The sequence below is a fragment of the Perissodus microlepis genome, chromosome 22, assembly GCF_051167445.1.
Source record: "Perissodus microlepis isolate ML-2025 ecotype Zambia chromosome 22, ASM5116744v1, whole genome shotgun sequence".
NCBI classification, from domain to species: Eukaryota; Metazoa; Chordata; class Actinopteri; order Cichliformes; family Cichlidae; genus Perissodus; species Perissodus microlepis.
In genome coordinates, this window is record NC_140481.1 from 33,555,118 (window position 1) to 33,695,981 (window position 140,864).

General features: G+C 45.7%; 8 protein-coding genes and 1 long non-coding RNA gene across 19 annotated transcripts in view; 4 read left to right on the forward strand and 5 right to left on the reverse strand.

The window, feature by feature from the left end:
• LOC146363628 (uncharacterized) overlaps positions 1–12,800 on the forward strand; it is a 36,514-nt gene extending 23,714 nt beyond the window's left edge. Inside the window, exon 2 of the long non-coding RNA XR_014799181.1 lies at positions 2,701–12,800. This is a non-coding gene — a long non-coding RNA (uncharacterized LOC146363628). The remainder of the gene's footprint in view (positions 1–2,700) is intronic.
• A 23,593-nt stretch (positions 12,801–36,393) lies between these two features.
• Positions 36,394–44,928, forward strand: LOC146363629 (uncharacterized). Its single transcript, XM_084918804.1, has 6 exons — positions 36,394–36,551; positions 43,418–43,563; positions 43,844–43,908; positions 44,395–44,556; positions 44,636–44,740; positions 44,827–44,928. The coding sequence occupies exons 1-6, from the start codon at positions 36,426–36,428 to the stop codon at positions 44,865–44,867; spliced, it is 645 nt and encodes a 214-aa protein (XP_084774930.1). The 5' UTR covers positions 36,394–36,425; the 3' UTR covers positions 44,868–44,928.
• Positions 44,929–50,804: 5,876 nt separating this feature from the next.
• On the forward strand, positions 50,805–63,333 carry mindy1 (MINDY lysine 48 deubiquitinase 1). 3 transcript variants are annotated; one of them, XM_084918766.1, is made up of 12 exons: positions 50,805–50,935; positions 51,983–52,587; positions 52,665–52,910; positions 53,062–53,234; positions 55,705–55,762; positions 56,054–56,118; positions 56,232–56,390; positions 59,354–59,456; positions 59,534–59,676; positions 60,134–60,328; positions 60,411–60,551; positions 61,312–63,333. In XM_084918766.1, exons 2-12 carry the CDS (start codon positions 52,272–52,274, stop codon positions 61,375–61,377), a joined length of 1,665 nt encoding a protein of 554 aa, XP_084774892.1. In that variant the 5' UTR covers positions 50,805–50,935; positions 51,983–52,271; the 3' UTR covers positions 61,378–63,333. The 3 variants fall into 3 exon arrangements, with proteins under 3 accessions (XP_084774892.1, XP_084774893.1, XP_084774894.1); XM_084918767.1 differs by lacking the exon at positions 50,805–50,935 and adding an exon at positions 50,956–51,358; XM_084918768.1 differs by lacking the exon at positions 50,805–50,935 and adding an exon at positions 51,415–51,758.
• A 635-nt stretch (positions 63,334–63,968) lies between these two features.
• On the reverse strand, positions 63,969–89,215 carry LOC146363631 (phosphatidylinositol 4-kinase beta-like). Its single transcript, XM_084918762.1, has 14 exons — positions 88,880–89,215; positions 84,543–85,005; positions 83,904–84,358; positions 83,397–83,789; positions 77,687–77,914; positions 77,357–77,605; positions 77,165–77,271; positions 76,249–76,353; positions 76,055–76,178; positions 75,829–75,942; positions 75,599–75,750; positions 70,192–70,324; positions 69,528–69,648; positions 63,969–68,918 (listed from the first exon to the last, which is right to left on the reverse strand). The coding sequence occupies exons 2-14, from the start codon at positions 84,988–84,990 to the stop codon at positions 68,737–68,739; spliced, it is 2,811 nt and encodes a 936-aa protein (XP_084774888.1). The 5' UTR covers positions 84,991–85,005; positions 88,880–89,215; the 3' UTR covers positions 63,969–68,736.
• Positions 89,216–96,058: 6,843 nt separating this feature from the next.
• Positions 96,059–104,852, reverse strand: rfx5 (regulatory factor X, 5). 2 transcript variants are annotated; one of them, XM_084918763.1, is made up of 11 exons: positions 104,745–104,852; positions 103,183–103,337; positions 103,017–103,050; positions 102,852–102,934; positions 102,617–102,739; positions 102,395–102,511; positions 102,222–102,300; positions 101,927–102,125; positions 100,996–101,078; positions 100,783–100,914; positions 96,059–100,639 (listed from the first exon to the last, which is right to left on the reverse strand). In XM_084918763.1, the coding sequence occupies exons 2-11, from the start codon at positions 103,302–103,304 to the stop codon at positions 99,578–99,580; spliced, it is 2,034 nt and encodes a 677-aa protein (XP_084774889.1). In that variant the 5' UTR covers positions 103,305–103,337; positions 104,745–104,852; the 3' UTR covers positions 96,059–99,577. The 2 variants fall into 2 exon arrangements, with proteins under 2 accessions (XP_084774889.1, XP_084774890.1); XM_084918764.1 differs by lacking the exon at positions 104,745–104,852 and adding an exon at positions 103,653–104,728.
• Positions 104,853–108,582: 3,730 nt separating this feature from the next.
• Positions 108,583–111,766, reverse strand: psmb4 (proteasome 20S subunit beta 4). Its single transcript, XM_084918783.1, has 8 exons — positions 111,609–111,766; positions 110,171–110,297; positions 110,015–110,094; positions 109,776–109,922; positions 109,406–109,487; positions 109,106–109,222; positions 108,936–109,024; positions 108,583–108,724 (listed from the first exon to the last, which is right to left on the reverse strand). The coding sequence occupies exons 1-8, from the start codon at positions 111,731–111,733 to the stop codon at positions 108,712–108,714; spliced, it is 780 nt and encodes a 259-aa protein (XP_084774909.1). The 5' UTR covers positions 111,734–111,766; the 3' UTR covers positions 108,583–108,711.
• Positions 111,767–114,681: 2,915 nt separating this feature from the next.
• On the reverse strand, positions 114,682–123,857 carry LOC146363634 (uncharacterized). The gene is made up of 9 exons (XM_084920102.1): positions 123,795–123,857; positions 122,921–123,009; positions 122,134–122,165; positions 121,469–121,813; positions 120,399–120,737; positions 120,218–120,319; positions 119,797–120,123; positions 117,809–118,138; positions 114,682–117,680 (listed from the first exon to the last, which is right to left on the reverse strand). Exons 1-9 carry the CDS (start codon positions 123,855–123,857, stop codon positions 117,601–117,603), a joined length of 1,707 nt encoding a protein of 568 aa, XP_084776228.1. The 3' UTR covers positions 114,682–117,600.
• A 65-nt stretch (positions 123,858–123,922) lies between these two features.
• On the forward strand, positions 123,923–134,048 carry LOC146363635 (BCL2/adenovirus E1B 19 kDa protein-interacting protein 2-like). 5 transcript variants are annotated; one of them, XM_084918774.1, is made up of 15 exons: positions 123,923–124,129; positions 124,455–124,508; positions 125,178–125,299; positions 125,629–125,688; positions 125,765–125,860; positions 125,934–125,969; positions 126,045–126,095; positions 129,783–129,866; positions 129,956–130,117; positions 130,194–130,433; positions 130,513–130,615; positions 131,649–131,780; positions 132,836–132,922; positions 133,087–133,185; positions 133,327–134,048. In XM_084918774.1, the coding sequence occupies exons 2-15, from the start codon at positions 124,468–124,470 to the stop codon at positions 133,349–133,351; spliced, it is 1,338 nt and encodes a 445-aa protein (XP_084774900.1). In that variant the 5' UTR covers positions 123,923–124,129; positions 124,455–124,467; the 3' UTR covers positions 133,352–134,048. The 5 variants fall into 5 exon arrangements, with proteins under 5 accessions (XP_084774900.1, XP_084774901.1, XP_084774896.1 ...); XM_084918775.1 differs by having other exon boundaries at positions 125,937–125,969; XM_084918770.1 differs by having other exon boundaries at positions 125,934–126,095.
• A 4,028-nt stretch (positions 134,049–138,076) lies between these two features.
• The window catches only part of cdc42se1 (CDC42 small effector 1), an 18,184-nt gene continuing 15,396 nt past the window's right edge, over positions 138,077–140,864 (reverse strand). For all 4 annotated transcript variants that reach the window (XM_084918801.1, XM_084918800.1, XM_084918798.1 and 1 more), the window contains one exon: positions 138,077–140,864. This exon is cut by the window's right edge and continues 563 nt beyond it. The gene's annotated coding sequence lies outside the window, so the exon portion shown is untranslated.

Genomic DNA, 140,864 nt, shown 5'->3' on the forward strand with positions numbered 1-140,864 from the left:
CATGTTCCAGCTGAGCGGAAAGCCGCCGGGCATTTTCCACGCTGCTTAGAAATCCTGACTTCAGGACGAGGACTGAATCAGAATCAGAATACTTTATTAATCCCGAAGGAAATTAGGGTTTATCCCTACACGTGGAAGCTTGTGCTTTTAGTGTTGAACTTGATTGTCATCAATAGGGATGGGTATCGTTTAGGTTTTATCCGATACCGGTGCCAAACCGGTACTTTTGAAACGGTGCCGGTGCTTAAACGGTGCTCAAACCGGTGCTTAAAGAATGGAGAACACAAACTTTGTCCAAAAACCTCTCATGTTCAGCTGTTTTTTTGTAAAAAGATAACAATGTTAGCCTTTTCTGCAGCTATGGGGCATATATGGTATCACTCTTGGCTGGAAGCAGTGCTTAAACAATGGAAAAAACACAAACTTTGTCCAAAAACCTCTCATGTTTAGCTGTTTTCCACTTTTTCTTTGGTCATTTTAGCCTTTTTGGCCAGGGTGAAGGGAGCATCTGCCATCAAACAAGAAGACAGCCGCATGTAGCTATGATGATGTTTGCTAGTTCACCTCACATGCATTAATGTAATAACGTGGTTAGCCTACTCAACGTAAATTACACACGAACAACATTAAGCTACTCACGCAGAGAAGAGCGGCTGCTGCTGCATCATCATCCTCATCATTTCTGCTACACTGGCAGGGCTAGGGGCCAGGACTCTCCTCTTCGGGTTCTTGGGGGATGTTGCTAACTCCGGGTCTGATAACAGGCACCACACCCGCAGTAGATGTGCACGGTGTGAGGTCTCGCAGCAAGCTATCAAATACGGTGCATTTCTCGGCTTTAAAAAAAACGCTATGCGTCGCCAGGTGTTTCATCAGATTCGAGGTGTTACCTCCTTTGCACAGTATCAGCTTAAAGCACTTGTTGCAGGCTGCTGAGTTTGCATCTTTTGCTGTGAAGTACAGCCAGACTTTGACCGCTCCGCCTTGGGCGTTTTTAATCTGTAGCTCTGCTCTAAAAGAACGTACGTACCTGGACCCGCCTACTATCCTCGGAAACGTAAAATGATTGGCTGGAATCCAAAGTGTATCACAGCTCAGGAAAAATAAAGCACCGAAATGTGCGCTGCTTTTTGGTCTGGTTACTACCGTTTATGTCAGAACCGGTGCCATCATGGCACCGGATACCGGTACCCATCCCTAGTCATCAACCTGCCAGGCGGCGAGTGGGTGTCAGGTGGCCGTGGACACCCACCTTTGAGAACAAGGCGATATAGAGCTTGGATGCGTTCAAATCAAGGTCAGAGGTCAAGTTTTGTGAAAATGTTGTGAATGTGCCAACCCGCGAGTTTTTAAACCATGCCACAGGTGTGTTTAAACGGCACGGATGCTGACAGCTGAGGTGCAGGTGCTGACATGCATGCATGCATATTTACTTTGCAGCTTTCTCAGTGGTGCAGTATAACATGAGGTTATACCAGCGCCATTCTTCTAGTCTTCTGACATGACATCCAAAGCGTGGTTAAACTCATTCATAATCCTCATCCTTCTGCTGTCAGATTGCTGTGACTGTGTGGATTTGCAGGCCAGGCCTCAGTTTGATAGCAGGATGCCTGAAGTTCAAAGAGCCAACAAGCTACCAGCTGCACCTGGAAGATGTGATGCAGTGTAGGGTTAGTGACCTGGAGCTGACACACCCAATCATCCTGCTCCCCAAGGGGTAGCGCTGGCAGCCATTTGTGAACCAGAGCTGCCTGAGGTGGTTCGAGAGGCTGACAAGGATGGCAGGACAGAGACATCAGTCCTCAACAACACACCTCTAAGGTTCCTGGCATGCAAACGTTGGTAGATGTCGTTTGATGGTAATCTGTTTCTTTATTGGACAGGGGAGGAAAAGGCCGTGTTGGAGGTTTAGGGTTCGTTAAATATGCATCAGAACCATTTGCACACATCCCGAGCTTCATCTTCAAACTATTTCTGTGAACTCTTTTTACTCTAAATTAGGAGGTCTGGAAAACCACTTTGATAGCCTCCTTCTCTCCAATTAGCACTCAGTGTGCATGCTTCATATCCATGCTGTTTGGACGAGGACTGATGTTCATCTGGTTTGTGGCCTGTGGAGGAGATGCGAGTAGCAGAGGTTCAGTCCAGCACTGTTTGACTTTCAGGTTTTGGATGCAGAGAGGAGGAAAACGCAGCAACATTTGAAGCCTGTTGAGCTCAGCTTTAATCTGCATGTGGGAAGCAAATGAGGAGCTTGTTTCCAGAAGCAGTGTTTCAAAAGAACGACGCCCACAGACCCGCCCACAGACTGCTGGCAGGAGAACAACAGCAGGAGGAAACACTGAACTTACAGAGACGTTCACAGCTCGGCTTTATGAGGACAAAGAGACTCTTGGAAACACTTCTGTCCATCGCAGGTTACAAAACATCACAGCGCACATGCTCCCAGAAAGCACCAATGAATGTTCCTGACCCTTTCTGTGTACGTGGTGAGCTGCAGGGTTCATTCTTGCTCCTGTTTTAGGATTTCAGGTCATTTCTGCAGCTATGCAGATGATGCTGTGTTTCAGTGCACAGCCCGGTGTCGTCGACGGGGTTGGTTATTGTCGTTGTAACTTAACCTTCTCTCTGAAGCTACAGGGTAGAATAATAAGAGGTTAGTGTTCTTCACATTCCTGTTTCTGCTGTTTATCTCTGCAGGCATTTCAGACGCTGACCTCGTGACTCAAAGATGATCATCTCCTCTGGACTGAGAAGGAGAATCAGCTTCTGAAGCCACCAAACATTTCTCATCCCAACATGGCAGACGACCTCTACAGCAGCACCTTCTCTGCTTCGGAATCAGACTTCTCCTCATCGTCTTCGTCCTCAGCTTCAGCCGCCTTCCTCACACTCGAGCAAAGGGCGGCCTTCGTTTTCGTCCTCATCCTCTTCATCTTCTTGGGCCTCCTGATCGTCCGTTGTTTCCGTATCCTCCTGGACCCGTATCGGAGCATGCCCTCCTCCACCTGGACCGACTACATGGAGAAGGACACCTTTGATTATCGGATTTCCTGACAGGCAGCCTGAGAGGCAGCAACCCTGACAAACGACAGTTAAACTGAGGCGACGATCACGCTAAGAAGGCGAAGCACAAACACAGGTGCACATTTTCCCACAAGGCGGAGAGAAACCAGACCGACAGGCCACAGGGTTAAATATGCCTCTGTGACACTTTGTTGGCTGCTAAATCAGCAAAACCAGGCCGTGTATAAAGTTTATTTATTCTACAGAAAGTTGGTGAAAAGTTCGAGCAGAAAAGGTGAGCTCCAAGTTTAATAAAAACACGACTTTCCAAATCGTTGAATAACTTTGACGATGTGAGCAGCTGTGGTTTGCTTCCACAGCCACTTTAGTCTGATGTTAGGCCTCTTACCTGGTGTTGTTGTTATATATGAACTGTGGCAGGTGGGAAAGGGAAACGTGCACTCTGTGTTTCTATAGCTTCCGGTCTGATTGTCGCCTCAGTCTGCCCGGCAGGCAGCACATCTGGGTAAAAATCTGCATTTGTCTCAAATCAATCAGTGTAATTGGAAATGTGTGAAAGTAATGAAGACATGCAAAGTCCTCAGATATGGACAAACAGCTCATCAGTCATGCAGATCAATTTGCACGTTTGGAGTTCTGATTGGTTTGAGATGTGCAGGTGCCATTTTTGCTCAGAAGCCATCAACGTTTAGAAATCCCTGCACGCCGAGTGTTGCAGGTGACGCATTTCTACAAGCAGCGAGCTGCCTGCCGGGCAGCGTGTCAGGGCTGCCGTCTCTCATGGAGAAGACAGTCTTTTTGGTTTTTCTTTTACTTTTTGTTCTCTTTCTGAACTTTTATTGACTCAGACTCAAAGAACTTACTCTGACAGCTGCTGAAGCTCACTGAGGACACGCAGCCTTATTTGGAGGAGGAGGCTCTGCTGATGAGTCTGCAGAGCTGAGATGTTTCTAACATCTCTCCATCGTCCTCCTGCCGGGCTGTTGCTTAGTAACCGGTGATGTCTGCAGCCAAAACACAGAAAACAAACGACCCTCAGCTGCTGTTTCACCAGTCTGGCCCGAAGCCGACTGTCCGCCACAGCCGGTGCTGAGATCACATCCACAGGTGGGTCTGACCTCAGTCTCTGCATCCAATCACAGGAAAGAAGAACCGGAATGATGAAGACTGCTCTCACACCTTCAGCCATCCCAGAGGAGCGCAGCCAATGTGCTTCATTGCGACGTTTCTGGAAGTGCTGACACGGACTCATCTTTTATGGACTTTAACAGGTTCAGTTAGCGATCACACTGAACGATGACCGTGCTCCTCTCTGCCAGAGGTCCAGAGCACACCACAGCTTACCCTTTGAACATCTGAACAGTCAGCAGGTCATCGTGACCCATCCAGGGCCGTGACGGCAGTTTGGGTTCAGCCAGTCTCGTAAAAAGTTTGTATATTTGAGACACTTTACTGCCAGAATACCTGGGTCAAATGTTCCCGTTTGGAAGGTGTGGTGATTATATTCAGTTCCAAATATGATGAATGGGTTTAATCCAACATGTTAGATCACATGAATTCACATTTCAGTAAATATAGCAGGTTGAGGTTTTTGTGCTGGAAGCATGAATGTTCTGCCTGCCTTCCAATCGCAGCAGATCATGGTTCACTGTTTACCTTCATAAATCTCAGTTCAGACACTCTGCCAAACACTTTACCACACTGCCAAGTGGGATGAAGAAAAGTCTCCCATCTAAAACACAGGATGAGAAATAACTGCTGTAAATTCTTCTATATGATCAGTTTAGTGTGCTTAATGAACCTGAATCCATCAAACTCTGCGTCTATTTGGAGATGCAGACTTTCCATAAAGTGGCTGAAACCATCGAGGCAAGAAGGAAGTCATGTTAGGTGAAGCCCACTGTCCTCGAAGGTTAACCCTTTAAAGACTTTGAGTTTTTGTCTGTTGTGCTTTTTGTTTTTGTTTCTGGAAGCACGACCATGTCTCCATTTCCTCTCCATAAACGTGTTCCAGCCTGTTTTCAGGCAGAGAATCAAAGTTCTGCCACACGACAGTCTGCTAGTCTCAAAACTGGAGGACTTAATGGATTTAATGGTTTCTTATCAGAAGCAGACCTGGTGACACACTTATGGACGAGCTTGTCGTGCGTCACAGTGCAGCGCTGCTCTCCTGACCAGACCTGCTGCTTTGGAGCAGCTTTAGTACCTGAGGGACTTCGAGGCTCATCGTGCTGTAATGAGAGAAAATAAGCGTTTCTTTAATTTCCGTTGCTGCACTAAATGTTCGGTGCAGCTTTTCCTGCAGTTTGATGGGAGCAGAGAGAACAGCTGTGGAGGAGACCTCTTCCCACAGCAGAGGCTCTGCACTGATGTGTTTTTGCTTTTTCTTCGGGCCGCCTGCAGAAGCTCTGCTGTAAAGGGCTTCCTCGTGGTCGGAGGTCTGCTGTCAAACCTGTGAGCTGAAAAATCCCCTCGAGCAGACAAACAGTTTGAAGCCGGTGAAAATGAAAGGCCTCCCCTCTCCGGGTTTTCATCATGCAGGTCAGCTGAGGTGTGGATGGCAACGCGAAACAGACGGCATCGACAGCCAACTCCAACCCAGTGAGCAGTCAGGCGTCCCTGAAGATGTTTGTGATCCTCGGACTGGGACTTACGGGGTTTCCCGACCCGTTTCCTGTGCCTCCGTGGATCTGCCTCCCAGTATTCCTCCCTCTTTCTTTCTGTGAAACTCTAAAAGTCTCTGAGGCACTTTGGGGGGGTGCTGCTGCCGGGGGGACCCTGAAGGAGAAGCAGAAAGCGAAACGGGTGATTGTTGTCCCTGTGCAGCAGAGGGAGGCCTCTTCTCATCGAAGCACAGCGGGGTCGTGGATCTGAGATCTTTGGATTTTCTTTTTCATTCATTTTTAAAGTTTTGGGGCTCGCTCCAGTCCCAGCAAAGCCCTCCGTCACATCACGGACAGCAGTTTTGATTTCTTCAGCACATGAGTGAGCATCACTGAAGAGCTCGTTCGCTCTGCTGCTCCAGTCACGCTGACTGTCATGGACACGTCCGTGTCCAACAGCTCCAAACGGGCTTCAGACTCCATTTAAAATAAATAAAAATTCATATTTGGGCTTCAGCACTCTGGTCCTGAAATGTTAGATTTTTATAGTTAAAAATAAAAGAATGACTTCAGTCCTACATTTCAGCAGATTTTCATAATTTGATCAACTTAAAATTCCCAGATTGTTTTTAAATTGAGCATAAAGATGTATTATCTGAAGAAAATCTGATCTCATAGGTTAAACTTGGGCTTTTTTACTATGTAACATTAATATTATTGTTATAATTCAAATATGAATTATGACTCAGGTCATATATTCGTCTGTATCACGACTCAAACAGCGAAACACCAACGTGACGACAAACAAACCCGTTTCCTGTTTGAGGCTTCAAACATTTTCCTCACAGGGACGCTGGAAAGTTTCCTGCTGTCGTTTGTTTAACAGGAAGTCCTTCTTTTACCGTGACCTCCATAAGTCCTTTTCTTTCACACTACTTTCAATAATAATAATCACACTCTCTGTGTCTCTGTAGAGTTTACAGGTCACTGTGTGTCACACTCAACACATGTAAGAACACACGCTCAGCAGTAAATGAGTGCATTACTGAGTATATTACTCCAAATAGTTCACAAACACATTTCTAATCTCTGCTTTTCTTCGCACAGTGTCACAAAATGTCTCGGCTGCCTGTCACGAGGCACACCTGTGACAATATATCATATACAGTCTGTGCACGTGCACTTCCTGTAACACACACAGCGACTCACTGCCAAACTAAGCTCCACCCCTCCCGTCCGTCCTGCCTCCATCAGTCAGTTTGCAGGTGAAGCACATGTTGCTAAAGCTTATAAAGAAGAAAAACTGCGATAACGGAGTAAAAGAAGTGTGAGTAAGTCGCTCTGTCTCTCAGACTCTCATGACGCTACTGTCAGCTGCTGCAGGAGGCACATCTGTGCAGATGTGCTTTAAAGCCGTGGACAGGTGTGCACGCACGCAGTCTCATACACCTGCACTGTGGGGACAGAGACGTGGACACACTTTTTGTTCTGTCCGTGGGGATTTGTGTGCTCTCTGAGTGGCTCCACATTATTATGCAGTGATGTGTGGAGTACCAGAGGCTCCAAACACGAGTGATATGCAGTCTGAGGGGGGGCTGTCCTACTCAGGCTCGTTTCCTCACAAATGTGGAGCCATTTGCACAGCCGAGGTAATCCTGTGTAGTTTATGTCTTATTTGCTAAATGGGAGTGAAGCCAGCTCGTTTTCCCTGCAGCTCTCCATCCGCAGGTGGAGCTCAAACAGCAGCTAAACTCCCAGGATTACACTGACGGCTTCAGTTATTACCGTTATTCCCTTCTTTCTTTTTATGTAGACACGACAAAGACCCTGTGGCTGAGTCCAGGGAGAGCAGCGAGAGTCAGAGACGAGGGAGGCAGTGAGACGTTCATTAAGCCTCCGTGGATAAACACAGCAGGCAGGAAGTGTCGTCATTCGTGCAGCCGAACCTGAGAGCCAAATACAGGAAGAGTGATAATGAGCTGACGGTGGGCCAAAGTATCCAGTTCACTATGGTCGTGTCCAAATGGGCTGCATCCCCCTGAGTCTACGTGGGCCGGGTCTTCAGAAGGTCGGGTGGGCCGGAAGTAAACGGCTGTGGAATGTGACGGTCTCGCCTTCAGATTAGCGTCACCGCTGTGTGGGTGGAGTTTAATAAACTCGGCCGTCTGCTCCTTGCTATCTAAAATATAACAGGACACTGGCGTAAACTCTCGACCGTCTCACACTTCTGTTTAATCAGTTTTCTGTTTGACGTTTATTCAGCTGTGTGAAAACCACCCGGGGGATTAATAAAGTTTTATTTTATCTAATCTAATCTAATAACTTTAATCTCAGGCAAACCGATTGACTCACAAACAAATCAAACACTGAAAAAAGCCCAACAATAACATTTTTAGGTTGTCACGTTTAACCCGAGCAGCGAAAGACGGCGGTGATCTGAAAATGATGTGCCGGGAGTTGTGCCGTTCTCGGCCGCATCAGTGACCCTCGAGCTCCCGGCTAGCTATCGAGCTGGTGGGTAGCAGACGTCTCCGAAAACGTCGAAGCACTTTTGCAAATATGCGATATCTTGATAAACCGAGCAGATATTTGATGTTTACACAGCCACGTTCTCGCCTGAAAATATGTTAAAAGTTTATTTTGTGACCCAGAAAGATTAGTATGAGTAATTTTAAAACTTAGTAGCTGCCGCCATTGTTGGAAACTGGAGTTTGGCTGGGCCGCGCTATGAATTCTGGGATATGGTAGGTCACGAAGGACACACCCGACCCATCCTTCAAATTCGGGGAAAAGGAGGACGCATTTGTCGGCCGCATTCGGAGGAGTCTACGAATTTGGACAGCCTTCGGCGCGTCGCTGTGACGGCCTACAAATGCGGCCTCAGGAGGAAGCAGCCCATGAATTTGGACACGACCTATTTATCCACAATCTGATAAACCTTCAAAATAAATGACTGAAACGTGACATCCTGTTACAGGAAGAAAGCTTTTATTTTTGTAACACTGACAAACAAAATGATCCAGATGTAGTTTGTTCTTCCTTTTTATGAAAACCTTCAAAGTAAAATCTCAGTGTGCGCGGCTTCGCCCTGAAACTGATCAAACTTACAGCTGATGAACAGCTAATCTGTTTTGTGCCGTTTTATTTACAGTGTGTCGTTGTGTTAATAAATGTTCGAGCATAACATTAAAGCACGTTCCCTCAAAACTGTATTTTTATATCAGGAAGTCTCATATTTCTTAATCGTAGACGAAACTTTGCTTTATAAATACGATTTATGTTTCATATAGAATCACAGCTTCAGTCATGAACTGAGTGAGCCAGTTTTTTCTTTTTTAATGTTTTAATCAAAAATTCAACAGCTTTCAAATGAAACATGCATTTTGCATTTTTGTAACGTAAAGTCACAAAAACGTTGAATTATTGATCTAAACATTGTGTGTTGATTTTACACAATAAAAACATCTTAAACTTTGTGATGATCCACTTCTAGGAAATAATTATTCAAAGCAGGATTTTCCTATGTAAACAAAGGAAAATAAATTCCAGTTTAAAAACACTGATGATGGACTGAAAATGGCGCCCCTGAGCCTCCGTACTTTCGCAGAGCCGTTGGTTTTCTTTATTTGGTCGAAAAGAACTCGTCTGACTGTCTGAGCCCTTTAATCGTTTTCAATCATCTGCTCTTCCTCCTCCTCTCCCTCGTCTCTCTCTAACTGTATCCTCCTCTTCCTCCTTGCCTTACACCAAGTCTGTTTACATAGGATTAGAAACTCCAGCAGCTCTGTCGCTGCTGTTTTCTACCCTTTAAGGGAGTCGGGACGTCTGTTCTACTGTCGTGTCTTTCTTTCTGTGTTTCAGACTTTGGGAAAGCAGCGGCGTCTGAGCTCATCTTTGCCCTCGAGCTGCTGCTTCACCCAAACTCTTTGTTTGTTCATGCTGTATTTAAAGGGAAAATCCACCCAGAGTCCTGGGTGGGTGCACTGAGCACTGGGAGGGGGGCAAAAATAAGACCACTGTCTGTGGGAGTGACGTGAAATGACCAGAAACAGACAAAAAAGCTGCAAAGAGACAGAAAACCACTCAGATGTTGTGAAAATACACATTTCTAGTCGTACATTTGCAAAGCGTGTCGGTTCAGCTTTGCAGCATCAGAACGATGATCAACCTGAATTTCAGATTCTTAGTTCTGCTGGATTAAGTCGAGTAATATTCACAGTATTACTGCGCGTCCGATCAGAACATGTATGCTGCAGTCATACGAATGTATTACAGGTTATATGTAGGATGCACCAATCCAGCGATGAAGCGATGAGACAAGAACTCGCTCGACTCCTTAACCTGAGCGAGAGAAGTGAAAGCATCGTTGCTCACTCACATTAGAGCCGTGTAGCGACAGAAAACGTCTGCAAACGCAGAACCTGCTCGTGTTACTTAGTTGGGTTAGCTTTGTTAGGTTCCTCCAGGTGGACAGCCCATAAACAGCCGCCCAGCACCTGGCTCGCCTTTCCCGCCCACTGGATGCTTAATTACAACAATCAGAGATGTTTGTTGTTACGGCCACGTGGCGGACTCTCAGTAGCAGACCGCCATTATGTTCAAACCATCCCCAAAACTCGGTGTGTGGATCGTGGTGCTCCTGTGAGCGGCTCATCGCTGCGTTTCAGGGGAAACTGTTGAGGACTTCAACCTCATACTGGTGGAAGCTGACGGAGCTGCTGAACTATATAAATGATGCATACATATAGTTCATTTTAACCAGTTAGAGCCTCTGAAATTCTGCAGCACCTTGTCTTAACGTGAAGAACGTGACGAGGTCCAGAGGTGGTGAATGGTTGTCACTGTGAGAGTTTGAGTGAAACAACCACAGAGAGGAAAAAACACGACTTGTGCCAAAGAGGCAGGAGCGTTGAACAGAAACACAAACGACTGAACCACCACAGTGGGACGGACTCACTGTAGAGTGGCCTAAGGACCCACGCAGGAAGCATGGTGGATTTTTCCTTTATGCAGCTCCTGTGGAAATGCCCTGAAACTGTGAAGTCTCTCCTTTTAAATGCAGTTTTTAAATCTTTCACAACAAATGATGTTTTCTATGCTCTGTGTCGTGGCTTTGAAAACGTGTCACAGAAACAGCTGAGCGATCGCTGGCGTGTAGATGTACGCATCACGTGTCCTTCTCTCTGCAGTGTTCCTTTACCTGGTGACAGCGTGAACCTTTTAAAGTCCAACAAACAGGTGATTGTTTCTCAGTCTGGACATGAATGTTGTGTTTTATTAATGCAAAGTTCTTAGTTTTGATAAAAACTTGGCGCTTCATGGACACGTGAGCTGCTTTTGTTCTCTCTGCACTCGGAAACAAACGAGTCGTCAAAGTCTGAAAATCATTTCTGCTGTTTTTACATGTTGGGACATGAAAACTGGGAAAAGGAACAATTTACCAGAGTTAAAAACACACACACACGTGCACACACGTGCAGAAACCTGCTGTATGAATCTGGCACCGTTCGCTCGTCTGAGGTTCGCTGATTTCAAACAAAGCTCCATCACGTTTTGGGCAGCTGTGAACATGAGCTCGGTGTTTCGTTGGATCTGTGGGTGCTTCCCTCCGTCCACACAGCAACAAAACATCAGATATTTGGGGGAAAGGTTTACTTTGTCACTGTGACGTGACACTGGGTGACCGAGACCATCGGTTTGACGGGCGTGTGGAGGACTGTGGTACGGAGGGAGAGTCACTTTGGTGACGGCTGCTTCTGGATACGGGTCCAAAACTAAATCACTTATCAGTGACTGTTGGTGGTTATGGTGAGGGGAAGTGGTTCCTGACAATGGGAAGTGGAGGAGGGAAAAAAGACCTCTACTCATACTGGTCAGCAACCCTCCTCTGCACAGAGAGCATAACCATCTCACAACACAACACCATAAACACATGACAAGCAGCGAGGGTGGGTAAGGGGGTGAGAGGTGAGCCGTAGTAGCCGCGGATAAGCGTTCGAAGGCGTTTGAATCCAGGATGGGGGTGCGTAGGATGGGAAGGAACAGCCTGGACACGTCTGTTATCAGGGTGAGAATTTGTTACGTTCAGCTCCAGCCTTGAGACCACAGCTGGCGCCGATATGGTAGCCGCATGAAATGATGGTGGTTTCCTTTAGTGTGAACAACTGCGTGTCAATTTCACAGTCGATCTAAATGTCTGCCACTGGTCTCTCAATCTCCCGTTGGAGAGCCGTGAGCTTCTCCAAGATGTTATCCAATTTTTGCTCAGAGAGCGTAGTCTGATGGGGTTATAGCAGTCAGGCGACGAGGCCTCTGAAGACCCGCCTTCTTGAAGTCTTCCCGCCTGAGTTAAATGACGCAGTCTGAGGTTGGCAGGCAGTTTCTGGGGTGAGGCTCCTGAAACGCTCTTTGGTGACGGCGGTCGTGTTGATGTTGACGGTCTTTAGGGTGCAGCGGGTTGTGAGTACGATGCAGATGGGTGGGGGTTGTTTGTGTCACCGTACGGTGGGAGGAGCTGAAACACAACCGACACAAATGGACAATTTCTGATCAAAACTGTTTGCATTTTGGAGAAGATAACTCTTTATTGTCTTTGCACAGTCATACCTGCTACAAACACGAAGTTAGAAACTGTCACTGCTCACAGCACAGTAACTTAAATAAAAAGAACGAGCGCATGTTTCTTTAACAGTTCTTTTGTTTATTTTGTGAGAAAAATGAATATTTTGGGTCATTTTGACCTCAGCGTTACTGAATCTGGTCATGTCAATGAAAACAGCAGAAATCTGATTATTTCATGCAGGGCGGTGAGATTGAATGCTTCGCTATGTAGTTTTGATTTAATGGTACATGATTTTCAAAATAAAACATTTCCTGTTTCAGTGTAAACACAAATGACACAAAGACGTTTCTGCGTCTTTGACCGCGCAGCACAGTGAAGCTTAAACTTTTGTCTCTCAGCTGTGTTTTTATCTGCTCTTATTTTTTTACGGTGCAGGTGACGTGCTGATGGTGTGTTTCAGTGCGTGAACAGAGCTCCTCTATATTTTCTACGTGGCTGAAAGTTGTTGTGACTAAAGTGAAGTGTAGACTAATCTTTCTGCCTTCTGTCTGAGCTCTTCACGAGTCTGCGCTCTCGTTTTGTAAAGAAATAAAACTATTGGACCTAAACTGATTTCCTTCTCTTTCTTTGGCTTGTTTTTGCTTAAATGTTGCAGCTGGGATCCAGATGCAGGAGCCCTCGCTCTCAGGGTGTAAGTACTTCCCTCTCATCCAACAGGCTTCTCTGGGTCTAAGGGCTGATGGTGGACTCTTTGTCCAGTCATTGGCCCGGTCTGTTGTCATGTGAGTCGTTAAGGTCAAGGTACGAGCGGCAGCTGAATCACCTGCCCAGGGACCTCAAAAATGATAGGTGACTTATATTTGGTGTCACCGGTTCTGTTGAGTGATGGTGGTTTACTGTGGACGTAGGTGACCCGTCCCCATGAGCTTTTAAGACTGAAGGAGCCTCCAGGAGTTAAAAAGCATGAACATCGTGCTACCTTCAAATGAAGCACGTCACAAAGTCAGAGGGAGAACCGTCCTCCTACAGACGAGCTCCCTTCATCACCAGCAGCAGTGAAACTATTCAACATGTTCCCTAAAAGCAACCACACGTTCACATTATACCCACAAAGTCTGCAGATATAAATGAGATGAAAGGTGTTCCTGATTAAAATGAAGGGTTGGACTTTGACATGTGGCCATAAATAAATAAAAACCCCATCAGCCGATCGAGGACAGCAGAACCAATGTACCGCGGTTAATATTAAACTAACACTGCACCGGATCGGTTGTTGGTGTCGCTGTTAGCAGCTGGCGGCGCTTTAATGATGAGCTCCTGTTCAGTTCCTCAGTTTTCACTCACTGTGTCGACACAGTCGATTGTTTCCTTCTTTATAACTGTCAAAGTAAAGAGCGCCACACACAGACTTATTAGATAATCAATGGAGACGGCTTCGTGTGTTTTCAGAACACAAACGTGACGCGTTGTTCAGTTGTTTTGTGTTTGTGATCCCTCCTCACCGACTGCTTGGGTTTCACTGACACGTCTCAGTTTAACACCTGCAGGACAAACAGAGCGACTGGAGGAAGAAGATGCTGCTTCATCATCGCCCTGTGGACGCTCATATGGAGAGCTAATATTAGCCTGTATTTCCATAATCTGCATGTGTGTGTGTGAGTCATCATGCATGGAGGCTGACAGATGGTCGACGGGTGGATGACAGAGTACAGCATGCTACAGCGTGCCCAACAAACCAGTGAACTACACCCAGTATCCACTGATAAAGAAGCAAACGCGCTGAACTCCTCCTTCTCTCTGACACGACCTCTGTGATGTCATCGTCTGCCCGCCGCACCGCCATCGTGTTGAAGCAGTGAGATGACATCAGGCCCTCACCCATAACGTAGGAGTGTGTGTGTTTACCGTCCACACACACGCACACATGCAAAATCACCACAACCTGGTGACTTTTATATCAATCCTGTTCCCATGACAACCAGTCCTGAAAATAGTAGAGAGGATGCCAGCGGTTTCTGACCACAAATTCACACACAGTGAACAGTGACATTCAGTGTGTGTGTCTGTGTGTGTGTATAGGCGCTAGTTAAAACCACAGGTTTCCAGCTGCACCACTCATCTTCCTCCCAGCATCTCGTCATCAGCGGTTGACACTGTGTGATCACAGAGAGCTACTGAGACATCTTTGTGTTGGGATTTTGTGACAAGATTATCCTTTTCCTTTTATCATCCATCCATGCATCTTCTTCCGATTATCTGGGGCCGCCTCGCGGGGGCAGCAGCCCAAGCAGAGAAGCCCAGGCCTCCCTCTCCCCAGCCACCTCCTCCAGCTTATCCAGGGGAACACCAAGGCGTTCCCAGGCCAGCCGAGGGATATAATCTCTCCAGCGTGTCCTGGGTCTGCCCCGGGGCCTCTTCCCGGTGGGACATGCCCGGAACACCTCACCCAGGATGCATCCTTATGAGATGCCTGAACCACCTCAACTTCGTCTCTGGCTCTTGACGAAGGCGGTCGCACTTTCTCCCTCTCCTTATCTTTCCTGCTTGTCTTTCTCATGCCTTTGGCTCCATCCACACTAGCCCGGATAGATTTGGAAACTGTGTTTTCATCTGAAAACGCTCCGTGTCCACACTAGTGTTTTCAGTCGTTTTCACAGAGTTGTGCGTCCACATTGAAACAGCTGAAAACGCTTACGTTCCAGTCCTGCACAAAAGGAGCGTGGAGCATGTACAAACTGATATTAATCTTTTTCAGGGCTGTCAAAATTGAGCAAACAAAACAGCTGCTGTATAACGCCCTCCGCTGTCTTTGTTTAATTGGTCACATGACTGCATCACATGTCGCATAAAATGCGTCATCGTTTTAGAAAGTCTGCGTTTTCGAGTGTCCACACTGTGACGGGGCAGCTCCATTTTGAAATCTATGGGTTTTCGAGAGCGTTTTCAAAACGCTGTGTTTTCCTCGGGGAAAACGCCGTCTCAGTGTGGACGGGAGGCCAAAACGGAGAGAAAACGATGCGCGTTCAAACGAAAACGCATCAGTGTGGACGTAACCTCTGGCTAGTCTTGTTTACTTCTCTCCCTCTACCCTGGAAGAATCTCACAGTCTGTTCTCTAAAACCTAAAAGAGGAATTATGGATTTGATCAACTGGTCCCTGACTGCCATTGACACCCTCTTCTCGTTTATGATCATTTGACGCTGTTATCCATCCGATCTTCAATGATGGCTCAAGATGTCTCATCCTCCTCCTCCTTTGGCATTTTCCATCCTCCGCCAGTGGCTGGATCCTCGTCCGGCGTCCTCAGCGGTCCCCGCAGACCACCGAGAAGGAGAGGGAGAAGAGCAGGTATCCAGGGGAAGCTTAGGCTTTTCTGGCGGCGGACTGGAAAGCGATGTCGAGCGTGCTTTGTTACATTTGCTCAGAATAGCTCCGTGGAGGGGAATTTGTTTTCCACATCCCTGCTTGGATACGCAGGGCCCGGCTCTCTGAGACCGTGCTGCCTCAGGACGGTTCATCCAGACTCTCCTGCTGACTGGCTTTTCATCCCCTCGGTGAGTGGAATCTACGAGCGTGAAGGCTCAAACCCCGAGTATTTACGTCCTTTAACTTGAGCCTCTGCTACAAATGATGCTTCCACCCCGCTGAACATGGCGCTTTTTAATGCCCGATCATTGACTAATAAATCGTTCGTGCTTAACGATTTTATATCTTCAAAAAAACTGGACTTCTTATTTCTGCCTGAGACCTGGCAGCGGGACTTGGACTAGTCGTCCATCATTGAACTGTGCCCGAACGGCTATTCCGTCATCAGCCAGCCTCGGGGATCTGGTCGTGGAGGAGGTCTCGCTGTGGCATTTCAGGGCCGTTTCTCCTGCCGCTCAGTGAAAGTTGGACATTTTCTTTCGTTTGAACTACAGCTGGTTAAAGTCGGAAATAACGATCCTTTTTATTGTGCTGTGGTGCATCGTCCACCAGGCCCAAACAGCTTGTTTTTATCAGAGTTCAGCGACTTCCTGTCCTCCACTATGAGGTTGTCCAGACTGCTTTTAGTTGGGGATTTTAACCTACACGTTGATGATGACGCCGACCTCTTTGCCAGAGGTTTGATCAACATTATGGATTCTTTTCATTTTACCCAGCATGTGTCCAGCCCCACACATAACAAAGGACACACACTGCACCTTGTTTTTACTTTGGGTTTGAATATTGATTCTATTTGTACTGAAGACATCCATCATCATCCATCCATCCATTATCCATCCATCATCATCCATCCATCATCATCCATCATCCATCCATCATTCATCCATCCATCATCTATCCATCATCATCCATCCATCATCCATCATCATTCATCCATCATCATCCATCCATCATCATTCATCATCCATCCATCATCCATCCATCCATCCATCATCATCCATCATCCATCCATCATCCATCCATCATCCATCCATCATGCATCCATCCATCATCCATCCATCCATCCATCCATCCATCATCATCCATCCATCATGCATCCATCCATCATCCATCCATCCATCCATCATGCATCCATCCATCATCATCCATCCATCATCCATCCATCATCCATACATCATCCATCCATCATGCATCCATCCATCATCCATCCATCCATCCATCCATCATCATCCATCCATCATGCATCCATCCATCATCCATCCATCATCCATCCATCATCCATCCATCCATCATCCATCCATCCATCATCCATCCATCCATCCATCCATCCATCCATCATCATCCATCCATCATCATCCATCCATCATCCATCCATCCATCCATCCATCCATCATCATCCATCCATCATCCATCCATCCATCGTCCATCCATCATCATCCATCCATCATCCATCCATCCATCCATCCACCCATCATCATCCATCCATCCATCATGCATCCATCATCATTCATCCATCATCATCCATCCATTATCCATCCATCATCCATCATCATCCATCATCATCCATCCATCATCCATCCATCATCCATCATCATCCATCCATCATCCATCCATCATCATCCATCATCCATCCATCCATCATCATCCATCCATCATGCATCCATCCATCATCATTCATCATCCATCCATCATCCATCCATCATCCATCCATCCATCATCATTCATCATCCATCCATCATCCATCCATCATCATCCATCATCCATCCATCATCCATCCATCATCCATCCATCATGCATCCATCCATCATGCATCCATCCGTCATCCATCCATCATGCATCCATCCATCATCCATCCATCATCATCCATCCATCATGCATCCATCCATCATCCATCCATCCATCCATCCATCATCATCCATCCATCATCCATCCATCCATCATCATCCATCCATCATCCATCCATCCATCCATCCATCCATCATCATCCATCCATCATCCATCCATCCATCGTCCATCCATCATCATCCATCCATCATCCATCATCCATCCATCCATCATCCATCATCCATCCATCCATCATCATCCATCCATCATCATCCATCCATCATCCATCCATCATCATCCATCATCCATCCATCCATCATCATCCATCCATCATGCATCCATCCATCATCATTCATCATCCATCCATCATCCATCCATCATCCATCCATCCATCATCATTCATCATCCATCCATCATCCATCCATCCATCCATCCATCATCATCCATCATCCATCCATCATCCATCCATCATGCATCCATCCATCATCCATCCATCCGTCATCCATCCATCATGCATCCATCCATCATCCATCCATCCATCCATCCATCATCATCCATCCATCATCCATCCATCCAACCATGACCAGCAGCTTTACAGCTGTGGCTCCAGCAAACATCAGCTGATACTAGAAATTAATATTAAATAAATTCTAACAACAGCTGATCAAGCTTAAACGTGCTGCTGTTGTTTAGCGCGACATCCGCTGGTTTCCTGTTTCTGGAGCAAAGTGGACGATAAACAAACAAGAGAGACGATCAGCTGATCATTGATCAGTTTCATGATTGAAGTAGAAACAGGAGAGGGAGGGGAGAGAATGAGAGAAGAAGAGGCAGCTGTGCAGCGTAAACACAGAATAACTCCAGCTTTGTGTCTTTTTCATTGTAGCTAAAGTTCGGGACAAACTTTGTTCCTTTTCACCTCAACACGAAACGTGTAATATTTTCTCTGAATACGAGACGATTCTGTTTTTTAGGGGACGGTTGGAAACTCTACTAACTAACCTTATAAACAAAATAAAGTTTAACATCAGTAACATCATAGCACCCACCCAGCTGTATAGAAACTCCGTCATGCTAGCTAGCATGCAGTACGGAAAAAGTCAGCACAACGAAAATAAACTCCACCTAAACTTGGTTTATATCTGACCCAGATAGACTGCAGGTCATAACTTCTTACCTGAAGTTCAGTTCACCTGATACTCGGACCGGCGGCCGCCTCGCCCATATGGAAAAGAAATAGTAAAAACTTATATGATTTAACTCATGAAAGTGGCCACTTTCTCATTACTTTCATATATTGTTTTAGTAAGTATCCAAAACATACAAGTTTCATTATATAATTTTTCAAGGGATCTTATATGTGTTTTCACTCTTGTATGCTTTTCATACAAGTTTCACACAAGACAGATACAAACTTTATAAGATTTATATATATGTTTTCCATATGGGCGGGTCTCTGCTCCTCCTGCCTCCGCTTTCCCTCATCCACCTGCTGCCTCCACCACTTGCTAATGTTACTGAATCTGTGGAAGCTCCGGGATGCCACCACACGAAGTAACGAATAACGAGCCTATCTAAATCCCAGTAACGAGTAACGCGTTCCTGGTTTTGGCATAATAACTAGTTACCGTGCTCGTTACCACAATAATAACGTAGTTACTGTAACGCATTACTTAATAACGCGCTGGTCCCTACACTGTGTATGACATACCCACAATTTTGTTATACATGTACAATGACAATAAAAGACTGTTGTGTTTTATTCTAAGAGTGCATCTCACTTTGGAGGAGTGGTGAGGATGTTGTTCGACACATCAGCTCTGTCTAGTCTAGGATCACCAGGATGTCTGGGACATGCAGATGCATTGAGAGCTCAGTGCAGTCGCAAGAACACTTGTCCATGTTGCAATAGTACGGCTCACTGAGGCTGGACGGATGTTAAATGTTATGCTACAAACTAAGATTATGTTTTTGCATACCATATCATATGATGGGGTGAACACTAAGGTGCTGTAGTACACAGGTGTATGTGGAGGGTACTACGTCCACTACCATGTATGTCTACACACATCCAGTGACACTGCAGCACTAGCTGTAAGTACCAACAAAGCCCCACGCCTACTGCTGATAAATGTGCAGATGTCACCGGCTCTCGAGACCTGCACCATTTCACAAACACACCACTCAATCCAAAACCTAACTTATATGTACCTGGTATAGAATCAGGTGTCAAACTCACGTTGGACACGTTCCTGCATTTCCTTCCTCAACCTTGTTGGACAGGTCTTCTGCAGCTGATGCAGGCATGTCCAGTGGGGATGGTTCAGGGACCGAGCAGCATCATGATCATGTGAGACTCTGCTCTTCTTGCTGTTTGGGAGCGACTGGTTCATTCAACTCACTCTGGGGCTTTACATTGTTAGGTCAAGACACTACAATAATCCAGCGCTTTGACCATCAGAGGTTGTTGGCTCAATGAGATGATCAGCAGCAAAGTATCACTGACATGGAAACTCAGTGTGCCATTAAACCTGGAAGAAGCTGAACAAAGTGGAGCGAGTTCTCCTGTTGTTGAAAATGTTTAGCTTTAAGTGTGTTTCTGCCTCCACTCGCGCTGGGTTACCAAAGAAATGACCAAGCAGTATAATTTGGAAACAGAAGCACATCACAAACTGTAGTGCAAAAATAATTTAGCCAAACATGCTGTCACATAAGCGCACCCTGTGGCTTTACAACAGCATCAAGCTGTAAGGAAGAAATAATCCAGCGTGTGTGTCTCACAGAAGGCTTCAGCAGCATCTCGGGGTCGACTGGTCCACAGTCCAGGACCATACGTGGGTGTGAGGAACTCTGCGAGGCCGCCAGGTTAACATCCAAACATCACAACAAGCAGTCAGAGGAAGCAATCTGTTCTTATCATCTTCATCACTTTCATGCACATCAATTACATCCATCACAAACACCTACTATGTCACTATGGCAACCGCTGTGACCATGACCTTTTTCAAAAATAATTAAATGTGACATCACCAACCCTTTCTTTCGAATTGCAACCTGGTTCTTTTCTCTGTGCATGGACACAAACTGGTACGTCTGAGTCGAGTTCAGACGCACGAGGACAGCGGTCAGGTCTGAAGGCTGTGAGACCCCCACCCTTTGGACTGTGGGAAGAAGTTCGCCCTGGCATGAGGGCAACATGCAGCTCCAGCTCAGCAGGAAGGTTGAAGCTTCCTGCGGTGAGGTCATGGCAGAGGACATTACCCCTTGGTCGGGAGGGGGGGTTTGAGGGTATGATTACGCTTTAATTATTCCATTAAATGCACTTTAATTTGCCATCAGCACAGCGGGGGAGCCACAGTCACACATTCAGCCTTTCCTCACTGATAATAATGATGGAATTCCTCCTTCCTGTCACACTGTGCACGCTCTCACTGATTATTTACTGGAGGAAAATTGCTCTTGTTTCTGCTGCTGTGTTATCACATGAGGATTTAAAGCTTTAATTAGGATTAATTCAGGCTGAATAAGAAATTTAAATGGAGGGGAGGGGGTGTTGCTTTATTCTGAGTCAGAATAACTAATAATGAAAGTCCAGTTTCCTGAACACGTCTGTCCAAGCTGCTGATACGTGACCCTTCAGCCTGCATGTCAACCACTGAACTGCTACAGTCACCCTGCTGCTCGTCTCAGTGGCACCGGGGGGGGTTCTTGGATAGATGATAAAGATCTGCACACTTGAAGCTGTTATCAGATACTTGTATATTTATACGAGAGTACAAACATCTTCTGTCCTCTCAGTGTTTGCACTCAGCAAACAAACAGCACGTTACTCTGAACCAGAGAAGCCGCTCGCCTTGCAGGGCGCTTTTATTACGGAGCTTTAAACAGCTTCCATCAGGAATGAATGAATTGTATGTAATTGTCATTGTGATTGTAATTATTCAATCAACATGTTTGTACCAAGTTAGTCTAATTAAATTCATTTAAATTCAGGTTATATTGTTTAACCCTTTAAGACCTACCATAGAACCAAGTCCGCCAGAGCTTATATTATATTTTTACATGCTGTGGAGCCATTTTTGGGAGCATTTCAAGTTGATATACATCAATACAACCATTATAGCCCAGATTTTAATAATATGTCTGCATTAAGTGCATAGAAATTACATAAATTGCAAGAAAGTGCAATAAACTACAAAAAAAATTTAAATCGTTTTTGGTTTTTTTAACATATATTTCTAGTTAGAGAAATTTAAGAGGCTTATCCCTCAAAACTGTAAATAGAAAAAAGTTGCACAAAATAGTTTCCCACCACAGGAAATTTATTTTGAGTGTCTTCATAGTTTTATTTTTGAAATACACCAATTTTTATATACTGCAGGAAAAACGAAAATAAATATTATAGTGCAAATTTGCAAAAAAGCAGCATGTGCACCAAAATAAACTATTTCCAGCAGTGCAATTTTAGTTCTAAGCAACGACACAGAAAGTCATAAAGTCAAACATAACTTTTAAAAACACCAGTATAGGCTCATAAGGCCCTGATGGAAAAAAAAACTACATTTCCACGAAAATGACGTCACTTCCGGTTTTGGGCAGGTAATGGCGGACATGCGATAGTTCACGCTGACGTCTATTCTAGTAGGAAGTGTTATGATCAGCTGATCGGATCGGCAAAGCATGTTTCTGGAATATTATGTTTTTATTGCTGCAAGCGCTTGTTATTCAGTTTTTGCAAAGCTATATGTGGAAGGAAACTGTGACCGAGGACAAGCTGATGGCATAAGATGTAAGTACAACTCCTCCGGTTTCATATGCAAAAAAAATTATTGCGCTAGCTTACGTGGTTGCAGTGCTACAAGGATTTAAAAGTAGTTGCGCAAAACGGAGCGTGCTGCTCTGACCGTTTTAAAGGGTTAAACACTTTGGCACATCAAACGTCAGTCTTGTTACATGAACTAGTAAAATATTTGTTTGTCCAATGATAATCTTGTTGAATGAACAAATGTAACTTATGTGTGTAGTACATGTTGTGTTCATATTACATAACGTTCAACAAAAACAGATTTACAACAACTTCCAATACATCCAATCCTGGGGGGCATAACCCAGAAGAGACAGGGTACACTCAAAAAAAAGGAAATTGGGTGGTTGTTACATTTACAAAAGTCTAACTTGTCATTTGAGCAAAATAGTTTCATGTTTCCATGGTGAATCCAATTAAATCATGCTGGATGAGATTCAACAACTTAGTTTGTATCAGGTCATCTGAAGAAGAACAGTTTAGGAAGAGCAGTTAGTTGCCTGCACTCACGAAATTCACAAGATCACACAAGGTTTCAAACCACAGGACAATCACTGTGGTTATAAGAGGCAGACAACCACACACACCACGTGTATGCTGTGGCTGTCGATTGTGGTTTAACCTGGAAAGAAACATGAAGAAAATTTTGCATCAAGCATAGCGTTCCTGCTTTTGTTAAGTTTGGCAGCTCAGTGGCGTGGTGGTGGTTCACACTGTTCCCTCAGAGAAGAAGGTCCTGGGTTCAAATCCACAATCTGGCCAAGTTTGCAAGGGGTTCTCTCTGGTTCCTCCTCAGTTAAAGGCATGCAGTTATTAGAGCAACAGCTGACTGTGAATTACCCAAAGGTGTTAATGTGAGTGCAAGTAGTTGTTCGTCTCTATGTGATAGACTGGTGACCTGTCCAGGATGTACCCTGCCTTTGAGCACAAACTCACATTTCCACCATGTAAAGCACATGACACGCATCAGTCGTAGGAGCAGCACCTTTTATTGAACCACATGTGTCTGTTTGATGAAGAGTGTGAGCTAACTTTGGAAACCCCCCAAGACCCTGATGGACTCTGACTCTGAGGAGCCTGATTGGACCTGCAGCCCCACATGAGGTTTTTAAAGCGTCCATCCACAGGACCACAAAGAGAAGAAGAAATCTGAGAGCCGACACCATGAGACCAAAAACCAAGCTGGCCTTCATCCTCGTGCCTCGTCTTCACATGTAAGCTCTGTTCTTCACGGGTTCAGTAGAGTGGAAGCTGAACGGGTTTGTGTCACATTTTATTTGTCACATACACAGTCGTACACAGTCATACACAGTCATACACAGTCGTACACACTACGATATGCAGTGAAATGCTTAGACAACTGCTCGTGACCTAAAATAAGAGACTAAGAATAGGATAGCAAATAAATATGAAAATTAAAATAAAGGGTAAATTTAACGAGGAAAGAATAAAATAAAACGTAAAAATTAAAGTTAAAAATAAAATAACTGTACAACAAAATACACAATATAGAAAATATATGAAGAATATATGAAGAAATACAGAACAATAAGAGCAGCTGTACGAGTAATACACGTTTAAATGTAGTTTAGTGGATTTCTCCCTGTGCAGTAGCGCTGCTGCTTTAGATAAATGCACCACAGCTAATGAACAGACTTTGTCCCTGTTAGACTTTTAAGAGACAACCTGCCCACACAATATGCCAGGACACTGTGACTAACACGCAGGGACACACGGATATTTGACCTGCCGGTCGATAGCCGACGCTGATGTTCTTCTTTCTGGCAGGTGTGGTGGAAGGAAAACTGAAAAGCTGCGATGACATCCAAGGATGGTGCGTGAGTTACAGATCAGGTATTCTGAAGGCAGCATGCCATTCATTTATCATCTTACTTTCAAAATCAGGATGTGATGACACAAACGGATCCGTGTGTCCGACTGAAACCTACATTTACAGAAATACTTTTCCTTAACTTTAAAAATCGTTGGTAGCCATTAGCAGAGGTGTGGACTCGAGTCACATGACTTGGACTCGAGTCACACTTGAGTCATTAATTTTATGACTTTAGACTTGACTTGAAAAAATGTTCTAAGACTTGTGACTTGACTTGGACTTTTACACCAATGACCTGGGACTTGAATTGGACTTGAACCGGTTTACTTGAAGAGACTTGATATTTCACCCCAAATATAAAATTTAACACGCATATTATATAGAAAGTGTGCACCATTAATTCAATTCATTTATTCAAACCACACTCCGTACGTATGTGTGCGTGAGCTGTAGCACAGCCAATCAAATTAACCAGATTTTTTTTAAAAAGAAAAGAAAAAAAAACCCTCAAAAATGCTGCAAGGAGTTATTTTTTTCAGGTACATAGCACATGTTGGTATTTACATACATGTAATTACATTCAGTGGGTTACACACAACAGCAGATGTATCACTGGTGTAACAAAGTGTTACAGCAGTGATACATCTGCTGCTGTCAGGCCTGCAGGTATCAGGCTGTTGTTCTCCTTCATCTCATAGTGGACAGAAATTATTTTTGGAGTGGCACAAATAATTTGTGTGGCATCAGATTTGATGCAGAACAGCTGATTGTTCTGTAAATAGTTTGAAATGTTTATTTAAAAAAACGCCTTGGCTGCATTTTTAGGTAAACAGCTGCAAAACACTTTGTTTGCAAAACTCAGTTACTTTTATGAAGAAGTAACTATATAATTAATTACCCAACATTGGTCATTATTTACTGTATTTTGCAGACAGAGAGTTACAGACTCTCTCCCAGACCACAGACTCATAAATCAGAGCTTTATTTAAAAAAAAACAAGTTGTGTTTTCAAAATTGGAGTTAAAGTTATTTTTCCTTCCAATAGTGTTAACATGCTGCAGGTCATGAACAACATTTTTTTACATTTTCATTGTCAGTGGCTAAAGCAGTTAATTAAAAGTCGTCTAACATAAATGCTGTAATTTGATTATTTTAATAAACATGTAACTTGGGTGGATTGGATGCTGGCGTGACCACAGCGCACACGTCTGCTGTTGCTCACAGTGGTCCGAGGGACGCTCAGGGAGTTTGTGTGTTCGCTCAGACACGTGAAACATTAGAGGGAACATTGGTCTCAGGTGACTGACTGATGATTTGGTGCTATAGATTAAATAGTATTTATTATCATGACAATTGTCAGGCTGCTGATGTAAATTGATTCATTAGTGTATATTTGACAAAGAATCTTAAGTGACATGTCTCACTTTTTATGTGTGTTATTTTATCAGGTGGCAAAATGTCCCAGTGCAGTCAGAGGGGAGGAGCCAGGGCCAAAGGTGAGGCACATCAAGCACAGAATAATAATTTTAATCTGAGGATAAAACGCAGGTACTGAGGCTGAAAGAAGGTCAACAATGACTCAAGTGAGATTAAACAATGCTGCTGTATGTCCACCAGGAGAGACTGGACAGTATAGATGGAAAACCAATATGCCAGCAGTTTATCTCAGTTAACGAGAGGAGCAGGCATGTGTTTGGCTCCTTCACATAGTGGACGTTGAGTTGTTGTGTGGGACACCAGTAGCTGTAACAGTAGTTCATGTTTAGAATAGAAAATCCCAGCTCACTGACTTGATCGGGCAGTAGTGCCTAAACTGTTGCATAATGTTGCTGAGAGATCTTTTACTCTGTGGTCATCTTAGATGAGTAGTTTTATGGACAAAAACCAGCAGGTCATTCAGTGTTCCCTTAGTGCTGATGTATAAGACATGTTGGTGTACTATAACTGAAGTAATGTTGTTAAGTCCTTAAAGTCATATTCTTTTATTGTCATGACTGTATTTGAAGCTATTTTTATTTTTGTATGATACCTGATTTATATGGAATATGGCTGAAGTAAACTAAAGTATAAAATACTAAAGTAATTTAACATTATATAACTCACATATAAAACTATGAATTGTAATTTTAAATGGTTTAAAAGCACGTAGAATAGCATATGTAGGGTAGTATATTTCTCCTTTTTTTTTTAAAGAAGCAAAGACAAAAAGGGAAAATAAGAAACAGGGCAGAGTTCAGTGGTTGAATCATCCGTCCCCACCAACGCCAAAACCAAATCTACGCCCTTGCGCTCACTACATGCTTTATACACTTTTCTCAGACATACATGAACATTTTCACACTTTTCTCTTTTGTTTAAACTCTCGTAAAGTTCAACCCATCATAGAAACATAAGTCCAGTATTATAAAACGAAACCGTGCAAAACGTTTCGTGGGCAGATTTATATAAATTCGACAAGCTAAACGCATTCTGTGCTGTACAGCAGCGCTCCCCAACCTTTTTTGCACCACGGACCAGTTTAATGTCAGACAGTATTTTCACGGACCGGCCTTTAAGGTGTCGCAGATAAATACGACAAAATAAGATGATACAAACAAAGACAAAAACGGTGGTATTTTGTAAATATAATAATAAACGCGAATTCACTGTGTAATTGTGTAACTTTATGAGCAGCGTCCTCCTGAAATGCGCCAACAACGTCCTCCTATGTGGTGCTCTCTGGTAACGCGTAAATAGTTCTTTCAAAATAAGACACACGACCACAACACGGGAAAAGACCCAGGGAACCCGACTCAGCGGACCGGTACTGGTCCGTGGCCCTGTTGGGGACCGCTGGTGTACAGGAGACACTGTACTAGGTTGATGGACAATGGTCTACAACAATCAGAACGCACAACACAATGTACTGAAAAAAAATTTATTTGAATTGGGACAGCCTTCGTCGCATTGCTGTGACATTACGTCACAGCAATGCGCCTTAAAATGCGGCCTTTAAGGCTGCAGACCCTGAATTGGGACACAGCCATTAAATACAAGAGGTGGACGGAGCTAAGAGGAAACAGCTGGGAGACACGGCTGACGAGACAGGGAGAGCACAAAGCTGCACGCACAGACATAAGGCACAGACCTACAAAGTAAAACAGGAAGTACACGACAGACAGAGATCCAGACGAGACACAGAACTTAACAGACGCAGACTCATGAGCAGACAAAATAACACCATGGACAGACAGAGGGAGCACAGAGAAGAGGGAGCACAGAATAAACACCGGGAGACCAAATAACAAAACCTAAAAACTAGAACTCAGGAAGTACTGCCAAACCAGGAAGCTGAAATACTAGGACAGAACCAAAACAGAGTCATACTTTGTAATAAAATCAAAAGAAAAAGTACAAAACCAAAAACACTGGCTCACCGACCCAGGACCGTGAGGTCCCACAGGACGACAATCACACGACATAAATCGATAAAACCTGTAAGCCAATCAAACGCACATGTAACGTTTGCAGTTTGACACAAAGTGATATTTTTGTTTCTCCTGTTTGTCACATTTTCGCTGCACTCTCGCTTCGTTGGGATGAATTAAGCTTAATTTAGAAAACCAGATTAAACATTTTCCTCAAAATGAGTTCAAAAACATGTTTGTGTAACTCACTGTGTGCCGTTCTGGTTTTCAAATGTACGCTGTTTAAAAAGAAATGTGTGAGTGCGTGTGTGAGTGTGTCAGCAGACATGGTGGTCCACAGTGATGATGATGGGGAGGAGGAGGATAACCTCTGAGCCTGTGTCATTAGAGGAAGCAGCTCTGAGCTCAGGTTCACCTCATGTCTGGAGCTGGAGCTCTGGCGCCCTCTAGTGCTCACCAGCTGTTACAAGAACCTTCGTCTGTGGGCAGCAGGCTGTGAGGGTGGAGAAAACAAACACGCCTACGGCTGCTTGTAAAATGTTAGATATTATAAACGCTTCATAACATGCTTAACAGCATAATAAATAATACTGAAAAAACTGTTCTGATTAAACCGGATGTCAAAGGAGCTTGCAAAGAAAAGCGTCTGGACTTCTTTAAGTTACTTGAAGACGTTTCACCTCTCATCCGAGAAGCTTCTTCAGTTCTAAGGTCAAATGGTGGAGAGTCCCAGATATAAACCTAGTGGGAGTATCCCCCCACAGAGGGACAAAAGGACCCCCTGATGATCCTCTAATCGCCTGAGCCAAGGTGTGAAACTGGGTGTGGGTCCCAATCAGCCAGAGTTTCGGGTGTGTTCATTGTGAAACCTGGCCCCACCTTATCATGCGAATTCCTGAGGTCAGATGGCCCAGGATGTGAGTGGGCGTTAAGGCGTCTGGGAAGGGATCTCAAAACTGGATTATAGATGGCAGAGAGTTGGTGTCGTAAACCCCCGCCTCTGTTCAAAGATGGTCGCTCACAGTGGACATAGATGGCTTCTTTCACTCCTCTTTCAAACCATCTGTCCTCTCTGTCCAAAATGTGAACATTGGCATCCTCGAAAGAGTGTCCTTTATCCTTAAGATGCAGATGGACTGCTGAGTCTTGTCCTGTGGAGGTGGCTCTTCTGTGTTGTGCCATGCGCTTGTGAAGTGGCTGTTTGGTCTCTCCAATGTAGAGGTCTGGGCATTTCTCGCTGCACTGTACAGCAAACACCACATTGTTAAGTCTGTGTTTTGGCGTTTTGTCTTTCGGGTGAACCAGTTTTTGTCTGAGCGTGTTGCTGGGTCTGAAATGCACCGGGATGTCATGCTTGGAGAAAACTCTCCTAAGTTTTTCTGATACACCGGCTACATAGGGGATGACAATGTTGTTGCGTCTGTCCTTCTTATCCTCCCTCGCTGGTGTCTGGTCTTCTTTTCTGTGCCTCTTTGCTGACTTTAAGAACGCCCATTTAGGATAGCCGCACGTTTTGAGTGCTTCCTTTACATGTGTGTGTTCCTTCTTTTTTCCTTCAGGCTTAGAGGGAACATGTTCTGCCCGGTGGTGTAGGGTCCTAATTACTCCAAGTTTGTGTTCCAAAGGGTGATGGGAGTCAAAGAGGAGGTACTGGTCCGTGTGTGTGGGCTTCCGGTAAACTTCGATGTTGAGTTTGCCGTTCTCTTCAATGTGCACAGCGCAGTCCAGGAAAGGCAAACAGTTGTCCTTTGTGTCTTCCCTGGTGAACTTGATGTTTTTATCCACAGCGTTAATGTGCGCAGTGAAGGATTCCACTTCTTGTGTCTTGATTTTGACCCAGGTGTCGTCCACATATCTGTACCAGTGGCTGGGTACTCTTCCTTTGAAAGAGCCAAGAGCCTTCCTTTCCACTTCCTCCATGTAAAGGTTGGCTACAATAGGTGACACGGGGGAGCCCATGGCACAGCCATGTTTTTGTCTGTAAAAGCCTTCGTTGTATTTGAAATATGTAGTGGTGAGGCAGAGGTCTAACAGTGTGCAAATCTGATCGGGTGTGAAGTTGGTCCTGTCCTCCAAGGAGCTGTCTTCTTGTAGTCGTTTTCTGACAGTCTCCACGGCCTCCGTGGTGGGTATGCAAGTGAAGAGAGAGACTACATCAAAGGACACCATGGTTTCATCTGGGTCCAGGGTAAGTTTCTGGACCTTGTCAGTGAAGTCGGTGGAGTTCTTGATGTGGTGTGGGGTGTTCCCCACAAGGGGAGCAAGGATGGTAGCAAGGTGTTTAGCAATGTTATAAGTGGCTGAGTTTATGCTACTGACTATGGGTCTGAGTGGGACAGCTTCCTTGTGGATTTTAGGAAGTCCGTAGATGCAGGGTATGGCATCCCCTGGGTAAAGGCGGTGATATGTAAGGCGGTCAATACATATCACCGCCTTTACCCAGGGGATGCCATACCCTGCATCTACGGACTTCCTAAAATCCACAAGGAAGCTGTCCCACTCAGACCCATAGTCAGTAGCATAAACTCAGCCACTTATAACATTGCTAAACACCTTGCTACCATCCTTGCTCCCCTTGTGGGGAACACCCCACACCACATCAAGAACTCCACCGACTTCACTGACAAGGTCCAGAAACTTACCCTGGACCCAGATGAAACCATGGTGTCCTTTGATGTAGTCTCTCTCTTCACTTGCATACCCACCACGGAGGCCGTGGAGACTGTCAGAAAACGACTACAAGAAGACAGCTCCTTGGAGGACAGGACCAACTTCACACCCGATCAGATTTGCACACTGTTAGACCTCTGCCTCACCACTACATATTTCAAATACAACGAAGGCTTTTACAGACAAAAACATGGCTGTGCCATGGGCTCCCCCGTGTCACCTATTGTAGCCAACCTTTACATGGAGGAAGTGGAAAGGAAGGCTCTTGGCTCTTTCAAAGGAAGAGTACCCAGCCACTGGTACAGATATGTGGACGACACCTGGGTCAAAATCAAGACACAAGAAGTGGAATCCTTCACTGCGCACATTAACGCTGTGGATAAAAACATCAAGTTCACCAGGGAAGACACAAAGGACAACTGTTTGCCTTTCCTGGACTGCGCTGTGCACATTGAAGAGAACGGCAAACTCAACATCGAAGTTTACCGGAAGCCCACACACACGGACCAGTACCTCCTCTTTGACTCCCATCACCCTTTGGAACACAAACTTGGAGTAATTAGGACCCTACACCACCGGGCAGAACATGTTCCCTCTAAGCCTGAAGGAAAAAAGAAGGAACACACACATGTAAAGGAAGCACTCAAAACGTGCGGCTATCCTAAATGGGCGTTCTTAAAGTCAGCAAAGAGGCACAGAAAAGAAGACCAGACACCAGCGAGGGAGGATAAGAAGGACAGACGCAACAACATTGTCATCCCCTATGTAGCCGGTGTATCAGAAAAACTTAGGAGAGTTTTCTCCAAGCATGACATCCCGGTGCATTTCAGACCCAGCAACACGCTCAGACAAAAACTGGTTCACCCGAAAGACAAAACGCCAAAACACAGACTTAACAATGTGGTGTATGCTGTACAGTGCAGCGAGAAATGCCCAGACCTCTACATTGGAGAGACCAAACAGCCACTTCACAAGCGCATGGCACAACACAGAAGAGCCACCTCCACAGGACAAGACTCAGCAGTCCATCTGCATCTTAAGGATAAAGGACACTCTTTCGAGGATGCCAATGTTCACATTTTGGACAGAGAGGACAGATGGTTTGAAAGAGGAGTGAAAGAAGCCATCTATGTCCACTGTGAGCGACCATCTTTGAACAGAGGCGGGGGTTTACGACACCAACTCTCTGCCATCTATAATCCAGTTTTGAGATCCCTTCCCAGACGCCTTAACGCCCACTCACATCCTGGGCCATCTGACCTCAGGAATTCGCATGATAAGGTGGGGCCAGGTTTCACAATGAACACACCCGAAACTCTGGCTGATTGGGACCCACACCCGCTTTCACACCTTGGCTCAGGCGATTAGAGGATCATCAGGGGGTCCTTTTGTCCCTCTGTGGGGGGATACTCCCACTAGGTTTATATCTGGGACTCTCCACCATTTGACCTTAGAACTGAAGAAGCTTCTCGGATGAGAGGTGAAACGTCTTCAAGTAACTTAAAGAAGTCCAGACGCTTTTCTTTGCAAGCTCCTTTGACTACGATGACCTGGATGACTGAGAACCTTCACAGACATTAAACCGGATGCAAAGCATACAGAAATACTCGTGTATCTCTGGGGCAGTGACCCCTGACCTCTGTCTTTTTTTTACTGAAGCCATGCAGAGTGTTACCTTCATGTTGTGCAGGGAATGGGAGGAAATTCTGTGCTTTTTAATTGCTTTTCCAGCACTTTAATCCCTCAAACCTGTAAACGTAACGCACTTTTCTCTGTTTCTCATATATATGACCCTTGGTTATGTTGGAGTACATATTTTTAAAAGTTTATTCTTCAGCCACCACCCTGCCATGAATCTCGGGATAGGCTAGACCTCAAAGTATACAGCTAACCTGCAGAGCTGCCAAGTAACAAAGTACAAATACTTCTGGACTGTACTAAAGTACAATTTTCAGGTATCTGTGATTCAGTGTTTTTTTTTCTGACCACTTTTTACTTTTACTCGCTACATGTTTACACAAACACATTTCTATGAGCTGAACAAACATCAGCAAACACACAAACTGTGTGTGTGCAGTTTGTCTGACAGTGTGCTGCAGCTAAAGTCCGGCTGCTGATTTGACAGGGAGAGAAAAGACAGAGAGCTACGTTCACTCAGAGATGGAGACAGATGATAAAGAAGGAGAGAGCTTAGAGTTAAAGGACGGACTGAAACGAACTGAGACAGACTGACTGTGTTATTTAAAGACTGCATGAGAATCCTCTGCAGGTCAGCGCAGGATAACAGGTGAGTTTGCTGCACTGTGATTGGTTTACAGTAAAGACCAGTGTGTGACTGGTGCACAGTGGCTGTGGGTTCATGGTCACAGTTAGCTTACAGAGATTCATGTACTGAACTTCATACCAGCTTTAAAGTGTCTGATATAAAGACAGCATCAGCAGTGTCAGTGTAGAGGATGGAATCAGCCAGGACAGCTCAGGAGACATCTGCTCACATCTGGATGAATCCAGGTGTGTACATGCACAGAGAGCAGCAGGTCAGCTGATCACAGCCTGCACACTAAGAACATCTACTGGTCCCACTGTACCTGAATTGGGACACACCCTTTGTTGGCTGGATTTACGTACTGCAGGGACACAAACATGTCCTTAAAATGTCTTTTTGAGCTCAGACTCCACTTTATAATATTCTGTGTGCAGCTGGAAAACACCACTTGCACTGTGCCCCACAATCTTTATTTGTCACTGGTATTTAGCTAATGAGTAATCCCAAGGTTGCCTTTCACCTAACTGCTGACACGGGTTGCAACATAGCTGGCATCAGTGCTGCCAGACTTAAGCATTCCCAACCCCCGCCCGCTTCCTCTGACACACATAGGGTCTTGGGTGGGGTGCCACATAGGCCACAGTTGGAAGGCCTTTGGCTTTGCTGGCTGTGCTGTGCAGCCACCCGTCCCTCCTTTTTAATTATAAAGTAGTATTTACAGACCACCACATACAGGACCCTGGGGGACAGGTGCGTTACCCAGAGGTTGGTGGCTCACGTCCACCAACGCATGCACCCTGTAGGGCATGTTTAACACAGACAAGCAGGGCGGGGAGCAGGCAGGTCTTTCTACACCCCTGTTTCCTGCACCCTACCTGAGCCCGGGCTGTGTGTGTCTGTATGGTCAGCACTTCCTGTTCCAACACACAGTGGTGGTTTTATGAACCTTATCGGTGTAGTCAGTTTAATTAAAAAAAACAACAACATCAACAACATCTTATTTCATCTTGACGTGCATCATTCAAAGCACATTTTCTGTTGATTAACTCACTGATTCTATTCACTTTATTCACTCACTGTCTTTACTGTTTCGCTAGCTTAGCTTAGCTTGTAGCCGACTCGCTAGCACCATGGCTACTTCACCTGTCCCTCCTGCACTTTCCTGCTCATTGTGTCAGATGTTTAGTTACTCCTACGCCTCCTTTAGCCGTAATGATACTTGTAATAATAGATTAATAAATTAGATTATAGAATAATAATAATATAGAATAATAACAGATTAGATCATAGAATTGAATCAGAATTGAATCATATCTGTTATTAATCTCTGTCTCTCTTCCACAGCATGTCTTTATCCTGTCTTCCTTCTCTCACCCCAACCAATCACAGCAGATGGCCCCGCCCCTCCCTGAGCCTGGTTCTGCCGGAGGTTTCTTCCTGTTAAAAGGGAGTTTTTCCTTCCCACTGTCGCCAAAGTGCTTGCTCATAGGGGGTCATATGATTGTTGGGTTTTTCTCTGTATCTATTATTGTACGATCTACTGTACAATATAAAGCGCCTTGAGGCGACTGTTGTTGTGATTTGGCGCTGTATAAATAAAATTGAATTGAATTAATAATGTAGCCTATTTGCAGCTCTGGAGGCCAGGAGACTCGGCTTCGCACCCTTGAAAAACCCGCAGCTAGCCAGGCCCCTGCAGTCGATGCAGCCAAAGGTAGTTAGCTCTTGTTAAAATGTATTTTTATTTCTATTTTTATGTTTTACCCTGAGGAATTTGGGGGGGGGGGGGGGGGGGGGTCTGCCAATAGACATTATCATGGTAATGTACTGGATCTGAGGCTCACTACAAAAAACAACTACAAAAATCTTAGTGTTAGGGAAAGTTGTCTCTCCCCTCTGTCTTACTCTCGCTACCTCTAAAGGGCAGACACCACCCTAGGATGGTTGCCATGGTGATGTGAGAAGCGACGTCTACACATAGGGGATGTGTGAAACGTGAGCCACATATCCGACCTAAATGCTTCCCCCCAACTTTTTGACCAATCACATTAACATTGTTTTACCACACACAATAAAAATGATTACTGTTGGGTGTGGCAGCCTGAGCCAGAGAGATGGAGCTCCATGGCGCCATGTAAATTTGATTTGCAATTCCAGGCGTTTTGATAATACGTTTTGAAAACGTACAATTTTAGCAGACCTAAAACAAACTAAAACACAGCAAAGAAACAACTTAAACATAAAAAATCACACAGAACAACACAGCATCCTCAACAGCACCAAAGAGTAAAACCGTGAAATGTTGATTTAATGTAAAACATTACTGATCGTGTTATTCACACGTAGCATACATGCTGCTCATAACTGCTAATTTACTTTACACTTTTTTCAGTTTTATTGATACAGCACCAAATCACAACAACAGTCGCCTGAACGCGCTCATATTGTGAGGTAGACCCTGCAATAATACAACAACTAAAAACCCAAGAATCATAAGACCCCCTATTGTGAGGGTATCTGGGTCTAGTGACCCAGTGGGTTTGATTTTGTTTGTTTAATTCTGAGACTTTGTGTTTCTATTATTTAGTTTCTGTATTTCTTGCTCCCTAAGTTCTTTAGTATCTCCTGACTTCCAGTCTTAGGTTTTGTTTATATGCCTTCTCTGTGTTCAGTGTTATGTCTTTTTCATGTGTCTGTCTCAGTGTCAGGTTCATGTTGCTGTGTTATGTTTCCTGTTTTATTTTGATAGTTCCTGTCCTGTGTGCAGTGTGTCTGGGTTTGCTTCCCTTGTCTCGTTAGGTCTGATTTGTCCCAGCTGTGTTTCCCTCCTGTCTCTCGTTCCCTGATTGCTCCCTCTGTGTATTTAAGCCCTGTGTTTTCCTTGGTCTGTGGTGTAATCTCCTCCGTTCTGCACTGTGTTCTGTCTGCTAGCCTGCCTGCATAGTTTATTTGTCTTTTCAATTTAGTTATTTTGGTGTTAAGCAATTAAGCTGTTCTGAGTGCACTTTTCACCTCCTGGAGTCTGCTCTTTGCCTCCACCATTCCTGCCTACTGCACACAGACATGACCCCCTATGAGCAAGCACTTTGGCGACAGTGGGAAGAAAAAAGTCCCTTTAAACAGGAAGAGACCTCCAGCAGAACCAGGCTCAGGGAGGGGCGGGGCCATCTGCTGCGACTGACTGAGGTTAGAGAAGCCAGGATAAAGACATGCTGTGGAAGAGAGACAGAGATTAATAACAGATATGATTCAGTGCAGAGAGGTCTGTTAACACATAGGGAGTGAAGAAGAAACACCCAGTGCATCATGGGAGTCGCCCTGGTTTATCCTGGTCAAAGATGACTCCAAGGTTCCTCACAGTGTTACTGGAGGCCAAGGTAATGCCATCCAGAGTATGAATCTGGTTAGATACCATATTTCTAAGACTTTCAGGGCCGAGTACAATAACCTCAGTTTGATCTGAATGAAGAAGCAGAAAGTTAGCGGCCATCCAGGTCTTTATGTCTTTAAGACATTCCTGCAGTTTAACTCATTGGTGTGTGTTATCTGGCTTCATGGACAGATGGAGCATTTAATGGGATCTAAAGCTGTTCATTGCACCTTTATGCATTAGGTAAAACCCGGACCATAAGTCATCTGGAGCAGTTTTACAAAATTCGGTAAATGTGATGCAGTCCTTCCTCATCATCATCATCATCATCACTGTCTGTGCTGTAGTCGCTGTGACTGACGATGGCAGCAGTGGTGGCAGAGTTCAGGCTGTGTTTAGTGGTATCCCGAGTGCCAGTCTGAGTGTCCTTGATGGCTGCTTAAACAAACCTGAGCGAGATCGATACTCAAACACAGAGGTTGTGAAATCACAGAAAGCCCAGAAACATCTGAACTGTGCGCAGAAAAACCTTTGTGTCCAAACAGTGTAAACCTGCTGGTTTGTCTCTCCTGCAGCTCGTATAAAAGCTGAGTGGCTCAGACTTGGTGACATGTCTGCAGACCATCAGCATTATGAATCTGTGGCTCAGCTGTCGCTTCCATTTCCTGTTTGCAGCGCTGGTTCTCAGCAGCTCGGCTTTGACACCTGAGGAATGCAAACCGCTGGTGACGCCGCTGTCTATGGAAGACCCCTCTGTGGTAAGACTCCTCTGATTGCTGCCTAGGTCTGTGGGGGTGGGCTGTAGAGTTAACAGGTGAACGTGGTGCTGACGTCATTGTTTGCTGTGGAGGTTCAGACTGATTTACAGCTTCATCATTAAATAACTGCACCTTAGTTTCCACTACAGGATGGATAAAATACTTTGGTTATTAAACTGCCTAAAAATGTAGACTACACACTTTTATTTGCACTTTGAAGTAGCTGAGTGAAGCTGTTGGAGAATATTTGGTTTTCACTAACAATGTTTTTTCACCTGTCCCATTTGGTTCTTTTGCATCAGAATTATTGTCTAAAGGCAAAGAAAGATGCCCAACGGATTTACTTTACCAAATGGACCATGCTGTATTGGTCTATTTGATTCACCTTTGCTTTTACTGTTTATTTTATTTTATTTTCACTTGCTAAACATGGGACAGACTTGACTGGGGAAAGAAGAGGGAAGGAAAAACAGCGGGGAAGAGGGACGGGGATAAAGGGCAAAAAACTAAAACCAACAAAATAAGCAGACAAAAAATACATCTATCAATCACCTGGATCACCTGTTGAGAAAGAAAAAAGAGAAAACAAGCAAAGAAAAAGAGCAATACAATAAACAACATCATGATGATCTACGGGAATATAATAGTAAATATGTCTGTGAAGGTTCTCAGTCATCCAGGTCATCATAGTCTAAGGAGCTTGGAAAGAAAAGCGTCTGGACTTCTTTAAGTTACTTGAAGACGTTTCACCTCTCATCTGAGAAGCTTCTTCAGTTCTAAGGTCAAATGGTGGAGAGTCCCAGAATTAAACCCAGTGGGAGTTTCCCCCCCAAAGAGGGACAAAGGACCCCCTGATGATCCTCTAATTACCTGATTAGTGGCTCAGGTGATTATCTGGGACTCCCCGCCATTTGACCTTAGAACTGAAGAAGCTTCTCAGATGAGAGGTGAAACGTCTTCAAGCAACTTAAAGAAGTCCAAACACTTTTCTTTGCAAGCTCCTTTGATAACAGTGAATACTAAATATTGAATATTTAGGGGCGACCGTGGCTCAGGGGGTTGGGAAGCTCATCTGTAACCGGAAGGTTTGATCCCCGGGCTCTCTGTCCTGGTCATTGTGTCCTGGGGAAAGACACTTCACCTGCCGCCTACTGGTGTTGTCCAGAGAGGTCGATGGCGCCGTATGGCAGCCTGGCTTCTGTCAGTCTGCCCCAGGGCAGCTGTGGCTGCAACTGTAGCTGCCTCCACCAGTGTGTGAATGTGAGAGTGAATGAATAGTGGCATTGTGAAGCGCTTTGGGGGTCTCGAAAAGCGCTATATAAATGCAATCCATTATTTTTATGATTATTATTATTATCATTATATTATTGTGCAGCACGTAAGATCGACAGCGCACAGTGTGCTTTGAGGTAGGAGCCAAAAAGGGTGTAGTTTGTGTGTGTGAGCACCCGTGTGTACACCTGTGAGCATGAGCTTCATGTAATGATCTGCTAGAGGGTGTGGGGGGGCCACAGCCCTGTCCTCCAGGGCATGAAGCAGGTATGGAGGAGATCAAAACTCCAGACATCCAGAGGCCCTCAGAACACAAGAGACCAAGGAAGACCAACAGAGGGGCAGCCGCGCCACTGTCCCAGAAAGAGCTGAGGAGAGTCCCAGATGAGGGGTCACTCAGCAGCCGCGGAGCAGAAGCCAGGGGGGGTTGTAGTGACGTTTCCTTTCTCAAGATGGCGCCTGTGTTTGGCTTCGCCGCTTGTGCCGCTAGTACAGCTCGCTGGTATAGTTTTATACTGGCCGCTATTGTCACTTGTAATATTATTTTTACCGTCCTGTGTTTTGATTTTGTCTCTGCCACCAATACTTATGATCGGGGCACGCTGTCGTATATCAAAGACTCAATGGAGAGCTACTCTGACAGCTGGGACAGTTACAGGAAATGTTTCCTTCCACCCTTTGTGTGTTCCTCACCTGAGTGCATGTTTCCGAACATATCGGTGGGATTTAACACGAAGAACAGAAGAAGTAGGGGAACCAGGGTCGGTGTCCAGGTGCGACTGAGAAGCTACCGAAGATTCGCTTCTTGGATGTGGGAAGAATCCCGGTGCCTACGACCAATTCATCTACTGTCACCTGGTGCCGACGCTACACTTCAGTTCCCAGCCCGGAATCTATGGTCTGATGGCCCCATGTTCACTTAGCGTCCCTCGTTCGACCGCCGCTTTGATGGCAGAGGTGATTTACCACTATGGATACTAGCTTCAGCTAGCCCTGAAGTCCCCGCCCGGCGTAACAGGTGTAGAGGTGCGCACAGGTGTTTAATTCGAGTGCCACTGCAGTCAGCTGTTGACTGCACCAACCAAACGTCTTCAATCAGGTTTGCCCTGCTCAACACTCGCTCAGTCACAAACAAATCGTTTATTTTAAACGATCTTTGTATAAAGGAATCTCTCAACGTCATGTGTTTAACTGAGACGTGGCAACAAAACATGGATTATATACATCTGAAGGAAATTTGTTCGACTGGCTGCTCCGTCATCGGAACTCCACGTCTTTCGGGACGTGGCGGAGGTCTCGCTGTTGTGCACCAGGACAGATTCACATGCAGACTGATCAACTCGGATTCTTTTACCTCCTTTGAACTGCAGATGATGAAGGTCGGCTCTTTGCGCACCTTTTATTGTATTTTAATCTACCGACCTCCTGGCCCTGCCGGAGTCTTTTTAACTGAATTTAACGACCTCCTGTCATCCATTATTAAATTAGAGAAGGTGGTAATGTTGGGAGATTTTAACCTTCACATTGATGATGCGTCCTGTAATATGGCTGCTGACTTCATGACTATCACAGAGTCTTTTAATTTTATGCAGCATGTTTCTGGCCCTACACATGTAAAGGGTCACACATTGGACCTTGTTTTCTCCTTGGGATAAATATAAATGACATTCGTGTGGAAGATGTCCATGTGAGTGACCATAGCTGCATATATTTTAACTTGTCGTTTTATTTGGATCCCCCGGCTCCCAAAATAACGATTGAAAGGCGAATCATAAAGCAGAACGCCGCCAAAAGGTTCTCTGCCACGTTCGACGCTGAAATGACTTACAATGATTTGGACTCTCTTGTCTCATCCTTTAATAACCAGTGTAATTCTATTTTAGACATAGTGGCACCTCTGAAAAAAAGTACTGTGCTACGTTTGAAATCTCATCCTTGGTTAAATGAAAACATTCGTAATTTCAGGAGATACTGTCGCAAGCTGGAACGTTTGTGGAAGGCTTCCAAGCTTGAGGTTTATAAGTTACACCTTAAAGAGTCTATCCTCTTGCTAAATGACATGTGGAAAATGCCAGAACAGAGTATTTTTCACACCTCATAGCTTCAAAAAAGAAAGACCCTCAATTCTTGTTTAAAACAATTAAGAGCATCGTTTCTCCTGATGCTCCTTGTGCACCAGTTCACTCAACGTCCGAATGCAGTTTATGAACTATTTCAGAAATAAGGTCACTGCCATCAGGTCTAATATCTTTCCATCATCTTCTCAATATCAAACTTTCAACGTGCTCTCCTCTGATACTTGGTCCTCTTTTACTCCTGTGACATCAGAGGCCTGCTTTGTCATATAAAACAGACTTCAAGCCCCCTTGATGTCCTTCCATCTTCACTTTTCACTAGTGTGTTTGATTCAATTGGCCCCTGTATTGTGGAAATGATAAATACTTCTCTTCATACTGGCTCAGTCCCCAGCTTCTTTAAACAAGCTGTTGTTGAGCCAATATTAAAGAAACCCCAGCTGGATCCATCTCTTCCTAACAGTTATAGGCCAATATCCAAATTGCCTTTTATATCGAAGATTTTAGAAAAAGTAGTAGTAGGACAACTTAACTATTTCCTGGATAAAAATGCTGTTATGGACACTTTCCAGTCTGGTTTTCGTAAATTGCATCCCACTGAAACGGCCTTACTTAGAGTATCCAGTGATATCTTGATGGCAGCAGACTCTGGAGAGGACACAGTGCTGGTCCTGTTGGATCTCAGCTCTGCTTTTGACACTGTAGATCACAGTATCATGATAAACAGACTCGAGAACTTGTTTGGGATTACTGCTGTTGTTTTAAAATGTCATATTTGTCTGAGAGATCTTTTACTGTTTGCATGAATCATGTCACATCAGAATCAACAGTTTTGCCGTGTGGGGTACCTCAGGGATCTGTCCTGGGTCCAATTCTCTTTTTACTTTATGTATTTCCCCTAGGCCAAATTATTAAGCGCTATAAATATATCTCCTATCATCTCTATGCTGACGACATCCAACTATACTGTTCCTTCAAAATGTCTGAGTTTTATAAATTGTCTAATTTAAGTAATTGCCTGACAGAAATCAACAAATGGTTATATGACAATTTTCTCCAACTAAACTCTGATAAAACAAACTCTAATTATTGCTCCAGACCACATGGTCCCAGAAATTAGACAGCATCTTAGACCCTTATGTAAAATCAAGCCTTAGAAATCTCGGTGCCATATTTGACAGCTCGATGTCGCTCGAGCAGCTGGTCCGAAACTGTTTTTATCATTTACAGAATATTCCCAAACTCAGACTAATGGTATCAAAGCTTGAACTTGAGATGATTATTCATGCTTTTATTTCTTCTCGTTTAGACTATTGTAATGGCCTTTTTACTTGTTTTAACAAATCAGCCTTAAATCGTCTTCAGACTGTGCAGAATGCTGCAGCACGTCTCTTAACAGGCACCAAGAGAAGATCGCATATCACTCCAGTCTTGGCCTCCCTTCACTGGTTGCCTGTAAATTTTAGATTTCATTTTAAAATTTTGGTTCTAACCTTTAGGGCCCTACATGGTCAGGCTCCTCAATATTTATCTGACCTGCTGAAACCACATACATCTTCTCGGGCTTTAAGGTCATTAGATCAGAGGCTGCTGGTGGTACCGCGCACTCGTTTTAAAACTCGTGGTGATCGGGCCTTTCAGACTGTGGCACCACGGCTGTGGAATTCTCTCCCACTGTCTCTTCGCTGCACGGACTCCATTGATTCTTTTAAGAAAAAGCTGAAGACATTTTTATTTAGAAAAGCATTTGATTAATTTCTTCTTATGCTGTTTTTATAGTTTTATTGTTTTACATTGTTTTATTTACTGTTATATTGTTTTTATATTCCCATTTCCTGTGTTGTAAAGCACTTTGTGATTTTTATCTGTGAAAAGCGCTATATAAATAAATTTTACTTACTTACTTACTTACGTGCCTGTGAGCTCCGCCGGCAGCCAGCTGCGCCAGAGTGACCGAGCCCCAGGCCGAGAGGCCGAGGGCACCCCACCCCCGAAGGGGCCCGAGCGAGCCCCAGGCTCCAGGCCCCGACAAGCAGCCACCAAGGAGTGAGCCGGTGTGTACCTGGACACCCATCCCCGGACACAAAGAACCACCAACGCACCGATGTCTGAGGGCGTCCGCCACTGGCAGGGGAAGTGGTGGGGGAGATAGGCCTCCATACCTTGGAGGGCCTGAGATGTCCCCAGAGAGGTGGCGTCTGATACCCAACCTGACATATAGACACAGACATACAGGCACACACAGATACAAACATCCATTCCCACCCTCATGCTCTCATATGCAATTACTCAGCACTCACCCAACGTGGAGACAGACATAAAGAGACGCTGTACACACAATCACACTCCCCAAGCGTACTCTAAGAACCGGGTCTAGGTACCCTTGCCCCTGGAGGGGGAAACTGCACCCAGACCCAGGTGGTGTTACCCTTTTCCCTGCGGTGGGGAGAAGCAGACCGCCCCGACTCCACAGCAGCAGGGAGGCCCCACACTCCAGACCCCAGTCGGACGGCCAACTCCTCCTCCTCCCAGCCCCCCCGCTCCAGCAGGTCGCAGAGAACGGGGGTGTGAGAAGACTCCAAACCTCCCTCCGCCCGCTCATATGTAGTGTTGATGCATGTGTGGTCTAAGGTGCATTTAAACCCAGGAGGGCATGGAGCTACCTGCCAGAGAGCAGCAGGTAAGCGCACAGCCCCTCCTGATAGCCCTCAATGTCTACGTGTATTTAAAATTGAGAGGTGGGCAACGACGCCAGGGGGGAGGTGTACACCCTGAAGGTCTTCTGGATGATGTGTAGCATGCCCACCCCCAAGGTCCTATATGTATGTGTTATGAGAGTGTGAGTAATGTGAATGTCTGAGTTGTGAGATAAAATTGAGGCTCCACAAAAATGGAACTCAGCATTGTTAATTTCATGTTTGATCATCCTGAGTGACTGAAGCACATTTGAAACAACAGGAGTCGAGCCTTAAAACCCCAAAAATGTGAATAGTATCAAAAGGCTAAAAGTAAAATTACATAAAATCCACCCATCCATTCTCTTCCACTTCCATTATAAGTCAGGGTCGCAGGGAGACTGACGTCTATCTCCATTATCACAGGAAGCAAAGCAGGCACACCTGGACAGGTGTCCAGCCTGTGGCAGGGCTAACACAGAGAAGTGTGTGGACGGAGAAAACATGCAAACAGGAAGAACCCAGCCAGATGGGAGATTCCAGATCTCCTTGCTGTGAGGACACAGTGCTAACCACTGTGTGCAGACAGCGCCCTCTCCTGTCTTATTTAGTTATTGTCAGTAATAGTGATTGTCGATTGATTATTATTATTGTTGATTATGATTAGTGACTTTTTGACTGGTCAGTGAGATTCAAACAGGGATCTGTTTTCTTCAGGTGTGACAGCTTCCTGTTGGGTCAGGAAGAACAGGATATGAAGCGCTGTCATGTTTTTGGTTTATTTAATAAAACTCATGTAGCAGGCAGTGTGTCAGCTGACTAGGCCACTTCCTTGTCTGTGCAGATGTATGGCAGGGTGAACTTCCTGCTGGGCTACACCAGTCACGACGTCTACAAAGCTTTGCTGAACCTGACCGACAGCTCCTGGGTGAAGATCGGCGCCTCACCAGGGCGCTCTGGGGAGGTCGTCATGTTGCAGGAAAACAGGATGTGAGCTCATCACATGCATCAACATCTGTTACCATTAAGCCCATCCATCCTGCACCAGAGGGTAGCAGGGGACAGCAGAGGGCAACTGGGGAGACAGAGGGCAGCAGACGGTAACAACACAACAGGGGGCAGCAGGGGGTAATAAGAGGCAACGGAGGGAAGCAAATGGTAACGGGGCATAACAGAGGTCAGCAGGGGGCAGCAGGCAACAGACAGTAACTGAGGGCAAGAGAGTTTCTGAAGTGGGCGTGAGTTTATTCTTTCTCTCTGATGTTCTCAGGAATGGAACCTGCATGACTTCAACGACGAACGTAACCTTTGAAGGAAACACTGCCACGGTGGAAAGTACGCAACCCACTCGACCTGACACACTACAGAGACGTTCCAACATAAAAGCTGCGACGTTTTGATGATTCTTTTTCCTGTTCTGTCTCATTTTAGATTAACTTTTTCATTTGTTTCCAGTAATATTGTTTCTTCCATCACTCATATTTTCTCTGAAATCGGTTTATTCAAACAGCTTGATATTTTTCTGTTCTTTTCTCTTCTATTTAAGGTCATTCTAGGGGATTTTTAGCTGCTTTTTTTTAGATGATTGTACATTCATCCCCAGGTTTTTGTGTCATTTTCCTGCATATCTTCTAAGTCATTTTCAGTTAAACTCTTTGTGTCTGATTTAATTGTCTGTTTTAATATTAGATTGTGTATTTGTCTCTTTTGTAAATTGATCTCTGGCGTTTTCCTACGTGAGGTTTTTAGTCCTCGAGGTGAAGTTGGACTTCCTGTTTCAGAAGATCATGTTGTTATTACATGAAATGTTTCTGTTCCCAGTGGCCAACTCCACGTCTTCGTTCTACTTGCTGCCGAGCTGTGACGGCTGCCTCGTCTTCGTGATAAACAGCACGGCTAGAAACACCAAACATCTGCTTAAATTACTGAAGATCGATATAGATGCCAGCGATGACATCGTTGCTCATTCCCTTTATCTTCTGGGTAGGACGAAAATTAGCCACAGAAGTTAAAATTCTCATTTAAAATCCAAAATGTTCCATTTGAGTGTTTTTGTTTGCAGGCAAAGAGTCAACCCTGAAGGAGCCGGAGCTGGAACACTTCAAGCAGCAGGCAACATGCTTGGGCTTCTCCGGAGACCCGGACTTCATCTACAACCCAGAGAAAAGTGCTTCACTTTAACTGTTTGCACCAGAATCTGAGAAATCAGTCTGAGGTGAATCAGGTGATGTGACTGTCTGTTTCTCTCTGCAGGTTTCTGTGCTGAAGGTGAAGGTATCAAGGTTCCCATTTAGAGAAACCACCTACCATCAGAAACCAAGACTTCACCTGAGAAAGTAAAGAGATCAAAAACATGTGTGTCTGCATCTTTTATTCTGGGCTTTTTAATGTAACATGGTTTAAAACCAAAGGTCTGCAGACTGCGATTACAAACACTGGTTTCTGCAGACGAGCAAACAGAGCTGTAATCATGGCCTCAGTCTTGGCACAGAGGCTATTTTTGGTGAAGCAGCCTTTCCAGGGCTGAGTGACACGTGCTTGGGATTACAGCAATGACTCTAATATCGCTAAACAGCGCAGAATCACTGCTTTCACAAACTGTTCAAAAGTTATAGTAATTTTAAAAAGTGTTGTAAAAACCTTCGGCCAGCAGCGTGTTAAGTAAGGGAATTGCCTTAGCATGGTTAAACCACCATGGTTAAACACAGGACAGAGGAAGGTACGAACTCTAGCGAGGGTGATGAGGGTTTCATCTTAAACATTATACCAACTAAGTCATTAAGTGTAATTGGATAATGAGGAAAGGGAGGGACCTAAGGAGGATATCAACCCATCGCCTTGCAGTGTTGGGAAGGTTACTTTTAAAATGTATTCCACTACAGATTACAGATTACATGCCCCAAAATATATTTTGCAACGTATTCCGTTACGTTACTCAATGAGAGTAACGTATCCTGATTACTTTGGATTACTTAATATATTATCATGCTTGTTTACAACTACATGAATGTCCTATTGCTGTGTGATTTATTACTGTTACTGAAGGTTACTCTCCACACCAACACCAGCTAGATGTTTAAATCTTAATATAAATGAGTAACAGCAGGTGGACATTAGGTAAGGCTGCACTTTTTGCAGTGATCTCGTATAGAAAACTATTCCACACGTATATAAAGCAGGTCCGCGGCTCCGAACCGTAGTACAGGGACCTCTGGCTAATACGTCGGGTTCGTGTCGGCTCGTAGCTGAAAACTAGCTTTACTTTGTTGTCTGGGTCACTTTGCTAGCAGAGACAGAGAGAGGCGTTGAAAGGCTGCTCCAACGGAGCTTATTGTTTCAGAGGAAAACAGGAACACAGCGTACAGTCGAGTCTTAATAGCTTACTCACAGCTGGGCTCGTCAGGCTCTCTGTTTGGCTGCAGTGGTTATTATTATATTTACATGCTTCCAGCTCCCATTTCTGCTCCGTGACAGCTCCTACTTTTCCTTTTTCTCCGTCGCTCACAGACACATCACGGGTACAGCAGTCCATCCTCCCTGCAGCACGGACTACACTGCCCATCAGGCTACGTTCTTTAGGGCGATGCCTGTAACACTCTGCCTGTTGCCTTCATATTAAATCATTTAAAACAATATCACGTCATTATGAGACGCAAGATTGGAACACGGGCATTTGAGCCTCTTAATGCGTGTTTTGTTTGGGTTTCCAACGGCGTGGAATTACCAAACATAGAGAAGGCATAGCCGAACATATGAAACAGGAAGAGACCGCCGTGTAATCCATTTATTTCAACAAAGTAACTGTATTCTGAATACCACCTTTTTAAACGGTAACTGTAACGGATACAGTTACTCATATTTTGTATTTTAAATACGTAACGGCGGCACATGTACTCCGTTACTCCCCAACACTGTCGCCTTGTTAACAAAATGCTTAACATGACATTAACATGACTTTACAGTCAGAGGCCGTCAGTGTACGCGGAGGTGGTGGAGGAAATGGTTTCAAATAACACCCGGGACTATTTTTATTATCAGACTGTTAAAATAAATGAATCTTTCACTGCCTCATTGTAAGAAAGTAGTTCTTTATTCTTTATGGAGAATCAGACTCATGTCCCTCCACAGCTGTTCTGCTAAAATCAACATGAATGTTGATTTAAAGTTGATAAGAATCGTTTACACAGACGTGATTATCCTCGTATTCGACCAAATGTCCTCGGCAAGCTTGCAGAGAGATCAGAAGTCTTGTAAACAGCTCCTTAAAACAAGATCCTGACGAGTTCTAACTTGAACCTAACTCACAAGGAAACTATGATGGAGGACTTAGGACAATAGCATTGCCAAAGCAGCAGTATTCAACTCAGCCAAAATTAAAGAAAGGAAAAAAAATTAGAAGAAGAAGTGAAAGAGCTCAGAGCAAAAAACACACAGCTCGAAAGAAAAGCCATACAATTGGAAATGAAAGTGGCAGAACAAGAACGATATAAAATGAAATGGAAGGTACGACAGAACGGGCTAAAAGAAGGAAACACACCTCCGATAATCCTGGAGAAAGCCCTCCCACACTGAAGGAGAAAATGGACTCCACTCTGTACATCGTCTGGGTCCCGCATCGTTAATCATCCCGACAGACCATCATGCAGTTTACCGGAAGGCGAACTCTGGCGTTCCATCGAAACAGCATTTGTTAGATGTTAACTAACCTCAGTACTTGGCTTGGACAGCAGCCCAGTTTAGTCGGGTCTGAATTGATTGAATTTTCCAAGCTAGTGAGTTGAGTATCTAAATCTTAATTAATCAGGATTTTGTTGTTACGCAAACGTCAGGTGTTTAACTAACGCACTTACCACTATAAAAGTGTTCGGTGCATTCCTTAAAAACATTACATCTCTTTTCCTTCTGTTAATTTAAGGGATGTAAAGAAAATGAAAGGTTTTTCCTTCAGAAACTATCAGGCAATGAAAGATTCATTGTAATAAATCTGACCCCACTCACAATAACAGACACCAATCTTTCAGTTCCACAGCCATCGGTAAAGCTCGAGATTCTCTACACAGGACTGCAGTTCATTCCTAAATGATGTGGCCAATCATATTCCTAAAATAGACAAGAACTTCAAAGACATCTGTGAAGATCAAATAACAGTTGCAACACTTTGTAATGTGAGTTGTTTTCAGTGGGTGAGACGAGGAGGCAGAAACAGGACAGTCACAAACTCACGGCCACACTGGCACAGCACACCTTGAATAAACACAGTCATCACCAGCCTTACGAGGCTGCCGTCTTACAGGAAGCCAGCAGCGTTCACACAACCTGTCTGTTGCTTTGAGTGAGGGAGGTAAAGATATGAGGTCCATGTGTGCCAGCACGCTTCTCCCACACTCTGCTGAGGCCACGGGCGCGCACTGGTGACATCACTAAACATTAGCTTGTCTTAAAGAGACACCACACTATTGCGACTGTTACATATTGATGCAGTGATTGGACATCTTTGTCCTAACAAAGCCCCGGGTTGGATGGTCCCACGGAAGATTTCTACAAACATTTCTGGGAACACATCAAAGGACTTTTACATCGAGTGTGTTTAGAAATCTTTCAGACTTGCACTCTGCCGCCCACAATGAGACGAGGAGTTATCGTCTCTTTGCAGATTTTAACCAAGCCTTTGATTCAGTGGAGCATTCAGTACTTGAACACGGTGGTTTTGGAGTTCAATTCAGAAACTTAATTTGGCTTGTATCAGAATATCAGCAGTTGTGACAGTGCTATCAATCAAATAAACTTCAACTTTATTTGGAGAAATAAACCTCATTGCATGAAAAAAGCCAGTTTAATCAAAGATACAAAGATGGAGGTTTGAAACGGACTTCCACAGCATTAACGGGACCTTAAAAATAAACTGGCTAAAATCCAAACACAATGATTCATCCTGGTAATTATTTATTCAGTAAAATCAGTGGCCTAAACTTTCTTCTTATCACACACTTTGATGTTAACAAGCTTCCCTTCTATCTGTCAGAATTCCACCAACAAATACTGTCACATTGGAAGCAATTATAGGTCCGTAACACAATATTATGGAATAACAGATATGTTCTATATATCACAGAAAATCCTTGTTTTACAAAGACGTGTTTAAGAGAAATATACACTTTATAACTGATCTAACGGAGATTAATGCTGACTTATTGGATTATAATCAATTCTGTACTACACACAATTTAATCTCTCAAAATCAGATTTCACCAAATTACACACAGCACTACCCAAAGACTTACAACCCATAGTGCCACAATTCAAGAACGTCTCATTCAGACAAGAACTGTAACAACAGCTTGATAAGAAGTTGTCTTACAGGTAAATTATTCCCCAGAAGAAAAAGGAGGAACCACATCCTACACAAATTTGATGAAAAACTAACTCTGAACAGTGTCTCTAAAACTGTCTGTAAAACAAAAGAAACACATTTGATGACATTTATAAAGAATTACTTAGACTATGATTTTATACTGATGATACACACCACAGTGAAAGCACAGAGCATTCACGTGTCGCTTGTTGTTTTATAAAAACATTCTGGCTTGGTGTTAAGATAACCTTTAGAAGATAATCTTTATTAGTCCCACACGTGAGAAATTTGTTGTGTCACAGCAGAAAGTGGACAGTACAAAGTTACAGTAGCAAAAATTAATAAAAACACTGGAATAGGATAAGATAATAAGAGTAGAATAAAATACTATACACTACGAATAAGATACTATATACAACAGAATAAAATATAATGTTGTCAGAAAAAATGGATGAAACCAACGATGTCTTCAGTCCCTCTCACTTTCTCCAGAGATAACATAACATTTGGCCAACTTTTACAAAATAAGAAGGAAGAACTACATTAGAATGTTATTTTAATGTATAAATGTAATGTACAAATGCAGATTTACAAAAACATCCCTGAGGTTTGTTACTTTCTTAAACAAATTCAAACTATATAATAATAATAATGGATTGCATTTATATAGCGCTTGTCAAGGCACCCAAAGCGCTTTACAATTCCACTATTCATCCACACACACATTCACACACTGGTGGAGGCAGCTACAGTTGCAGCCACAGCTGCCCTGGGGCAGACTGACAGAAGCCAGGCTGCCATACGGCGCCATCGGCCCCTCTGGCCAACACCAGTAGGCGGCAGGTGAAGTGTCTTGCCCAAGGACACAACAACCAAGAGACGGACAGAGCCGGGGATCGAACCGGCGACCTTCCGGTTACAAAATGAGCTTCCCAACCCCCTGAATTATGGATAATTGAAACATTGGTGTTCATCTGAACAACAAACTGGACTGGACTCATAGCTCAGACGCCCTCTACAGGAAAGGGCAGAGCAGGCTGTACCTGCTGCGGAGACTCAGGTCATTTGGAGTGGAGGGCCCACTCCTGAAGACCTTCTATGACACTGTGGTGGCCTCAGCCATCTTCTATGGTGTGGCCTCTGGACCCAGTGGAGGTGGTGAGTGACAGGAGAATGGTGGCTAAGCTGTCATCCCTGTTGGACAACATCTCCCACCCCATGCAGGAGACTCTGACAGCACTGAGCAGCTCCTTCAGTGGGAGACTGCAGCACCCACGGTGTGGGACGGAGAGATTTCGCAGGTCTTTCCTCCCCACTGCTGTCAGACTCCACAATAAAGACTTTTGCAGCTGATCAAACACACAAACCCACACATGTGCAATAAGACTGCTATATGTGCAATTCTTGTGCAATTCTTCTTCTGACGAAGTTGTATTTTTGTATTTTCCTACTCAGTTGTATATATTATTCTATTCTATTTTATTCTATTGTATATATTATTCTATTCTATTTTATTCTATTGTATATAGTATTCTATTCTATTTTATTCTATTGTATATAGTATTTTATTTTATTTTATTGTATTTTATTGCATTCCAGTGTTTTCTAATTTCTGCTACATAACTTTGCACTTTTGCTGTAACAAAACAAATTTCCCACCTGTGGGACTAATAAAGGTCATCTTATCTTATCTTATAATATATTTACCCTGTGTTGTTTGTTTTTATTTATCTAAAAGGCAGCATTTCACTCAACTTTCCATCTTAGACATGTGTACACATCTATGTCACTGTCAACATTCATTATCTCTGTTTTATGTGGTTATATTGTTGAATAAGGTGAGGGAGTGAAGGTGAGACCGGACGTGACGTATACCGAGTAGAAGTTGCTCTATCAGGAGGGTACGACGCGAGTTGAAGCTGTGAAAACGTCACATTTTGTTTGTAACGTTTTATTTTCTTCATGTTTCTGATTGGCCGAACCCGACAGCGCGTGCCCGCGGGCTGAGAGGTGAGTGCGCCGCTGTGGCTGTGAATGCTGCCCCGCTCAGAGACCAAAAAGGACATAAAGTTAAAAAAGTCGCGTTTGGTTGTCAGTGCCAGCTAGCTCATGCTAAGCTAACGCGGTGTGTAACATCTGTACGGTTCGTGTTGAAGCGGCTTCCCCCTCCGCTCGGAGTTCCGCTTGTTTGGTTTCTCTGCGTTTCTTTCCGGGCCCTCACGAGCTGCTGCGCGTGAACATTAATGACAATTTTACGACAGAAAAAGTTCACAGCTAGCCAGTTGGCTAACAGGCAGCCTAGGCTGCTGAAGCTTAGCGGATGTGGACGGATGGTGGGCGGGACCTATGAACCTGGCGGAGAGGAATGTAAACAGGTAGCACGCGCGTTCACCTGCCAGCGTCAGCGTTCTCCGCGGATCCGCGCCGGACCCGGTAAGCTGACCGGTTTTCGGGAGGGGGGGAGGAGGGCACGGGCCCGGATGTCGGGGTTAACCGGCGGCTCCGCAAGACCGGGGTCAGCTGAGGCTGCCACCCGTGTGTGTGCGAGCGTAGGTCACCGCTGAACTCTTCTCACCTAATTGAGGAGCATCATGGGAAACAACTTTCCTTCACGTCGATCTTGGGAGTGAACGCGCGCCCCCCCCGGAACAGGTCACCTGTAAGGCTCGGAGCTCAGGTGTACAGCAGCGGTCCAGGTGTCGGTCTGCGTTCTCAGCCACACCCCTGCTTCTCTCACGGTCACAGCTGTACCCCACAGCTTGGGTGGAGCTGCTTCCGTTCAAACAGCTGAGGGTGGATGTGCAGTGTTGACCGTCAAGTGGAGAGTGTGCAGGTGTTTATCAGAGTTTACACCTGTGAGGCACACACAATGTTTCTGTGATGTCACAGATCTAAGAAATTAGTGGATGGAGGTGACGCTGCACCGTCACTCGGAATCCATCTTTAAATCAGCCTCATGGCTGCACGCAGCTCTGAGCTAACTCCACAACACAGACACACACACACACACACACACGTGTGTGTTTGCTGACTTCTTCTTCTGTGTTTCCTCCTCAGGTGTGACTGATGTCAGAGGGCTGTGCTGCGTCTCTTCTCTGCTCAGATTTTCTGCAGCCATGGTTGCTCTCAGGTAGACCGGTGTGTCTGTTTTCCAACACCCTTGGCAGGCGGCGGGCAGGTGATCGTTCTCTCGTGACGGTCTCCTGGCGGCCATGTTGGAGCGCCTCCTGCTGTCTTAAAGCCACCCGATGCTGAGGTCGAGTTTCTCTCGTGACCACGTCCGTCTAAGTCATCTCTCTCCACGTGTTGTCATACGGAGCCGTGCCTGTGAAGCCGTCAGCTGATCATGGAGGAGTCCAGGGAGCAGCCTGCCGCCATCGCTGACCTGGAGATGAAATGCGGATCAGAGGAGCCCACTGTCAGCTCACAGACTTTCTCCAAAGAATGCACCTTAAGCGTGACACCAGCGCACCTCAGAGCTGACATCCCCAACACAAGTGGCGGCACCGCTGACAGCCCTGCGCTCGCCAAGGTCCCGATGGAGGAGGAGGAAGAGGCCACACCCACGCCGCCAGAATCATCGCCAAGTCCATCATCTGAAAACATGACTCTAACAATCGCCACCACCACAGAGGAACCCACGGAGGCTGGGGCAGGACCAGGTAGAGGAGGAGACATGGGTGAAGGGCGGGGCCTAAGATGCCCAGAGGATCCCTCATGGTGCTTCTATTGTCCGCAGGTCTGGACGTGGAGGAAAGCTCCTCGGTGGCGACAGCGGGTGGCTCAGACGACCAGCTGGAGTCCACGGACTCGGCGTCATTCTCCATCCCCAGCTTGGAGCTGTCGGATGGGGTCGTGACAACAGGAAACTCCCTGGACGTGGAGGACGGCCTGTCGTCGTCGTACTCGGCGCTGGGTGCGGAGGGCTGCTCGCCATCCACCGAGGTCCCGAGTCTGCAGGACGAGGCGGCGCTGGAAGCTGCCGGTGAGGCGTCCATGTTACTGAAACTGTCCTCAGCCTGGTGCCTGACTGCACTTCTTCTTCTCTGGGTTTATTTTGGGATGACACCTTAGTACTCCAAATAAATGTAACTTTGTTTAGCTGAGTGTGACTGCTGTTCTCCCCCTCTCCACAGGGGGTGCTGCTGCTCCTCCTGCTGCGGCACCGGAGCCTGGGCCCTCCATGCCAGCGTATTACCTGGTGAAGTGGATCACCTGGAAGGAGAAGAAGACACCCATCATCACCCAGAGTGAGAACGGACCCTGCCCCCTGCTGGCCATCATGAACACGCTGTTCCTGCGCTGGAAGGTGAGAATCACCATCATTTAAAGGGCGGAGCGGCAGGTGGATGTTCATCTCCACCCAGCTGCAGCACACAAATCTAAAGACAACAAGTTGCACTACGCAGGTACGCAAACACCTGCCTGAGAACCTTCAGGAAGTCAGGGCAGGTGCTTCCTGTCTGCGTCGTCATGGTAACATAAGAACCTGGAGGTGCATGTTACGTGTTCCAGCTGTTTGGAAGGGCAGGGCTCAGAGCTCCCAGGTTCCAGTCGGTCTGAGCTCGTTGTTGTCATCGCGGTTTGTCCTCCATTTTTACGCAAACGCTCAGACTTGCGCCGAAGACCGGGAAAGGTTCAAGTCAGATTTCTAGCAGCTGAAAGGTGGCTTTGGTTCCCAGGGAAGCTGGCCTCATTAGAAGGCATGGGAGAACCATTTCCTAGTAGTTCAGGTCCTTGAAATTGTTTTTACTGCACAAAAGGACGCGAACGCGATGCTAAAGTTCAAGCACAAGCTCAGCTCTGTGCCCACATCTGCACAGAGAGCATGCTAACGCTAAGCTAGTCAGACAATATGCTAACGCTAAGCCTGCCAAGAACAAGAGTGATGCTAAAGCTCAGTGTATGCAGACCAGAGCCTAGCAGCTAGCGCCTGAACTTCAACAGGTAACAAACTGTCACATCATCCTGGTGCAACATCTGCGAGGAGCTCGTGCTGGTACTGTGACAGCAGGCGTGGGACGTAATAAGAATTTAGCAATTCTGATTCCATTATCAATAGAATCTATACTTATTGATCAGATTCGTTATCGAGTCTCAACAAATAAACATGTGGCCCACAGCATGAAATTAATCTGCATGATGGTCTTAGATGTGCTGCTTAGTGATGATGGTCACCCTCAAAGCGGAGAATCGATAACGAATCTGATCAGTAAGTATAGATTCTACCGATAATGGATAGTTCCCATGCGCGCTGTCACAGTACCAGGATGAGCTCCTCGAAGATGTTGGACCGGGCTGTTGTGACGGGTCGCCCCGAAGACGGCGGTGGCGGCATTAAATCACAAAGCCTTTGACTTTTCGTTGGAAGGGTGTGTCTGCGGCGCTGCAGTGCTTTTGACGTGGTTCAGCACACACTCCTGGAGCTGAAATTGGTTCTCAATGCTGAAAAGACAAAGCTAATGTTGTTTTCAAACATGAAGAGATTTCCTCAAACTGTCCCTTTGGTGTCCACTCTTGAGGGAAACCTCATAGAAGTGGTGCATACGTATAAATATCTTGGCTTTTTAATTGATGATTCTTTGACCTTTAAATCTCACATAGACAATCTTGTGAAAAAACTCAAACTAAAATTGGGATTTTTCTTTCGAAACAAATTTTGCTTTTCTTTTGAGACAAAAAAGCGTCTTGTAAATGCCACATTTTTATCTGTTTTAGATTATGGTGATCTGCTGTACATGAATGCTTCCGCCCAGTGTCTTCATAAGATTGACTCAGTATATCATGCCTCTTTACGGTTTATTACAAACTGTAGGGCCTTGACCCATTGTAGTGATCTGTACGCTCGAGTGGGATGGCCTTCGTTGTCCTCCAGGAGGTTTGTTCACTGGTGCATCTTTATTTATAAGGCCCTGCTTGGACAAATGCCCACCTACATTTGCGATCTGCTCACACAGAGAAGTACTGTTTCTTACAGCCTGCGTTCAAGCGATCTTTTCTTGCTCAATGTTCCATTTGTCAGAACTGAACTGGGAAAGAGGGCTTTTATTTATGCTGCCCCTTTCACATGGAACATGATGCAAAAAGACTGGAAGATAGCAGATCTTATTTCATTAAATGCTTTTAAGTCCAGATTGAGAGAGCCAGAGAAAAATGTTTTTAAAATGTAATTGTTATTTATAATATGTATGTAACTTTGTAATTTCAACATGTTGTCGCCTCTTGGCCAGGACTCCCTTGAAAAAGAGGTTTTTAATCTCAATGGGACTTTTCCTGGTTAAATAAAGGTTTAAATAAAAAAAAATAAAAAATGAAGCTCTTATAAGTGTTCTCTCAGACTTCCCGTGCTTGGTGGGGTCTACACCTGGACGCATCTAGAATAGTCAATAACGCTCACAGCGCCCCCTAGTGGCAACAGGAAGTTAACTGTTAGAACCATGTGGTGTACGTGAATCTGGTGCTGTGGGCTCACCGGTGCTTCGCCTGTGGCGGCCGCTGGCCTCAGGTGGTTGTGCAGCTAATGAGACACTTTGGATGAACCGTTATGTAGACCGTGGTTTCAGATGTTCCTCCGAGAACCAATCAGAGCACTCTAAAATGATGTAACTGTGCAGACGTCTGTGTCGTCGTAAACAGCTTTGATCTTTTTTAGTGAGGGACAGAAGAGGAGACACGGGCGCTCACGTTTGATAAAGTTTATAAATGAACTGACCTGTAACTGTGTGTGTGTGTGTGTGTGCGTGTGTGTGTGCGTGTGTGTGTGTGTGTGTGTGCCGCAGGCCAAGCTTCCTGCTCAGACTGAGGTGGTCACCACCGAGGACCTGATGGCTCACCTGGGTAAGAGCGACTGTGGGTAATGTATCAAACGTATCGATGATGAAATTAAACGTGCCGGGTAGCATGAGCAGGAGGCGGGGCGCTCGCTCGTAAACGTGGAGGGTCCACGTTAAGTAGACGATGAGTTCGCTCCTGGCACAGCTGTCGAGAATGAAACTGTCCGCGGAGGCCACATGGTACACGGTCTGCAACACGTCGGGTTAAACCAGGATTCTCACCTGTGAGTGTTTGAGCTGGTCAGGTCGTGGCGGGCTGTCCTACTGACGATGTTCCTGTGTGTGCGTTGTTCAGGAGAGTGTGTGCTGTCCGTCACTCCCAGACAGAAGGCCGACGGCATGGAGCTCAACTTCCAGCAGGTACCAAGGAAGCACACGGACATGCTGGTTCTGGATCTCAGCGTCCCATACACGCTTTCAATTAGCACGCCGTTTTGGGGAGGAGACCATAACATGGGCGTGTGTGTTTGCAGAACATGAGCGACGCCATGGCGGTCCTCCCGAAGCTGTCTACGGGGCTGGACGTCAACGTGCGTTTCACCGGCGTCACGGACTTTGAATACACGCCCGAGTGCATCGTGTTCGACCTGCTGGACATCCCGCTGTACCACGGCTGGCTGGTCGACCCTCAGGTGAGTGTGTGTGAGCGTAAACGCAGGACTGTCCAGGTCCTTAACGAGGTTTTAACAATGCAAGGTCAGCGGTTTGACCCCCAACTCCTCCAGTCTGCTTGTTGAAGTACTCTTGAGCAAGGGATCAAACCCCGGAGTTTCTCCCGAACCTGTGTGAGCTCTGGATAAAATGCTCTGTATGATGAAGCATGTGATTGGCTCGTTCAGCCAATCCCCATGGGTACCGTCAGCTGATTGGCTGATAGAGCTGCAGATGAAGCAAGAACATTAATAAAATGTTCTGACATTAAATTATCAACACAAGAGACAGAAAGATATTAGGATGTTTAGAAAACAGAATATTTATAGAATGAAAGAAAATATGAACAAATGAAGGAAAGTATTAATAAACTGTCTGGAAAAAGTGTTACGCCCTCAGCTGGGCCTCCTCCGCCTGTGTGGGCGTGTCCTAGCGTCTTCATGCCTTAGGTGACAGCTGACTGCTTCTATCAGTAACTGAACTAAAAGAGACGGACGAGCCGCTATCAACATTTAAAGAAGCAGAACAAAACTCAAGCGTTGGTCAGTAAACTGAAAAGTAAGTCAAAAAGGGATTAGTGACCAAACACAGTCCTCTCCACCAAGCAGGAGCAAACAATCACAAAACACAGCTCACTACCTGCAACCACTAACATGGCTCTCTGGCACCAGAGCTCACCTGAAATACTTTTAATTGCTGAAAGGAGTGAGCTGTTCAAAAGGTGGCAGCTGAGGCAGGAGAGACGGTAGGACACGCCCACACAGGCAACGCTTGGGCCGTAACAAAAGTCAAGTTATCCAGTAAGAATGAAGGATGTGCGTAACTAATAGTCAGTGTTGGTCGGTGCCAGACTTACTGGTTGTTTAACCTAGTTGTTAAAATGTTAATTGATTCCTGATGCTGGTAAAATATCATCTTAAATGTTATGCAGCTATCTGCCACCAGACGGCGCATCGTTGATGACACACCTGTTAATCTCATCTCTTTGTTAGAATAAGATCGTAGTTACAAGCAGCGGTTCTCCGTCAGGAGGACGGGGTCTGCCTTAGGAGAGAGTTCAGTCGTTATGAGGGGTTCAGAGCAGAGCCACTAGTCCTCCACATCACAAGGAGGCAGCTAAGGCTGTCGCCTCCTGGGCACGGTGTTCCTGCCAGGCATGTCGTACCGGGAAGAGGCCCGGGCTTGGACCCGGGACACGTTGGAGAGATTACATCTCGGCTGGCCTGGGAACGTCTCACGTGTCCCCGGATAAGCTGGGGGTGGCGTGGAGAGGGAGGGCCCTGCTTCCCTGCTGCTGCCCCCACGACCCAACTTCAGATGAGCGGGAAAAAACGGATGTGTAATTTATTGTTTTCTTATTTTTAGATTTGAACTAGGGCTGGGCGATATGGCCTAAGATTCATATCGCGATATAATTTGAAGCATGTGCGGTAACGATATATATCACGATATATTCTTTTCTTCTGTATAACGTGTTTTCCACACTATAAGTCACACTTAAAATCCTTTAATTTCCTCAGAAATCGAGAGTGTTCCTTATGTATGAATTCTGGTTGTGCTTACTGACCTCGAACCGATTTGGGCTGCAGAAATCTGTTAAAAATGTTTTAGTACAGCTTTGGTAAGCCGCACTGCTTGATGGATCGTCAGAGCATTACGGCTGCCGTAGTGAGGAGCTTCGCGGAGTAATCTGGGTCCAAAACTCCGTCCGCTTCAGCTCCCAAAGTCAAACGAACACTGAGAGTTAAAAACTGTCTAAATTCTTTCATCTTTAATTAAATCATCAGCGTTGCTGCTTTACCAGGTGTAACAATTAAGTTTAACATCCAGGCATCCATGAAAACAGAATTTATTAAATTTAACAGAGTTAGAAGTTAACAGGAAGTTAGCTCGCTAGCTTCCACCTAAACATTTCATAGCATGTTCTGACTGAGAGATTTTTGAAGCTAATTCAAACGTACAGCTCTGCTGTCACTTCCAACATAAATGAAGACAGAAAACTAAACAGCAGTGATGTTTGCAGGGTTACTGAAGTTGAACTACCTGGTATATAATGTTGTGCTACGTGATTGCTAGCGACACAGCTATGTTAGCATAACATTAGCACAGTGAAGCTGGAGGATGAACGCCAACTTTTTTCCACTCGATAAAAGTTAACGTGAGGGATTCTGGTGGTCAGGGACAAATGCAATCGCATAGCAGGATGCTGTACACGGGGCAAACTTCAGTCAGGAGAACAACTGAGATCATTCATCCACAATATGAGGTTAGTTATTAATATACTGCAACAACATGGGAACAGAGCAGCTGCGAGAGAATTCAACATTAATGAATCAATGTTACGGAAGTGGAGGAAGCGCAGTTTTTGGCTTTCCCCATATTCCAAAAGTGCTTCATCTCTTTGCTATGACTGTCGCCCGCCATAATCTGCAAATGATAATGGTTTTAGCCGCTGCGATGCTTTCGACCAAAACAGGCGCAGCTTGATGACATCATCAACATGCGCTATCGCGGTAGAGCGGTATAGTCAAAATCTCTATCGTTGGCCAAATTTATATCGTTTCTATCGTATATCGTTTATATCGCCCACCCCTAGTTTGAACTGAAGTGGTTGTCAAGCGTGCGTCATTCATATTGCACGGAACAGTGCGACACACTTTTAGTTTAGCGGACGTTAATCTTTCATATTTGAGTAACACGTGAACATCTTTTGTAGTAACATGTTTTCATATCATAGTTAACATCAGTTTAAGTGTTTCTCTCCTTCATTGTCTGTCTGGAGTGTGACGTGTAATGTTGATGATGCTGCACAGTGAAGTGGCATGATTGCAGGTTTTTAATGTCCATGTGGGATTTTTATTTTTTGTCACATGGCGTGATCAGTCAGACTCTCTGTGGGAGCCCACAGGACAGAATGATGTAAAATTCCTGATTGTGTGTTCAGAGTCCAGAGATGGTGGCTGCTGTGGGCAAACTGAGCTACAACCAACTGGTGGAGAAAATCATTGACTACAAACACTCTGCAGAAAGCAGCCGAGTCAGTGAAGGTAACGTGTTTGTGCACAGTACCCAATATGTACACGATGGCCCGAACATAATAATTCTGCACGTCTGTGCCGGGCAGGCCTGGTGGCGGAGCAGTTTCTGGAGTCGACGGCGACTCAGCTGTCGTATCACGGCCTGTGTGAGCTCAACGCGACGGCCAGAGAGGGCGAGATCTCCGTGTTCTTCAGGAACAACCACTTCAGTACCATGATCAAACACAAGGTGGGGCTGTACACACTGCAGTACCATGATCAAACACAAGGTGGGGCTGTACACACTGCAGTACCATGATCAAACACAAGGTGGGGCTGTACACACTGCAGTACCATGATCAAACACAAGGTGGGGCTGTACACACTGCAGTACCATGATCAAACACAAGGTGGGGCTGTACACACTGCAGTACCATGATCAAACACAAGGTGGGGCTGTACACACTGCAGTACCATGATCAAACACAAGGTGGGGCTGTACACACTGCAGTACCATGATCAAACACAAGGTGGGGCTGTACACACTGCAGTACCATGATCAAACACACTGCAGTACCATGATCAAACACAAGGTGGGGCTGTACACACTGCAGTACCATGATCAAACACAAGGTGGGGCTGTACACACTGCAGTACCATGACCAGACACAAGGTGGGGCTGGTAATGCACTTGTCTCCTCTCTCAGGGGCACCTGTACCTGCTGGTGACGGATCAAGGCTTCCTGCAGGAGGAGTCTGTGGTCTGGGAGTCGCTTCATAACGTCGAGGGTGATGGAAACTTCTGCGACTCCGATTTCCGGCTGTGCCATCCTCCTCAGAGAGCTCCACCCACCCCCCACCTGCCACCCAGCGCCCAGGAGCAGCAGCGGCAAATTGACCAGGTGAGCTCACCAGGTAATATCGTTGCCACCGAGCACTTTGGCCCGTTAGCACGTCTCTGATGGGTGTTGTTGTGGGTGTCAGGACTACCTTGTGGCAGTGTCCCTGCAGCAGCAGCAGGGCGGGGCCCCAGGGCCCCTCAGTGACCTGGAGTTGGCCCGGCAGCTCCAGCAGGAGGAATATCAGCAACAGCAGCAACTCCAGCAACAGGGTTCAGTGCAGCAGGTAAGCTCACCTGGAGACAAGCCGGCAGACTGTGGGCAGCACTTGTAGGCCACTGCTATCACACCTTAATCCAAAATCAGGACACACTTGAATCATTGGTGTGGAACCGGAACCTTAAAGGGGGCATGAAACTCTGCACGTGAAGGCTTGTTTACATCACGGAGCCCAGCTCGTCGCTCTGGTAACCACCTGTCACCTGACTCAGGCTCTCCTCCACAGTCCTCATTTATAAAGTGTTGTACAAACACAACATCACAGCTAACAGCCACTTCCTGCTGCAGACACAGACAGTAAAGTGACAGTAGATCCTGGTTTAACATGAACTGACTGCTGCAGCGCTACAGTGATCCCGTCACACTGATGGTCAGCTTCACTGTCCTTTCCTCTGAGGTATCGATCCTGTCACTTGTTAGCTCAGTCTGTTAGCCAACCACGTGACGTCACGCTGCGTACTGACAGGAGAGGGCGCTGTTTTTAAAACTTTCAGCACTTATTTGTTAAACCCGGCTGAGTTACATCAGCGTCTGAGAGCAGGTGTCAGTGAGCCTTCATGCACATAGTTTCATGTCCACTTTAAAACACCTGAGTTAGCGTTCAGAAGACGAGTGTGAAATATTAGAAGAAGTAGTTCTCTGACTGCCACTTAAATGTTAGTCATCATGAAAAGGCAAAAAAAAAGATGTTTTATTGATCTCAATAATGTGATAATAATAACCGTGATATGAGGTGATTACACTGTGTTATTGTTACGGTGTTCCAGGTCAGAGGTCAGGGGGCACAGCAATCCAGGAGAAGAGACAAGGACTCAGACTGCGTCCTCCTGTAGACTCTTCAGCAACGCCGCCATCATTGTCGTCTGTCACGCCGTCGGACTCCTCTGTGTGTCTGCGGCGGGCGGGTGAGGGGTCACGTTCGATGCCAAACCTCCCAGCTTCCCCTTTGTTTCACAGGTCAAAGGTCTTTAGGACGCGCTCTTCGCCAATGTCTTTATTAACCATTAATAAATATCGGACAGCGATGAAGTGATCAGACGGAGCTGTGGCTGAAACAACGACCTATGACTCTGCAGCTGTGTTATTTCGCAGCTCCTACTCCTCTGTAGGCTTCCTGAAGTTGGCCAATCAGTAGAAAGTTTTAAAGGGGAGGGGCTAAAACGGTCCGAAACAAAATGTTTTAGCTCCTCCCCCTTTAACCCAGTGCTTGCTAACCCCGCCTCCTCCTGTGGCTGCGGTTGAAGTTCCTGAAACGAATGGAAACATGATTCCTGCCTTTCAAACTCGGACAAATTTAACTTCGTACAAACCAAACGACTGAAAGCTGCTGGCTCTGTGTAAGGATATGCCCTCTGTGACATCACAAAGATCCCAGACTAGGACAAAACAAAATGTTAAGAATGGATGTTTCCTCCAAATTATTGAAAGTAAGATGTAATTAAAGATAAACATCTGAGCGCTGTTGTGCTGTATGTATTACTGTACGCTGTAGCTGACGAGCACCTTCAGGCGACTGTTGTTGTAATTTGGCGCCGTGAAAGTTAAACCATGACATCGTGTTCCCACGACAAGGACGGAAAAATGAGGGTTTGTCTGTTTGGCCTGACCGAAGGAGCCGATGGTGATGTGACACGGCAGGCCATCATTAACCTCGAATGTGACGGCTCCGTAGCGCTGCTTTAGCTAAAAACGGGTCTTTCACTGGTGTTTCCTGGGACCAGTTTGACCAGAACCTCCTAAATATTCAGTCTGAAGTTGTGAAAGAAAAATAAGATCCTGTGATTCTCCGACTGGTTGTTTGTTTCCCTGCAGATTAAAACGAGGTCATCACGGCGTCATCGGAAACTGTCGTCACGGTTGTGACATTTGACCAAATTATGACATCAAAGTTTGGATTAAACACGTAAAAAAAACATTTTAATATCACTGAGTTTTTGTTTTTCTTTAAACATTAACCACGACTGATTTAATCACCAATAAATTTGGCTTAAAGGAACAAATGTAAACACGCGCTGAGTTTCATGTCCCACAGATTCAGGATTGAGTCACTGGTTTATTTTGTCCTCTTCACTTGCAGTGACTCAGTTTTTAAACCTGAACTAAAGTCTTGATATAAAACTTTTACCTGTAAATGATTTTGTGGCCGTCGTTCACAGTGAGTGGACGGACCACCCCAGCCGTGACGTCGTGGCTGTTTTCTGTATTTTCTCTTAAATCTGCTGTGGAAACAAACCTAAAACTCAGGAGGACGTTTGAGGTGAAAACCTGCGAACTGTTCGTCTCCGAGTTCAGACTTGGTGCAGTTTCTTCTTCAGATCAAACAAAGAATTAAGAACTTGTTTAACGCCACAACAGCGTTCCCGTCATGCCTGTCAGGGTTTTAGGCACGGACGGCAAAAAGATGGACGTACCTACTCTGACGCCACCTGCTGGTTAGTGAGATCGTCACTGCAGAACAGCAGTTCACGTAACCTCTTTGAAACCAGGCGGGTCCACATTTCAGATTTGTTCGTGTGTCATTAATCACCCATGCAGAGCTTACTCACCTCTATAGGGCCTGAAGTCTTTGCAGCTACAGCTATCGCCATCTGGTGGCCTTCAGATAGAACGCAGGCACTTTCTCTCTGGCTTATTTTTTCATACCTGGACGTCACCTCCATGTTTTTATCGTCTGTGGTATTTTATTTATTAGTTTAGTTTTCTTTGGTGTGACTGTTGGCCCGCCGCTCTGTTCAGGCTTTGTTTAATCTGCCGTCCTGTCAGATCGTCAATAAAAACTCTGAATTTGACTTCAGTTTCATGGATTTGTTCAAACATTAACATGCAGATCTCGTTTATGTTATTCTGGATCACCACAGACAATTTCAAACATTTGAACACCATCGCCTTTACAAATGATTAGTTAGTACAACACCAGCTAGTTTGCCATCTGAGTGCTACGTTGAGCTAATGCTTTTTTAAATTTATAGGAAACAAACCAGAATGCAGACAAACATTGTTATGGACGCCTGTGATCATAGAAAAATCCGAATTGTGACTTTTTTTTATTTTTGTTATTTTCTTACTTTAAAGAGAAGAGTCTTTCAGATCAGAGGCGTCCAACTCCAGGCCTCGAGGGCCGGTGTCCTGCAGGGTTTAGAGCTCACCCTGGGTCAACACACCTGAATCACATGATTAATTCATTGCCAGGTTTTTGGAGAACTGCAGGACATGTTGAGGAGGTCATTTAGCCGTTTAAATCATCCGTGTTGGATCAAGGACACATCTAAGACCTGCAGGACACCGGCCCTCGAGGCCTGGAGTTGGACACCTCTGGTGTAGATGTTCGTAAACATAAAATATGAGATGCGAAATTTCAGATTTGACTTTCTTTAATTATGCACCAGTTAGAATCTTACAGACTGAGAAAGCACACAGGTGCAGGTCAGAAGCAGGTTTCAGGTTTATTGAATAAGTTGCCATGCAGTTAGTCGGGACGTGACAGATGGACTCTACATGATGAGAAACAGGGACACACCTCCAGTCGTCAGCTGGATCTTAACTATTCAACACATTAATGCACGTCGCTGCAGAGATGCAGACTTGGGCTACGTTCACACTGCAGGCGAAAGCGCATCAAATCCGACTTCCTTGACCCTGTGCGACCCGTATCCGATCATGGTGTGACAGTGTGAACGGCACAAATCCGATCTGGGTCACTTTCGTATGTGGTCCTGAATCCGATACATATCTGATGTTTTAGAAAGCGACTGCTGTTTGATGGTCATGTCGCATTAAATACGTCTTTTACGTCACTGGCACAAGACTGACGCCAATTATCAGCGCCGGAGAAGACATCGTGAACGCTTCCATCCAGTGAAACTGTTGGGAAGACAGCGTCGGAGAAACGGGAACATTTTATTTGTACTGCATAATCTGCAGATTCTGACAGAAATCTGCAGCTATCCTTTGAAGCACCGCTCCTCTAAAACAGCAATAAGGATCATTATTAGGCCAAATGTAAATAACACAATAACTTTATAACTTGAAGCAAAATTGGGAAACGTAAAGTCTGAAACAGTCAAACAACACTGTTTGCTCTGGGTCTAAACAGCGCGTCGTGTGTGACGTCTTCTTTTGCGCATGCGGCTGCTTTGAGGGTTCACACTAGAGCGCGTTTGCTGTCACATTTTATTTGTAGTGTGAACGAGCTGACAAAGAAATCGGATTTGATCCAAAAATCAGAACTGAGCTTTAAGACCCGCAGAGTGAACGTAGCCTAACATTCTGAATGTGGTCGGAGGCGAGGAGCAGCTGCAGGAGAGGGTCAATAACGTTTGAGTGCCCAATCACCAGGAGTACACATAAAGTCAACCTCATGGTTCAGTGGCTCCATGGACCCCACTGCTCTCATTTATTTACACTAATCTTCATATAAAAGCGCTTTTCCACATAATCCGACTTTATAAGCACGCGTATGATTTGGGGTAAATGAATTGTTGATCTCACGCGTCCTCCTCACCCCGACGTTTCCTCCCGTCTCCTGAGATGATGCTGTTTGTGAATTACCTCAGAAATCACTCAAAGTGTTTTCATATAATGTTTCTTCACACAGTGAAAAGTATCGTTGACCGTGGCGTTAGCGTCGTTAGCATTTCCCATAGAAATTCCTCAAAAAACCAAACACTAACATGGCTGCTGTATGACTCCGTGTTTTAGTAAAATATTAACAACAAAGAATCCTCACAAACGACAGAAACGTTTCATAAATGCACTTTTTCACACTGACTGTGTTCAGAGCTGATGACAAAGGCAATGAGGATGTTCAGCGGCAGGGACGAGTTTCAACGATCCGTTCTCCTCACTAGCCTCCAAACTGCAACTAACCCATCATTCGGCTCGACTTTACAGGCGTCTCCACCTTTTCAAACAGCAGTATCACTGATTTTACTTTACATTTTAAAGAGCTCCTCTGTAGCGCTTACACCCCGCTTACTTGAAATGTAAATAAATGCAGATGAGCGAGGAGTACTGGAGTGTTGGAACTTGTCCCTGCAGCCGTCAAACCGAGGATATAAAAAGCACTTCTGAGGTCCCAACGTCCCTCCTGTTGCATTGATAAGTTTGTACCTTCTGTACGTCTCAAGGCATCGATTTTTCTCACGGGAAACAAACTCGGTTCGTGTACAGATTCACAAATAACGAACGACAGAATGCGAAGAGCGTTTGCTAATCTGGTAAACTTTAGACACAGCTGCACGTAAAATAGTGAGCTAGTTAGCAGACGGTAACGTGGCGCTGCGTTCACGACAACAGAACTGTGGTTGTCCTTTTACAGTGGTCAGAAAACTACTACAAACACTGGCTTTATTCCAGCAAGACCCAGTTCACTGTCCGCCGGCTCAGCTTCCCCCTTTTCACAGTTAAACATTCATTAATAAACAAGAATAAAAACAAAACAGAAAATAAAACTGTCATAATGTCCGAGGTGACCAGATTGTAGCCCCGACCTGATGTTAGCTGATTACCATTCGTGTGGAATAACTAATCAAATTGGAAAGATTTTGTGTCTTGCTACCTGCTAATAATCAAGTGCATCTGAGAGTAAAATTACATTTTAATCGTTTTAGAGGAAACTGCCACTATAACACGTTCTTTCACTGAAATTAGCTCCAGCTATGTAATCAGTTAACTGCTCATCTCTACAAATGTAACGCTGTATTAGCTTACCGTTTAGCTAGCTGTAAAAATGCTTTGTTTGATTTCAGTCATAGCTGGAACTGCAGCTCAAAGCCAGCCTCCAGTGAACTGCTGCTGCCCTTAAACAGCGGGGAAAGTTGCTATTTACAGAAATGACAACTGTTAGCTAGCAAACGCTATCCGAAACGTGCTCATTTAGTGCGTTAGGTAGAGGTGCATACTGTAGAAATACACAGGAAGCCGTTTCTATGTGTAAGACGCTGAAATAAAGCCAGTGTTCCAGCATTAGAGCGACATCAGCAGCAGCTGCTGAAACTGCTAGCTTTCGCTCAACAGTGAGAACACGTCTGTGTGTAAAAACATTCACGTGTTCAGGAAACTGATCGTCAGTCTCAAAGAACCCAAGCTCAGCGTGCACAGAACCGCCTCTTCTGACTGGCCAGCATTAACCAAGGGAATGTATATTGGGGCCAATCACAGAGGAACACTGCTGAGCTCTTAGTACGTAAATACAGACTCACATAACAATAACGCGCTTAGTCCAAAGTGATAATAATAAGCATAATTCTCCTGATAAGAACCCTTTTGGCTCAGAACGGCCACTTACTGTACACTGACATTATCACTGTATAATTTCTAGCATGTGCACCGAGTTGACAGAAACACATGAACAACAAAACTTCAGTAACTTTTTTTCAGAAATTGAAATTGGACCTAAAAAGATGTTGTAACAAACATTAAAATAAAAAAATGAAAGTAAATATTTTTTTCACCAGACACTCGTCACATTGATAAAGGTTTAGTATTTTCTTACACTAACAAGACAAAACTATTTTATAAAAGCTCTCAAAGGCAACTTACTGTGTTTTTTGTGCTGATGCTAGTTGGTCAAAGGTTTAAACGGAAAGTGCAGTTCATAAGAAAGTGCTGCCCCTCTACAGACTACTGCAAGTCAGCCAATCAGACGAAAGTAGGCTTATAGAGAGACAGCAACTAAAATGGCGAGTTTGTTATCTTGTTACAAAACGTACTTATTTTAGAGAGGAATAAATAAAAAAGTAACTTGGCAAAAAGTTTTAGCCAAGACACTGTCACTGTTTGCTAACAAACTGCAATGAGGGAAAAATCAACTTAAGTGTATAATAAATGTATACTCTCTGCTGCTAGTAGTTTAGTGGTTATTAGCTAGTGAGAGAGCATAAACTACAAAGTATACTACAGCAGTGAAAGAGTAATGTTATTAGGAAATGAGGACAGGACTCATTTATTTCTTTGATTAGCCTTCGCTAGGTATTAATTTTGTTAGCTAGTACAGGAACATTAGCTTAAAAATACATCTCCCCTAGTAATTAAAAAATAATATTATTATTATAGTAATGGCCATATTTCTAATAAATATTCTGGACTTTGCTCCTCCACAGTCTGTGAGTAATTCTCCATTAGCATAGCTAGCATGACAGTGACTCTGTTAAAAACCAAACAGCTAAATAGATATTTGGGAAAGAAAAATGAGCTAAAGTGGTAAAATAACAGTTTAGGAAAAAGTGAAATACAATGAAATAAAACAGGAAAATGAGCAGCAGTGGTCACTGGCTCAGGCTAATGGACGTTCAGGACAAAAGAATTTGAGCTTGCCCAAACCTCGACGCGCTTACAGTTGCTAAAAATGTCGGGACAAGGCTGACGATGAGCTGTGAGAAATGTCTGGTGAAAACAGGAATGCTGCTGGAAGATAAAGCGATAATCTGTAAAGGAGCGTGGATACGTCAGCCTTTCTGTGAGCGTGCCGAGAACGCTGAGTTCACGTTGTGCTTTTTCCTCGTAGCCATTCTGATTCGGAGAGCAAACTCCTTCGACCTCTGCTGGTGTTCGCGTCCACTCGGACTTCATTTAAACGTCAAGAGAAGGTTCGTGCCGACCCAGTCAGACGCGTCCTCGGGCTCACCCTTGAGTTTCCGAGGATTTCTCCTCTGAGTCCATTTTAAACTACGACAAGTTGGGAGGAAAAAGAGGGCGCTTTCTGGAATCTTGGGCTTACGATTACGAGACTTTTATCTTTGGAAAAGGAGCTTCTGTAATTACAGGATGTTTGCTGGAAAGAACAAAACGCCTTTCTCAGACGTTTTCCTGTCAACAGACGTGGAATCGGAAACATTGAGCTGTTTTTAGCTGAAGGATGGGTGAAGTAGTGGTGGTTGTGTCTGTAAACGCTCTGCTGCTGGGCAGTTTAGTAGTGATTATGGGCTGGTTAATAAAGTCGACAGCAGTGACGAGTTCACGCGTTTCCGTGTGACGAGCAGCAGGAAGTCGAATCTGCCGTGTTGTCGCTTCGATTAGCTGCAGATGTAAATCCATAAACAATGCGATGAAGTGGTTTCCGTCTCTATCGAGTCTTCCAGCAGCTGCTTCGACCCCGATGACGGTGACGAGGCGGCTCCATCGAATCCAATCAGGCGGCGGCGCAGCGAAACGTCTGCCGGCTCCGGCCACCGCCGTCGCTCAGTCCAGACGGGTCACATGATGCCGTTGGTGACATACTGGAAGGAGTCGTAGAGTTTGGTGGTGATGGAGCGCACGGACCCGTCCACGAGCTGCTCCACCAGCAGCTGCAGCTGCTCCTCTGTCAGAGACATGTGGAAACGGTCCTTCAGGCCACGGATGGTGCTCGAGCCGTGGAAGCACGGCAGGTGGGAACCTGTGGGGTTAAAATAAGAGTGCACAACAACTTTGTTAACAGCTGACTGGCAAACACGTCCTTAAACCCACACCGGTCAATCTGTGCACTCTGGACCTCCGCCCCGAGTCGCCGACAGCGCTACGATGTGACGCAGGAATGAGTTTGTTGTTGCAGCTTCACTGCGAGGGTTATAGGGACCAATAAGAGAACTCCTTAACCTTTGTCTTGCCGGGCTGCTGTGACGCGGTGCTGGCAGTTTCCGTAATGACTCTAATATCACTGAATAGTGAAATTTGCAAAAACCGGCCGTAGGCTGCAGCTGCTAGCTGTCTGCTAGCTTGGCCTCTGCTGCCTGGAGTTAGGTGGAGCGTGACTCGCTGCATCATCTGCACAAACTCAAACATGAGCTTTTGTTCTGGATAATAAAAAGTTTGGAGTTTTCAGCAGGGACGAACTTTGTGGCCGGACCTGTTCCCCGATGGTGTGAACGTGGATGTGGAACAGAAAGTATCCCCGTCCTACAGACTGAGACTGACTGCGACTCGTACTGACAGCTGTAAATACGGGGTTAGGCTTAGACCGCGCGTGTGTGCCGTTTTCAGCTATAAGAAAGGCGCAATGTGTTACCTTGCTGCATGATCTCCACGATCTGCAGCACCTTCTCCATGTGCTTCCTGGCTGCGATCAGACCCTGAAGCATCAGCATCTTGTAGTAGTTGAACATATCTCCGTTCAGCCCGCCCATCACCTGAAACACAGCAAACACCGGGCATCAGGACAGCCACCATGCTAAACTCCACAGGAAGCTTTTCTTCCACCAAAATAAAAGCTTCTGTCATCAGGAGCCATGAAACCCCGATTCCTAGAGTCCTTCAGCGAGCCACGCGTGAATCAAACAGAAATTCATCCAAATAAAAACTAAACCTCTGCAGCGCCCGGCTGAGAAACCACGACCGAGCCGGCTGTGACCGGCGGTGCTGAGGGCTCAATGCTGAACAGGACATGTGGGATCTCCTGATCCTGCTGCTGACAGCTGTCGGACACCAGAAAGGAGCCTCAGCAACTCTGAAGCTCCAAAAACAAAATGAACGATTCATCTACGGGTCAGCAGAGAGTCGGCTTTGAGTGGCTAAAAATCCCACCCAGACGTGCAGGGCAGCCCTCCATCTGCGTGCTGGTCTGTTCTCAGTGACAGGTAAATATCAGGAGACTGCACCTGAGCCCAAAATTGTGATCAACCTCTGCCCGTGATCATCTCCCTCCAGCACATCCTCAGGCTGTTTCTACTCACGTCCACGAACTCCGAGGTCAGCTTGAAGGCAGACGTCTCGAAGCCGAGGTTGCGAGGAGAGCTGGAGAGGATGAAGCCAAAGTCGATGTGGATGATGTGGCCCTCGGAGTCCAGCAGGATGTTCCCGTTGTGCCTGCAGGGATCAGAGCAGGTGTTACAGAATGATTCGCATTTAGGATTCTCTGCATGCTGCAGAGCTAAGCAAGGAAATTCTTACCTTCTCTACACACAAATAAATCAAATATATACATAAAGTCACACTTTTTTAAAAAAGCATAGAAAAATAGAGCAAGCACTGTATAGGAAAGGGTTGAGAGTAGGGCTGCCACGATTAGTCGACTAGTCACAATTACGTCGACTATCAAAATCGTCGACGACAAATTTAATAGTCGACGCCTTGTTTGAAGCTTTGTAAGATCCCAAAAGACGCAGGAATAAGTAGTAGGATTTAAGAGTGTAATAACGGACTGAAACAGAAGATGGCAGCACTGCATGTACAACGATGCCAGCTGCCGTTAAACCCCGAAGAAGAAGAAGAAACTGTGTCCCAGAATTCATAGCGCGGCCCAGCTCAGTTTCCAACAATGGCGGCAGCTAGTTAGTTTTAATATTACTCTTATTATTCTTTCTGGGTCATAAAATAAACGTTTAACGTGTTTTCAGGCGAGAATGTAGCTGTGTAAACCTCAAATATCTGCTCAGTTTATCAAGACACCACATATTTTCAAAAGCGCTCCGACGTTTTCGGAGACGTCTGTTACCCACTAGCTCGATAGTGAGCCGGGGGCAAGGCTCACTAGAGCCGTGAGAACACCGGACTCCCAGCAAATCGTTTTCAAACCCACCGCCGTCTTTCGCTACTCAGGTTAAAAATGACATATAAATAACTTAGATAACTTAAAAATGTTATTGTTTGGCTTTTTTCAGTATTTTATTTGTTCCTGAGTAAATCGGCTGAGTTTATTGAACTCCACCGATACAATCTGCACATTTCATTAAAATTTAATAAACTATCATCTTGTCTTTATTTTTAGTTAGCACAGACCTTAAACACTTCAAGCTGTAAGCTAGTGATAGTTATATAAGAGCAGATGCTGCTGGTGCAATAAGCTGTCCGTTTTACTACAATAGATGCATGATCTGATTAGTCGACTAATCGCAAAAATAATCGGTGACTAGTCGACTATCAAAATAATCGTTTGTGGCAGCCCTAGTTGAGAGTGGTCAGAAAGTAGAGTCTGCAGGATGTCAATGTAGATGTACAGGTGGCTGTAGTGTGTGCTGTGGGGGAGGGGGTGCCTCTTTAGGACCCCGTTGTTTTAAGGCGTCCCCTCCGGTGATGGGAAAGCAATCCCACACATGGACCGTGACGCTGTAATGACAGCCTGTAGAGCCTGCTGTCCCGCCCTGGGTGGTGCAGTTCCCATAACACATGATGGAGTTGTCAGAATCTCTCCACCATCATCAAGAGGTGCACGACTGGCAACGCATGACATGTGACGTGATGTATGTATAGGTGGATGTATAGGTGTATAGATGGATGTATGGATGTATAGGTGGATGTATAGATGGATGTATAGGTGTATAGCTGGATGTATAGGTGTATAGCTGGATGTATAGGTGTATAGATGGATGTATAGATGGATGTATAGGTGGATGTACAGGTGTATAGATGGATGTATAGGTGGATGTATAACTGTATAGGTGTATAGATGGATGTATAGGTGGATGTATAACTGTATAGGTGTATAGATGGATGTATAGGTGGATGTATAACTGTATAGGTGTATAGATGGATGTATAGGTGGATGTATAACTGTATAGGTGTATAGATGGATGTATAGGTGGATGTATAACTGTATAGGTGTATAGATGGATGTATAGGTGGATGTACAGGTGTATAGGTGGATGTATAACTGTATAGGTGGATGTATAACTGTACAGGTGTATAGGTGGATGTATAGATGGATGTATAACTGTATAGGTGTATAGATGGATGTATAGGTGGATGTATAGGTGTATAGATGGATGTATAACTGTATAGGTGTATAGATGGATGTATAACTGTATAGGTGTATAGATGGATGTATAGGTGGATGTATAGGTTTATAGATGGATGTATAGGTGTATAGATGGATGTATAACTGTATAGGTGTATAGATGGATGTATAGGTGGATGTATAGGTTTATAGATGGATGTATAGGTGTATAGATGGATGTATAGGTGGATGTATAGGTTTATAGATGGATGTATAGGTGTATAGATGGATGTATAGGTGTATAGATGGATGTATAGGTGTATATATGGATGTATAACTGTATAGGTGTATAGATGGATGTATAGGTTTATAGATGGATGTATAACTGTATAGGTGTATGTATAGATGTATAGGTGGATGTATAACTGTATAGGTGTATAGATTGATGTATAGGTGGATGTATAGGTTTATAGATGGATGTATAACTGTATAGGTGTATGTATAGGTGTATAGGTGGATGTATAACTGTATAGGTGTATAGGTGGATGTATAACTGTATAGGTGGATGTATAGGTGTATAGATGGATGTATAGGTGGATGTACAGGTGTATAGGTGGATGTATAGATGGATGTATAGGTGGATGTATAGATGGATGTATAACTGTATAGGTGGATGTATAGATGGATGTATAGATGGATGTATAGATGGATGTATAGGTGTATAGATGGATGTATAGGTGGATGTATAGGTGTATAGCTGGATGTATAGGTGTATAGCTGGATGTATAGGTGTATAGATGGATGTATAGGTGTATAGATGGATGTATAGGTGGATGTACAGGTGTATAGATGGATGTATAGGTGGGTGTACAGGTGTATAGGTGGATGTATAACTGTATAGGTGTATAGATGGATGTATAGGTGGATGTATAACTGTATAGGTGTATAGATGGATGTATAGGTGGATGTATAACTGTATAGGTGTATAGATGGATGTATAGGTGGATGTATAACTGTATAGGTGTATAGATGGATGTATAGGTGGATGTATAACTGTATAGGTGTATAGATGGATGTATAGGTGGATGTATAACTGTATAGGTGTATAGATGGATGTATAGGTGGATGTATAACTGTATAGGTGTATAGATGGATGTATAGGTGGATGTATAACTGTATAGGTGTATAGGTGGATGTATAACTGTATAGGTGGATGTATAGGTGTATAGATGGATGTATAGGTGGATGTACAGGTGTATAGGTGGATGTATAGATGGATGTATAGGTGGATGTATAGGTGGATGTATAACTGTATAGGTGGATGTATAGATGGATGTATAGGTGGATGTATAGATGGATGTATAGGTGGATGTATAGGTGTATAGATGGATGTATAGGTGGATGTATAGGTGTATAGCTGGATGTATAGGTGTATAGCTGGATGTATAGGTGTATAGCTGGATGTATAGGTGTATAGATGGATGTATAGGTGGATGTACAGGTGTATAGATGGATGTATAGGTGGGTGTACAGGTGTATAGGTGGATGTATAACTGTATAGGTGTATAGATGGATGTATAGGTGGATGTATAACTGTATAGGTGTATAGATGGATGTATAGGTGGATGTATAACTGTATAGGTGTATAGATGGATGTATAGGTGGATGTATAACTGTATAGGTGTATAGATGGATGTATAGGTGGATGTATAACTGTATAGGTGTATAGATGGATGTATAGGTGGATGTATAACTGTATAGGTGTATAGATGGATGTATAGGTGGATGTACAGGTGTATAGGTGGATGTATAACTGTATAGGTGGATGTATAACTGTACAGGTGTATAGGTGGATGTATAGATGGATGTATAACTGTATAGGTGTATAGATGGATGTATAGGTGGATGTATAGGTGTATAGATGGATGTATAACTGTATAGGTGTATAGATGGATGTATAGGTGGATGTATAGGTGTATAGATGGATGTATAACTGTATAGGTGTATAGATGGATGTATAGGTGGATGTATAGGTTTATAGATGGATGTATAGGTGGATGTATAGGTTTATAGATGGATGTATAGGTGGATGTATAGGTTTATAGATGGATGTATAGGTGTATAGATGGATGTATAGGTGTATAGATGGATGTATAGGTGGATGTATAGGTTTATAGATGGATGCATAGGTTTATAGATGGATGTATAGGTGTATAGATGGATGTATAGGTGTATAGATGGATGTATAGGTGTATAGATGGATGTATAACTGTATAGATGGATGTATAACTGTATAGGTGTATAGATGGATGTATAACTGTATAGGTGTATAGATGGATGTATAACTGTATAGGTGTATAGATGGATGTATAACTGTATAGGTGTATAGATGGATGTATAGGTGGATGTATAGGTTTATAGATGGATGTATAACTGTATAGGTGTATAGGTGGATGTATAACTGTATAGGTGTATAGATGAATGTATAGGTGGATGTATAGGTTTATAGATGGATGTATAGGTGTATAGGTGGATGTATAACTGTATAGGTGGATGTATAGGTGTATAGGTGGATGTATAGGTGTATAGATGGATGTATAGGTGTATAGATGGATGTATAGGTGTATAGATGGATGTATAGGTGTATAGATGGATGTATAGGTGGATGTACAGGTGTATAGGTGGATGTATAGATGGATGTATAGGTGGATGTATAGGTGTATAGGTGGATGTATAACTGTATAGGTGGATGTATAGATGGATGTATAGGTGTATAGATGGATGTATAGGTGGATGTACAGGTGTATAGGTGGATGTATAGGTGGATGTACAGGTGTATAGGTGGATGTATAACTGTATAGGTGTATAGATGGATGTATAGGTGGATGTACAGGTGTATAGGTGGATGTATAGGTGGATGTACAGGTGTATAGGTGGATGTACAGGTGTATAGATGGATGTATAGGTGGATGTACAGGTGTATAGGTGGATGTACAGGTGTATAGGTGGATGTATAGGTGGCTGCATTGACAGTCTTCAGTAGAACGGTTCTGATGATATGCAAACTGCAGGGATGTAAAGGACCTGGAAGGTTTCTTTATGTTTCTTCATTAGATGTTCAGGGCTTTCGGGGCTTAGTCCTCGTCAGGACCTTGCCTCTGCTGGTAGAATTGCTCAATGTTGGTTGGTGTTAAGGGTGTTAAAGCAAGCGTGGAGCTCTTTCAGCTCATCTGGTAGTGCACTGTCGCTGGCTGTCACCCTTTTTTGCAGCATTTAATGGGGCAATATTCTCAATGCATGTGCTGAGGTTGCTAGTAATCACTGATGTAAAGTCCTCCGAATCCACAGACCCGTCCTCACTCAAGGCAGCAGTCTTAACCTCATCAGCAGGGATAACGGTCACTGTTTAACTTTTATGAATGTCTCACCTGTCTTTGACCTGCAGCAGGTAGCAGATGAGGCTGTAGCCGGCGCAGCTCTGCACGAAGTTCCTCTGAGCGGTGAGGAAGGCCTCTGTGGTGAAGCTGCCGTGTTCCTGCAGGAAGTAGTCAAGCAGCGACAGCTGACTCTGCTTCCTCACCTGGAGGACACACACACGAAAACTGCGTTTCAGTCTCACAGACAAAGAAAACTAACTTTCCCAGAATCCCCTGCGTACCTGGTGCAGGGAGACGGCGTTAAGGACGGGCTCGATCATCCCGCTGTCTGAAGACATGACGAGGATCTTGTAGGGTTTGATCCACAGAGGAACGCGCTCCTGCTGCCAGATGGACTGACCAAGGAAACAGACTCGGCTTCAACATGGAAGCAGTTTAACCACGCGGAAACTGCGTCTGTATCTGCATCTGTACCGTTGTGTGCATGTGTCTGTACTGCGTCTGTACCTGCAGCTGTCTGAGGACCTGATAGGCCAGCAGCTCCTGCCTCAGATCGTCCCCACACTTCACGATGACCGACAGCAGCCTCCAGGTGTGCAGGTGGCCGTACGGAGACGCCTCTCGGATCCGCCTGAACACAAACGGCGTTAGCGCGAGGAAGACGTTGTGGAGCGTTCACCTGCTCGGCTTCACAAACCCACCTGACTTTCTCCTCCCATGGCTCTTTGAGGGCGACAGCCGACGGGTCCTCGGGGTCCCTCCTGAATGCGGTGGGAGTGTGAGCAAGGTTCTCCGATAGCCGCCGTCTGAAAAACAAACCAGGTCGGAGCGTCACGGCAGAACGCACAGCTGAAGATCGAAGCTTCACAGGACTGCTGAGGCCATTTCATCCTCAGAAAGAAGAGTTCCTGAACGTGCTGCTCTTCAGAGATCTACACTCCTGGACAGTGACAACAACTCATCATAATTACATCTGCACACCAGGTGATGTTGGCGTCCTATCAATATGGCAACTACAAAGAAAGCTTCTACGGGGAAACTGATAACTAACAAAAAGGTCCAGTCTATGTAGGCGGGGTTCCTTTATTGTTTTAATTACTTTAAAGACAACTTCAGATCACATTTTGTTGCTGGTAGTTATTTTTGAACGCAGCTCAATATTCCTGTGGAGCTCCTTTATAGCTTGAATTTACTGAAACTACAAACACATAACTGTAGTGTGGAGGGGTGTGGTCTGTGGCTCAGCTTCTAGGGAGGGGTGGTGCACTGGGTTCAGTGGGGGAGGCTGCTCCAGAGGCTCCTGTTTGAGCAGCACGCCAAGGCCTAAAGGGGGGAGGAGCTGAGAGCAGAAAGCTGCAAGTGAGCGGGCATCAGCAACAGTGAGACCGCGGCCGCCAACAGCCTGGAAACGCTAAATTGTAAACATGAAGTGCGAGCCATGAAGCGCCGACATGCACGTTGGCGTCGTGCTGGGCAGAACCAACACTAGCTTGTGTTACACGTAGCTTACCACGGGTAACACGGCGTAATGTTTCGTTTGAACTGCCCTGAAACAGCACTGGTGTTCCCGCGTTTCTGCTTCTAACCTCCGCCTGTGGAGGGCAACCCGCCGTTTACCTGATGTCTCCGGCGGCGATGAACACCGGCTCTTTGCTCTCCAGACTCGTGATGCTGTCGACTGAAAACTGACTGATGTTGTCGCTGCTGCTGGTCTGAGCCTCCATCTGCAAACACATGCTTGTTACTGTGCTTCGGGAGGACAGAGTACACAGGGTTTACTGCAGGCAGTACGGCGACGCTTTCACATACCTCCACCTGCAGCTGCCCGATATCATCGGTGGCCCACGCCTCGTCGTCGTTGTCGTAGTTTGGGACGGTGGAGAAACTTCCCGTTCTGTGTTCCGATGTCATACCGCTGCTGCCATTAGCTGCGGTGCTGCAGTCCAGGTTCTCCGCGGAGCGGGCCGAGCGTATCCGCGTCTCTGGGATGCGAACGGGAACGGGAGACGTCTCGAAGCTGTCGCAGTCCAACACCTCCACGTAGATGATGTATGGAGCCTAAAGGAGGAGAAGGAGCAGCAGTCAGAGGACATTGGACAGATGTTCTCTGGCACATGTGGCGGGTACACCGGAGGTCACCTTGTCCTTGGAGTTTAGGACCACGGCCTGCGTGTTGGGGACCCTGCAGACGTGGTGCTGGTGCTCGGCGGTGGGCAGCCACACTCGGGCCGGCAGCTTGTGGTTGAGCAGCGACAGCTCGGAGATCAGACGCTGGGTCTTCTGCTCTTTCGTGGGCAGCGTGGCGAGACGCTTCCCGATGCACAGCAGAGACTTGATGAACTCCCTCTGAGGACGGAGACGCTCGGGCTGCAGACGCACGAAACACCCACAGAGAGTCATCGTTTCTAACCACACACACACGTTCCCTGATGCTCCGCCCACAGAGGCATGTCAGTGACTCATCGGTAGCTCGAATGGGCCGTTTAATCCTTTAAAGCCGGTCAGAGCAGCACGCTCCGTTTTGCTAACTATTTTTAAATCCCCGTAGAACCGGAACTACGTAAGCTAGCGCAATAATTTTTTTTGCATATGAAACCGGAGGAGTTGTACTTACATCTTATGCCATCAGCTTGTCCTCGGTCACGGTTTCCTTCCACATATAGCTTTGCAAAAATTGCATAAAAAGCGCTTGCAGGAACAAATACGTAATATTCCAGAAACACGCTTAGCCGATCCGATCAGCTGTTCGTAACACTTCCCACATTGAAACAGACGTCAGTGCGAACGATCGCATGTCCGCCATTACTTCCCCGAAACCGGAAGTGACGTCATTTTTGCGGAAAATGTAGTTTTTTTACTTGTAGGCCTTGAAAGTCTTTACTGGTGTTTTTATAAGTCATGTTTGACTTTATGCTTTTCTGAATAGTTGCTGGGATGCTTAGAACTCAAATTGCACTGCTGGAAATAGTTTATTTTGATGCTGTTTTCTTTGCAAATTTACATCATAGGATTGTTTTTCGTTTTTCCTGCAGTATATAGAAATTGGTGTATCTCAAAACTATGAAGACACTTAAAATAAATTTCCTGTTGTTGTAAACTATTTTTTGCAACTTTTTTGTATTTAAAGTTTTGAGGGATAAGCCTCTTAAATTTCTCTAATTAGAAATATATGTAAAAAAAACAAAAACGATTTTCAATTTTTCTGTAGTTTGTTGCACTTTTTTGCAATTTATGTGGTTACTATGGATTTAATGCATAAATATTATTAAAATTTGGGCTATAACAGTTGTATTGATGTATAGCAGCTTGAAATGCTCCCAGAAATGGCACCACACCATGTAAAAACATAAAGTAAGCTCTGGCGGCCTTGGTTCTATGGTAGGTCTTAAAGGGTTAAATCATTTCGTGGTTTTATCTTTATGATGATTGTGACGGAGCTGTGGTCCCTGGCTCAGCTGCAGGGGAGGGGCGGTGCCAGGGAGGCTGGAGGGACATGATTGGACTGATGAGGTTTTCCCTTTATCAGTGATGTCAGAGAGCAGAGAGAAGCGTGCAGCTGATGTGGGCGCAGAGCCAGAAAAGCGTTACTTTGTGAAGAATAAAGCGAACGCCATGTGTCGGGTTACAGTCCTTACAACGACGGTCAGCTGACTGTAGGTCAGTGAGACCGTTAAAACCAGGATGTCAAAGGTCAGAGAAGACAAACTGCCATCGAACCGTCACAGAGAGAAGCTTGTACTCATTAACACTGAGCATGACTTTAAACACGTTCAAACGTCGACGCCACCGATGATACCCGCCCCTCCACGCAGTTTCACGGGTCACTTACTGATGACACGTCGGTGTGGGAGCTGAATCTTCAGCCCTGTTGAGAACCACGCAGACTGGGACCATACCATTATGTGAAAGGAGGAAGGGGTGTAAGCGCTGGGAGCTCGTGTTTTCTCCCGTGTAGCAGCGAAGCCATAAAAACACTGAACACAAAATGCTTCCCTGGAAAAGGCTGAAGTTCAGTATCCAAAGTGTGTTTGAATGGCAGAGATGCAGACGTGTGCATGCAGCTCAGCGGCTGAGCGAGGCGTGCTGACAGAGTGGTTCAACGTGTGACGACGCTGCATTAAATGGTGAATATTTAGCTCGTTTTCTCTCTGACTGTAAACACTCCTCATCCTCTGCACCCGTGAGGAGGAGGAGGGAGGTTTCTCCGCCTCACTTTGAGTTTCCATCAGACTGATGAAGAGCTCTGCTGCTCTTCCTCTCTCAGTGAAAGACTGAAACGTACAGGTGACATCACTCACAAAGGATCAGCTGGGAACTCTGATCTGTAGATGAAGGCTGGGACTTTCTCACTGAAGCTTAAATCAGAGCGATGAAGTGCTGCAGCTATCAGTCATTTACGGAATCGATCGATTATCCCATTCATTAATCATTAATGAGCAATAATCAATATTGTCTCTAAAATGCAAACCAATGTTTTAAAGTTTACCTGCAAACAACATCTGTAAAAACAACTAAACGTTTTCTTAAATGCAAAACTATAAAATCCCACAAACTGAGGCATGTGTACTTTCACTGAGTTTGGGTCGTCGTCACTGCAGAGGCTGTTTGGGGGCTTAGCGTGGCCACTCTGCGCTCATACGCTGCTGCCTAATGCATTTCTATTGCAGGTCTGTTTGCAGGCGCAAACGTGGGTAAAACGTTTCCATGGTGACACAAAGCCTTGCATTGAACGGCTCATCGAAGCAAAAGACAGATTAGACGATGAATCGTCGCAACTCTAATGGACAAGTCCGCCTCGTCACCAGCTCCACGGAGGTCTGCTCGCTCCCATCGGCACCGAAAACGTGAACACGGGTCAAATCTGTGAGGGGAGGGCCTCCACAGAGGAGCTGCATGACCAGGTGAGTCAGCTGTTCAAACAGACACCAAGGGGAACCAATCAGAAGCCTCAGAGGTGCCTCTCATAATAAATCAGAGTAAATGGTTTTTGTGTGTAAAGCTGCACCTGACGACTCTCGCTGCGATTCGCTGCATTTATTCCCCTCCTCGTGACTGCAGACGTTTTGATTTCACCTTTATGCAAGCTTCAGGAACACATCGGCACCTTCACTCTGATTGGTTCAAATGTGACGCTGATTCAGTTCAAGTCAGAGAATTACACAGGATTAATACAGAAAAGCACTTTGGCAACAGTGGGAAGGAAAAACTCCCTTTTAACAGGAAGAAACCTCCGGCAGAACCGGGCTCAGGGAGGGGCGGGGCCATCTGCTGCGACTGACTGAGGTTAGGGAAGACGGGATAAAGACATGCTGTGGAAGAGAGACAGAGATTAAATGCAGAGAGGTCTATTAACACATAGTGAGTGAAGAAGAAACACCCAGTGCATCATGGGAATCCCCCAGCCCTAACATGTGCTTTAGCAAAGAGGAAAGTTTGAAGCCGAATCTTAAAAGTAGAGATAGTGTCTGTCTCCTGAATCCAAACAAAACACTGCAGCGGGGCGACCGTGGTTCAGGGGCTTGGGAAGCTCATCTTGTAACTGGAAGGTTACCGGCTCTGTCTGTCTTGGTCGTTGTGTCCTTGGGCAAGGCACTTCACCTACCGCCTATATGGCAGCCTGGCTTCTGTCAGTCTGCCCCAGGGCAGCAACTGTAGCTGCCTCCACCAGTGTGTGAATGTGCTTTGAGCGTTTCGAAAAGCGCTATATAAATGCAGTCCATTATTATTATTAGTACCTGTTAGAGATGGACCGATCCGATATTCCGTATCGGTGTCGGTCCGATACTGACCTAAATTACTGGATCGGATATCGGAGAGAAATAAAAAATGTAATCGATCCATTAAATATCACAAACGCACCTCACAAAACTTGCGACACGGCGTAACTCGGCTCATAACCGTAGCACGTCGCAGCAGTGTGCGTCACATCATAGAGCGGCTGTGGCGTGCGAGACCTCTCGGCGGTCTGGTTGAGCATTTGTAGCCTCGCTACCAATCCGGCATTTCATCTCCGAGAAAGGTATCCCAGAGAAGTAAAGCAAGTGTGTAAGTTATCGCATTCCCACGTTAAGCTTAACAACCGATATATGGAGCGACTGCCTCCCTCTCCTGCTGCTACTTCAAACATGAGCTGATTAATGATCAGCTTTTCTCTCTTGTTTGTTTTTGGCCCACTTCTCACCAGAAAGAGGAAACCAGCGGCTGAACAACAGCAGCACGTTTAAGCTTGATAAGCTGCTGTTAGAATTTATTTAATATTACTTTCTACACCAGGATCTTTTTCTACGCAGCTGACGGCTGGTAACTGTGCAGGGGCGGATCTAGCAAAGTTTAGCCAGGGGGGCCGATAGGGCATGAACAGGGGGGGCACAAAGACATACTTTTCTTTCTTATTCTCATTTAAAATGTCGAGCTTTTAATAAATAATTATCTGAATCTTACACCCAAAGTTTTAATCTGATGTAAAATGTATAGAAGTCCATTACTGTATATAGTAACTGTTAAGTCTAATATACCCTAGTAAGCTATAGTACTTTTTCCTTTGGGAACCATCTGTGCAGTTCTGTTGAAGAAAGATGTTGAATCTATTTAATTATTGTAGAAAAATAATTGATTTCTGTGCATTTTTTTTAAACATGTGCATTAAATTAAAGTTGATTATGTCGATTAAGCATCACGAGGCGGAGGGTGGGGGGTGGTTCCCTATTTTTATTTTTATTTATTTTTTTGCTGGGAGGTGGCAGCCCTATTAGTTAGGTTGCTTAATATTTCCACTAAGTAAAATAGCAGAATAGGGAGGATGGTGCAGGTTTAAGTTTATTAGATTGGTCAGTGTTGCTGGTCTAATATAGTACTTTTTGCAAACAGGTATAACAGAATAGCTTTAGTTTTGTTTTTTTAAACTTGAGTATGAACTTATACAAAATGCAGCAAGATATTTAAAAAAACATTTTATTGATTATAAAATTCACTATATCGGATTTATATCGGTATCAGACATAAAAAAGTGATATCGTGCCATCTCTAGTACCTGTAATACCTGCAGCGTGCTCTAATAGGATATTATGGTCGACAGTATCGAACGCTGCACTGAGGTCTAGCAGGACAAGCACAGAGATGAGTCCACTGTCAGAGGCCATAAGAAGATCATTTGTAACCTTCACTAAAGCTGTTTCTGTGCTGAGCTCTGTTGATGATGTAGCTGTTTGGATTTTTGATATGAAAGCATTTGTTTGTGTTTAAGTTGTTTGTTGCTGGTTTTTAGTTTGTTTTTTGTCTTTTTGGAAGCTGACACAGTCTCTATGGAGATGGGTTTTTGGGGGGGTAGCAGGAGGAGAGAAGCTGCAGAGAGGCGTGTAAGACTGCAACTCTGCTTCCTGGTCCCAACTCTGGATAGTCATATTTTGGGGGGTTTAATAAATTTGTCCATATTTCTAGAAAGCTGCTCCATCCAAAGTGGGATGGATGCCGTCTCTCCTAACAAGACCAGGTTTCCTCCAGAAGGTTTGCCAGTTATGTACGACCCCCACGCAGCAGCAGATCTCATGGCTTATTTGTTGTGTGATTGTAGTAGTACTGGGGTCAGTAACCTTTGACTCTAGAGCAGCGGTGTCCAACTCCAGGGCTCGAGGGCCGGTGTCCTGCAGGTTTTAGATGTGTCCTTGATCCAACACTGTTGACCTCCTCAACATGAAGTTCTCCAGAGGCCTGGTAATAAACTAATCATGTGATTCAGGTGTGTTGACCCAGGGTGAGATCTAAAACCTGCACGACACCAGCCCCTGGAGGCCTGGAGCTGCCCACCCCTGCTCTAGAGGAACAGCACCACCTGAGAGAATCTCTGGCTCACCTCTTCGTGGACCGCCTCCACTTTTGGGTTACTGCCAGTCCGTCGGAGACCAGCACCAGGTCCATTGCTCGCCATGGTGGCATCCGACTTGGATCTCTGGTGGGTCCTCCTGGACGGGGAAACAAACACCTCGGCTTGTCCCTGTCCAGGGCCAAACATGGAAGAGGCCTCGGCGTTGCTGCCATCGTGTCTGTGATGGCGATGGCGGCGGTGAGACGGCGAGGATGCGGGGCTGTCAGATGGGGCAGGGTTGAGCTCGTCGGACAAGATGAGCTTTCGGAGTTTGGTTCCTCTGGAGTGGCGCTGGGTGGAGATATGCATGTCGGAGGAGTAGGCACCGAGCAGCCAGGCAGAGAGCAGCGAGAATGTGATGCTGGCGCTGCAGCGGTGGATCTACCGGACACAAACACCTGCGTGAGAACCCCCCCGACTGTGACGCAGCGGGTCACCGACCCCTGTTCTCTAGCTAACGTTAGCTGAGCTAGCTTAAACTTTGTGTGGACTCACCAGGTACGGTCGGATGGCGTCGCCCACCTCTGTGTCCATGTGCACGTACATGTTGAGCAGCTGCGGCAGGTAGAAATCGACCTCGCTGTCCGGGAAGCTGAAGAGGCGGTTCCCGATGTACGCCTGCACACCCGGCTCCTTTGACTTGTACAGGTAGGAAATCGCCATGGAGACGTCAAACAGCTTGGACTCGAACAGGCGCAGCAGCCACGACTGCTTTGATGACGACGGTGGCGAGAAAGGTTCTGGCCGAGCCGAAGGACGCGGGTCGGGCTGGGACGGCGTGTCAGTGTCTTCCTCGTCTTCCTCTTTGATGGAGCCGGCATCTGGGCTGATGAGCTGGGTCACGGCGCCGCGCTCTGCCACATCTGCCGGGTGCTGCCGCTGATCATCCTGCAGCTTGACTTTAAGGAGCACTTCCTGGCACGCCTTCAGCGCCACCTCCGGGTCGATGACTGGAACAGCAGAACAGAGAAATCGATATGGATCAAAACTAGCGGAGGATGTAGAGGTGCAGCTTTTGAAAAAACCCTGAACAGCAAGTTACCGCGATGGCGTTACTGTGGCCCCACCCACACCTCGCTCCAGATTCATCCTAAGCAGTGAATATTTTGGAAAACCGTTTCCTCTCCTTGTTACCTTGCTCGACACCTAGGTCCATCTCCATGGCGTCCTCTGAGATGACGTCCAGCGGAGGACTTGGTCCTCGCTGGTCGCCGCCACCGCTCGACGTGCCTCCGCTGCCGATGCCCTCGCTGGCGCTGCTGCTACCGAGGCTGCAGGTGCTGCCGATGCTCCCACTAGGGGAGGAGCTGCGGGGGCTGGCGCTGGGAGAGGAGGCCTGATCCCCGTGGGTGGGCGGAGGCAGCTGCAGCTGAGGGCGAGCGTGACGGTGATGATGATGGTGATGGTGAGTGAGGAAGTCTGAGGAACTCTCAGAGCAGGAGGATGAGGAAGAGGAGGCGCTGGAGGGGGAGGAGGGGCAGGAGAACGTGGTAGGAGAGGAGGACGAGGCGGGGGGAGGGGGTTGCGCAGAGTGGGAAAGGCGGAGCGAGCGCACAGCCGGGGACCCTTCGGCGTCGGCCATTTTGGAAGAGGAGTCCTACAGAGAGACAGAGAGAGCACGAGTCACATGACACACCTGAGAGGATTCGAGGTCGCCCTACCTGTTTACCCCCCAACACACACAGCGAGGATGAGGTCACGTGACTCCTCCTGGCTCGTCATACTTCCTGTTTTGCAGGAATTCAATTTTATTTATATGGCGTCAAATCACAACAACAGTCGCCTCAAGGCGAAAAGTTCATACAGTTATTTATCCTTGTTGTGCAAACAAGCCTGCAGAACGTAATGAATGTAGAGTTTGAAAAGTAGCAAACCTGAAAAGAAACACTGGGAACGACACACACGAGTCCCCACGATGCAGGGATGCTCCAGGTAACCATGTGACTGACAGGTGTGTCTCACCTGCTCCTCCCTCCCTCTCTGCTCCTCCCTCTCTCTCTCTGTTCCTCTCTCTCTCCCTCCCCCTCTCTCTCTGTTCCTCTCTCTCTCTCTCTCTCTGTTCCTCTCTCTCTCCCTCCCCCTCTCTCTCTGTTCCTCTCTCTCTCTCTCTGTTCCTCTCTCTCTCCCTCCCCCTCTCTCTCTGTTCCTCTCTCTCTGTTCCTCTCTCTCCCTCTCTCTCTGTTCCTCTCTCTCTCTCTCTCTCCCTCCCCCTCTCTCTCTGTTCCTCTCTCTCTCTCTCTGTTCCTCTCTCTCTCCCTCCCCCTCTCTCTCTGTTCCTCTCTCTCTCTCTCTCTCTGTTCCTCTCTCTCTCTCTCTCTCCCTCCCCCTCTCTCTCTGTTCCTCTCTCTCTCCCTCCCCCTCTCTCTCTGTTCCTCTCTCTCTCCCTCCCCCTCTCTCTCTGTTCCTCTCTCTCTCCCTCCCCCTCTCTCTCTCTCTGTTCCTCTCTCTCTCCCTCCCCCTCTCTCTCTCTCTGTTCCTCTCTCTCTCCCTCCCCCTCTCTCTCTGTTCCTCTCTCTCTCCCTCCCCCTCTCTCTCTGTTCCTCTCTCTCTCTCTCTCTCTCTCTGTTCCTCTCTCCCCCTCTCTCTCTGTTCCTCTCTCTCCCTCTCTCTCTCTCTGTTCCTCTCCCTCTCTGCTCCTCTCTCTCCCTCTCCCCCCTCTCTCTCTCTGTTCCTCTCCCTCTCTGCTCCTCTCCCTCCCCCTCTCTCTCTGTTCCTCCCTCTCTCTCCCTCTCCCCCCCTCTCTCTCTCTCTCTGTTCCTCCCTCTCTCTCCCCCCCTCTCTCTCTCCCTCTCTCTCTCTCCCTCTCTGTTCCTCTCTCTCTCTCTCTCTCTGTTCCTCTCTCTCTCTCCCTCCCCCTCTCTCTCTGTTCCTCCCTCTCTCTCCCTCTCCCCCCTCTCTCTCCCTCTCTCTCTCTCTCCCTCTCTGTTCCTCTCTCTCTCTCTCTCTCTCTCTGTTCCTCTCTCTCTCTCTCCCTCCCCCTCTCTCTCTGTTCCTCCCTCTCTCTCCCTCTCCCCCCCTCTCTCTCCCTCTCTCCCTCCCCCTCTCTCTCTGTTCCTCTCTCTCTCTCTCTCTCTCTCTCTGTTCCTCCCTCTCTCTCCCTCCCCCTCTCTCTCTGTTCCTCCCTCTCTCTCCCTCCCCCTCTCTCTCTGTTCCTCCCTCTCTCTCCCTCCCCCCCTCTCTGTTCCTCTCTCTCTCTCCCTCTCTCTGTTCCTCCCTCTCTCTCTCTCTCTCTCCCCCCCTCTCTCTCTCTGTGCTGACAATCAAGCCAAACACCAACATCATCAAATATACAGGTGAAACCAGATATTTACTCTTCAGATAAAAACAGTTTTTTAATTGTAACATCAAATCAGACTAAATGTTTATTTTTTAGATAAATATAAAAACATGTTTGTTAACTTTAAGAGTAAAGAGAGAAACTGTCTGTGTTTCTTAATTGTAAATGGCACCAAACTGTATTCAAAGCGAGCCACACTTATGGAGCTCCACAGTTCTTTTCCTGGTGTTTTGTTGACATCTCTTGATGTTCCCATGTCACAGAAACAGCCTCTGTGTTTTGCCTTATATGCATCCACAGCTGTGCCACCAACTTACTCACATGGACTCTACGAACCAATCAGAAGCTTCTTCAGCTCAGAATGGAATCGTCTGCAGTTTCTTATTAATTAACAATAAACTTAGTGTACATGTACTCCTACATTTGATCAAAGTGATAAAAATAGAAGCTCTGTCTCTCTTTATTCTGACATTTAACTCATTCAAAAGCTATTTCAATATTTATTTATCCAAAACAAAACAAGTTTAAATTGGTGTTTAACAGTAAAAACAGTGTCTGTACTATCTGGTTTCAACTATGAATATACTGCTGTGTATTAAAAATATATTGAAGAACACACAAAGCATAATGTATAAGAAAGAAGCCTCTAATGTCCACCTACATCAGTCCATAACTGAAACCGATGTCGTGCTTTATTTAGCCGTGGAGGGTAACAACTGAATATAAGATATGATATACGACACATGTAAGCTGAGACTCTCTACAGAAACAGCAGTGTTGTTGTTGTTCGGCTTTTCATTTCGCCATTTGTTGATTCACTCGAAGAGCGAGTAACGTAATATGGGTCAAGTGATCAGTTTGACATCAATCTTTCGTGATTCACCGTCATATTTACATTATTTGTACATTACGAATGATTTGCTTTGGTACCTGGTCAAACTTAAGCTCTCCTCTGTCTGCAGCAAACTGCAGGCAGCAGCTTCTCTCCCCTCGCTCACAGGCGTCAGTGCTGTGCTCAGTCGCTTAGTGCCTGAGCTCGGATCATACCAAAATTAGGGGGCATTTATGCTCAGTCCTAAATTCCCACAGTGTGCGCTATGTGCTTCGAATATTGTGTGTAATTTTTGTTTTATACAGTTGTCAGTCAGGCATCTAACTATGAAAAAAATGACACTCCTAAAGACCCCGGGCTTCTGAAAAAACAACCCGGGCTTAAGCCCAGCAAGCCACCACCACCCCTGCTCCGCCGATGGGCAGATCAACCCTTTAAATATCCTGTAACACTGTTCAATATTGGAGGGTAGCCAGTGGCCCCCTTGGGGACGCACCTGTACAGGGTACTTCAGGTAGACCAAAGATGCTTTAAATCATTAGTTATTATTACAGACTGGGTCTGTTCACCCTGTCATGTCACATGCCCCGCCCCTTTCTTTGTATTAATGCAGGGCTTTTCCTTAGTGTGTGAAGCACCTCGAGACAAACTGCTGTGATTTAAACTGAATTGAAAACAGATGTGATTCTGGGCCGGAGCAGAGCGAGGAGTGACCGAACGCGTGGCCCACTGTGTGGGTTGCTGGCTGTGCGGAGCAGCGTGGGACTAAACAGAGTGTGGAGACTAAACGGAGCACGTGAAGAGTGAAGGAGAGCAGAGCTGAGGAGGTGAAGCTGCAGGAATCGTGTCAGATGTGTTTGTCAGCCAGCTGTCAGGTTCATTTTCACATGTAGGCGATCAGCTGTTCAGTCTGTCCTACACTCACGCACATTACTTTGTTCTTCTATTAGACGTGTTGGCTGTTCTTATGTGCATTTTTTAATTTCCCTGCATTGATGTGATCTCAGTCACTGATGAAAGCCCTGAGCGGTACTGCTGCTCGGTACTGTGGCCTGTACTCACAGTACTGCATGTCACGCGTACTTAAATAACACCCTGTTACTGCTGACACGTCACGCACGCTCTCGGCGCACATTAAAGACTCGGTTTGGTTCGGATCGATTAATCGGGCCTCTGATGCAGAACTCAAACTGTGAAGAAGAGGAGGAGGAGAGCCGCTCCCTCCTGATGAAAACAAACCGGAGGAGGCAGCTTAAGCCCGGAGTCTAACCCGGGCCTGCCGAACCTGCTAACAGCTAACAGCTAACCCGAACAATAACAGAGGCCGAGGCGGAAAAACGAACCGAGGTCAGCAGCACCTACCCGGGTACCGAGGCGCTTTCAGCCCCCTTCAAAGCTCCGACAATCGAACTTCAGTCCGCTCCGCCCCGGGCTGTCCCGGTACGGTCCGGTTCTTTGATCCGGGTCCCGGTGCCGTGCTTAGTCCAGGATTTTAGGGTCGGTCCATCTGCTCTGGGTTTGTGGCCTGGCTCGGCTCGGCTTGCTTTAAAACTGCGGTGACGCAATATCCGTAAAGACAGAGGCCGTACATAACTATCGCAGCTTCCGGTGGTCTTTACACAATAAAAGCACGTAGAGGAAAAAATAAAAACCAGCTGAAGACATCCGGGCCACTGACAGTAGGACAACACGGGGGGCGGTGTGTTGCGGGATGGCGAGCGGGGAGGGGCGCATGGATGGTTTGTTTTGGTCAAGGAAACTCGTCGCTTTGCCAACATTAGATGAATTAAGTTATACTTTTATACTTTTCCACTGGATTTAGCAACACGGAAACTCAAAATCACTACATTATCATAAGCATCTTTGAGGGGACGACTGAATGAGTCTTTGTGTACGAACGGAGCACATGCAGTCGGTCACACCTTCGAGCTGTGGGCCGTCACCAACCAGTCCTCACGGTGTGGAGCTAACGGGACACTTTTCTCACTTTAATGTTGGATTTTATTCCCTCCGGTAAAACATGTAGAAACAACGGTTATTACCTGTGTGTCTGTGTTAGAAATACCCCGTGACAGAGTAACATGAAACACTCAAACACATGTTCTTGTTTCAGTCCAGGGGTCGATGTGGACGTTGTGGAGGACTATAAATACCTCAGAGTACACACTGTTAACAAACTGGACTGGGTTAAAAACACCACTGCTCTCTACAGGAAGGGCTCTGAGCTCCTTCATGAGTCTGTTGTGGTCAGTGCTATTCTCTATGCTGTTGCATGCTGGGACAGCAGGCTGAGGCTCGCAGATGCCAGCAGACTCGATAAACTGTAAGGTCAGTAATGCTGTGGGGTTGGAGCTGGACTCCCTTAGGGTGCTGTCGGAAGGCGGATGTTGTCCAAGATAAGGACGATGCTGGATCCCATCCACTCCATGACGGCCTGGCCAATGAGATTACCCATAGTGCACCACTGAACGCAGTAGCGGTTTTTGATACCGGCGACACGGGCGGTTGCCCGGGGCGGCATCGTGGTGGGGGGCGGCAAAAAAAAAAATTTCCTCGTACTCATGCTGCCCCGACATCAGCCGGCGCATATTGGGAATGGTACAGGCACCGATCGGTTTTCTATCACCCTTTTGCTGGGAGTAAGCGCGCCCTCCGTTTGCGAGGTGCGCCTGCAGCACAGGGAGGAGGGGGGGGGGCCGCGGGGAGTCTCTGACCGGCTGGAGCAGCATCTAATAACCAACTCACAAAATAAAACAAAATAAAAACAAACCAACAAACACGAAAACACCAGACATCCTGATACAGACTTATAATTTGCACCGATGTTTTTTCGAAATTCTATAAAGTGAGCGCGAGAGCCCTCGGTGCGCCTGCTCGCTGCTGAAGTCAAAGTAAACTTTATTGTCACCTCCGCTACAGTCCAGCATATAGAGACGAGACGACGAGGCTCCAGTTACAGCAGTGCAAGTAAACAAACAATAAATATAAGAAGAGTAAGAAAATAAATATACACTTTAGGACTCGGGGTAAAGGGATCAATAACAATTTAAATTTATAATTTACAGTTTGATGATTTAAAGTTTCACACACAACCTGTCAACAGGGGGGGGGGGGGGGGGGGGCTGCTGCTTCCAAATAGAGCACATTTCATTCATAATGTTGTAAATCCAAGCCCATTATGGATTCATGATTTGAATACTGGGTTGTGTGAAATCTCAGAAATAAACCTTACACAAAGTGAATCTGTGAACTAAGGTGCAGGTCTGTTAGGTTATGTTGTGGTGATCCTCGGGTTGGGGGGTGATTGTTCATACTGGAGTGCAAAATGAAAACCAAGATGGAAGATGGACAAGAAAAGTTCAAAGCCATCAGGTGCTCAGTTTAGTAAAAAGAGAAAAGAAGAGGAGGAGAAACGAGCAACAGACTAAACTCCAAACATTATGTTACAGATTTTAATATTAATTAGTCAGTGTCAGTTGTTGATTAGTCCTGTTCTCGTTGTATGACGAATTATGATGGCTGTTTGGTAGCCGTTTGCATACAATGCATACTCTCTCTCTCTCTCTTCGTGTGTGTGTGTTTCTCTGGTGAATTTCGACAACAGTTTTATGTTAATGTACAATCCTTAATATGTTTTATGTGTGTATGTGTGGTGGGGGGGTGGCGCCAGAGGGAGTGTTCGCCCGGGGCGCCAAACAGGCTAGGACCGCCACTGACTGAACGACACAGGAACTCATCCCTGCCTGTGGATATTTGTGTACGACTCCTCCATCTAATGCAGAGCACACAGAGCAGCAGTTACAGCCTGTAGTTTGTCCTTTACAGAGAAAATAACAAAGTTTTACAGCTTAGAGTATCATATATATTTATCTGTAATATTCTGGACATTTATAGTTAAGCTATTTGTATATATGGGAGTTACTTCTAATATTTTGTAACTTTTTAATATTGTCTTATTTAATTTTTATCATTTATGCAGTAAAGGATTTCAAAAATAAAATGAATAATTTTGAAGACGGATCAGTGACTACAAATGGGGTCAGAATTCATCATATAAAAATGTTCATTTTGTTTACATGACCTTTATATGATGAATTCTGACCCGATTTGTAGTCACTGATCTGTCTTTCAAAATTATTCACTTTATTTTTGAAATTTGCATTTTGTTAACTTTTTGTCTGTTTTTATTTTATACCTGGTTATCTCTGTGTGAAGCACTTTGTGATCTTTTGTCTAGAAAGGTGCTATATAAATCAAATTTTACTTATTTTAAAGGGGTTATTAAATGTGCGAGCTTGCATTTAGCTGCGTTTCTGACTCATTTCTTTCAACATTCGTTTGTCCTCGAGCTTATTTTTCTCTCTCACGTCAAACAGTTTTGAAACAAGTTTCACTTCTGATTTCATAAAAGCTAAAATTCAGCTATCGTCCTGTCACCACTTTCCTCTGTACTCATGTTTATTAACCACATTTTATGCTCTGTGATAAATAGTAATAAATCACATGTTTTTGACTCTGAGATTATTCTGAGCCTTCATAGCGGTGATATTTATCAGGATCTGTAAAGACGGCAGCTATACGTGACAATAAGCAGCTCCTGCCCCTTAGGTGGGTTCAGGCTCATGAAGCTTTTATTTTGAAGTTAGACCAGCGTCATTTCTGCAAGTAGGCGCTCTGTTTTGGTTCTGTTTCCGGTTGGTCCAAAACTATTTCCTTCCTGTCCTCCCACACAAAAGCCCTTTCATAGTAAAAGCCTCAGGTACTCAGATTGTAAACACCCCCCCTGAATGCGCGCTCAGAGCGCCCCCAGCAGGCTGGCAGCGGAACAGCACGGAGCAGAAAGTGGGTCAAAGGTTAAATCAAGAAAACAAAGTCTGTGGGTGAACTTGATGGAACATCTGCAGACACTAAACATCTGTCGCAGCTGCTTGATTATGAGAGTCCATCAGTGAATTATAATCATTATAATATTAATATTATTATAGCATTAACTATGTATTAATATGAGACCACATTGGTCAGTTTATCCACCTCCGTGAGATGAATTATTAAACGGATGTCACTGTGGTTCAGCGAGCTGCACTCAAACGGGAAAGTCCAGCTGTTAGCGGTAACGGAGCCAGGCGGCAGGTGGTCACCGGACCGACACGAACTGATTTACCGAGCGCGCAATCAGCAGATGCGCTTTTTAATGACACGCTCCCAAAGACATCCAGACAGTTGACAGCCCAGCACAGACACAACCATCAGCACGTCTGCAGGGAAAACAGCTTCCTCACATCACCTGACTGACTACATTACTTCATTTAGCAGTGAGGAAAAGTGAAGCCCCCGTGTAAGTGAAGGACGTGGAGATTTGTTTCCTGTGGACGTGATGTCAGCTTTCCAATCGTTCACTGCGTGGCTCGGGACACCCGGTGTTCTGCCAAAAAGCGACTGTCCGTATTTAAACCGCTAAAAGAATTTGTTGGCCTGTAATATGCAAGATATATGTCAGGTGTGTCCCTCGTGAACGATGTCACTTCACCTTGAGCCACAAACAACATTCCTGTCACAACAAGTGTTTTTTACACAGCATAAAAAAATCCGTTTTCTGTTTTTTTAACGGACGCTGACAGAAAAAGGAACATTGTGTCGATTTTCAGTCCACGCTGTACTATTTACGGACATTTCCTTCAGTTATGACACGGAAAGTTCCGTTTATTCACTGTTTATTTTTCCGTTAAGAGAAAAACTGAAAGTTCTGTTTATGTGACCATTTACAGCCACTTCTTTTCACTGTAACTCATTAAATGTACTTCTTTATAATCTTACATTTCTATACGTTTACAACCATTTTCTCAAAATTTGTTAGAAGAAAACTTTTTAAATGAAGCTTTGCTTAGTGCACAACATCCGTACATTTAATGTTAAATGTTCTTTTATCCTCCTCAACTCAGAAACTATATTGAAATATAATGACAGCATCCATCTTGTCATAAAATGACCAAACAGCCAATAAACGAACAAAATAATTCACAATCTTTCAAGTCTGAGGATTTCTACTTCCTTGTGTTCATGTCCACACATGCAGTCCAGTGTTTCCTTCAAACAGGACACCTGACAAACAAAAAATGTAACATTTAACAATCTTTGCACATTTGATAATATCCAGAGTACCTTTACGTTAGAAACAGTGCCTTGTGGTTACTTCACCTCAGTGTGGTTTACATCCATGTCTGTCCAATCATGACACAGTATACACATGTAGTCAGTTATCGCCGCTCACCTTTGATTACTAAATTGTATTTGACTAGCAGGGACCACTTCCTTGGTAACGATGGATGAGGAAGTGTGATAGTGCTGCGGTTTGGGGAAAGCCTTGAAGGGGACTGGCGACGGCTCTCGGGCCGGGCAGAACCCCGTGTACTAACGAGAAATAAAGGAGCTCTGGGTGGGATTAATCTGGGCTCTGAGCTGCTGTTAATTTGTGATTTCTGAGGCTGGTAACTCAGATGAATGTATCCTCAGCAGCAGAGGGGACTCTTGGTCTTCCTTTCCTGGGGCGTCCTCATGTGAGACAGTTTCATCGTAGTGCTTGATGTTTTGTGCGACTGCACTTTTGGGACACTTTCAAAGGGGCGATCTTGGCTCAAGAGTTGGGAGGTCGCCTTGTAATCGGAAGGTTGCCGGCCTCGCGTCTGTCAGTGCGCCCCAGGGTGGCTGTGGCTACAGTGTAGCTGCCATCACCAGTGTGTGAATGGGTGGATGACAGGTTGTGTAAAGCGCTTTGGGGTCCTTAGGGACGAGTAAAGCGCTGTACAAATACAGGCCATTTTTACGGACTGACTGACCTTCAGTTCTTAAAGTAATGATGGACTGTTGTTTCTCTTAGTTGATTGGTTCTAAGTCTAACCGTTGTCAAATAGGGCTGTCAGCTGTGCACCAACCGGACTGCTGCAAGAAATTCCACATACAAACCCCGACAGGCACACCTGTGAAGTGAAACCGTCTCAGGTGACTACATCATGAAGCTCACTGAGAGAAGGCCGAGGGTTTACAGTGTGTCAACAACGCAAAGGGTGGATACTTACAGGAGTCTAAAATACAACATATCTGGAGTTATTTATCATCTTTTTCTTTGTTACATAATTCCACGTATCCTTGTGTCATACGTATTTAACTTCTTCAGTTTGCATCTACAATGTAGAAAGTAATAAAAACAGGAAAAACAAGATGTGTCCAAACTTTTGACTGGCAGTGTAAGTAAAGACGTCCCACATCATCCCTCACAGAACAATCTTTTCAATAACTTCTTTCCCCTGACAGTCAGACTGATGGCAAACACAAACCACTGAACAATGTGCAATAATAACCTCTCACTACCTCAGAAATATTATCATTCTTGTGTAAATTTATATTAGTTTTGCATTTTGTACTGTGATGTTTATCCTGTAGTGTTTCATGTCCACTTTAACAGGCCAGCTTCTTGATTGGCTCTCATTGAAACAACTGAAGTCTGTATGTTTCAACAGTTGTGTGCGGTGACTGTCACAGAAAGGCGAGGACAGACGACGTCCCCTGCTCCATACACACACAAACACACACAAACACCCACTATTTAGAAAGATAAATTAGATCAGATGAAAACACTGTTTGTGCTGCCGATCCGCACTCCTCGTTGACAGAAGAATGACTGTCTTACCATCCATCCATCCATCCATCTATCCATGCATCTTCCTCCGATTATCCGGGGCCGGGTCACGGGGGCAGCAGCCCAAGCAGAGAAGCCCAGGCCTCCCTCTCCCCAGCCACCTCCTCCAGCTTGTCCAGGGGAACACCAAGGCGTTCCCAGGCCAGCCGAGAGATATAATCTCTCCAGCGTGTCCTGGGTCTGCCCCGGGGCCTCCTCCCGGTGGGACATGCCTGGAACACCTCACCCAGGAGGCGTCCAGGGGGCATCCTTGTCAGATGCCTGAACCACCTAAACTGGCTCCTTTCGATGTGGAGGAGCAGCAGCTCAACTCTGAGCCCCTCCCGACTGTCTTACTATTTATATTCCTGCACAGTTGGTGAGGACCACCCACAATTTCACTGTGAACAATGGCAATTAAGGCTTTTTTATTCTTATGTCTGCGATTGTCACACAGGCAGAAAATCAAGCTCTTCTTTTGTGTTTTCACTGATTGTTTTCATCAGCAGCTTTACAAATAACATGAAAGAAGTGAGAAGAGAAAGAACACATTTAAAGAAATCATCTTTTAAACCCATTGCTCCATTTTAAATACTTCAGGTCTGTTTTAAGCTAAATTATAAAATTTTAACAAAAAAAAAATCTGATTTCAGACTCAAACTAGAAACAAATCAAACTCAGAGGATCATTCAGTGTATCAAGGTTTGTCCCAGAGGATTCAGTTTTTGTGACCCCCAAGTCCTCTTGTGACCCTCAGATCCTGTGAGCAGTGAGGGACCCTCGGGAATGCTGACGGCATTTTCCAAAGATCCGATTAGTCATCAGGAAGTGATTTAATACCTGCTGAAATGAAAGGCGGAGACCGGAGAGTAAGTTAACGTCACGTCTTTATTGCGTCACGTAGGAAAATAGATTCACATTAAAGTTCTGGCTTCTGTCCTCATCACGCTTCACTTTCTCTTCACAACAAACAAACACAAGCGAAGCTGCGTCACACTGCCTGCTGAACAGGAGGTTCATCCTCCACCGCTCCCGAAGTAAAGTGCAAAACAAAAAAGCAACAGAAAGGAGAGAGGGCGGAGTTACGGAGAAACAAACATCCAAAAGAGAGACCAGCAGCCACGGGAACACATGCAGAAAACTGATGGCGTTTCTCACGGCAACACCAGGAAGAAGGAAATCTGCACATCAACAAGCTCAACAACCGACAAAGCACGAGGCAGAAGGAAAACAACAGGAAACGTCAACGCCGCTGGTCACAGCTACAGACAAAAACCCGGCCCCCACGGGACCGCCAGGGCTCGCTCCCAACAGTGCCTCGTCATCTCGTCACGTTTCGTCAGTGAAGGTCTCTGACCCGGTGAGGGTCAGTAATAAGCTGTTCACATCTCAGAGGGCTGTGCCTCGCAGGGGAGCCGCTCTACACATGTACAGCACATATAAACAAGACAGGAAGTGACATCAGAAGGCGCCGTGTCGTCAGTCTGGCCCCTTGGAGTTGACGCCCTGCTACCCGGATCCCGATCGTTTAATCTTTGATTATCTGACCCGTTTCTGGTTTAGTTTGTTCGAGCACTGCGGCTCCACAGTGAACACCTCCCACAGACAGCTGCAAACCCAGGCTCCCAGTGCAGGGCCAGACTGGGCCAGAGCTGCTTTTAACTGGGTTATCCTGGACTTCTTCTGCCCTTCAGGGATCATCAAAGATGAAGCAGGTCCACTTATTCAGATGAACCAAAGTTTCTGGGGTTTGTGTCTCAGGCTTCGTCACGCTGCTTCACACCTGGTCGTTTTGTAGAGCAGGTGTGAAGCAGCTCAGGTCCACCTCTTTACCCCTCGACTTTCTCTCCCCCTGATCGGCTCTCTCACAATCACCGATTTATCTGAACGCCTTTGGAAACCGACTCTTAGACTCGCGTTCTGAATCACATGTCAGCTCTGCTCAGTTACTCGCGCTGTTAGTCCCAACTTCAGCCCTTTTTGCATCTTTGTCAGGTTTCCCAGTTTGCCCAGTTTAGCCCAGCAGCTCCTGCACAGGGAACAATCTCTTTGGGTTTCAGTCAGAACTTTTTGACTCCCAAAAGCAACATTTGACTTTAACATCAGGTCTGCAATAAAGTGATGAGGACAGAGTCAACGGTGACTGGCGGCAGAGCGACTCGTTGGTCAACTCAGCAGAAACTTTGCCCACAGAGGGTTTTTTGTTTTTCTTTCTGGAAGCATCTAGGCCTCAGTCCACCTCAAAGGAAGCCTTAAAGCAACAGGGACCAGTTCAGGACCAGCAAGCCTTCTCAGTCCCATTGAGGTCCCAGATCAGCACAAACAGGTCCCCAGAGGTCCGACGTTTCGTCAGAAAACCCTCCAGAGTCAGACGCTCCCGGAGTAACTCAGCATCAGGTCCAAGTCCTACAGCTCTCTGACAAACGTGACGCGATTGGAAGCAGGTGGACTGCTGTAACTACGGTCCAGGTCAGGTGACTCGCCTGCGGCTGCCGTCAGACGCAGTTTATCGTACAAACTTCGTCTGAAGCAAACTGAGGCCTTTAGAGAGACGTCTTTACTTCTACAAACCGTGAAATGTAACTACTCTGTGCGATTACTTCAGCTCTCATAAAACACTCGTATTTTCCTCTTTATTCATACTGTTCAACACTTAAAACTGAAACGGCCATAGTGCGGTCGGCCTCTCGTCAGGTGCAACCACAAAGCAAAACATTACTCATAAATACCTGTGACGTAGTCTCTCAATGCATATAACAACAAACTGGTAACACACACGGACTCTTTACACAGTGCAACGCTGGAGTCAGTCAGGGCCGAGGCGCGGCAGCTAACAGGACGCCGAGACGTGCCAGTCGGCTGAGTTTACACCATGCAGTCATATTTACATGCTGGCGCTTAGTGCAGTGCTGCCGTGTGCACCTTCCCATCATGCAACACGTGTGAATTAACAGTCAGGATTTTCGACGTCCCGTTAACTGACCCGCAGCTCTCATTGTCAGAGGACAGAGGGAAGTGAGGACACACACTTGAACACGCCACATTCACACCTCCAGACGAGAGTACTGACAAACGGGGTTTTTACAAGTCTGAGATCACAGGATGAAGATGGCGAGGACGGCGGCAGTGCCGAGCCTTGCAGGTTTGTAGCACCAATGATGAAGACGACGCCCGCGGGGAGCGAGAAGCTGTCTGACAGAAGTGAAGAACAACAATCGCTCAGCAATGTGACACTTCCAGAGTCCTCCTGAAGGAACTACAGAAGAAGAGCAGGAACCACTTCCTGTTACAAATTTAGGGCACTTCCTGTGGCCGAAACCTTTGTTTTGGGTAATTTATTATTTTATTTATTATTAACATCAGCGTCTCGACGTGGTCGTGTCACACTTCTGATCAGGACAGAGCTGTGGTGGCGCTCGCAGGGAGCTGGTTAGTGCAAAGGGTGCATGGCGTCTAACGGGCTCTAAGTGGGTAAATTCGTCGTACTGCATGTGAGCGTTGGTGGAGGGCGACTTGTGCTTTGCTCCTTGTGCCTGAGCTCAAGCTTCAAACCAGCCGTTCGATCCGTAAGGGCCAGATATCGTGCCGCTGCTGTGCTCTGTAGCAGGGGGGTCTACATCCACGTCGTTAACATGAAAACAACAACGTGGCTGCCGGAGGAGGGGCAATTTTTCACCATAAATAACCTGCTGAAGTAAAAAATCACGTTCAGTAAATCGCCGCCGGGTGGTGAAGGTTTCCAGCACAGTTCACACAAAGTACTTTCTAGTTAAACAAATGTGGTGCTAATTGACAAAGAAGACATGGAGGCAGGTTTGCTGTGAGGTCATCTGGCCCTGACGGAAACAGACACGAGCACTTTAGAGTCTGTGACTGACTATTAATAATTTAAATGTAATCAAAGAAGCTGAACTAATAAATAAAGTCGCATTCAAACGTTTAGATCAAACGGCTTCTTTTTGGGGGGAACTTGTTTTTTTCTCTCAAGCACATTTAAAAAAAATCACAAACCAACACGATAAAAACACAAGGCTGTTCAGAACAGGGGGGCGGAGCCTCTGCTCCCCAAACGGCACCTCCTGGAGGCGACGGCCTACAGGGGAGCAGAGGCTGAGCTCATTACAGAGGTGGTTTCTCAGGTTTAACACACAGAACCTTTACAAGGCTCTGACCCGTAAGTACCAAACCCCGCCTCCTCCTCTGCACATTTAAGGTGAAGCGAAGCAGCAGACCAACAAATGTTCGGAGGAAGTGTGGCCGCGAGATGTGAGTGTTCTGGTTTCATGTATGCCCCTGACTGGCTGTCTGACGCAGCCAATCTGGGATCTCCACCGATGAGGAAGAAGACGTCAGACGGGCGAGGCTTTGTAGCGAGTGAGGTAACAGGGTTAGTGCCCCTCCCTCTGTGAGGATGTGCTGCCCTCTGCTTCCTCTTCCACATTCTTCATCACTGTGGCGGGAGAGGCGGAGCCAGCAGAGGAGGTGGAAGGAGGAGGTGGTGGCGGCAGGCTGACGTGCGGCTGCACCGGCGTCAGCGTGATCTCCACCTCGCCTTGCTCCTCGTGCAGCGTGGGCAGTGGGAGGGGAGGCGCTGGCAGGTGTGCGGTGGGCGGAGTGGTGGCGCTGTTGTTGTTGCTCGGTCTTGGAGCTTTCTGGATGACTTCCACCATCTGGGTGCGCCCTGACGCCGCCAGCTCCCAGCTCTGGTTTCCCGGGCTCTGGAGCAGCAGCAGCGGCTTACTGTGGCGGTCCACCTCTGGAGGGCACTGCACCACCACGCCACGGTGCTCCACTGCACCCAGAACCATGCCGGGCGGTTCCTGGATCACCAGCTCCAGCACGGGCTGTGAGGAGGCCGACGAAGAGGAGGCTTTCTGGATGACGCCACCCGTCACAGAGCTGATGATGGAAGGAGGAGGGGGTGGCGCAGGTGGTAGGGGTGGAGGAGGAAGAGTAGTGGGCGGGGCTGGCAGGGAGTCCTCGGGGCGAGGTTTTCTCGGTCGTCCTCGTTTCCGTTTCACGGGCGTCGTGTTGGTGGGGGTGCTACTACCGATGGCGCTGCCACTGGACACCACCACCTCCAGGGGACGCTTGGCTGCTCCACCTCGAACCTTCTGGACCACAGAGGTGGGGGCTGAGGGGGCATGCTGCTGCTGAGGGGGAGGAGGCGGGGCAACCTTCTCCCTTTCGTAGGACAGACAGCTCTGAGGCAGAATCATCACAGGAATGGGGCCGCCCTGCTGCTGCGGCAGCGTTGCCATCGCGATCACCTTCACCCCGCCACCACTCGTGGCGGTGGTGGCAGTGGGGCCTCCATGTCCAGACACCTCCCCTACACCAGAGGCGTCTTTGGGAGCTAGTGAGGGTGGAGAGGAGCGGACGGTTAGTGTTTTATCTGGGATGGAGCTGCGAGGGAGGATTCTGGGTAACTGCTTGATGAATGCTTCAACCTGCGGACAATGAGAGATGGACGGAGGTCACCGATTGGTCTGACTGAAACAAACAAACATAAACACGCCATCCTGACTGTACCTGTGATTTCTGTGTTTTGCTGAGTCTATGAACACCAGCAGCTTTTGTTCACCTCACTTACCGCAGGACGTAGAGATGAGGAAGAGCTGGAGGGAGGCGAAGCATCCAGGGAGGAAGGTTTTCCAGACGAAGCCGATTTGTCTCCTGGTTGCGATTTCAGCGAGGAAGAGGAGAAAGAGTCTCCGAGATCCTTCTGTGGAAGGAGAGACAGACAGGAAGAAATTAGCAATGTGATGCATGGATCGGTGACATCACTACCTGCTGTGAAATTAACCTTCTGATCAGGAGCGCCATCACCATCAGCTCTGGACGCCAGAGGAGCCTTCTTGATGACTTTGTGGGTTTTAGCTGGACCGCCTGCACAGAAAACAGCGCAGTCAGTGACGTGCTGACAAACACCATCATCATCGTGTTCATCGCCATCACCATCATCATTATTTGAAGGTTTCTCTGTATGTCAGAGAGTGTTGGTGGGGGACTGGACAGGTAAGCTGACAGAGGTGGGAATCACCATACATCCCACGATACGATATTATTGCAATTTTTTAAAATATTTTGCGATATTCAGATTCTGTACATAAAAAGTAAACTTTATCAATATTCATTTTATCTAATATCAAAGTCTCACACTCAGTCTTTCTCTCATTTCAGTCAGTTTTATTGTTGACAAACTGAACGGTTTGTATTACAGTCTAGTCCAACTTAACTGAACGCAACCATCTGGTACAATTATAGCTATTCTGAACTATGCAATTTGTGAAAACTATGCAGCCCCTTCAGCAACTGAAGAATTTGAAAGTAAATTAAAACAAAATATAATTTTACATTAAATAAAAAAGTTTTAAACTTAATTAAAATAAAACATGTCTTAAATGAAAATAAGTAAACTCATGTTTATTGCTGCCAAAAAAAAGTTAAACACATTTGGACAGTGTCAGGATTCTTGCTCAGAAAAAGGATCAACATGCTCTGAAGTCAGAGCACAAAAACCTTTTTTGTAACAAAATATCGATTTCTGCTGTCCCTGTATCGATACATTATTAGCAAACAAAATATCACGATACTACACAGTATCGATTTTTTCCCCCACCCCTATAAGCTGAGGTACTCTGGCAGTAGAGTAAACTTCATTGATGTTTCTGGTGTCGCTCTCCTCCCTGCCTTAGCGGGGGGGGGGGGGGTAACACAGACACACACACACAGACCTGCGAGCGCGGCGGAGGAGACGAGCTCAGCCTGACTACAGCGAGGGTTGACGATGTGCTCCTGGATCAGGTAGCGAGCGATCTCCACCACCGTGTCGAACGAGCGCTTCAGGATCTTTTGCGCCCAGTCACAAATCAGCTCGCACGCCGCCTCTGTCACTTCCTGTTTGTAGGTCTGGACCAACTCGGTGAGCTCCGCCTGGAGACGAAGAGAAACAAACAGTATTCATCACCAACAAATTGCAAATAAATATGACTGGTACTGCAGGACACAGGAGTACTGCACTGTGAGTACCGGGTCATTCTTCAGGTCGAGGTTGGGCAGCAGAGGCATGTTGAGGACCGTCTTCCTCCTGATGCCGCTGTAACAGTACGTTTCAGCGGGTTAAGGAAGGCTAAATGTTACTCCTGGCATTCCTGACCTGAGACTGGGTTCAGGTTTTCTGCACTTTTAATCTGAAAGGATATTTGGACTGTCCTCGGCCTCCGAGCCGTCTCGCTTTGATGTTGGGAAAAATGTCTCTGATGATCTTCCCAAAGTTGGCGGCGCTCAGAGGACGCTGCTGCAGGTTCTCACAGTACCTCCTGCAGGACAGACAGACGCACAGTCAGCAAAGCATCGGAGCGCCATGGCAACCAGATCTATGTCAAACCACCCTTGTTACAGGGTCACTGTGTGTGATTTCTGACTTGTAGGTCTCGTAGACGTCCTGTTTGGGCAGGCAGGTGTCTGAATGCTCCTCCAGGTGACTGCGGATCCAGTTACAGGTGTGAAGCTGGTCGGCCGTGTTAAATGAACTTGAATCGCTGCCGCTGAGAACACAAATTCAAGATTTACAGAGGTTCACCCTTTCTGACAGAAAAACAACGAATCACAAACTAACAGGATAAAAAACAAAGGAGCAAAACGGAGAAGCAACGTCACCTTTTGTCTCCAGAACTCGGTCCAGAGGGCAGCTGCAGGTACAGGTACAACTTGTCATTGTCAGAGAAACGCTGAACATCTTGCTGTTGAAAAAACCCCACAGTGAATGAATCAGACCTGAGGTGAGCACCAAACCAGACTTTAACCTCACATCAAGTTTCTTACCAGGATCTGCTCTACTTTGGTCTGAACGTGTTTCCTATAAGAGGACAGAGGACATGCTGATCAGATCCACCACGAACACCACACAGGGACGTCAGAGCTTCAGAAATTCTAATCCCCATTTTCACACACAAACACTTCCTGCTTCATTGCCCTCACTCAGACTTACGAGATGTTGCTCTTCAGTTTCTGCAGCAGCATGCTGGGCTCAGTGTCACCCTCCCCTGTCTCCAGACCGCCCTGGCCCCGCCGGGAGGCCTCGGCCCGTTGGTGACACTGGTCCTCGGACATCAGGACCAACTAACCAATGCTGTGAAACACCATCTGAGAGAGACACACAGGAAAACGCACACTGTAAGGACAAAAGCAGCAACTGAAGCCAGCTTTGTGGATGCTGTCCAGTCTGGGGCCTGCCGTCTGCCTGCAGCAAGCTCTTTATTCGTTTTTAATCTTTGCAGGGTTTGTCTGCAGTTCTCTTCTCAACGAACTCTGCTGTGTGTATTCCGGCCCACTTGTCAACCGATCGAATTGTGTCATCCACGCTCAACAATGTGCAGTCAGGATCTTAGAAGACTGCACGCGGACCCCCCCCCCCCAATAATGTACATGGACAGACACATTTAAAACCAGCCTGCCCACCTGCAGTTCCTCTGAAGTTCAGCAGAGGGGCCAGCATAGGGTCAGTCCCCACAGACTCCCATAGCTTTCCAGCAGAACTAACCATGTTTAATAAAATATGATGAGACACTAACTGTGTGTTTAAGAAATTATTTGATCAGCTTTGGCCTAAAAATCAACAATTAGTTACTAGGACATCAGGCAGCTGTGGCTCTCAATGCAGTTCACAGTCCTGCTGCAGTCCAGTGTTGGGGTCCAGCGGGCCCTGAGGTATCACTGCTGCCCTGCTTTACTATACAGGCCTGCGGGGTCCAGAAACCCCAGAAACCGCCAAACACTTCCCTACTCGGACCCCTCTGGGGACTCAGGTTTCACGTCCCATCCATGCAGGCCCTCGATGCTGATCCAGCTAGAACGGTTTAATTTTACCGTCCAGGTTAAAAAAATCTGGATGTAAACAGCTGCAATCAACCCACGTTCCGGGTCATAGCTCTGCGGCGGCTGCGCGGCTGGCAGCCCGACCGCGGGCGGTAACGGAGAGACCAACGCCGGCTGTGTTACGGCAATCCCCGGAGCGGGGGAGGAGCAGCACGGAGCCCGCTACCGTTATCAGGAGTCGCCGGTGTGGCCGCAGCGTTTACAGCGCCGGTGGTCATGTGCTGCCATTTACAGCGCGCGCGCGCACATACACACACAAGAGCCCAGCTGAACATATTACTCCGAAGCTAGCGGGCTAATGCCGTCCTCCGCGTTAGCTACCGGAGGCGGCCCAGACTCGGTGGCTGAGTTGTTCTGAACAGATGTTAGAACCGTTTCACGACTGTCACGCGTGCGTGAATCGGCTCCCGGTTAGGATGCCGGTGATGTTCCGGATAACAGACATATACGGGCTACCTGCATGCTAATCATCATAGGGTGGCTCACAAGCTAAGCTAGTAGCTAACTGATAAGCATTAGCTAGTAAGCGCTGAAACAGCCCGTTAAATCGTTTCAGCGCGATCTTTTTCATTTCCAAATAATTCTTGATAATGATACATAAATTCTGTTATTACTGTATGATCCAACAAGCGAAGCCCGCTTCACTATTTATTTTAAAAAAGAAAAAGAAAGTACCTGAGCCAAGATACAGCAAAATTCCCCTTTTCAGATTTTTTTGTGATTGGACGAGTTTGTTATGTCTGCCTGACTACAAACCCAGCGTCTATTCCCATTGGTCAGTTGTCAAAAATCTACCCAGACACCAAAAGCGGGTTTAATCCTATTCGTCGAGTAGAAATGTTTTTAGAACAGGAATTAATTTGATTGGACGCCTTTTCCTGGTCTGCCCAGTTACAAAATAGATGAATTTTTCTGTCGAATTCTGCATAGCAACAGCGAAAGCGAAACCAGCTCACATGTCTGTGAAGGTTCTCAGTCATCCAGGTCATCGTAGTCAAAGGAGCTTGCAAAGAAAAGCGTCTGGACTTCTTTAAGTTACTTGAAGACGTTTCACCTCTCATCCGAGAAGCTTCTTCAGTTCTAAGGTCAAATGGTGGAGAGTCCCAGATATAAACCTAGTGGGAGTATCCCCCCACAGAGGGACAAAAGGACCCCCTGATGATCCTCTAATCGCCTGAGCCAAGGTGTGAAAGCGGGTGTGGGTCCCAATCAGCCAGAGTTTCGGGTGTGTTCATTGTGAAACCTGGCCCCACCTTATCATGCGAATTCCTGAGGTCAGATGGCCCAGGATGTGAGTGGGCGTTAAGGCGTCTGGGAAGGGATCTCAAAACTGGATTATAGATGGCAGAGAGTTGGTGTCGTAAACCCCCGCCTCTGTTCAAAGATGGTCGCTCACAGTGGACATAGATGGCTTCTTTCACTCCTCTTTCAAACCATCTGTCCTCTCTGTCCAAAATGTGAACATTGGCATCCTCGAAAGAGTGTCCTTTATCCTTAAGATGCAGATGGACTGCTGAGTCTTGTCCTGTGGAGGTGGCTCTTCTGTGTTGTGCCATGCGCTTGTGAAGTGGCTGTTTGGTCTCTCCAATGTAGAGGTCTGGGCATTTCTCGCTGCACTGTACAGCAAACACCACATTGTTAAGTCTGTGTTTTGGCGTTTTGTCTTTCGGGTTGGTTGGTTCACCCGAAAGACAAAACGCCAAAACACAGACTTAACAATGTGGTGTATGCTGTACAGTGCAGCGAGAAATGCCCAGACCTCTACATTGGAGAGACCAAACAGCCACTTCACAAGCGCATGGCACAACACAGAAGAGCCACCTCCACAGGACAAGACTCAGCAGTCCATCTGCATCTTAAGGATAAAGGACACTCTTTCGAGGATGCCAATGTTCACATTTTGGACAGAGAGGACAGATGGTTTGAAAGAGGAGTGAAAGAAGCCATCTATGTCCACTGTGAGCGACCATCTTTGAACAGAGGCGGGGGTTTACGACACCAACTCTCTGCCATCTATAATCCAGTTTTGAGATCCCTTCCCAGACGCCTTAACGCCCACTCACATCCTGGGCCATCTGACCTCAGGAATTCGCATGATAAGGTGGGGCCAGGTTTCACAATGAACACACCCGAAACTCTGGCTGATTGGGACCCACACCCGCTTTCACACCTTGGCTCAGGCGATTAGAGGATCATCAGGGGGTCCTTTTGTCCCTCTGTGGGGGGATACTCCCACTAGGTTTATATCTGGGACTCTCCACCATTTGACCTTAGAACTGAAGAAGCTTCTCGGATGAGAGGTGAAACGTCTTCAAGTAACTTAAAGAAGTCCAGACGCTTTTCTTTGCAAGCTCCTTAAACCAGCTCACACAAAACGTAAAATTGACATGCATGTAGAAATGTTAGGAAGAAGCAGGGAGCTCAGGTTCTCCAGTCTGAAATGATCATTTAATATTAATAAACTGAATTCTCATTAACCACATAAAGGATATGGTTAAATATTATCTCAAATTTCTTAGGGTAAAAAATCTGTTTTTTTGCCTACAAACCCCAAGAATTTTATTGTGGATAAAAGATTAATTAAAAAAAAAAAAAAAAACACATTAGAATAAAGTCAACCATTCAAATGCCATGCTATGGTAAAACTATGTTGAACAGCTGATGCAAATCAGTGATTCTACTTTTACTGAGGACATATTTAGCTGTTTAATCTTCAAGAAATCAAGGAAAACAGCTCTCTTTATTTTGTCACATGAATTTTCCATCATACAAAAGAGAAAGTACACAGAGTAAACAGGAGCAGACAGGAAGAGAAAGGTTTGTTAGTGATGCTGAAACCCCTGCCTCTCGTCTTCATTCAAACGCGCTGCAGAGAAACAAGAACACAAACATTAGTCACATCCACAGATTGCAAATAAAGCTTTGTTCACGCTGCTTACACATGACTGCTCACCCAACCATCCAGGCTGTCATGTTGTAAAGTTTGCAGACGACACAGCTATGGTTGGTTGCTTCACAAACGATGAGACCGGCTACAGGAAGGAGGTGGAACACTTGGAGGACTGGTGCAGGAAAAACAATCTCTGCTTAAATGACAAGAAGACGAAGGAGAAGATTGTGGACTTGAGGAGGGGAAGACACACACACACACACCCCTGCACGTTGGAGGATCTGCAGTCTAAGTAGTACCCAGCTACAAGTACCTGGGTACGTACCTAGATAGCAACCTTACCTGGAAAAACACTTCCAGCCTGATCAGGAAGGCTCACCAGAAGCTCTACTTCCTGAGGCAGATGAGATGTGTGGGAATGGAGAGCTCAGTCCTCATCTCCTTTTACAGATGTGTGGTGGAGAGTGTTCTGTGCTCTGGCATCAACGTGTGGCACAGAAACTGCACTGAGGCAGAGAGGAAAGCTCTACACAGGGTGGTGAAGGAGGCAGTCTCCCAACCATCACAGACATATACACCTCCAGATGCAAGACGAGGGCCACCTGTATAGTGAAGGACCCCACTCACCCAGCACACTCACTTCTTGTCCCGCTCCCCTCAGGCTGAGGAGCATTAAATGCAAAACCACCAGACTGAGAAACAGCCCGTTAAATCGTTTCAGCGCTATCTTTCTCATTTCCAAATAATTCTTGATAATGATACATAAACCCAGCGTCTATTCCCATTGGTCAGTTCTCCAAAGCGGGTTTAATCCTATTCGTTGAGTAGAAACGTTTTTAGAACAGAAATTAATTTGATTGGACGCCTTTTCCTGGTTTGCCCAGTTACAAAACAGACAAATTTTTCTGTCAAATTCTGCATAGCAGCAGCAAAAGCGAAACCAACTCAAACAAAACAAAGTTGACATGCATGTAGAAATGTTAGGAAGAAGCAGGGAGCTCAGGTTCTCCAGTCTGAGCATTTTATAATAACTGAATTCTCATTAACCACATAAAGGATGTGGTTAAAATATTTACACGATCTCAAATTTCTTAGAGTAAATAATGCTTTTTCCCTACAAACTCCGAGAATTTTAATGTGGATAAAAGACTAATTCCAAAAAGTAAAAAAACAAAACCCCCATCAACCTCCTAGAACCTGGCGTCCACATATGTGAACATCACATTTTGGGTTATTTAGACCAAAATACTCAATTTTGCTCTACATATCCACTTACAAGGACATTATACTGCTTGTGTTCTATCAAAATTTTAAACAAATATCCTCATATGTGGCTCTCATTTTTCTTAGAAACAAAAATTAGGTTGAAAAAAAATCTGGTAATTCTTTGTATTTACATTCATCAGGTCCCAATTAGCCCAAATTTCAAAGAGAAATTAAAAATGCTGCTGTGGAAGAGTTCGGGTCTTAGGAGGTTAAAATAAATTAAACTCTTTAAACCAACACGCAGTGGTAAAAATGTGTGGAACAGTTGATATAAATCAGTGATTCTACTTTTAGTGAGGACAAATTTAACTGTTTCATCTGAAGATAATCTTCAATAATCTGCAGATGACAAATAAACCAAGGAAAACAGCTCTCTTTATTTCTTACATTTATTTTCCATCATACAAAAGAGAAAGTACAGAGTAAACTGGAGCAAACAGGAGGAGAAGGGTTTGTTAGTGATGCTGAGACCGCTGCCACTTCTCTTCATTCAAACCCGCTGCAGAGAAACATGAAGAAAAATGTCAGTCACATCTACAGATTGTAAATAAAGCTTTGTTTGTATCTGATCAACATTTTCATTACAGTGAAGTCAGGTGTTCTGCTTGGTTATGCTATCGACATATCAGTGGTGGTTACTCTCAGAAACAGTTTTTAAACTTGGAGGAAAAATCCCTAACTCTTCCTCGTCTTCTGACCTTTGACCCTACCTGACCATGTGGGCTATGTCCCAGTTGGTTTCAGAAGACAGGGGTCCGAGGATCTCCACGCCCTCTTCGGTGACGATAGCGATCTCGTGCTGAAATGAAACAGAAATAAAATTGTTACTTTCTCTGGATGGCGTCCAGTACACCTGAGTGTGCGCGGCGGTGCGACTTACTCTGTTGTAGGAGCGAGCATCTCTGTAGTACAACACCTTGAGGCACCGCTCCACCAGTTCCCGTGCCTCCTGTTTGGTGATCTCCACCTTGTTCTCCACCACCTCCCTCATCAGAGGCTGCACACAGATTCAACACAGCTTTATTGGCACATGTCCAAACTCAGCACAAACACTCCATCACTGGTCTCCGCGGTAACGCTTTAATGCCTCAACTGTTAGTCAGCTGTATGACCACACCTTAAAAACCTTTAGACATGATTAATCTTCTACAGCCAGCAGAGCGTTACAGCTGAAACTCACCTGAGCCAAGTATGCACCAAAGCCTGTAGCCACTGTGGGAGCCTCATAAGCCACGCCCAGTTTATCCACGTAACCTAGGAAACTGGAGAGAAGGAAGGCGGCAACCTGGTGAGAGAAGAGCTACTTCCCATTTCAGGTTCACCTCTAACAGGTAAAGATGCTGAAATGCATCCTGGGAGTTATATACTTCTTTTTTTTTTTTTTAAATAAACCGCCGTATCCATGAGCACCAAAAACATAAAACATTAAAGAAACAAAACTGACCTAGAACTAAAAAACAGGCGGTAACAAATACGAATGCAGCTTGACTGGTCTGCCCCCAACCACCCCCCACCCAAGTCCTTTTTCATGAAGTAGGCGGAAGTCTCACCTCTCCCCGTTGTAGAAGCCGCCGATGACTACGGTATTCCACAGTGGGTTCATGCGGCTGCGGCGGTTGTACATGACGCGGGTGAGCCACGAGTGCACGGCCTTTGGGCTGTAGCTGTGCCCGTCACCTAGCAACTCCTCATCGATACTGATGGAAAACGACACCAGTGAGATGGGAAGGGGGATGTACAAGTGTGTGTATGTGAGTGTGCACATACATGTGTGTGTGCGCGCGCTTACACCATCTGCTCGATGACCTGTTTCAGGTGTTGGTAGTCGGCGTAGTCGCCCGAGGCTCCCAGGATGGTGCTGTTGTTCACCTGTGGAGGAAACACCAATATTAAAGTTGCTGAAACAAGCAGTCGGCCAACTGACCTCTGCTGGTGGTGGCATCACCTTCATGAGGCGGGAGATGTTCCTGAAGCGAGCCAGAGAGCCATACGAGCCCAGCATGTCTGCGGCGATCACCACCCCGCCAGTGAATTTCACGCCAAGTACCGACGTTCCTGTAACCATCGGGTTCCTGTGGAAGGAGGACGGGGCACGGTTACTTTAAACAAGTCCAATGGTGGTGTAATTAGCCTGTGCGATGGAACATGTGAAAACCCAGAGGGCAGAGAGCATGTCCTACTGAGAGGACATCTCAGCTGGCCCTGGAATGCCTCGATGTTCCCCCAGATAAGCTGGGGCCATTGCCCGTGGCTCGACTTCAACTAAGCCGAAGAAAATACCTAGATGCTTTACTGTCTCGATATTTTAGATGTAGAACTTTTATTGAAGTGGTTGTCATGAATTTTCGAACAGTGTGCATCGCTACTAATGCACGGCACAACACACAAACAACACGCATGTTTCTTCGTTGTCTGGACTGTGTGTGTGTATAGATATATATATTCTAACACACATGCATTGTGAACTTATATATATATTTCACAATGCACGATGAAAGGTGTCACACAGCATGATTCTGCCTTTGTCCAGTTAATGGTCGTCAATTTTAACTTGCTATCGAAGTGATTCTTACTTTTAGACTAGCCTAATCTTTTTCCTCTTTTACTCAGCTAAGAAACTAGTTGCCAGGAACACGCCTACATGTAACAGAAAATAACCATGCTACCCACAATCCTCTGCTTAAACGTCTGATTGGTGGAGGGCACAGTTACCTTGGAAGTGATAATACACAAACAGTATGATCTGAACAGAAAGGACTCGGCTAAAGGAGGTCAGAGGTCATTCTCATGGGAGCAGTAGTTCATTCGCCTATAGCCACTCTGATTGGTTAGTTTCTAAAGCATCACTCTGTTGATAAACAGAGTAAATTGCGCCCTGTGGATAACGTGTCTGCTCTCAGTCACCCACCCGTTACCATGGTGACGTAAGCAGACGCACCCTCAGGATGCTGGAAGCTCTGCATGGACAAGCCTGGCTGTATTTCCCGTAAACCTCCACACTGCAGTGACAGATCACTGACGTCTATCCTCGAGTATTGCTGCCTGGGTCACAATTTTAACCCTGTTAACTCTGAGTGCACGTCCCAAGATGGCGCTAGTGCCAGCAAACAGCAGTAAAGCTGCTCGAGGAACGGGTCCACCGAACTCAACTAAACCTGTTGTTGAAACACCGCACGAGAGCTCAGGCGGACTCAGGTGTGACCCGTGGGTCTCCCGTCGGCGCTGACGTTACTCAGCGGAAAGGACGGAGAATACCCAGCGTTTAAATCAGTGTAACCCGGCAGTTAGCTTAGCATTAGCTAGCCTCCTCCATGATGATGCAGCACTCAAACCGAAACCCCGAAACCGGGACCGGCCCCGGAGCAGGACCGCGGCTCACTTACAGTGTGTGTCGGACCGGTCCACAAGCTGTGCCCGGCCCGCTACTGCTGCTCCCGGGGAAGGAGTAAAAGTGTCCCGGCTTCGGACCGTCCTCCCACAGACTCAACTTCACTCCACCAGACTCCATGTTAGATACTGCCGGAAGTGACGACAACGCCCCTTCTTTTAGGCGATTAGCCGGTTTGATGTCACAGGATGGCGTTTTACCGCCGCCTACTGACGGGAGGAAACAATACAGCGCGTCAGTAGTGAACCTGAACTAAAGTCTTAAAATATTCTAAAACCATAAATTCTAACTGGAATAATTTCTTAAAATTATAATAAAAGAAAAAACAATTAAAAAAACAGCCGTTTACTGGTGTTTCCTGTGTTGCTGCCTCATTCTGATTGTGCTGTTGCTGATTTACCTTTAATTTGAAGATAATGAAAAAGAATATCTTTAGCTTATCTCTGCTCTGATTTAATAACACACAGTGGCAGAGATAAATACTTCAACATCTGTCTTTTCCCAAGTCTGAAAAAATGTGAAGTAGATTCAGATTCTAAATGTGAAAAGGAAAATAATTGTGGACGCAGCCAGCTTTTGAGATGAAATTCAGAATAATTTAGAAATACTAAACTGCAACAAATACAGACTCAAGAGAATGCTATTTCTGAAGCGCAAAACCTTACTGAGTATAGGAGACGGTGACGAGCCAAGGTTCCAGAGAGGGAGGTTTGCCAGGTTGGTAAGCTGAAGGAGGTGAGATATCTGACCTTTTTTAAAAACTGTAAACATACAAACACGAACATACACGCCGGAAAGGAAGGAACAAGAGGTCATGGGATGATTATTAACAAAATCAAGTACAATAGTTACTTTTGCAGTAAAAGCTAGAAGCAAAATTGTATGATCCAACTGTACAATCTCACCTAGTCTGCTTCAAGAGCCAAACAATAACACCATTTCTCCCACATTTTCTTCCTGGGTCCTTTGGAGCCTTATAGCATATGTCATTTGCTCTAATGTATGTAACTGTTTCATAACAAAAATAAATAAAATGCCTGTTAAGGGGCATTTCTGAAGCCAGCACTTTGTGATGGCTTTTTTGTTGGCTGCTGACATAACTTTCAGAAGGTATTTATCTGTACTGTTCAAGTGATCTGAAACAAGTTTTACCATGTTGTGGAAAGAGAATGACCAGTAGGACAAGCGAGAAAATGCCCTGAGCGGTGCAGTAAAACAATGGGCTCAAACGCCTTTTCCTCTCCTTCAGGGTCAACCGCAAGCACCGACTCTGCATGGGCTCCACTGGTGGCTGAAGAGAAGAGTGGGCGGTGTGGGGACGGACAACAGAGGTGAACTAGCAGGTGCCTTATGGGCCTTGTAGTTCTTTTCAGCTTCCCTTTGCCTCAGGCAGTTGTCAATCGTGAAAGTAAGGGAGGTTAATTCCTCAAAAGAAGCAGGTTCACTGGTCTTTCATCTGGTCATTTAGTGCCTGCAAAAATACAGCCCACTGTGATGGTACTCATAACCATTCAATGGTCACTGATCAGTGATCATGGCAATTTGCATAGAATAATCCTTTAATTGTCCCACAAGGGGAAATTTGGTTGTAACAGTAGCAAAAACACACATATACAAAAAGAACAGGACACAGGTGAGAAACACAACTTTTACATATTTACATCATGGACAGTAGTTACCAAAGCAGAGTCCTGTACAGTTATTAAAATTAAAGTACAGATAAGTGGCAAACAGAGCAGGATACTGAAAGATGTTTAAATAGTTAAGAATATTTAGAATAATTAGAAAAGTGCAGATTGTGTGATTGCACCAGTGCATTAAAAAGTAAACGTGTAACTTCCAAAAAGTTAGCGTATATAAACTGAGAAAAGTAATATGCAGCTATAACAGTAGTAGTTGTTTGGTTGATTAGTGCAAGTTACAGCATTGATGTAAACCTCTGTTTGTTGGGAGCAGCTTTGATTGTACAGTCTGACAGCTGCAGGGAGGAAGGAGCTGCGGAAACGCTCCTTCGTGCATCGAGGATGCAGCAGTCGGTCACTGAAGCAGCTCTGCAGCAACACTTACATGCATGGGCTGGGAGACTCTGTCCATCAGAGATGTTATTTTGGCCAGAGTCCTTCTGTCTCCCACCACCTGCACTGGGTCCAGGGTGCATCCCAGAACAGAGCTGGCCTTCCTGATGAGTTTATCCAGCCTCTTCCTCTCAGCTGCTGATAAACCGCTGCTCCAACATACAACACTGTAAAAAATGACAGATGCCACCACAGAGTCATAGAAGGTCTTTAAAAGCGCTCCCTGGACTCCAAATGACCTCAGCCGCCTCAGCAGGTGGAGTCTGCTCTGACCCTTCCTGTACAGAGCATCAGTGTTGTGGCTCCAGTTTATTATTCAGGTGAACACCCAGGTACCTATGAGAGTCCACTATCTCAATGTCCACTCCCTGGATGTTCACCGGTGTCAGTGTGGTGGGTCTGCGTCTCCGGAAGTCCACCACCAACTCCTTGGTTTTCCCGGCGTTGATCAGCAGGTGGTTCTGCTGGCACCAGTCAACAAAGTCCAGAGTCCACTGTCTGTACTCTGAGTCGTCCTCACCTGTGCTGAGGCCGACTATGGCAGAGTCGTCAGAGAACTTCTGTAGGTGATGTAATGTAATAATCATAAAACTGACTTTTGGGGATATGCCTTGAAAGGTATACAAAGAGAAGTCCGTCTCGGTGGCCACACTAAGAAAAGCAACCACAAACTCAGCTACGCTTGGATTGCCACGACGGGTCAATCATTTCTTGGAAGAACTGCTCTCAGACACTGGATAAGCAAAAGTCTTTTTCAGTTCATTGAAGAAAGCATCATATCGGGAGGAAGCAATAGGATGAAAAGTGAAAAATGCTTTGGCCCACAAAAGCGCTCTTCCCCTCAGTAATCTTCCACCTTAAGAAAGCTTAGTGGCGTAATCAGGGAAAGAGTGTGACAAGCAGCTTAAGGCTGGGGAACATTGTGATAAGAATCCCCCACAACATCCCAACTCGTGGTTTAAGCAAAACACTGTTGCTAAGCATGCCCACGACGTCGATGGATGGACCGCTGGATGGACCGCTGGACAGAAGGACATTTAGAAGGATGGATGATGGATGGGTGAACAGTCGAATGGATGGATGGAAGGATGGACAGATGGATGATCGGTGGGTGGATGGATGAATGTTGCATGGATAAATGCTTTTATTCCAATTTATAGACCACACTGAAACACCTCGAACCTTCACAGGACTTTTCCCCTTGACATTTCTTCCCCACGGATGTTCTGATATCCATGATCTCACTTTGAAATCCATCAAAGCCCAAAGTGGATACCATAGTGAGCCGGCTCTGGACCTCAGCCCACATGATGCTGCTGATTTATCTGTTTTTGTTTGTGTAATGAAACTGTCATTTAAAGAAATCAAAGAGAGAGTTCAGGCACACACTGACAGGATGCTTTTATTCATTTCCATTTTTTCTCAGTACACAGAACTCCTGCACAGAATCTCTCACTTTGTGCCCACTTGGTTTTACAGGTGCGGCCAGAGTGACACAGGCTGCTCATTGTGACTGCTTTTATGTCTTAAAGCTGATGAAACCTGATCACATGATAAAAAGTTGATGTAGAATTGTTGAGGTTTTTGTGCTCATGTTTAGTCCTGTAATGACTTCAAAGAATCATGAACATCTCAAACACGAGTCTGACTGAGAATAAGTCAATGAGCTCAACAAAAATCCTTTGTTCTCTGTGTCGTTTGTGGATCCTCCACTGGAGCTCCTGCTGAGACCTCCTTCCACATGGAGCTCTGAGGCTGATTCTGGTCACAGGATGGAGGACACACCTCAGAAGTGCTGATGGCTTTATACGGCCTAATGCTTTAACCTGCAGCAGAGCTGTGAATAAGGTTGCAGGTGTCTCTTTATATTAATAAAATAATGTGTGTGTGTGTGCGTTAGTCACCGTAGGGAAATTACTCCTCTGCATTTTCCCATTCACCCAGTGAAGCAGTGTGCAGGGACGGTACTTTGCTCAGGGGTTCCTCGGGGTAGTCGTTCAGTGGAGTCGAACCCCGACCTTCCAACCATGGCGCAACCACTCTACCTACTGAACTAGCCTTGCCCTAAGAGAGAGAGCGCTGCAGAGATGAATCAACATCAACCATCTTTCAGTGGTGTCAGTCTGAGGCCTGACTCACAGTCTGAAATAACTTTTATCACCTCTGTCAGGGGCGGTACGTTACATTGAAAGGATGTTAAGTTCTAGTATTTGTAAGGACAAGAGAGGCATAATAATAATAATAATAATAATAATAATAATAATAATAATAATAATAATAATAATAATAATGGATTGCATTTACATAGCGCTTTTCGAGACCCTCAAAGCGCTTTACAATGCCACTATTCATTCACTCTCACATTCACACACTGGTGGAGGCAGCTACGGTTGTAGCCACAGCTGCCCTGGGGCAGACTGACAGAAGCCAGGCTCCATATCGCGCCATCGGCCCCTCTGGCCAACACCAGTATGGACAAAAACAAGACACCCCCCATAAGCTTTAGTTACAATATTATATTTGGTTAACATGTTGCGATTGTTCAAATATGTTACCTTCTTTGGTTGTTGTAAAATAATGTGTGCCCAATCTCCAATAAGACAGTGCTGTAAGCGTAGTTATTCCTCTGTTACACCACAAGAGGGAGTGTTCCCTGAAATGAGCAGCTCTAGTGGGAGTAAATGAGCCTGGCCACTAACCATAATGCAGTGCACCTGATAAGAGCTGTGTGAGACTGTACAAATGTGTAACGATGTGCTATGTCTATACATTTGCATTTACAGTAAAGGCAAACTCACTAAGCTGCACTAGTTTCAACTCATCTTAATCCAAGTGTGCAACATATTATCATTTGTTTGTCTTCAGTTCTGGTCTAGTATATGCTCTTCTTCGTCTCCTTAGTTATGAGTCTTTTCCTGTCCTGTGGTCTGTCTTGTCCTCAGTGTTGTACTTTCAGTTGTACGTGTGTGTTTGTGTCTAATTGTGTGTGTTCTAATGATCTAGTTTGACCTGCTGTTTCCTGTTTTATTTTGAAGAGTCTGGTGTTTCCATGTTTAACGGGTTAAGTTTTACTTCCCCGTGGCGTCATTATGTTTATTCCTGTCAGCTGTTTCCCCTTCACCTGATCACTTCCTGTGTGTATTTAGCCTGTGCGTTTTCGTTCAGTCTGTCAGGTCGTCAGTTTTCCTCCCTCCACGTTACCTCAGGTTTAAAGTCTTTCATGATTCTGTTCAGGGCGTGTTCATGTTCAGAATCATGTTCATGTCACTTTGTCGTAGTCGTCACAGTTTAGCTTTTAGTTGTAGTTCTCTCCCCCTGCTTTGTTTTTGTCTTCATGTCTTCAGCCTAATAAACGCTTCGCCTTTTGTGTAAACTCAGCTCCGTCTCCTGGCGTGTCTGCACCTGGGTGCTCCTTCTCACTCCCACATTCAGAAGTTAGGGAGATTGTCACAGTCTGTGGAAGTAGACGATCTCCCTAACTGGGTCCGATGTCCTACAGTTGTTTGTGGCGGTAAGCACAGACCCAACCACATATTTCACACTTGACACACTTTATTTGCTACAACACCCCTGGGCTGCAGCTTTTAGCAACACGTACAGAACAACAACAACTCAGGACCCAGTTCATTCTTCGTATAGACGATGGAGCTGCGGTGCGTCGGTCTCCCCCGCAGACGTGCCACAAACCAACGCCTGCCACAGTGTCAATGTCAGCTAAACACTTTTTATCATGTGGATCCTGAGAAACAAACAGCACATGTTCTGTCGTCTGAAATACTTTAAAAATGGATGACCTTTAAAAACCTTTGAATCCCGTCGTCTTATTTCCTCCTTTCCTGGACTTTTAAAATCTTTCTTTACTGCTTGATACTGAGCGCAGTTCACCGAGAGGACCTGAGGGGGAGCCAGAGATCAGACAGACTGGGGCCCACGATATCTGATCAAAGGAGTCTTTTCTCCATTTTCTTCATCATCAGAGATGTGATTGAAATCTGCCGAAGGAGCAGACAGATGGTCAGACAGCAGGAAGAGGCGAAAACAACAGAAACAGGCAGCATTCTCCTATTCACTGTCAAAAAACTTGAAGATTGATTGCAGAGCTCTTCCTCTGACCTCTGACGTCTGACGTGGAGCCTCAGACGCTTCGTCCTCACGACTCGTTCTTCCTCTTTGATGGTGCACGTATACTCGCCACTGTCGAGCACCGTGGGCTCGTGCAGGACCAGACTGAGGTTTCTGTTCTTACGAGGATCTTCGTCCTCCATCTTTGTGCGGCCACGGTACAACCAGGTCTGCTTCTCCAGACAGTTCGAGCCGCTTTGATAGACATGGACAATCATGGGCCACGGCTCATGACGGCTCCACTCCACAGTGGCTTTTTCTGGTGGAGGAATCCAGGTTTTCCAGGGCAGCACAGCATCGACCCCCTCTGACACCTTCACCTGAGGGACTGAAAGGACAGCCAATCAAAGCATCAGACCAGACATTTGATCACAGACTGTATATAAAAAATATACATATCCACCGTGATGTCACCCAGTTGTTTGTTGACTCCATGTTTTGTAATTTTGGAGCCAAAAATGAGCAGAAGTTTCATAAGTAAATACAAAGTGTTGATAACAGAACCCGCGGAGCTCCGTGACTGTGAGTAAAGCCTCTGGGACGTCCTCCACTTTCTATTTTTCTGTTTCCTCTTAAAGCTGCAGGCTACCTGCAGTATCTTTATATGACGCTGACATCATGTCAAATATTCAAGTGTACACACAGATGTACAGGAGGTCCAAAGGGGGAAATTATCTAAATTGTTTCTGTATCAGGCTGTAAACATGTTTCAACATGGGAGTCTAAGGCAGACCTTCCCAAAGTGTGGGGCCCGCCCCCTAGGAGGGGCGCAGAGCCATGGCAGGGGGGGCGCGGGATGAAAAGGGGGGGAAACAAACAAAACGCTTGGATACTGCTAGCACGGCGCCCACAGAAACACAAAGCAGGAGATGAAGCATCGCTGAATATGTTTCCAAACCAACTTCATTCTGAGCCAAAGACTAGAAAATATGGTGAAGCAAATCTTCCCTTTGGCTTCACCTGCACAAGTGCCGAGGTAGGTCTCCCTGCAGGATTGGTTTCCCTTCATGGGGAGCAGCGCTGGGCTGTTTAAATCACGGACTAACAGGATCCCACATTCTTGATTTTTAGTTCACAAACACTTGTTTAAATAATTTCCCCCAGGGATCAATAAAGTATTCTGATTCTGATTCTGATTGTTGTAATGACTAACTACTCCTGACATTTTGGAGATGTGAGCTCTTTATACAGTAAAGTTACAGCGGGATACAAATAACATCAGGCTGATCCTGCCACGATTTGTTCCCCCGGTTCAAATCACGGACAAACAGGATCCCACAGCTGTTTATGTTTTTGAACCCATTTTGCACAGAGAGGCATTTTTTGAAAAATGTATTGAGAGCAAAGTTGAACATTATTACACAGGAAAAAACAACTACAGTAAAATAATCACACCGTGACGCCTCTGCCTTTGTAAACGGAGGGACAGTAACTGCATGTAAAACCTGCAGACAGTCAGATTAACAGTATTTTGTCTCTATCTGCCATTCTGCAATTCATCTCCTGTAAACAATAACGTGGCCACAGCGTGACGTGAATAAAGGCACACACCTTTGACGTTGCGTGACGAACTCTGTATTCCTCGTCCACACATAAACGCAAATAAAGGAGTTTTAAAAAATCTCCGTTTTCGGTGATTCGAAACGCCGTTTACGTGGACGAAAGGGCTGCGTTTTCAGAAATACCCGTGTAGGTGCGGACGCAGCGTAAAAGAGTTAGTAGTTTACTTTATTACTACCTGTAATTTGTTGCAGATTACTTGTATTTGCTTAATTGTTTACTAAATGTTTGAGGTGTGAAATAAACCGCAATGGAGCAAAATATGGGCGTGTGTGGTTGGAGGATGTGTGCATGCGCGCGTGCACGCAGGGGGGGCGCGAATATCTTTCTTGTAAAACAAAGGGGGGCCCAGCAAAAAAAGTTTGGGAACCACTGGTCTAAGGGGACTGCAGGTACAGAGCTTCAGCCCTGGAGCTAGGTTCTTACCTTTGACTTCCAGCCTCAGTCGTTTCTCATCCAGCACGACTTTGCCCCTGCAGAGGGTGCAGAGGTAGATCCCGCTGTCTCGTCTTCGCGGTCGCCTCAGGGTCAGACTGAGATCTCCTGATGTCAGCGGGTCCTCGACCATCTCTGTACGGTCCATGTATTTCGCACCTGGTTTGCTTTCGCCGTTTGAGTACTCATGAACTGTGATCAGTTTGAAGCCAAGCCTGGAGCGCCTCCACACCACCGTAGCACCGACTGGCAGGTTAGGTGTGGTTTTAAATTGCAGGTGAACAGACTCCCCCCCTTCATCCACCTCCGTGGTGGAGAATGAGAAGAACCAAAACCAAAACATTAAATATGGAAGCTGAACCTAAACCACAAGATACACAGAACCAAAACGTAAAACAAATGGAAAGCATAGCCATCTTAAAATAATACCAGAAATATGCCACAAAACCTCCGCCAGCAACCAGACTGATGGCCATGATGCTCAGGAAAGCCGTGGCCCAGGTGGGAAACGGTTCTGTTGGTCAGAGAAAGAGGCATGAATGTGAGCGTGTGAACCGCATCCCTCCCTCTCACCCGTGTCCCCTTCCACTCACTTTTGACGTGCTGCAGGGCTACTTTCTGCCTCAGCATGTCCGTGCCCGTGTTGATGGTGCAGACGTAGTGACCGTTGTCTCGCTCTGAGGGGTACTTCAGGGTCAGACTCAGGTCTCCCGTTTTCAGCGAGTCCTCATGCATGCGCGTGCGCCCACAGAAGAATTCGTCCTGTTTCTTCGGCAGCTCTGCGCTGCTGTTCGGGAACACGTGGACACTCATGGGGATGGGCTCGGAGCGGCTCCACTCCACGGTGGTGTCGGCAGGCAGCGGAGATGTCATTTGGCAGGGCAGTTGGATGAACTCGGACCCTTCTGTCACCTCCACCTCCAACATGCCGACTGAGAGGGTAAAAGAAAAGGTGTGCATGACGGTCAGGGTTAGGTCAGGTTAGTGTGAGGGGATGTCGGCCTTTTTCAAACGACTTCATCACAAACTATCATTATGTCCATGAGTTAGTTCAACATTTCGTTTTGTTTTGTCAGTTCAGCACAGATTTAACCAGCTGCTCCATGTTGTTATTCTTGGACCCTAGAGCAGCTTTGCTTGAGAGCCAGTTCAAGATCATCCTTCTTTATCTGATCCCAGGACTCGGAGCAGCTGAGGAAAGCATAGCATGTGGTTCCTGATCTGCAGTCATGCTGAGCTGTAGTCGTACAGCCCCAAATCACACCAACAGCTGCCTAAAGCAGCTTTAGATTGTGAGGCAGACCCTACAACGACACAACTCTTATATACTCTTACTTGTTCTCGAGGACCGAACAATTAAAAATTTGTGTCATCCTCAAAAACTGAAAGCTGGTGGGCGGGGCTTCTGTGTGCTACAGTGACCATATGTTAAATGGACAGGTTGTCATTCACAGACATCTTTTCTGTGTTGAAGTGCTTTCTGTCTAACGTTCACACTGTGATGGATGCATGGGTTGATGCAACCAGGGAATTGAACCATCAACTTTTTAATTAGTCCTGTTGACCTGCTGCACTGAGTGAGGTAAAGCAGAGTGGTGTAAACTGTTAAATCTTACGTGCCTGAGCTGCTTTGACTTCAAAGAGAGCAGAGTCCGGTGCTGACCTTTGACCTGGAGCTCTACGTCGGTCAGCTTTAGCACGTCTTTCTGCTTGCTGATGATGCAGTCGTAACTTCCGGTGTCAGACAGCTCGGGTTTGCTCAGAGTGAGGCTCAGGTCTTTGGGGTCCGCCTCGTTCGCCCTCATTGCCGCGCGCCCACGGTAACGCATGTTCTGACCATCCGGCTCGTCTCGGTCTTCGTGCCGCCTGTGGATGGCGCTGGGATCGAGGTCAGGGCGGGTCCATGTCACTGTGGTGTCCTCTAGTAAAAAACCTACCCAGCAGGGCAGAAGCACAGACTCCGCCCCCTCGTACACTTCCACTTTTGCAGCCAAGGCATGCTGGGAAACTGGGACACACGCACAACAGTGTTTTTTTAACTTTGCTGTCACTGTTTGGGAGAGAGACAGAATCTACCAAAATAAAACAGGAAGTGCACTTAAGACTTAAAACTCAGGAATGAAGTGAGAATAACCCCATTAGGGGGGAAATAAGCGAGAGCACAAAACTGAAAGTAAACTGAACAAAAATAGAGCTGAACAGTGCAGGTTAGGACCACAAACCGTGCGTTGGTTCCTGATAAAAGTCTGTCTGAGACTGCTGTGATCCAAAGCTGCTGCTGAGACAGCAAGAGTCAGAGATAACCCACAGCTGCCCACACTATCTTACCGAACACGAGGATCAAAAAGCCCCTCGTCTTCCTCGAGTAAGTGTCGTTTTAAGGGCCGGGTTTGTCCAGAGTGGATCTATAATGGTGACAGGCGGCTCGTCGCTTCCCCAGCAAACAGAAAGAAAAACAGCCTCCAGAGAAGAGGCACCGGGAATGTGAAGATTCCAGTCGAGCAGCTTTCTGCAGCAGCAAAAAGGAGAAATCGGAGCGTCCCATCCACAAAGTGCTTTTGTTGTTTGTGATGGATCAGTGAAGGACGCATAAATTACTGCAATGAAAAATTGTTGTAAAGAGACAGGGAGCTGAGACGGAGGAATGAAGAGGCTGAACTGGGCGGCGTTGCAGCTGCACAGGCTGGGACGAGCCTGGATGATGAACTCAAAGGGAGGAAGAAAAATCTTCACTTATTTATTCATATTTTAAATTTCTAAGTTTATTTTCAGTTATCAGATGCAATACATTCATTTCAGTTCAGCTCTGAGTTTTAATGACTGTTTGCATTTATAACCAATCAGCTTGTTCCATGATTCTTATGGAAAAATCTTATGGAAGAAATCTTCCTGAGGGAGACGGTGCAGTGAAAATGTTCGTGTTCGAGTGGCACTAAATAAAGAAAGAAATGATCAAAGTACTGGAAATACTGAAGTACATCAAGTTGTTATTTAGAAATGTTCCACTTGTATATTATTGAAACTATGGTCTGATGCACAAAATGCACTACAGGATAGAGACAACATAACTATTACTGTATTGCTGCTAGGCTTTCATCTCAGCACACCACCATACAAACATTCACTCGTGCACTCATCACTAGGTCCATTCAGTGGGCTCAGCGCTCCGATGGCCTCGCCGTCCTGCCTTTCAGACACCTGCACCTGATCCCAGAGGGCACGAGGTCACGCAGGGGCAACGAGACACCAAACGCTGACCATGTCCTCCAGAGACAGCCGAAGATCTTTTGTGCTGTGTTAATGACCCTCTGCAGGTTTTTAGTGTCTGACACTGAGCAACTGGCATATCAGGCCACGATGCAGAAGGTGAGCACGTTCTCTAAGATCCCCCAGGAGTCCCAAGGAGGACGCTCGCCGAACACAGTTAGGGGAATGTGTTTCCCTATGACGTCAGTTACAGTCTCCTCAGTTTTGATGGTGTTGAGCAGAAGGTTGTAGTCGGCACGACATCTCGACAGTGTTTAACCTCTTCCCCGTACGCAATCTCGTCTCCGCCGCCGATCAGGCCAACGGCTGTTCTGTCGTCACCACGTTTACTGATGGTGTTAGAGGGGAAGGGAGGTGTGCGATCATGAGTGTGCAGGGCGTAGACACGAAGACTTAGCCTCGGGTCAGGGTGGAGGAGCAGGCGGTGCCCATGTTAACCACCTGGACAGGAAGTCCCTGATCCTGGAGGGCAGGGTTACAGTGTATATAACTACAGTATTTATATATTCTGCTCATTTATAAAGCAACTCCAAAATTCTCAGAATTATTCATTAATAATAAGCCACCAAAGTATTACTGTAAATATTTGAAGCCTTTCATTCTGAGCCCCTGCCAGCAGTCCTAACCAAAGCATTGGTGCAACAGACTCACACATACTCCTCCTTCCCTGGGATCTTTTAATGTTCTCATGAAACAGTAATACCTGAACCACAATGACACACGTGCAGCAGGTAGCGACCTGCATGCTGCAGTTTCCACACCTGCATGTCTACTTGTACAGTCATGGTTGCTGTGGGAACGGGGCGGGCCTCTCGTTGCACCAACAAATCAAAGCGGCCACACCTCTGTTGTCCTGTTGGCTAAAAGTACAGCGAGAGACGGACGAGGGAGGGGCTGAGGTATCAGAGTTCACTCATAAACTCACTAAAGGCAGGTGTGATGTCATCAGGTGAGCCTTCAGTCACACACACTGACTCTCAGGTGATCTCGGCTATTTACCTTGAACCTGTCTCACCTGTCTGACTTCACCTGGCCGTCGTCTTTCTGAGGACTCGCTGTAAGTCTTTTCTGACTCTTAAACTTTTCTTTATCACAGGAAGTCTTTTTCTGCTTAGACTTTTATTTTGTAATGTGTTCTTTGTCTTTCCTTTGCACTGTTTTTGTTAGATAACAGTTGTGTCAATAAAGATTATTGACCTGAGCGTAGGGTGTTTTCTCAGATCTTAATGCAGCAACGTTTCAGCTGTTTTACAATGTACTGACGGTTATAATGTTACAGAATAACGTTTTCATGAATTCCATGCTAAACAGCAGAAATGTTAGCTAGTTTAGTCTTGATCTAGCAGCAGGCTCTGGACTAACGCGGTCTCACTGATCCTCAGCAGCAGTAACAACATGGAGTCACGAGAGGAGGAGCCTGATGAGGAAACACAGAGGTCAGAGTTCATTTCAGCCTTTTGATTTCCTTCAGTTTGAAATGTAATGAAGCAAAATCATTTAACAAACAGATACGCCCAGCTGTAGTGTTTGTAGCATCGTTATGACCAGGGCTCCTGCTCCTCTGCAGCCAATCAGAAGAACAAGGGCTTTTAGCGAGGGGAGGGGCCCTAAAGAGGCGATAGCGCTAGCTTCAGTCACAGTCTGAGTCACCTTTAAAAACAACAGCTGTGATGTGCATATAAAATAATCAAACACATAACAACAATTTAAGAAAATAAGAAAAGCCTAGTGAGAAATCAGACAATCGAAGCAGTCAGAGGTCATCCTGATGTAAAACGCAGAGAGTAACAGTGTGTTTCAGACAGGTTTGAAACATGTGTGATGTTAGGGAGGTGGAGATGTGCAGGGCACTTTGTTCCACAGTTTTGGAGCAGACTGAAGACTGCTATTGATCACAGACAGCACACTCTGGGCCTGAGCTGGTTGCTGTTGTTGTTGTTGTGTGCTGCTGTAAAGCTGCAGCGTTAGAGAAACAGGAAAGTGTGTCAGTGTGTAACTCTGTGGTCATGCCACAGTGGGTAAGTGTGAAATTTAGGCAGCATTACTGGACGAGAGAAAAAGAATAAACAGAAGTAAAGTATCGCTCAGTGTGCTTCTGTGTGCAGATCATTTCTAAAAGCCAAAGCTACCGAGAGCATCCAAGCAGCCAACAGCATAACAGATGATGCGACCTCTACTAGCACTGCGACAGCTGTGAGCGCAACGTCTGCTGCAGACGGTCGATCAGGTACTGACAGAGCCGTCAGGCGTGTCAGACACTATTTATGTATTCAGATACACTCACGTTCATTCATGCTGACACACTGAGATCCAATATGTAGAGTTCATTCAAACAAATGAACATCATCGGTGAAATTAATCATATCACCAAATCACACTGCTGTGTCTATTACTGAAGGAGCACTATCGCTTTAGAAAAACTCGCCCTGAGTTTGTGTCAAACTGTTTCAGTCTTTATTGTGTATTTTTGGTTTGGTGCACAAACCTCTGCTGGAGTGAGCGGGCAGCTCTGAGGTCTGTCTTCGGACTCAAACCTGAATCTGCATTTCTCTGCAGACGACGAGGAAACGGGTGACAAACCGCTCATCTCCACGCCACGTACAGAGCGGTCAGCAGGTATGGAGAACAAACGGTACGTCCTGGTCTCAGGCCAGTCCCTGTCATGAACTCTGTGGTGTTTTTGGTTTTAAAGATGATGAGGAGGAAGAATGTGGGGGGCAAATATGTGTTGGAAATGAGGAGGCTGAACAAGGCAATGCGTGTAAGGAGGATGAGGAAGACAAGGAGGGTAAGGAAGACTCATCCAGTTGTTTTTCCTTCAGATGACATTTTCTCTTCTCAACATATTCACAATTTTCCAGCAGATGAACTGCAGCAGGTGTCTGATGTCCAGCCAGGTAACTCTGACAGCTGCTCCTTTATTTTCTTATTCTTCGGAGGTTCCTCTCTGATTGTTTCCTGTGTTCTGTCAGGCGGTGGCGACTCGGAGGATAAATCACTGACAGCCACGAGACAGAGACCGGGTACGCAGACAATTTGTTGTTTCTGAGACGATGAACTTTTCTCTGCTCTTTTGATGCCACAAGAAAGAAAAATATATGAAAGCAAATACAGTGATTCAAAATAAATACATGTGTATTACAAAGTCATAGCTTAAAGCTGCGCACAGGAGGAAAGCAATAATAAAATATTAATAATGAAAAAAACATCAAACTCATTAAGGAAGCCATCAAAAATATTGAAATCTAAAATAAACCATAAATAGCAGTATGTTACTACAAATACATACAGGAAATGAAAAATAAAACAATATAATAAAATAAAAAATAACAAAGCTTTTAAAACAATAATATTTTGAAATGGCTTCATACATTTTCAGCTGTAATTAAATTAAAATAAACATTTTCATCTCAAACCTTTACAATAATTTTGTGATTCAAATACAAATCTGCAAATAATTCCACTTCCCAGCGACCGGAGGGCGAGAGGCGGCGCGCACCCAGACACTGTGTCACCCGGACACACGCGGACCAACAACCGCTCTATGGCCAAGTTAGCCGTCCACAGACTGAAATCTAGAGCAGAGACAAAATATCAAAACAACCAGAGACACCAACGACAGCTGTGCTGGACAGAGCTGCGCCCATCTACTCCACCACATGGGTGGAGGGGGCGGGGCAAACACCAACAACAATCACACAGGATACGATATTGTTCATAAACCAAAGCAATGCCCCGACGTGCCCAGTGAAAAGATCAGAACCAGACCAGAGCTGGACTGGAATCTGCTCCCCTGTGCACCACCAAGTCATCACTGTTAGCAAGAGCGAGCTCCAAAGATGGTAACTTAGCCGTTGCAGAACCCGCATAACTTCTTCTTTGTGTTTTTTGGTGGTGCATTACTGCCACCAGCTGGCCTGGAGTGTGGAGAGGACGCCGCTGACTCGCGTAGCTGCCTGTCGCGCAGCTGCCTGTCGCGTAGCTGCCTGTTGCGTAGCTGCCTGTCGCGCAGCTGCCTGTCGCGTAGCTGCCTGTCGCGCCTGTTCAACAGTTGGCAGGAATAAAATATCTAACTACACAGAAAATGAGCAAATGCTTTGCAGTCGTTTCGTTTTTCTTTACACTGAAGGCAAACTTCCATACAATGAATTCCACTGATTAATAGAAACCCAAGTTCAAAGTCTACAAACCATACAGCTCTAAGACTTATGGACCAATCACATCCTCCCAGTATAACAAGCGTTTTCACTGGTCTTTGAATGTTTAGCATGTACATGTTTTGGTAACAATGCTGGTTTAACACAGCTGTCAGCCTTTTTCTCTTAACCATGCACAGCTCCAAATAACTTTTCAGTTCCTGCCAGTTATTCTATGTTTTATATCCGTGTCATTTAACTCGATAGCAGAGTGTGAATCCCACACAGTCCATGCAAGGTGAGAAAAGGGGCAACCCCCAAAACTCCCGTTCCCACACCGTGACTCCAAAAACACACCCCGATTCCTGGTAACACACAAACACACTCAGGTTAGCGGGATATCTACAGTCGTGACGGTTTTCTCATACAAAAGTCCACGGCTGTACTAATGAGTTTTGACTCAAGGATCCAGCGCCGACCAGAGCTCAGCCACAATCTTAAATACAGCTCCCTTGACGATCTGCTGCAGCTGCTGTGGCTGCCTCTAGCGCACAAACACTTCCGGGGATGCGATCCCTCAGGTGACCCAAATCATCCGGGAGCACACACGGAGAGACGAGGGGAAAAAGCAGAGAAAACAAAACACCACACACAGAAAAATATACATGTATACAAAGATACATGAGCCCTGGGTGCCTAGACCCAGGCCCCGACACTTTGGTCTTGTTGCTGCCTGGTACCTGGTTCCTCTGTTTGGAGCTCCTATTCTCTCCCTCCTTAAACACCATCCTCTAACCACAGAACAAAGAAAGGCTGCCCACATCACCCATCAAGCTGTCACCGGGACTCATCCTCCCTTAGGTAGTCCAACTAAGCATGACAGGAAAGAGCAATAAGGAGATAAGGGATGCAAGGAAGAGAGCAAGGAACAAAAATAGGAGAAGGAAGCAAACATGAGGCTCAAGGCAGTGAAACGTAGCCAGCTACAGCTCATGGTTTGACTTTGAGCTATGCTGAGCTGTGCAAACAGTCATGGCCAAGCAGCTGTTGTGGCAGCAATAATGACAGACATTTACAGTAGCTTATCACCCCGCGGGGTGAAAAAACTACTGTGGCTGAGTACTAGCAACAGTTACTACCGAAGGACGGGTCCTGTTCCTGCTCAATCGCTGCCTCGAGAAAAGAAAGACAAATTAAGATCAATTTATATTTGAAAAGAAATCCTTTAAAAAGATGAATGAAAATTTAAAATACATATTAAATTATATACAAAATAATAATAATTAATAATAAAGACATTATTTTGTTATCTATGTATATATTCACAGAGGCGTGTGAACCTGAGTGAAACTCGCAGTCCATGGCTGTAATACGACATCGGCCCCCTTTGCAGCTGTGACAGCTTCAGAGTGTTTCTGGAAGTTTCAGGCTACGTTCACTCTGCAGGTCTTAATGCTCAACTCCGATTTTTGATCACATCCGATTTTTTTGTCTGCTTGTTCACACTACAAATAAAATGCGACAGCAAACGCGCTCTAGTGTGAACCCTCAAAGCGGCCGCATGCGCAAAAGAAGACGTCACACACAACGCGCTCCGTTTAGACCCAGAGCAAACTTATTGCTGTTTTAGAGGAGCGCTGCTTCAAAGGATAGCTGCAGTACAAATAAAATGTTCACGTTTCTCCAACGTTGTTCCCAACAGTTTCACTGGATGGTCAGGAAGCGTTCACGATGTCTTCTCCGGCGCTGATAATTGGCGTCTGTCTTGTGTCAGTGACGTAAAAGACGGATTTAATGCGACGTGACCATCAAACAGCAGTCGCTTTCTAAAACATCGGATATGTGTCAGATTCAGGACCACATACGAAAGTGACCCCGATCGGATTTGTGCCGTTCACACTGTCACACCATGATCGGATACGGGTCAGAAAAGTCGGATTTGATGAGCTTTCGCCTGCAGTGTGAACGTAGCCTTTGACCACATCTTTCAGAAGCGCATTTGTGAGCTCAGACAGTGATGCTGTCTGATCCCCCCCCCACCAAACTTTACACTTGGCACAGTGCAGTCAGATTCATGCATCACAGTCCCAGATGGAGAAACGTGATTGGTCACTCCAGAGAGCACGTCTCCACTCCTTTACAGTCCAGTGGCAGCATCCTTTACACCCCTGCATCCGAGGCTTTAGATGGTGCTTGCTGATGTAAGACTTGGATGCAGCTGTTCATCCTTGAAACCCTTTTTGATGAAGCTCTCTACGTGCTGTTCTTGAGCTAATCCGAAGGCCACGTGAACTTTGGAGGTCTGTTGGGCTTGACTCTGCAAAAAGTTGGGAATCACTGCACACTATGTACCTCAGCATGTGCTGCTCTGTGATCTCATGTGGCTGAGTCGAGGCAGGCAGAACCTGCAGCTTTTAGGCTTTTTTTCTTCAAAAACTAATATGTTTGTGCTTACTTGCTTTAAAAAAATGAAAATGAAAATCCAAACAGGCCCTCATTGTCGGGTGGCTGTCATTGGTAAACAGAAACATTCAGTAGGTATGTCACTGTTGAGCGTGTTCTCTCTTTCTGCAGCTCCTCCCAGCACTCTAGCTTTGACCAGCCCACCGCAAGCAAAGAAAAAAGTCCTGGTTGCTCCGACTCTCAGTCTGTCATTAGGTAACGAAACAATAGCTGGGAATTCTCTTTAAAACTCCACAGTTTTCGTTTCGTGGCATTCGTTTCAGCTCTTTGGTGTTGGGTTGCAGGTCGCAGCGGGTCCATGGTCTCTGATGACCTGCCTTCTGTCTTCCTTTCCCCCTCCCCTGAAGATGAAGACGACCAAGCACTTGACTTTGATCTAGATGCTATAGAGACACCCTCAGACAGCGAATCGCTGCCCTTCCCAATGTATGACCTGGACCTGGAAGGTGAGCGGTCATAGAGAGGTCGTACAGGCCAAGGTTTGCGAACAGCTGTTTATCTTCTTACCTGATTGTTTCTCAGATGACCTGCGGCGTCTTGGTGTTGCCTCCAGCCACCACAGAGGTCACAGCTCCAGGTCTGACCCACAGACTGGTTGCCTGATGGAAACAGACCAGAGCGGACTGGGTTTTCTGGAAAGGGAGGATGTGGTGGACAGCCATGGCACCAGGTGGCGTTGTTTCACTACAGGTGACCCTCCACAGGAGAGCCGGGTTAATATGAGCGTCCTGGAGCCGTTCCTCAGGGTGCTGTCTCATGGAGGTACTGCTAGCTACCTGTGCACTGATTTACCTGTTTATCTTATGCCCCCTCACACTTTTAACACCTGTTGGCAATCCAGGTTACTATGGAGATGGTATGAATGACATCATCGTGTTTTCCTCCTGTTACCTGCCAGAAAGCTGTCTGGAGAACTACCAGTATGTGATGGATAATCTGTTCAGGTAATGAACACACATTGGCCTCTGACCCCTGACCTTCACCTCTGAGTCACTGCTCTTACCTATCCCACAGTGAGAATCAGACTCAAAGGCTACGTTCACACTGCAGGCGAAAGCTCATCAAATCCGACTTTTCTGACCCTCTGCGACCCATATCCCATCATGGTGTGACAGTGTGAACGGCACAAATCCGATATTTTCAAATCCGACCTGGGTCACTTTCGTATGTGGTGCTGAATCCGATACATATCCGATGTTTTAGAAAGCGACTGCTGTTTGATGGTCATGTCGCATTAAATTCGTCTTTTACGTCACTGACACAAGACAGAAGCCAATTATCAGCGCCAGAGAAGACATCGTGATCGCTTCCTGGCCATGCAGTGTAGATGTCAGTGAAACTGTTGGGAAGACAGCGTTGGAGAAACGTGAACATTTTATTTGTACTGTATAATCTGCAGATTCTGACAGAAATCTGCAGCTATCCTTTGAAGAGCCGCTCCTCTGAAACAGCAATAAGGATCATTATTAGGCCAAATGTAAATAACAAAATAACTTAAAGCAAAAATTGGGAAACGTAAAGTCCGAAGTCTTTATATTAAGGCCATCAGTCAAACAACACTGTTTGCTCTGGGTCTAAACAGAGCGCGTTGTGTGTGACGTCTTCTGTTGCGCATGCGGCTGCTTTGAGCGTTCACACTAGAGCGCGTTTGCTGTCACATTTTATTTGTAGTGTGAACGAGCAGACAAAGAAATCGGATTTGATCAAAAAATCAGAATTGAGCTTTAAGACCTGCAGAGTGAACGCAACCAAAGTCGTGGCGAAGAAAAAGACGGATCAAAAGGCTGAATTTGTCTTAGTGCACAGACCCACTACGGGTTCCAGTATAAAACCAGTAAGAGTCTTTGTGGATGTGATGGTGCTGAAGGGGAACTGGCTCTGGTTCAGCTGTCAGATAATTGACCAGTGGCAATGCAGCAGATCAGTTCAGAGCTTTTTCGATCGACCACCTCACCACTGCCTCTCTGTATGTATCAGGTTCGTAGTGGGCACTCTGGAGCTGATGGTGGCGGAGAACTATGTGATTGTGTATCTCTGTGCTGGAGGTCAGAAGGACAAACTGCCAGGAATCAGTTGGCTCAGAGAATGCTACACCACCATCGACCGCAGGTAAGAAAAAACAGGTCCGAACATCCATCCGTCATCTGTTATCGTCTGCTTATCCAAAGCCAGGTCGTGGTGGTGGCAGGGCGAGCTGCTGTTCATCCTTTACACTTCCCAGTTTCTGTTGCGTGTTTTGTCTCGCTCCCATTTCTTCTTGTTGCATGTTGAAGTTCTACTTGGAACCTTGTTAAGATCCAACGATGCAAAATAGGAGTTTTTGCCATTTTTCACGTGGTCTTAAACTTTTGATCAGGACTTTATCAATGGGCACATATTCGAGCTTTATTTCACTGATGTGTCCAAAGCTCAGGGATCTGTTTCATTGCTAAGAATGCTTACTCAGCCTAATAAATAATAAAAACACAGTTTTAGATCCAGTTTTTTCACTCGTGGCTGAAGGAGAGGGGTTTATTATTATTGTGAATATCTGGAGGACATCGTCTTCATGTCATGAACTGATTTTCAGGTGTGCCAGGCATAATTTTTAATCTATTTCCTCCTTCATTCACCTGTTTTCAGTCTTTTAACTTTTTTTTTTGTCTTTTATTTCACAAATTGTATTTCATTGTTTGACCCTTAACCCTGACATAGGCCCTAACATCCATGACCCAGAAATGGATAAATGGGAGACCATGGCTGGATGGATGATTGGATGTTGGTTGGATGGTTGGTTTATTCCAGCGGTCCCCAACCCCCGGGCCTCGGACCGGTACCGGTCCATGAGTCGTTTGGTACCGGGCCGCGAGAGTTGAGGCTCAGGTGTGAAATGTTTGGTTTTCAGGGTTTTTATTGGTTATCAGCGTTATTTTGTTATCGTTTTTATCGTTAACTCGGTTTTCCTGGGTCTTTTCACGTGTGTTATGAATAAATCTTCTTTTTTTCGGTACCGGTACTAGTTTTATTTTGTTGTATTTATCCGCGACACCTTAAAGGCCGGTCCGTGAAAATATTGTCGGGCATAAACCGGTCCGTGGCGCGAAAAAGGTTGGAGACCGCTGGTTTATTCCAAGTCCCTAATTCGGTGTTTCTTTATGATTCTTTTGGTGATTTTCTGCCTGCAGGTTGAGGAAGAACTTGAAGGGTTTCTATGTGGTTCATCCCACCTGGTACATTAAAGCTCTCATCACCATCATCAAGCCCTTCATCAGGTGCACAATCTTTTCTTCATCACCTTCCGTCTGATACAGACACAGATCATTGTTTTGCTAGTAAAAGCTTATAAACCCCATCATGCTGTGTTCTTGGACAGGAAGTGGTCATATCTGAATGACTAAAACTCAAACTGTCTTTTGTCTTTTTATTTCATCCTCAGCACCAAGTTCAGCAGGAAACTTCAGTTCATCAGCAGCTTAAAGGAACTTTCTAACGTCATCCCCACTGAGCATGTTCAGATCCCAGACTGTGTCAAGCAGTGAGTGACATCATTACTTATTTATTCAAAGCTGACAGATTAGACGTATGTTTTAAAACATATTTCCTCATAAATGAATTAAAAACAGGAACAACCTCAGCTGAACACAAGAAATATTGAGACGTATTGATTTCCCCGCAGGTATGATGACAGCCTGTCCAGGTGAGACTCCAGGTGGCGCTGCAGAGTCACGTACGTGTTTCTCTGACATCCAGCAGGATCTTATGCACGGCGTCAGCATTTGGGCTTCCTGAGTGAATCGCCGTCACTTCAAGACTTCTAACTTTATTGACAGTCTGTGTGGTGAACAGTGTTAATGGGTCCAACATCTTTATGCTTTAAGTTTAAACTGAGGGCTGTTGCAGTATGACCCAGGAAAGAACAAGTGTCCCCTCAGATACATGACTTCATTTGTGATTTTAACTGAAACATTTCCCACAGTTACAACCTGGTTTGTAGAACTTAAAATTAAGAGTATTAGGACAAAAGCACAATGATGTAAAATGAACAGCAGGTTCTGTGCGTCCTCAGAACGACACGCAAACATTCAAGTTTGATACAAAAAAGTGTTTTTGAGCCAGAACTGTCAGAGATTTCAGCGTTGGATATTTTGAATCAAAGGGTTTTATTTTATAAATGCGTTTTTAAGGTTTGTAACACATTTCCTCCAACTTTCAGTGTTTTCTGTCAGAGTTGAACCTTCAACCCTGTCTGCAGGGTTTGCCTTACAGTGAAATGTTCTGTGCTGCTAAATAAACTCCCAACAGTTCCACAATCTGGGCTTTGTGTTTGAACCTCCCGCTTCCTACTTCATGAGCGTAACTTTGCAAGATTCACACTTCAAAATGATGCTATTATAAATAATGTTATTATAGACATGGTGCTGATTCTCAGCTGCTGGGCTGTGATCCTGAAAACAGCGAATAGTGTGCACAGTCACTGAGAACGAGTCTGACTCACTGCTGGTGATGCAAACGGCTCGATATCCCAGAATCCTCTTCTGCTTCTAACTCTGGTTTTTGTAACATCTGTCACATCCTCTTTGTCGAGGATAAGTGGAATACAGATATAATGATAATGATAAACAACTGGACATAACTGGCTCATTTTCTGTGTGTTCATCACATGTTAGTTACCTGAATGTGTATGACACGAGGGATAATCTACAACTGCAACCCATCTGTTAGCAGAGCCTGATGTAAGGTATGCTTGCTGCTGAAGTAAATGTCTTTTGTAGTGTGTCACCACCCCACGCGTGATCCCGACTCCCCACCCAGGAAAAAAGAAAATCCCGAGAGCCGCGCTGGTTTGTCTCGGTGACTCGCATCACTGAAACGGCAGAGTTTGTGTGGACACTTGAACACAGAGAGCATTTATAAAGAAAAGGAAAACATGTCTGTGGGTGTGTGACTGTTCCTGTTTCACTGCTTTATGGGGACACACAGTCACCTTGTGGGTTCTGGTCTGCCTGGGCCCAGAACCTTTAGGTCCCTGTAGCGTAAATCATGACAGTTACAGTTAGTACGTCACTGAGATTTGCTCTGAAGTGATGGAAACATTGCTGTGTGTGTAAGTGGTCTGTATGAAACCAGCCGCTGGTCAGGAAATGAAGGCTGACAGGAAGGAAGTGAGGTCACCGCTGAGGAAACTCCATAAACAGGAACACAGAGCCGACTGTGTGCGAGTCTCAAGCCAACCGAAATGTGTTTTTCTGCTTTTTCTCCATCTGTCAAAGACTAAACACTCAAAAAGACTGTCAGCTGGGAGGACAGTAGCCAACAGACTTATTCAAACACAGCTTTAACACCTTATACTTGCTGTATGTTGTGCTTGTTACTGCACATAAATGAGACCATCCAGCCCTGAGCAGCGGCGACGCAGCAGCGCATGCAGCGTACGATCCATTACACTTCACAGGTTAGTGCAATATTTAAAACAAAGACAGAAGATAATTGGCTGCATTTTACAAATTAATCAGAATTCAAATCGATCTTTTCACCGCCCTCGGTGACTTCAGGGGAGCCAGTAGTTTATCTGTCTACACACATACAGATACACGTGTACACACTGGGCCGGGTGAGCTGACAAAGTCAACGCTAGCAGCCAGGTGCTGATAATCGAACGATTATCAGATAATCACCGAGCTGCTGAGGGTGACGGAGCACAGATATGACAGACATGTCTCTGTTTAGATATATCTCTAACGATTTAACACAATTCAGCCAAGCTTTGACAGGAGAATGGTGGCTAAGCTGTCACCCCTGTTGGACAACATCTCCCACCCCATGCAGGAGACTCTGACAGCACTGAGCAGCTCCTTCAGTGGCTGCAGCACCCACGGTGTGGGACGGAGAGATTTCACAGGTCTTTCCTTCCCACTGCTGTCAGACTCCACAACAAAGACTCCAACTGATCAAACACATCCACACATGTGCAATAAGACTAAGTGCAATACTCTTTTCTGGCATCGTTGTATTTTTACTCAATTGTATATAGCATTTGTATTCTATTTTATTTGATTGTCTATAGTATTTTATTCTATTCTATTCTATTGTGCACAGTCTTATTGACATCTTATTCCAGTGTTTTTCTCTAATTTGTCTATGCAACTGTCCACTGCTTTAACAATAATTTCCCACATGTGGGACTAATAAAGGTTATCTTATCTTAAGATCGCGAGAGCTCTTCAAGAGAGTGTCTTCTAAATGAACAATGAACTGCGAGGACACACAGTCCCGATCAAAAGTGAGACAAAACAGCTTTTCTTGGAAACAACAAACTGAAACAGGCTGTTTTACAGCTGATCAAAAAAGGACCCACAAACCCCAAAACAGAAAGTTCCAAACATGAACTCAGGAAAGAGCAGCTCCAGCTTACTGTTGAGCAGATATTCGCTTCAGCACGCTCGACGCAGCGTTTCCATGAGGTGAGGGGTTTGTCCATGAAGGGCATCGACCGTCTGGAAAAGCTCGGGGAGCTTTTCCAAGGCTACGAACTCTTACTGAGCCTCATAAATAATAAAAACACATTTTTGACTTCAGTTTTTTCACCCATGGCTGAATGAGGGGGGTTTATTATTACTATAATTGAAGAAGAACATGTCAAGAACTGATTTTCAACATAAAGGTAAAATTATTGCCTGAAGCATTTCTGTGATCCTACAAAATAAAAGCCTCTGTAGTCTCAATCTGTCTGTATAAACATGTGCTGCTCGTGACTGCAGATGGACACCGTTTTCCTTCAAAGCCACAAACACCCTGCTGTGGACGTTTGCTGCTGTATACCAGAGTTCAGATATAAAACACACAAACATAATAAAAAGTGTTTTAATAAAAGCGTTTCTGCGGCTCGGGGCAGGAACGTGGAGCCGGAGCTTTTCTGCGCTGTTTCTCTTTGAAAGCGTGGAACATTTATGACATCACACATGTTTCCCACACACGCTCAGCCTGTAGCAAACCAGCTCTGACCGCCTCCGTGTTTCCACTGGTCCTGCTTCCTCCTCAGTGCTCGGCTGGCGTTTCCATAGAAACACCTAGTTTAACCATCATCATTACAGCTCTGCGGTCTGTGCACAGCTGCATGTAATAAAATGTGAACGCAGCCTGTGAACGGGGTCATACGTGTAGAAACACACGTCTGCCCTGACTCTCAGTGTTTCTCATTAGCCTGTGCACAGACTCACGCTTCACGAGAAAGCGATGCTGCGGCCTTCATTAGACCTGTTTGAGCTCATTCATAGTTTCTGTCAGAGCACCTCTGGTCCCCGTCAGTCCTGCACATTAAGCTACAGGAGCTGTTCCTGTGCTAACACTAGCCAGGCTGAGTCTGATTCGGTGAGCTCGGAGGGACGGCCCAGTCTTTTACAAAGTTTATACACCTGTGCCTGAAAACACCTGCATTTAAAGATTAAGTGGTTTGGCCCCATGCTTTTGTCCATGTAGTGCATTTAAGACCTCAGTGCTGTTGGCTAACAGCGTGCTGATGGAGACTGTGCTTGAAGAGAGGAGGAACATCAGTAATCTAAATGCAGGCACTGCGACCGGGAGCGCTGCTGCGATGATGGAGAGCAGTTGGAAAGGAAGCAGGGCCAGGAGCAGTGGAGGTGGGTTCAAGCTGTGGGGCATCCTGATGTGAACAGTGTTGTGGGGTGAAGAGAGCGTCAGACAGGATCATGCATTTGAAAGTGGACATTAAATCGGTGATGTTGTCAAAGTGTTTGCCCCACAGCTCAGAGGTCAGTTAGAGGAGAGAGAAGAAGGAGTGTCCCAGGGGGAGAGGGTGCTGGGTGGGCGTGGTGCTGAGGAGAGGACTGCAGAAGGACAGGTGAGAGGGAGAAACACAGCTTCATGTACACGAGTGAGACGTACACAGGTGGACTACAGCCACTGTAGTCTGTATGTATGGACACTGTAAGGTGCTGCTAGCAGAGAATGTGGCTACTCTGCAGGATGGTGCTGCGGAGAAAGACAACCACACGTGTGATGGCTGCTCTGAGAGTGCTGACGGAGAAGGACAAAAGCAGCTTCGGTGTCTTTGTGGATCAGAGAAAGCAGACGATTGGCTGCCAGAGAGGAAGTCAGGAATGGCAGAGAGACAGTGGTGAGGTGTGAGTGACAGGTGGGTGGAGGTGGGGGTGGAGCCCCGTCCTGTCTGCAGCGGTGATGTGGACTGACCAACCCCTGACCTGAAGGCCTACGAGATGAAACCTCGTCTCCATGACGACAGCTGAACATGTTTGCTGTGATTTACTGGGAACAAAACGAAACTGAACCATCGACCCCCAAAGGCGTTCCCATCCATGTTTCAGTACTTTAGGACTGATCAAAGTGTTATGTTTTTACTACTCTTAGAGTAAACTTCCACTTTCGTCACACTAAGCCACAAACACAGGTTTGGTGAGAAATGGACAGATTTATTCAGCCATCATGAGACACGCGTTACATAAGAAGAATAAAGGTGTTTTTGTGCCTCTGCAAGAGGAGCCGCTTACACAACAGAAGACGCCACACAAACCTGATGATGATGATGTGACAAAATAAGGTTTTGTAAACACAAGGATGCAGCTGCTGCAGATTTCATTAACGTGACTTTTCCTGCATGCAAAGTTAAAACCTTCCAGATCTTTGAACAAATACCCTCGCAAACCGAGCCAGGCTCACGAGTCTAACGTGTGATCCAGTTTATTACTCAGTGCACAGAAGAGTTCAACGTTTCACATCAGTCATCTGCACAGTAACGGAAGCAGGAAGCAGCTTCAGCTTCGCTGCCGACTTCAGCTCGTTCCTCAGATCTCGCCGGGTGGGCAGACCGTCATTGGACCAGCAGGAAGTGTCATGTTTCACGCTCACAGCTTTAAAACCAAAACCCCCACAGCTCGCTGACTGACAGTTTCCTCAGCCAATCAAACGTGAACACAGCTCAGAAGAAATCCATTAAAACTCTTCTGCCCAATCATTTGCATTCACTTTAATCCCAGCGCAGCTGCAGGGGGGCTGCTGATTGGCTGACATCAGAGTTTATCAGTGTCAGACGACAAACAGCTGCAAAAGTAAAAGTTGTTCTGATGAAGACTGTGTGGTTTTGGACAGCGTTCCCACCGAGGCTCTTCCAGAGAAGCTCTGTGATCAGTACTCTCAATGCAACAATCATATGCACCAATAGAATCAGCGTCTATCACAAAATAAAAGCATAGCGTGACACTTAGACAAAAGCACTCGGTCTGTTTCCACCTGAAGGGGAAGGACTGTCGACAGGAAGAGGCTTCATTTCCCAGAATCCAAGAGCGAGAATGAGCCACGACGTCGACTCCAGCCTGGAGACGTCCTCGTCTCCACCTACACGCTTTGTAAAGTCACCGCAGTCGGGACGGTTTCTGACGTGGTCAGATTTTTGTAATCAAATCATTATCTGTGCACGACTCCCAGATCCAAACAATCCCTCGTATGCCCCCGTCTCTTTAAGACAGCCCTCCCTAAATCCCACTGTCTTCTCATTGGTCGGCGTCTGGAAACCTGCAGTTAGTCGGTGGGCAGAGATGCGTTATAAAAGTAGAACGAGCTGTTGGAAGCTGAGCGTTCAGAGCAGCCTGAACATTTTCTCTCAGGAGGATTAAATACGTCTGATATGACACAAAAAAGGAAGAAGATGCGAGTTTCAACTAGTCTGGGAAAAAATCTCAGGCTGAACATCTTGATCTTAAGAAAACATCCTGATCTTCTTCAGGCCTTGGTGGAGGAGACGTTCAGGTTCCCAGCATGAGTCTAGAATGAGAGTAACAGTTTCTGGAGCTAAAATGATCCAAAACAACGATGCTCCACAGGAAAACAGAGTTTGTCCCGGGTGAAAGTGTTGGAATCAGAGACTTTCCTTTGTGTCCGTTAAAACAGTCCCTGCGTCTTTGAACCAAAGTACAACACGTTCAGGTTTCAAGTCGAGTGTTGACACGGGTCGGAGGCGTTCCTGACGCTGGTTTAACGGCAGCGTTAACGCCGCATGTCTCAGTTTGTGAACACAAACGTTTTCAGCGGGAAGCCGGAACGAGCCGAGTCAAATACTTTTACAAGGATCAGCAATAACTCCTCCCACGCTCTGCACAGTTCACCAGAAGCTCGGGCACTTACGTTCCTGTCGTCGCCATTGTCGTTGTGGAGCAAGCGCCCAGCTGCCATGTCGCTCTGTGGTTTCCGCGGTAACCAGTCAGACAGTTTTCCCTGACGAGTCAGCGCTGCTGTTAGAGCATCCGGGCACAGGATGGCGTTCATGAACGGCGCGACTCGAATAAATCGACCAATCAGACGTGGCTCACTGTCATGACTGTGATGCGTTTGTGTGCGTGTTTGGAGCAGAAGCAATCAGTGCTGGCTCTTACTGGCAAACACGTTTAATAACTGGATGTGAAACAGGATTGGCTGGTGCACACAGAGCTGGGAACAGTTGGACCAACCTGTACGTTAGTGTGATTTACAAAAATAAATACAATGTGGACTAATCTTCAGCCGTGACAGAAGAGCTGCAGTGAAACTTACACGAAACATCAACATCAGTTTTTATCAGCAGATGTTTCAAAAACTACAAAATAATCTTTTTCAAGACAACATTAAACAAATTTGGTTTGTGAGCTGAGATCAACCTGAACATCTGGATAACAGCTGAGCAGATGTGAGACAGCCAATCAGGAACAGCAGAAGATTACACACGTTTAAAGCAGTAATAACTGTGACACCTTAGCTTACAACAGGCCTTTCAAGCAGTGCGCTAAAAACAGGGAGCTAAAATATGTCATCTGAAGCCCCGTTTGGGGTCCCTGAACCACAGTTTGAGTAACACAGTAATTGGATGAAGAATTTAAAAAGTGTTAAAAATAAAAACAAAGAACTTTCTGAATAATAATAATAATAATGATAATTTTTGGTGTTTTTCTAGTGGAGGTTTAGGACTGTGGGTCCAGTCCTGCATGTCTGGATTTCTATCGTTGTGAGGACCCTCCATGACACAACCTGAACAACAAATCTCAATCTGCAGGCATGTCCTCACATGATCTAACACACAGGTCCCCACAAAGATAGACATGTAAGAGCACAAGCATACACAGTGCAGTCCAGTGTAGCAGGGATTCATGGGACTTTCCCGTCTCCTAAAACAAGAGTCCTTTAAAATTCAGCACCAGCAGCGTCCTGGGA

What these genes read in the sequence shown, in the direction of transcription:
- LOC146363629 (XM_084918804.1), top strand. Translation starts at nt 36,426, where the DNA reads ATGAATCTGTGGCTCAGCTGTCGCTTCCATTTCCTGTTTGCAGCGCTG. An exon ending in CTATGGAAGACCCCTCTGTG is followed by an intron (nt 36,552 to 43,417) that starts GTAAGACTCCTC and finishes TTGTCTGTGCAG; the next exon opens with ATGTATGGCAGGGTGAACTT. An exon ending in CATCTACAACCCAGAGAAAA is followed by an intron (nt 44,741 to 44,826) that starts GTGCTTCACTTT and finishes TTCTCTCTGCAG; the next exon opens with GTTTCTGTGCTGAAGGTGAA.
- LOC146363631 (XM_084918762.1), bottom strand. Translation starts at nt 84,990, where the DNA reads ATGGCCGACGCCGAAGGGTCCCCGGCTGTGCGCTCGCTCCGCCTTTCC. An exon ending in TCGGGCAGCTGCAGGTGGAG is followed by an intron (nt 77,272 to 77,356) that starts GTATGTGAAAGC and finishes ATGTGTTTGCAG; the next exon opens with ATGGAGGCTCAGACCAGCAG. An exon ending in TGACCTCGGAGTTCGTGGAC is followed by an intron (nt 69,649 to 70,191) that starts GTGAGTAGAAAC and finishes GCTGTGTTTCAG; the next exon opens with GTGATGGGCGGGCTGAACGG.
- LOC146363634 (XM_084920102.1), bottom strand. Translation starts at nt 123,857, where the DNA reads ATGACTGTACAAGTAGACATGCAGGTGTGGAAACTGCAGCATGCAGGT. An exon ending in AGCCCTGCAGCACGTCAAAA is followed by an intron (nt 120,320 to 120,398) that starts GTGAGTGGAAGG and finishes TCTGACCAACAG; the next exon opens with AACCGTTTCCCACCTGGGCC. An exon ending in TCTGAGGCTCCACGTCAGAC is followed by an intron (nt 117,681 to 117,808) that starts GTCAGAGGTCAG and finishes CTCCTTCGGCAG; the next exon opens with ATTTCAATCACATCTCTGAT.
- psmb4 (XM_084918783.1), bottom strand. Translation starts at nt 111,733, where the DNA reads ATGGAGTCTGGTGGAGTGAAGTTGAGTCTGTGGGAGGACGGTCCGAAG. An exon ending in GGCTTCTACAACGGGGAGAG is followed by an intron (nt 109,488 to 109,775) that starts GTGAGACTTCCG and finishes CCTTCTCTCCAG; the next exon opens with TTTCCTAGGTTACGTGGATA. An exon ending in TTGGTGCATACTTGGCTCAG is followed by an intron (nt 109,223 to 109,405) that starts GTGAGTTTCAGC and finishes ATCTGTGTGCAG; the next exon opens with CCTCTGATGAGGGAGGTGGT.
- rfx5 (XM_084918763.1), bottom strand. Translation starts at nt 103,304, where the DNA reads ATGTCCGAGGACCAGTGTCACCAACGGGCCGAGGCCTCCCGGCGGGGC. An exon ending in CCGAGTTCTGGAGACAAAAG is followed by an intron (nt 102,740 to 102,851) that starts GTGACGTTGCTT and finishes TTGTGTTCTCAG; the next exon opens with CGGCAGCGATTCAAGTTCAT. An exon ending in CTCCTCCGCCGCGCTCGCAG is followed by an intron (nt 101,079 to 101,926) that starts GTCTGTGTGTGT and finishes TTTTCTGTGCAG; the next exon opens with GCGGTCCAGCTAAAACCCAC.
- LOC146363635 (XM_084918770.1), top strand. Translation starts at nt 124,468, where the DNA reads ATGGAGTCACGAGAGGAGGAGCCTGATGAGGAAACACAGAG. An exon ending in CCTGATGAGGAAACACAGAG is followed by an intron (nt 124,509 to 125,177) that starts GTCAGAGTTCAT and finishes TTCTGTGTGCAG; the next exon opens with ATCATTTCTAAAAGCCAAAG. An exon ending in ATCATCAAGCCCTTCATCAG is followed by an intron (nt 132,923 to 133,086) that starts GTGCACAATCTT and finishes TTTCATCCTCAG; the next exon opens with CACCAAGTTCAGCAGGAAAC.
- mindy1 (XM_084918766.1), top strand. Translation starts at nt 52,272, where the DNA reads ATGGAGGAGTCCAGGGAGCAGCCTGCCGCCATCGCTGACCTGGAGATG. An exon ending in GGAGGCTGGGGCAGGACCAG is followed by an intron (nt 52,588 to 52,664) that starts GTAGAGGAGGAG and finishes TATTGTCCGCAG; the next exon opens with GTCTGGACGTGGAGGAAAGC. An exon ending in GCTGGCTGGTCGACCCTCAG is followed by an intron (nt 56,391 to 59,353) that starts GTGAGTGTGTGT and finishes TTGTGTGTTCAG; the next exon opens with AGTCCAGAGATGGTGGCTGC.